This window comes from Ostrea edulis, chromosome 6 (genome assembly GCF_947568905.1).
Source record: "Ostrea edulis chromosome 6, xbOstEdul1.1, whole genome shotgun sequence".
Classification (NCBI taxonomy): domain Eukaryota; kingdom Metazoa; phylum Mollusca; class Bivalvia; order Ostreida; family Ostreidae; genus Ostrea; species Ostrea edulis.
In genome coordinates, this window is record NC_079169.1 from 65,639,912 (window position 1) to 65,784,090 (window position 144,179).

Here is a 144,179-nt window from a genome sequence, read left to right on the forward strand (position 1 = left end):
AATGGTGCAGTGCAACTATCCATTTTGTGAGTCAGACAAAATCAGTACTTACAAGATTAGGATAATCCTGTTCCCTATGATGAGAGAAAGAAGCCTATTGTTTTTCATGGTCAAAAGCCCAGACAAAATCTACATGGGTAATTTTATTTGCATTTGTAACCTTGAAGTTTTAAAGAAAAAATCCTTCCGAGTTAATCAGAAAAGGCATAAATCCAAAGGAAATCTGGTTTCAACAGGATAGGGCGAACCCACACACTACCCGATTTGTTGTGGATTGGTTGCATGAAACAGTTGATGAAAACTTCATTTCTTTCAAAATCCCAAATGTATGACCCGTCATTCCCCTGACCTGAACCCGCTCAATTTTTTTATGGGGTATCTGAAAAATTGGGTATACAATTTACAGCCAGAACTCAATGCAGATAGAAATGTGGAGGATTTCAGCAGAGATGTGGGCTGCTGTTAAGTCAGGAATTTCGCACAATGACTGCTGGACATTGTTACTCTTAAAAAGAACGTCATTTAGGACATATTCTGTGAATCTGTGGGATTTTTAAAATATCACTTACTCTGTAAGTAACATGTATGTTTTTGAATTTTTAGGGGGGGGGGGGGGGGGGGCAAATTGTTTTTGTTCTGTCTGTCATTCTGTCAGAAACTTTAACCTTGCTGATAGCTTTTGAATAGTAAGTGCTAGAGCTTTGATATTTCACATGAATATTCCTTGTGACAAGACCTTTCCATGGGTACCAACATTTTTTACCCTTGACCTTGGAGTTTGACCTACTTTTTGAAAACTTTAACCTTGCTAATAACTTTTGAACAGTGAGTGCTAGAGCTTTGATATTTCACATGATTATCCTTGTGACAAAACTTTTGCTAGGTACCAATATTTTTACCCTTGACCTTGGAGTTTGACCTACTTTTTAAAAACTTTAACCTTGCTAATAACTTTTGAATAGTGAGTGCTAGAGCTTTGATATTTCGAATGACTGTTCCATGTGACAAAACATTTGCGTAGGTACCAACATTTTTTACCCTTGACCTTGGAGTTTGACCTACTTTTTAAAAACTAACCTTGTTAATAACTTTTGAACAGTGAGTGCTAGAGCTTTGATATTTCACATGAGTATTCCTTGTTCCAAGACCTTTCCGTGGGTACCAACATTTTTTACCCAGTGACCTTGACCTTGGAGTTTGACCTACTTATTGAAAACTTTAACCTTGTTAATAACTTTTGAACAGTAAATGCTAGAATTTTGGTATTTCACATGAGTATTCCTTGTGACAAGACTTTTCCGTGTGTACTAAACCTTTTGACCTTGGCATTTGACCTACTTTCAAACAATGTGTTTGTGAAACACAAATGCCCCCGATAATGGACAATTCTAAAGATGGCCTATGTTACAAGGATAAATATCTTGGTATCAGTAGAAAGATCTTGTCACAAGAAATGCTCATGTGAAATATGAAAGCTCTAATATAAATTTACCATTTAGAAGTTATGACGAATGTTAAATTTTTAAAAGTTGATCAAACTCCAAGGTCACAGGGTCAAACATACCCACGGAAAGGTCTTGTCACAAGGAATACTCATGTGAAATATCAAAACTCTAGCACTTACTATTCCAAAGTTATTAGCTAGGTTAAAGTTTTCAAAAGGTAGGTCAAATTCCAAGGTCACAGAGTAAAAAATGTTGGTACCTACGGCAATCTAATTAAAATTAGATCTTGGATCCGCTCGCATACTCGCTACACAAACATCTAAAAACATCCCATAGAGGGTCACGCCAGAGGTCAAATTCGGTATCACTCTAGATTTATCGGCTTCAACAAACATTCAATGATTTTGCCAGCGGTGATTTCATTGGTCAATCGAATTTGACCTCTGACGTGACCCTCTACGGGATGTTGTTAGATGTTTGTGTAGCGAGTATGCGAGCGGATCCAACATCTAATTTTAATTAGATTGTACCTACGGAAAGGTCTTGCCACAAGGAATACTCATGTGAAATATCAAAGTTCTAGCACTTACTGTTCAAAAGTTATTAACAAGGTTAAAGTTTTCAAAAAGTAGGTCAAACTCCAAGGTCACAGGCTAAAAATGTTGGTACCCACGGAAAGGTCTTGTCACACGGAATACTCATGTGAAATATCAAAGCTGTAGCACTTAATGTTCAAAAGTTATTAGCAAGGTTAAAGTTTCAGACAGAATGATGACAGGACAAAAACAATTACCCCCCCCCCTCCCGATTCGATCTCGGGGGCATAAAAATTTGATATTGGTCATTACTTCTAAATGGTAAATATTAGAGATTTCATATTGCGCATGAGCATTTCTTGTGACAAGATCTTTCTACTGGTACTAAGATATTTGTCCTTGTGACCTTGACCATCTTTGGAATTGGCCATTATCGGGGAGGGGGGGGGGGGTGTTTCACAAACTCATCTTGTTTATATAAAATTTACATTATATAGATTCATAAAAATGCATTTGTTTTGTTGTTAATAACACCTATTCAGAAGTTAATCAAAGAGGAAATGGTATCAGATATCCTGCGTCTCTTATTATTACTGGCGATGAACATCTTTACTGATTGTGAATTGTACTACTTACACCACCCTGTTACTGAATGTGTTAAAGAATCCAGATTTCAAGTACAGAAGTGTACAGGATGATACATCTATGATCTCTCCAATCACTGGTGTGAATCAAACAGACCAGGTCAAAATGGTCGATGGCGTCATCTTGCTAACGTGTCAAGATAGAGAATGGGCAAGTCTTAATCGCTTTGACAACTGTATTCCAAGTTCCAATTCATTCAGTATATCCTCACCTAACAAAAAGGAACCCAAATCGGAAGTGCTAGAAGCAACCATCATGTGGTCTAGGGATGGTGATGATGACATCAGGAAAGTATCGCTGTATGAACCAAATCATTGTGTTCCTATAGTACCTTACAAACAAACACAGGTCTGGGACAAAAAGGAGTCTTTCAAAGAGTCTGCAAAAGGGCTGTAAAACATTCACAACAGAAAAACAAACAAAATTAAAGAATCAACAACAGAAAATACCTTCTTTCTGTTAAACCAAAAACCGGTTGATGTAACTTCTTATGTTTGTGATGCCGATTCAAGGATACAGAAAGAATACCCACAAACATGTACCCCAACCAGTAGATAGGTCAATAAATTAGGAAATGAATTCAAAGATGGCGGCAACACTACAAGTGAGAGCGATTATGATTTTAGAATAGTAACGGATTGCGATGAAGTGTGCTGTAGCGGTGATACCCCTTAACAACTGTCGACAAACTTCTGAAAATGCCCATGACTATCCCAGTGACTACCGCGACAGCTGAAAGAGTCTTTTCATCACTGCGTAAAACTAGGACGTATTTGCTTAGTACCATGACACAACAGGACCTAAACAACTGCATATTAGTCTTTGTCTATACAAAAGTCTCCCTGATATACTGTATCAAGTATTCAGATTGCAGAGCAGTTCGTTAAAACAAATTCCGGCCGCGAAGCTTTCTTCTGAAAGTATTAAAGTTTTCACAAATGATGTCTCGTGTTGGAATAAAACGTTCCTTGGCCTTTTTCATTTTTTAATTTCTTTATTCTTTATATTCTTTACATGTATTTATCTTTTTTTTTGTCCAAATGACGTCATCTAATGTGATAGTGGTTGTGTGTGACACCCCACCCCCTCACTACACTGTTGCTTGCTCTCTCTCTTTCTCTCTCTCAAATAAGATATGATGTCTGGACTCTGCCTACTACTCTCTGATTGGACGACAGTGGTGAAAACTGGAAATTCAGGCCCAAGAGTAGTTCAAAATAAGAATCACAAATATAAATTCATTGTTGATCAACAAATTTAATATCAATATCTTTAATTGTTCTCGTGTTTTCAGTAAAGTTTCTTTGATGTTTATTTAAACTGCAACATATGGTTCCAACTTTACTGAAACCCGAAGAATCTAAGGACCCGTTTCCTCCAAGAGCGGTTTCCTTTACCACGAGTGACCTGTATGAAAATAGAAGGGGATTATAAATCTATGTTGCAAACATCAGTAATGTATAGGTTGATATCATTCACATCACATGTCGTACATCCATACCTTTTCACCCGGAGTGCAATCTTGTGCGGAGGTAGAAGGTCTGTGATACTGGACATCGACGTTTGTCTCAGAGATTTGACCCTCGCTCTAGATGTGGACAAAACCAGAAACAAAGTCAGCAATTCACAATCCAACAGTATGACACACGATTCAAGAAAGACAACAAAAGTTCTGTGAATTTTAATCAAATTATGAATCGTTTGTGAATCTCTAACATTTTAAAACCAGATGAGGATGACATTGTCTGGTAGTGGTTACATATCCTTTCTAAGACACATGTGGATCATTTCATTGTATTTTGAATAAGGATCCTAGTTTTCTCCGTTATGTACATTCTAGCAACTTCTATTAGAATTTTACCTGTGGACTTGGTTTGAAATTGAAGGTGTCAATCTTGAAGAAGAACAGTTTCCTTGGAACAAAGAAATCTTCCCTATCTTCCAGACTTAAAGCAGACTGCATATTCTGAATAAATGGAAGTGAAGAAATATTTCAACCTTAGAATATTAAATCAGATGTCAGAAAAGTTGCGATTTTTCTTGATAGAATATTATTGCAATGGAAATGGTGAGAATATCCAGTGTACCTGTAATTCTCCATGATCTTTGCCAATGAGGTCTTCGTTCTTCGTGATTTCCTAACATTTCTTCTTCCCTTCCAAGTCTGCCTTGCTCTCTACTGTAATCTAGAATACAATTTGTGTTTTAGCAGAATGGTGATTTTTCAAAATTCTCAAACTGGACGTGGTCTATTTGCTATGGTTCAGAAACCGATAGAACTATTAATTAACTTTGCTGATCCAGTGCATGGTTGAGGAAATTGTTATTACAGATAAAAACAATTCCTTCCACATATATTACTCAGTGTGCCTATGCAGAGCACAGATTTACGTCTGACATTATTTAATGACATGCTGTTTGTACATGTTTTTAGTGATTATTATCATTTTACTTAGTTTTTCGTACAAAACTGACATTAATAAATATATATAGTTGACCATGGGTATGATGCATGTGACCCAAATTTGCCATTACGCATGCGTGTACATTTAATGCGAATTAGCTTCGCTTAGCGCGCGTTCACACGGAGCTAATGCGAAGTAAATTTAATTCGCATTAAATCGCGACGTCAATTTCAATTCGAAGTAAACTAATGCGCATTAAAATCTCCGTGTGAACGCGGTTCAGATTTAATTCGCATTAACTTACGTTTAATGCGAATTAAATTCTTCGTGTGAACGAGGCATAACATTGAATCATTAGAAGTGAGAGTTTAGTTTAAAATATCTGAATAACTGAGAGAATCCTGTAGCTCGCACAAAGACCCGACACCGACGAATATAAATAACGTCCACTTACCCTCGATCTCGCCTCTAGGCCTCTTCCTCTCGTAGGATATCTCGTGCCCGTTCAATGATACCTTGGACATAATTCTAGTGAAAAAAATATTAAGAGAATGTGTAGTCTATCAGCATTCAACAAATCTTGTTTTCGTAAACATGAATATGACAAATAATATGTTTACGGTGTGACCGTTGAGACGAGCGAAGACCAATAACATCTTACAACACGACTTGAGGCTTTAACGCGGGAAATATAACGCGGTTGATGTAAACAGTGCATTGTGACCTCATGATTAGCTGCGATTGTTTTTCTTTCAAATCAAGCAATTATCCACAACAAAATGAACGAAGATATTGGAAAGCTTATCTGGAATTTAAAATCATTTGTGGTGCTTTCCAAATTATTTATTTGTTTTATCTACGGGTTTGTCAATGAGAAGTATTCCGCAGTGACGGCGACATTTTTCCGGAGGCATTATGGGTGACTCAATTGCGTAATCATTGTTACTGATGTCGAATATCTTTAATATGTACACGGTGTGACCGTTGGACCGAGCGAAGCATATACGTAGCTCCGTGTCCCGAGTGGTAATCACAATTCCGTGAAGTACGGTATATTATGATTCCTTTAAAAATATATATTTTGAATGAAATTTCCTTGCGCTAAACACCCAGTAACATCTCAATAATATGATTACGGTGTGACCGTTGGGGCGAGCGCAGCATATCTGAATACATTTTCAAAAAATTCATATTGAAAACAAGAAAAACTGATCTGGTTCACTGTTAATACGTAGGATTACTGTCTTGCTCTTCTCGCCAATGTAAGAACCAGTTTTGCGGGAAATGCAACGAGCGTGTTGTGACGTAGCATGGTAGTTGTGACGTGACTGTTTACATTTCTTTAGACAATATTTTAAAAAGAAAAAGAAAGGGGGAAGAATATGATTGTCATCCTTTCCTTAGAAATAAGAAAGGTTTGTAATACTTCAAAGATTTTTTTTTTATTATTATTTTACGAATCGAACCATCCGCCATTTTGTACGAGGGACTTTTGGGATTGGCGTAAAAAAAAAAAAATTCTTGTTAGAGGTTGAGATTTAGCTCGGATTATTTCCCGCGCTCTAGTCATTAGAGCTCGCAGTACGAGCCAGTGCTCCGCGCTGGCTCGCTGCGCTCGCTATCAAAGGAGTTTATAGGGGGACAACAGTTTTACATGATCCGCCTATTCATTGAACGCGGGAAATAAAACGCAAGGCGACGTAAACTGTGCATTGTGACGTCACATTTAGCCTCGACTTTTTTTCTCTTTTTCTAAGCAAACTATTATAAACAACAATAATACATTCCGTATGCAATGAAAAAGGCCGTTAAAACTAAACAAAATTAACCAATAAATTCAAAATGGTAAAAAAGTAACCGTAATTTTATCGTATATTCTTATTCAAAGAAACTCATGAACTCGTTCATCAATTTAGTCGTATTACGGTTTTATATATAATTATTTGCTAAAACCTGTTACAATGATAATTATACTATTCACTTTGAACAAACTGAGTGTTTAAATTACGAATTGCACGTTAGAGTCTTCTATTATTGGCATTTAAAATAAAACACGAATAACTGTTGAAGCAGGTAATGAAAAAATAAATGGCGGCGCCCATATGGATCACGAAAATTTCAGTGAACGTATATAGAGATTATCTCTTTTTCTTTTGCTGATTTTGACTTTTTTCTTTTACATACGTGTTATCTTTAGAGCCTTGCTTCGCGGACGGGCCTTCGGCCCGTCCGAGCTTCGCTCGGTATAATATGTATACGATGTGGCCGTTGGACCGAGCGAAGCATGTACGTAACTCCGTGTCCCGAGTGGTAATCATAATTCCGTTAAGTACGGTAGATTATGATTCATTTAAAAATATATATTTTGAATGAAATTTCCTTGCGCTAAACACCCAGTAACATCTCAATAATATGTATACGGTGTGACCGTTGGACCGAGCGAAGCATGTAATGGTCATTGGAGTGTCCCAAGTGGTAATCATAATTCCGTTAAGTATGGTAGATTATGATTCATTTAAAAATATATATTTTTAATGAAATTTTCCTTGCGTTGATAACCCAGTAAGATCTCAATATTAAAGGGGTTTATATGGGGAGAACAGTTTTAAAGGATCCGCCTATCCATTGAACGCGGGAAATAAAATGCAAAGCGACGTAAATTGTGCATTGTGACGTCACATTTAGCCTCGACTTTTTTCTCTTTTTCAAAGCAAACAATTATTTTTACAACAATAATACATTCCGTATGCAATGAAAAAGGCCGTTATAAAACTAAACAAAATTAACCAATAAATTCAAAATGGTAAAAAAGTAACCGTAATTTTATCGTATATTCTTATTCAAAGAAACTCATGAACTCGTTCATCTATTTAGTCGTATTACGGTTTTATATGTAATTATTTGCTAAAACCTGTTATAATAATAATTATACTATTTACTTTGAACAAACTGAGTGTTTAAATTACGAATTGCACGTCAGAGTCTTCTATTATTGGCATTCAAATAAATTACGAATAACTGTTGAAGCAGGTAATGAAAAAATACATGGCGGCGCCCATATGGATCACGAAAATTTCAGTGAACGTATATAGAGATTATCTCTTTTTCTTTTGCTGAATTTGACTTTTTTCTTTTACATACGTGTTACCTTTAGAGCCTTGCTTTGCGGACGGGCCTTCGGCCCGTCCGAGCTTCGCTCGGTATTAAAGGGGTTAATATGGGGACAACAGTTTTACATGATCCGCCTATTCATTGAACGCGGGAAATAAAACGCAAGGCGACGTAAACTGTGCATTGTGACGTCACATTTAGCCTCAACTTTTTTCTCTTTTTCAAAGCAAACATATTATAAACAACAATAATACATTCCGTATGCAATGAAAAAGGCCGTTAAAACTAAAAAAAATTAACCAATAAATTCAAAATGGTAAAAAAGTAACCGTAATTTTATCGTATATTCTTATTCAAAGAAACTCATGAACTCGTTCATCTATTTAGTCGTATTACGGTTTTATATGTATTTATTTGCTAAAACCTGTTACAATGATAATTATACTATTCACTTTGAACAAACTGAGTGTTTAAATTACGAATTGCACGTTAGAGTCTTCTATTATTGGCATTCAAAATAAAACACGAATAACTGTTGAAGCAGGTAATGGAAAAAATAAATGGCGGCGCCCATATGGATCACGAAAATTTCAGTGAACGTATATAGAGATTATCTCTTTTTGTTTTGCTGATTTGACTTTTTTCTTTTACATACGTGTTACTTTTAAAGCTTTGCTTCGCGGACGGGCCTTCGGCCCGTCCGAGCTTCGCTCGGTATAATTCCAATGTTATTTATTGCAATTGTTTTGATTGGACAAAAATAAAGCTGAATGAGAGTTTAATACACATCAATAAATCCGAAAACGCGAAGTATCTATTCGCGCCTAGTTTGGTACCCGAGGCCTTCCGATGTTCAAAGAACGAAGGCCTCGGGTACCAGGCTAATTCGCGCCTCGAAACAAATGACGTAATGTACTCAATCGGATCACGCGCTCGCCCTTTTCCGTAACCGTTAAGAAGACTCGGACGTGGATCGGCGCAAGAATTGCATCAAATCGATGCATTTCTTCACCGGAAGCGCGCCTGTGGATGAGGTTAAAGGGTAAGAACTGAATCCCTGTATAATGTGTTATTTATATTTTCACCTCAGATTCAACTTTGGTATCATTATATTAACATCTTATTCACTGAAATAAAATATTTAAGTGGAAATAGATAGTATTCGCCTGAATACCTTAGATATGTATGATATCTCAGATGCATTTGAAAGCTCGCGTTTCATATTATAACGTACGACTGTGGCGTCATAGTTGTATTTGTGTACACATGGCAACAGACTCTGATGGCGTCGATCCACATACGAGGTTCATTTGCGGTTACGGAAATAGCCGAGTAGTTACGATTGGTAATGTACTGAGTCCCAGCAAGGAAACTATTCACTTCTCACTTTTATTCAGTTTCTACGTAAATTGTCCAGAGTTTACACATCAATAAATTCTTTAAAAAAGAATGTTTAATCCTATGATATCAGAAACTACAGAATCTTGTCACAGTTTGTGAAATATATTAAGTTTTCCACTCCGTTTTATTGTTGTATATTTACATTCACTGTGTGTATTCTGCTTATTTCATGTTGAAATCCACTGTTTGCCATTTACAACTATGAAAACGCAATTTGGGTTTAGTCTAATGAAAGGTGAAGATAACGAACAGTGATCAATCTCATAAATCCCATAAGCAATACAAAAGAGATGGTTGGGCAAACACGGACCCCTGGACACACCAGAGGTGGGATCAGGTGCCTAGGAGGAGTAAGCATCCCCTGTCGACCGGTCACACCCACCGTGAGCCCTATATCTGGCTTTTTATGTCGTCTCTTCGTGTATGAAATACATGTATATTTCACGAATTCCGCGACATGGTTGAAATTTTTGAAAAATATGTTTTCTGATTTATTGTCAGTGGCCGATTTAAGAGGGAGCTTCCCCCCTAAAATTTCAAATTTAAGGTAAAATGTGGTATCTTGTTTAGAAAAATGTAAACGATAAAAGAAGCAATAATTTCTTCCACTCTAGGAGAAAGAAATGACAAAATCTTTTGATTTCTTGAATCAATTTTATTGGGAGAACTTGCATTTTTTCAACAACAAAAACCCCTTAAAATCTGCGTCATTTTATTAATTTCACCTTATTAAAAATGACAGAAAATTGTAAAAATGGCTACATAAGAGACATATTTCAAACCCCATAAAATCTTAGCAATCCAGGAGCTTCCTCTTCAAATCATGTCCAAATATGCTAACAAATCAGGGTCAGGTAATTTTTAATGATATCTTTATTTTACGTACTTTAATTAATGTACATGTATTTATAAAAAAAAAACAACACAGAAAAATATTAATAATAAAATTTCTTTCTTTATTTTGTTAAACGGAATGTAACTCGGGTTATGCATTTTTCCTGAATGTTTGCGACGGTATACATAACAAACCACAGAAAGTACATTTTGTATTTTGTTTAAGGCCATAGGATACCCCAGATTTTGGATGCATCATATGGAATAGGATTTTGTTCTGTTTATGTGAGATTTTCTATTATTTTATCAAACAGCAAGTAAATCGGCATGCAATGCACCAATAAAAAATGTTTTTAATTTGGGGGATATTGTTTTTCCATTGAATTAATTTTAAAAGTAAATATTTGCGACTAATACAAAAATAAAGGTGAAAGGGGAATTTTGTGGTAAATATGTGGTTTTAGCAATATTAAAACATTTACAAATAAGTTTTCAAAAATTCTATAACAAAATCGTTTGGGTATACTAATTCGTTAGTGCTTGTGAGTCTCCAGCCGTCATGCTTCTAATGTGCTTTATGTAATACGCCAGCGTGAAGCGTCGCAGTTTATACCCCCCCCCCCCCCACCTTCAATACAGATTATGTATTATATAATCTTCATCAGTACATAGTGTCGCTATGTAGTACATTAGTGTTTCGGTGTATTTATACATCATGTTATTTTTCGCAATTTACTTACTTCTTTACTTTCATGAAGAGATGACAAATATTCTTCTGTTAACCATTTTGGCAAAAAGTCCTAAAAGAATTGTTTTCATTCCTAAAATTTATCATAAGATGAAGAACACACGTATATATAGAGAAGTACCCATTACAGTACACTGTTCTATCCACAATCCGTGGAAATCGCTTATTGTTTGTAAATTTAATGAATCTAGAATAATGTTGAGATCACTTTATAAGAGTATTCAGATAGAGACTTACATTAGTGTCTGCGTTTTGTTTTGTGATGTCGCAGATATTTCTGATGGTTTTCTGTACCTTTCTCTGTGACACACATTCCCTCTGTAAAAATTACTTTTGTTTACAAATATGGAACACAAATAACTGTTTAAAGTATAATCTTTTTCAGATTATTATGAATATTTAGTTACCATTTTAATTTTGTCATCAGAGTCCATGATAAAGTAGTCAGGATTCAACTGATACATCATTCTTGTACTCTCCATATCTCGCTTCTGTAAATGGACCCCGATAAAAATCTTCAATGCTTTCATATTCATAAACATGTTCCATATTTACATGTAGTTTAGGTTTTAAAATCAAGTATGCAGCGTTATTTCGCTTACCTTCTGGCGGCTTGTTTTGTTATGTTGGATACGCTCAAACTCCCCATCGAGGCCTCATTACGTCACCTACGAATAGGTGAGCAAACGAACTCTGGTGGAAGTTTGGGATACGCTAGGACAATGCATTATGACGTCACAATAACACCGTCATAGACGTAATGTTAACGTCACAAAGGATAGGACTCGGTCTGTTAAACGCAAAGCCTTCTAAACACACACACACGCACACACACACACACACACACACACACAGAGAGAGAGAGAGAGAGAGAGAGAGAGAGAGAGAGAGAGAGAGAGAGATTTATTTCAGATAGTATTTTGAATACCAGGCTCCATGACCGTAATCTAAGAACAGAATTACGCCAACAATTAGATTTTTGACCTTCTGAATGCAAGAATAATAGATATATTTTAATCTTGAATTTGTGTTACATTTATGTAAACAAAGACTCGAGTCTTTTTATGTATACAAACAAACAAGTGAAATATCAATTTTGTAATATAAAACATCTTAATTTTGCATAGTCACAAATATTGACTTTTAAATGACACATTTTACCTGAAGAATGCTTGAAATGTAAAAGATATATAATAAACTTAGATCAATATCCATTTCTTTTGAAAATTTCGTAAACAATAACATACCGCAATCTTTGTGTACAAACAAATAATGAACTCTCTAAAATGAGCTTCTGTGATAATGTATAATCTTATTTTTTATGTGAAATCATTTAAACATATCAGACAGTAGATTTTGATCATTAAAAGTGAAAAACAAAATTTTTGGGAAAATCATGAATCAGTCCCTAATTTAATATTCTGACAATTTCTGATATATGGAAGAATTTAAGAAGTTTGCTGGGACTAGGCATTCAGTGGCAGTAAATCGGTGTAAACAGTGCATTGCACCAAAAGTCGAGGTTATAAAACTTTTTAATATATCTCTTTAGTGTTGCAATGGAAAACGTATAGTCAAGAGTTCTCCATTATGCTTCGAAGGATCCTCCAAGTGTTCTCGAATTTAACGCCAAATTTAGCATCGACGAACGATTGCTTGGGTCACAAAGACCATCCTCCATCCTCTGTGATCAAACTCATTGCCATTTCACACTATTCTAAAACACATCAAGTTTCAAGTTTCTTTATTCACTCAAACCAACAATACGTGGTACATGAGGTCAAGTACATGTTATACATTGCAATGGGGAAAAAAGATACAGGGAAGAGAGACACAAACATAACATCACATGCTTATATGTGTATATATAATTATAAGTATATCATAAGTACATGTGTATATTGTGACTATATATTATGAATTCTGATAACCTAGTTAGCTTTATATAAGAATTAAACGAACTGAACTTATCTCTTAGTGTTGTGACTCTTGTTTTTTTTTTGTTTTTTTTTGGTTGTTTTTTTAAATCTCTGATTCCCAAATTTTGTTTTTCACTTTTTATGATTAAAATGTACTGTCTAATTTGTTGGGGAAAAAATAAGGTTATACATTATCACAGAAGCTCGTTAAATTTAGAGAGGTTATTGTATGTTTTGTAAACAAAGATTACGATATGTTATTGTTTAGGATATCGATCTAAGTTTGTTATATCTATCATAAGTAAAATGTGTCATCTAAAAGTTCAATCTGTGACTGTGCACAATTACCAAATTGACATTTCACTGGTTTGAAAGGACTCAAGTCTTTAAATTGTTTACATAACAAAGAGTTACTTAAGGCTAAAATATTGCTCTTATCCTTGCATTCAGAAGGTCAAAATTTTGGTTGTCAACATTAAATGATTTATATTTTTAAATGTTTAGCATCGAAAATGAAAAATATCATTTTCAAAAAACATGAACCAGTCCCTTTAAGATTTGGTTTCAAGTCTTTCAATATCAGACAAACACCATTTCCTCCTAAAGGTTCGATCATTTCCTGTCTTGTGTACTTTGTGATAAAAGTTCAAAATATGTTTCCTTTCCCCCCCCCCCCCCCCCCCCATTTGATGCCTTTATTATATTTTTACAATTTTCTGTTTGATGTTTCTGGACCTGGCAAGGCCTTGCTTTTCTAACATTTGTTTTCATTTGATATGTTGATCAATTGTTAAAACACTCTGTTCTAGCTTGTCTTGTTTTCACACGTTCAGTTGATTTTAGTTTTATTGCCATTTTATTGGTGTATGTATTGAGGTTTTCAAATTTATTTGTGGCGTATGTCAATTGACTGTTTATTGGATTTTTTTCCTGTTACGGTATTCTCAAGTTTGTCAATTTTCTGATGACGTCAGACGACACTCTGCTATATGTAGTCTATTTTCAATGCTTAGTGTGTAGTACTGTCGCAACCATGATACTACTTGTGCATGTGTTTGTTATTGAACTCTCTTTGAAAAGTTCCATTTTTGTTTTGCTCAAATTGACCCTCGGCTACTTTCTTCGTACGTAGTGCAGGTGTCCTTCTTTGTTGTTTTTGACAATGTTTCATCAGGTGAATCATTAAAATGTTAAGAATCCAGGGCCGTAAGTAGGGTTCTAAATCAGGGGAGGCAGGGGATTGGGGGCCGCCGATTGACTTTACGACTGAAAATGACACTTTTTAAATCCCAATTTATCATGTTTGTGTTTCATTTGTACTATGTAAAGAATCGTAATATGGTGTCAAAGACAAAGGTGCTTGTCTTCATTTTAAACATATATCCTATAATATAACATTTATATAATTTTATTTTCTTTTTTGCCAAAAAATCAGACGAGGCAGTTGCCTCGTCTGCCTCATCGGCAGTTACGGCCCTGGAATCATTTCCAAATTATATCCTTTGACCCGCTCACATAGTGTGTTCCAGTCGATGAGGTATACGAACGACTTACTCATATCAGAACGTCCCCGATGAATTAAACGAATGACTTACTTGTAATAGAACGCGCCTTTGTCAGAGTAATGATTGTTGACGAACGTGGAAAACGTTACAAACGTGGAAAGGGAACCTGTTGTTTTTGACAGGATGTCAGAGGACTCTGTAGTTCGTTTCCTGAAAGAGGATTTGCCAAAATGCGCATTTCCGATATTTGAAGATATACGAAGACAGGGAAAACTTTGCGATGTGACGCTAAAGGTGATTAATTTGTCCCGCCATCTTTCAAATCTATCAGACGTTAGAGTTAGTTTTTTTTTTAAAGTAACAAATATGTTTAATATCCCAGATTTCTGTTAAGTCGTTTACGTCTCTAATATGATTACGGTGTGACCGTTGGGGTGAGCACAGCATATCTGAATACATTTTCAAAAAATTTATATTGAAAATAAGGACAACTGATCTGGTTCACTGTCAATACGTAGGATTAATGTCTTGCTCTTCTCACCAATGTAGGAACCAGTTTAGCGGGAAATGCAACGAGCGTGTTGTGACGTAGCCTGGTAGTTGTGACGTGACTGTTTACATTTCTTTAGACAATATTTTAAAAAGAAAGGGGGAAGAATATGATTGTCATCCTTTCCTTTCAAATAAGAAAGGTTTGTAATACTTCAAAGATTTTTTTTATTATTATTTTACGAATCGAACCATCCGCCAATTTGTACGAGGGACTTCTGGGATTGGCGTAAAAAAAAAATTCTTGTTAGAGGTTGAGATTTAGCTTGGATTATTTCCCACGCTCGAGTCATTAGAGCTCGCATTACGAGCCAGCGCTCTGCGCTGGCTCGCTGCGCTTGCTATAATTATATAAAATGCTCATAGCAGTAACTTATAAATACCTAATGCAGTGATTATTTCTTTTTGCATTGCCTACAAGAACCAACGTTTGTTCACTAGCCTGACAAGGCCTAGTTTGTTTTTTGTTCCATCATTCATGCGGATATGACAGCTAACCTATTCATTAGTGAAGACAAAAATGAGTTAGCAATAAAAGAAATTAAAAATAAAACCGCTGTATCATTAAAAATACTTTCTTAAGGAGGTATGCTACACCAGAGAAATTTGATATGGATGAAAAGTGAAAGATATGTTCATTGAGGATATGAAATTGAAAAAAGTGAATTAGTTCTTTCAAATTTACTTCATTTAGTCAAAAAATGCAGTTTTAGTAGAAAGCAATATGTAAAAAATTAAAAACCCCTGCTGGACTCGAACACGCGATCTACAGTTCAGCAGTCGACGTGCTAACTTACTGAGCTACTCAGCTAGGCGATGATTTTTGAAATGAATAGACCAATATTGCTGATATTTATATCTTCCTCCATGTTTTAAAAGGAAGTCAGCCATTATGACGATGTAGAGTACATCCTTAATTTCCCCACAATTTGGTCTACAGAGTTTAAACTTGACCAAAAAATCATGGTAACCAGATGAGCTCCTAGAAATCAGATTTTAGTTGACCAGGTTAAGAATTGGACGAAATTAATAGAATTGAAATTCAAGGAAAACCTGTTCATTTTTATTTGGTCCTGATCTAATACTGACAAGCCATTGCAAGCATGAGCAAAATTATAACCACAGATTTATTGTTAAAATTATGTATTGAAAAGGAATGGAAATTACAATTTGACCTTTTTAATCTGGACACTTCACCTGATGGAAGATTATTTGTGGGAACCCAAGTTTATCACATTATTTTGCTTGATGGACCCAGATGGTCAATATTTACTACAAAATGTTAAAAATTCATTGAAAATCAAGGATGGGGACAATTTGAAAATGTATTAAAGTACTTTAAATTACATTGATGATTTTGTCAATTACTTACAATTACATTGATTATAACCAATCGGCAATGTAATTAATTAAGTACTTCAATTACTTTGAAGAATATAATTAAATATAAATATTTCAATTACTGCAGTATCTTTCAAAATGTAATTGGAAGACTTGACCACAAAGTCTGCTTTGATTCGTTTTCAAGCTTTTTGAGGAATTATGCTAAAAATTTGGCTTTGAAATTTCCAGATGCAATTTCTAAGTCATCCAGTACATTTTAAGTAATAATTAGTTCTGGATGTAATATCTGAATGAAGTGAACTCTTACTCAGGTATTTTTTCTACCTGTGCTTTTGTTCTCAGGTATGATAGGGTTTCACACCTGAACAACCTATAGCCCTTGGCACTGTGGCCACCCTGCATCAAGTACATAGATGTTGAGAAATATACATGTAATGTTTGCTTAAACATCACATGACAAACAGTGAAACAGTATTACACCATTATCAGACACTTTCATTCTATCATTTTCTAACTTTTAAGTTTGAATAAAGAATGTTATTGAAAATACTTAACATTTTTGGAATGTATTTTAAAAATACATTCAATTGTAATTGAAAGCCAAGTCATCAAATTACTTTATAAAAGTGTATTTAAATACAGATAATTACAATTACAGTTTTCAATTACCCCATCCCTGTTGAAAATCGTTCATTAATCTGCATGGACAGTAATTTTTATTTAGTGTCTGTCTGGGACACTGTTAGGAAGGGTTGTATTGCAAGGAAAACTTATATCACGCTGTCTAAAGGACACAGTTATTTCTATCAGTTAATACATGTACTTCCCTGTGAAGTGCTTACCTTTGGACTTGCATTGCGGATATTAAAAGAACAAGTTCTGATAGAGACATTGTTGCAATATGTGTACATTAAATGACTGCAGTGCTTGAAGGGTTAAACAATAAACAATTGTACACTACAGTATATGATGTGAAAAAATTAATAAAATGAACATTTAATATATTTTTACTACCAAATGTGTTGTCAGCAGTGATTCTGTTCTACTCAAATGTGTGGTCAGCAGTGATTCTGTTCTACTCAAACGTGTGGTCAGCAGTGGTTTTGTTCTACTCAAATGTGTGGTCAGCAGTGGTTCTGTTCTACTCAAATGTGTGGTCAGCAGTGGTTCTGTTCTACTCAAATGTGTGGTCAGCAGTGGTTCTGTTCTACTCAGATGATTGCACAGTAGCAAATGCATGTAAGAAAAAAAATCATTACATTTCCAACAACCTATTTCTATTGATACAAATATGTACAATTGTTACGGTATAATACTACATCATCACGTACAAAGACAAAATCAATCATTGGTATATAGATAGAAACACACAAGACTACCTGGTAATTGTTTTCGGATTTTTTAACACTTGATAATAGTGAGAAATATATTGTTCTGACAGGTACAATGCAAGAGAATAGGATTGTACCTGCATTCGTCTGTAATTTGGGTTCACTTGGGAGTATATCGTCCAGATATTTGCACATCAAATTGTCAGATTAAAGTAGTAATACATATAGTTGAGATAGCAGACAGTTCTGTTAATGAAGATAAAATGACATTAAAGCATAGGTTGATGGAATAAGAATATATACATTTTTCAATTTTAGTGCTTTGAAATTGATTATACATGTAACTAAAATGTTTCCAGAAATGTAACTATCTTTAATGTTTACAGAAATGTAACTAAGATGTTCACAGAAATGTAACTAAAATGTTTGCAGAAATGTAACTGAAATGTTTGCAGATATGTAACTAAAATGTTTGCAGATATGTAACTAAAATGTAAACAGAAATGTAACTGAAATGTATACATGAAGATAGAATAGATGTGTTTCAGCTCTCCTGATGCTGCATTCATCTGAACAATTTTGCTTGCATCCAAAGCATCTGGATTAACAAAACCTATATCGTAAATATAAAGAATAAATTACATCACATGAGCTGTAATGCAGTACATTGAGCCCAGCTAATGATTAGTATCGGAATTCAAATTACTTTCATAATTGGGATATGCTTTCTCACGTTGAACCACAATCAATGAACATGACAATTGCATCTTCCTCAAGAATTGAATTGTAACGTAAAAAACATTAAAATATTTCGGGGTAAAAGAACTGGTCATGGAACAGCAATCTGCATGCAAACCTCAACCATGCTGGCGGCCGACCCGGAGTAATGATCAATATAACCATTATAAAAACAATTTGCTATCAGCTCAGTGGACTGTCAGTTTACTTCACATTAACTTCAATATTCAATTCAATATGAGAGATTTCAAATTAATCAATATTTTAAGGCAAAGGAAAGTATGGAATGTTGTAGGAGGGAATCATAATATACGATATTACAAATTAGATAAGTTGTAAATTTCAGCAGTAAGTTCAGATAGTTGATAGCATGGTAAGGCCAATTCAACTTAATTAGTAGATTATCATACGGGGTCACAAAAAAATATGGGAGGGTGGGAGGATTTGTTTTTAATCTTTATTTCCCGAGAGAGAAAAAATTTATGACAAAAGGCATCATACAAAGTCTTAATCAAGTAAACATTCAAAGAATCCTTGGTAGAAGGTATAAAACCAACATTCTGTGACTTTAAAGGGACTGATTCACGATTTCCCCCAAAATTTTGTTTTTCACTTTTAATGTCTAATGTGTTTAAAAGATTTCACATAAAAATTAAGGTTATACATTATCACAGAAGCTCATTTTAGAGAATTTATGATTTGTTTTGTAAACAAAGATTGCAGTATGTTATTGTTTACGAAATTTTCAAAAGAAATGGAAATTGATCTAAAGTTTATTATATGTTTCACATTTCAAGCATTCTTTGGGTAAAATGTGTCACCTAAAAGTTAAAATTTGTGACTGTAAAATTAAGATGTTTTATATTACAAAATTAATATTTCACTGGTTTGTTTGTATACATTAAAAGACTCGAGTCTTTATTTACATAACACATATTTAAGGCTAAAATATTGCTTTTATTCTTGCATTCAGAAGGTGAAAATTTTGGCTGTCAATATAAAATTAGTTATATTTTTAATGTTTACCATCAAAAATGAAAAATATTTTTATCAAAAATCGTGAACCAGTCCCTTTAATCATTCACTTATGTCGCTGGAAAGCAAGTTTGTTTGAAAACGTAATTTTTGTGAAAATAAAAAAAATCGGGATGGGTCCTTTTTTGAGGGGCTGGCGGGGATGATAATCTATCAATTAATTTTAATTGGCCTAAAGAATGGAAAAGATGGTCCCATTTTTACTGCAAAATAGACGCATGAATTTAACACATACTTTGATGTCATTTTGATGCATTGATTTTCTTTATAGAAATGGGTCTTTCAAACAAAATATCAATATTATTATGGAATCCAGGGATAGACATTAACTTTTCTTCTTGCTTGCCCTTTGGGCAAGTAAACTCGAAGTTTTACTTGTCCGAATGAAAAACTTAGTTGTCCAAAATATTTTAGACTCTAATAAGCCTGTCAACCAGTAACTCTAATTATCTCTTTCCGTCAATCGGTGATGCAGTATGATCTGCTAGAATGGGCCTTCACCATAATCTGACGATTTGGTAAAGAAAACAACAATATATGAAGTTGGACTTTACTTTCTAATATTTGATATTCATCAAGCTTAATACAATTATTATAATAATCACATTTCCTACTGAAAAAAATCACTTGCCCTGATAGGGCAAGTGTGTATTGAGTTTCACTTGTCCAAGGCAAACTGGGTTTTCACTTGTCTTGGGCAATTGGACAACCGATAATGTTGATCCCTGTAATCATTTTAATTCTCCACAATAGTTTTTTGTAAACTTATTTTTAAAATCATTTTAACAAAGTCTGCAAATTTTTTCTTTATAGTAATTAGTTAATGGGTTTTTATTTTTTCTAAATTTGACCAAAGGTCACTTCAGGAGATAGTTTTGTGATAAAGATAAAGTTTGTATTGTAGCAGTCAGCTGGGTTCGATCGCCGGTGGCCAGTTAGCTCAGTTGGTAGAGTACCTGACTAGAGATTCAGGGGGCCTGGGTTCGAATCCTGGTCTGATCTGTTGCATTATCTCCCTTCCTGTTACATTTGGTGCTGTGACCACCCCTGGACTTGCAGGTGGGGCAAAAGAATCTTGGTTGTAATTTTGTTTCTTTTTAATGGGGGAGGAATGTGGTGGATCTGATTTTTAGCTCAAGTGAGCTTTTCTGATCACCCATTGTCCGCTGTCTGTAAACTTTTCATACTCCTTCTCCAAAACCACTTGGACATTTATGATTTTCAACTAAACTTGGTACAAATCATCCTTGGGTTGAGGGGATTCAAGTTTGTTCAAAGGGGAGATAATCACAAAAATGCAAAATTAGGTTTTAAAATCTTCTTCTCAAGAACCACTTGGCCAGAAGAGCTGACATTTACATGTAAGCTTCCTGACATAGTGCAGATTCAAGTGTGTTTAAATCATGACCCCTGGGCGTAGGATGGGACCACAATAGGGGATCAAAGTTTTGCATACAATTATATAGGGAAAATCTCTTAAAATCTTCTTTAAAACCACTGGGCTAGGAAAGTACTAATTGACATGAAAACTTTCTGACGTAGTGCAGATTCAAGTTTGTTAAAATGATGACCCCTGGGGGTAGGATGGGACCACAATAGAGGATCAGTTTTACATACAAATATATATTAGGGAAAATCTTTAAAAATCTTCTTCTCAAGAACCATTGGGCCAAAGAAGAAGTTTTACATGCGAATATGTATGGAAATCTTTAGATATGAGCCAAGGTGTCTCAGGTGAGTGATGTGGCCCATGGGCCTCTTGTAATATTACACAGAGTTGCTTTCATTTCAATCCTAGATTGTTAAATCAGCTTCTTATTACATTTGTTACTTACTTTTAGTCATTTATTTTTGAGTACTTTTCATGTTTGGATTTGGTTGTTACATTCCACATGTTTTTGTCTTAAACAGGAAGTGTCATACCTGTTGTCAAGCTTTCCTGAGTGAATAAGCTATTTGTTGCCCCGATTGGTTAAGTCGGGATAGTTTCTTTGGTTTTGATTGGCTTAAGTTAGTGAATAGAATTCAGGGTATATAAGACTTGTGTTTGATCAGTTTTACTCACTTTGTTAAGAACTGACCTCAAGGTTAGTATTCTCTTATACATGTATTATTCTGAGCAAATTATGTAAAGCTCTGAATAGTTCTAGCATGAAATAAGCATGATTTTGGTAGGAGTTAGGGACTGCTAAAACTATATTTTGATAGGCTATTAGTAGATTTTATAATGTAGGTTTTGCCCTTACTGGTTCAAGGTGCTACCGATAACGGTATTATAAGGTTTTCTTTCTTTATAGTTCTTTTAGATTTAGATTTTCAAGGATCATAGTCTGTTCTTATTAGAGGTAGACTGTTTCAGATGTAGCTTGTTCCTTTCTATTTTTAAAAGTTTTCAGTATGATGGAGGCCCTGTTTATTTTTTTTCATTTTTGACTCCGTCATAGTTCCTTACAGATTTTTCTCATCCTGTTGAGACCTTTTGGTAAATTACTCAATTATGGATAAATGCTACATCAGAGAAATTTGATATGGATGAAAAGTGGAGGATACGTACAGCAATATTTTGAAATTGAAAATTTACTTTATTTAGTCAAAAAAATTCAGTTTTAGTAGAAAGCAATCTGAAAAAATTCGAAACCCCTGCTGGACTCAAACCTGCAATCTACAGTTTAGCAGTTGACGTGCCAACCTACTGAACTACTCAACTAGGCAATTAAAACTGAAAGGACAATAGACTAAAATTGCTGAAATTTATATTTTCATTCATGTGTAAAAAGGAAGTCCGCCATTGTGATGATGTAGAATACCTCCTTAATTCATATTAAAAACTCAGGATATACCATTTTGTTGATTTATTTCAATTTTGATACTTTTACAGTTTGTTACTTTTCTGTGTAATTTGTTATCAATTACAATATGAATTAACTCTGTCATTGATAAATTATGGTTCAGGATCTGGGTCATTCATTAGGAGTAGAGTGACCAGTGGTCCAGTGAACTCTAGTTACTACTAACTAATGTAAACAGTGCTCCAAGGTTTGTAAATCAAATCTTAACACAACACATAGGCTCGATAGCGTATTCCATGTATGTGTTTCAGGGCTTGATTGTGTATTACATGTACGTGTTTAATAAGCTTGATTGTGTGTTACATGTACATGTTTAATAAGCTTGATAGTGTATTGTTTGAAGTCAGTACGTTTCTATGGAATTGTGGACAGTCTCATTTACATGTAATATGTAAACATTGTAATTCATTATCACAAATCCAGTTTCTTGTTAGGAATTTGAAATGACTTCATGACCGGCTATTGCATAGATACACATTTAATTAATGGTGTTTATTTGAAAAATTTTGATCAGGTAGGAGAGAGGAAGTTCACGGCTCATCGAATCGTTCTGGCAGCCAGTATTCCATATTTCCACGCGATGTTTACACATGACATGGTGGAATCCAAACAGAATGAAATCACGATGCAAGGCATTGACCCTGGGTAACACTATGCACTAATTTTATATTATAAAGAAAATTTTCTAAGGTATTTTTTAGAACTAAAAGTTATCAAAAAGTAAATGACAGAGTAGCATTTCAATAGATGTAAAGTTTAGTTTCATTGCCTAGTAGGTCATGTTGGGGTGGGGTCACATTTCAATAAGCAAAAACAAAATTTCAATAATTTTAAAATCCTCATTAGCAAAGTACAAGATTCATTTGCATGCACACAGAGATATGAATGTGATGATGGTGAAATATTGTCTATGAGTGTGTGTGTAACAGGAAATAGGTGTCACCTGAGGACTTCTTATGTCTCATTCTATTTGTCTACATGTATATGTGTGTGTACATTTGTCATCAGGGACAATGTACATGAATTTGTTCATTATGATACACTTGTCGAATAATGAATATTGCTAATAAACATGTTGATATTATATATATGTGTGTGTATTAAAGATCGTTTTACAATGAACGAAATGACATTTTTCAGTGCATTGGAAGCTTTGGTGAATTTTGCATACAATGGCAGTGTAGAGATTGACTCCAACAACGTTCAATCTCTGTTAATCGGAGCCAGTTTTCTCCATCTACAGTCCGTCAAAGAGGCGTGTTGTGATTTCCTGAAAAAAAGGTAGTTAGCACGTGAAGTTTATTTTTAGAATATAAATTTACCAGCATGATTTATAGAGTACTTGCATCTCGTCAGGAGAATTTAGTGAATTTAGGTGCAAAACAAAAACTGAATATTACATTGTACACAACTGGAAAAAGCTATTTTCCAAAGGTAGTTCCAGTGATTGCGAAATGTTGAAATGTTTTACTGGACATTCGGTCTGGTAAACACAGGAACATTACCAGACCGAATCACATTTTACCAGACCGAAAAAAAGTAGCATTATGTTCTTCATACTTTTTTTTGTTTCTCCCTTTGACTTCGAGCCTCCTGGTCATTGGATTTTCGTTTTAAAGGTTTACTGGGGACTGCATTACTGTTCCATTTTAATTGGAACATAAACGGAACTGGAAGTCGAAACGTAGTTTCTGAAACCGTTGCCGGAAAGTCACCGGACATTCGGACTGGAAATATAACGAAGTTTACTGGACCAAGAGTCAAATTACCGGACATATCCGTCGGTCCGACGACATTTCGCTTTCACTGTAGTTCTGGTACAGTGAGTTTACATTAACAGCTCAGTGATTATATTCATAAGAAAACTTTGTGCCTTCACAGCCTCTTCATTTCTTTTTGTATAATTTTCCATTATCTTTCAGTTTACATCCAACAAATGTTCTGGGAATCCGGTCGTTCGGGGACCAGTTTATGTGTCAGTCCTTGGTGGAGTTTGCAAATAAATACATACAGAAACATTTCAGGGAGGTCATGGTCACAGAAGAGTTCCTCAATCTCAACAAGGGAGAGATTATGGAGATTATATCTCGAGATGAACTCAATGTTGAGTCAGAAGAACAGGTAAATGTAGTATAATTAAAAACTAAAGAGTCAGACATACAAAGGATTTAAGATATTGAATTGAATACACACCAATGCAAAAGACAAGGTTAAATTCACAAGTTTAAGCAGTTATGTAGTTGTTACCTGAGCTGAGCTTTTTTGATCAAAATTTATCTGTCATCTGTAAACTTTTTACTTTTTATACCCCCGGAACAAAGTTCAGGGGGGTATATAGGAATCACTGTCTGTCTGCAGATTCGTGTCCGGGCCATAACTTCTTTGTTCTTTGACTTAGGCATACCATATTTGGCACACAGGTGGATCACCTTGAGACGATGTGTCGAGTACCTTCATGACCTCTATATGACCTTGACCCTTGACCTCAAGGTCAAAATTAAAGGTTTTTAGCTCACCTGAGCTGAAAGCTCAAATGAGCTTTTCTGATCGCTTTTTGTCTGTCGTTTGTCTGTCTGTCCATCTGTCTGTTAAACTTTTCACATTTTCGACTTCTTCTCCAGAACCACTGGGCCAATTTCAACCAAACATGGCCAAAAACAACCTTGGGTGAAGGGCTTTCAAGTTTGTACAAATGAAGGGCCATGTCCCTTTCAAAGGGGAGATAATCACAAAAATGCAAAAATAGGGTGGGGTCATTTAAAAATCTTCTCAAGAACCACTGGACCAGAAGAGCTGAAATTTACCTGAAAGCTTCCTGACATATTGCAGATTCAAGTTTGTTCAAATCATGGCCCCCGGTGGTAGGATGGGGCCACAAGGGGGGATCAAAGTTTTACATACAAATATATAGGGAAAAACTTTAAAAATCTTCTCAAGAACCACTAAGCCAGAAAAGCTGAGATTTACATGAAAGCTTCCTGACATAATGCAGATTCAAGCTTGTTCAAATCATAGGCCCCTGGGGTTAGATGGGGCCACAATAGGAGATCAAAGTTTTACATACAAATATATAGGAAAAATCTTTTAAAATCTTCTTCTCAAGAACCACTGAGCCAGAAAAGCTGATTTTTACATGAAAACTTTCTGACATAGTGCAGATTCAAGTTTGTTCAAATCATGGCCCCCGAGGGTAGGATGGGGCCACAAGGGGGATTAAAGTTTTACATACAAATATATAGGAAAAATCTTTAAAAATCTTCTTCTCAAGAACCACTGAGCCAGAAAAGCTGATATTTACAAGAAAACTTTCTGACATAATGCAGATTCAAATTTGTTCAAATCATGGCCCCCGGGGGTAGGATGGGGCCACAAGTGGGGGGGGGGGGGGGGTCAAAGTTTTACATACAAATATAAGAAAAAGCTTTAAAAATCTTCTTCTCAAGAACCATTGGGCCAAACATTTACATGAAAGCTTTCTGACATAGTGTAGATTCAAGTTTGCAAAGGGCAGTTTGGGCCATAATAGGGACTAAGGTTTTACATGCAAATATATATATGGAAAGTCTTCAGATATGGGCCAAGGTGACTCAGGTGAGCGATGTGGCCCATGGGCCTCTTGTTTACAATGGATTCGTGTCCGGGCCATAACTTCTTTGTTCTTTGACATAGGCATACCATATTTGACACATTAGTGTATCACCATGAGACTATGTGTTATGTACATTCATGACCTCTTTATGACCTTGACCTTTGATCTCAAGGTCAAAATTAAAGGTTTATGCCATGGATTTGTGTTTGGACTATATCTTCCATTTTCGTCTACAAAGGCATACCATATTTTTACACTTCGGAAAGAGGTAATTTATACCTATTAACAACACCCTTTGGGAGATTGGGGTAAGCGGGGGGTATTCTTAGTGAGCATTGCTCACAGTACCTCTTGTTTGACTTTATTTTTAAGAACCACAGCGCCAATTTTAAGATACTTACCATAAAGTTTGTTGCAGCAGAGTTTTTGAAATAAACAAAAATTCAATGGTCAAGTGGACCGGTGAATTGATGAAATTTACTGGTTTGAACAAATATTTACTGGTCAGTATTTAGAATTAACAAACAACAATATGAAACTTTCAAACAAATTAATATTTACTGTAAAACACACAATATTCCCAGCCTAGTGATTAGGATAAAAGTAAATTCTGTCTGTTTGAATGTCATCTATATGGCTTCAAATGTGTTTTATTGAATAAGTAAGACTTCTTCTCCAACGGCTGCATTTGTGCACATTCAGGGTTGGAAATTAACTTTTTCAAGCACTAGTCCGTATGGACTAGTCACTATTGATGTTCATTAGTCCGCAAAGCATTTCACTAGTCAGTCCAGTATATCATATTAAATGATCTTCATTTTTATTCAATAGTATTTAACGAAACCAAACACATCACAGTTGCAAGCAATTCAGTTTCTGACACCTATATACAGAAGAAGCCTCGCCCGATACGGGTTTTCTTTTCACACCATGTATTTTTCCGTATCAGGTCACTAACTAACTGTGTAACGAATTTATCACGTCGAAGACCTCTAACTGTATATGTGGGGAGTCAAATGTCTTTCCTTTTGACACGGCTGCAAGTCGAACCCGACGATAAATAAAATTACTCGCCCAATACGGATTTTACTCGCATGATACGGTTTTTTTCACGGCGTCATGTGACCAAGATCTGACCAATTAGATTTCAACAATTTTGTCTGAGGCGTGATAATTTATTTTGCATTCAAGATCTTCAGAAGCATACAGTAACCTCCAAGTTAATCCTTTTATAAACGTTTATAAGTGTGTTCGATATTGATGTTCGAGGACCGTTGTTTTCATGCTCAGTTCTTAGAAAGTCACAGGAGTTCGAAATTTTATTAATAAAGTCAATAAAATTCAATCCATTTACCAAGCCATGAGCTATAGTGTTAAGAACTCCTGTATTAAGAGTCGCGAATGATGAAAACATGTGCGCACAAACGTGCTTGTTCTTGGATCACACACTACTTGCAGTTCTTGCACCTCAAATCCATTCTCGTGATGCGTACTCGGAGTTCGGAATCAGCAAGAATTTGCTCGTTCAAAGAACGGCGGTCTCAAACACACTCCATGTGTTTGGATCAGGATGTCATAGTCACGCAAACACTTGACCATGCAGGTAATCGACCATAAGTTCAAACATCTAAGAGACTCAGACAAATCTTGTTAAAATCGTAACCATTTCAAGATTGATTTCCGGATTTTCACTAGTCCATACGGACTAGTGTTATAGAGAGTTCACTAGTCCGACACGTTTTTTACTAGTCTCGGACATGAGGTAATTTCAAACCCTGACATTGTGTGAATAGCAATAGAGCTCCAACCTGGAAAGGCTCGCATGCCAATCTCCATTAGCCTAATGACTAGGCCTAAATTTCATTTATGGATCTGTCCACATGACAAAGTCGAATTCATGTAACAAAAGTTAGCAGCTTCCATCCATATCCATTTATGACTTGCATAATTATGATCCATAAAAGCACAAAACGGATATCTAATTTTGCACTTGCAATGCAATGTCTATTCATTTGTTTGAAAGCTTCGTACTCAATCCTAAATCATAAAAGCGCTTGAATTTATTTAAAATATGCAGAGATTCAAACGTTTAGTTGATTTCGAATTGATCGTTGACATATTACTAGTCCTTCAGACCAATTGCATACACAAAACTACAGGACTTCAGACGTATCTACAGGTGGGACTGGCAGATTTCAAAAACTGTTGTAAATTGGGAGGTTTTCTAATATGTGAATTAGAATTTTTTGCCTGCTGAAAAAGTCTAGCAGAGTTCGAAATATTTTTTTCATTCACTGGTCACTTGGGCTATCAATTTAAATTTTTACTGGTCAATTGAGAACTTTTACTGTCCCTTTGCATCAATGGATATGAATATGACTGGCCAAAATTTCATGATTTTGATAGTAATGAAAACACTTTCATAAATAATTGTTGATTTCAGACACATTTATTGTTTAACTAACGTATTAGATATTAACTTCTAGCACACAGTTAAGTATTCAGGATATTTTTATCTGCTTTTCACGCAACCTTAGACAATAGTTGGTGTTGTCCTCAATTTTGTCATTTGTGGTGTCACGGGATTACCATGAAAGTGTCATAATTAGACAACTCATTCTATGTAACATTTAGTTGAAGACGATTCATTCTTAGAAATACTCGGCATAAAACAACTTGTTTCTAGGAACATTTATGAATTTATTTACATAGTACAAGTTCACAAAAATGAAACAAAGAAATTATTTTACATCCAATAAAAGCCTGAGCTTGCACACCTGTAATTTACAAGACCAATAGTTGAGGAATGTTGATAAGTATTCAAATCAGCTGCCTGTGGTAGTTCCAAGGGCACATATTCTTTACAAAGCAGTAGCCCAAATCCATAATTTACTGGTCTAGACCATTGGGCCATCAATTGTTTTGAGCCCAGTTAGAGATCTTACAAAGGAAGCTTTCTATGGAGTACTTCCTGGTAGACTGGAAACCTACAGATTATTCAGATGTGAAATGTGAGGGTTTTCCAATTAATTATACCCCCCACAAACGAAGTTTGGGGGGGTATACTGGAATCACTTTGTCTGTCTGTCCGTCCGTCCATCCGTCTGTCCGTCCGTTTGTCCGTAGACGCAACTTGTCCGAAGTTTATTTCTAATACCGCTGGACATATTTCATTCAAACTTTATGCACATCTTCTATATATTATGTAGTTGTGCATCTCCTATTTTCATTGAAATATTTTAACAGTTATAGAAGTTACGCACATTTTCTTTCCTTTTGGGGGTTGCACACTTTGTCCAGAGTTTAATTCTAATACTGTTGGACAGATTTGATTCAAACTTTATTCTCATCCTATATATATAATGTAGTTGTGCATCTTCTATTTTCATTGAAATATTTTAACAGTTATGGAAGTTACGGACATTTTCGGGATTGGCATCCACATACTGATTCTGCAATCTTGTGACTTCTCGGTAAAACATAAAGTGGCTCATGTGTGTTGAATACTTATTTGTCAGATAGTATTTATAATCTCAACTATCCCTGGCAATGGGATTCATAGTAAACTGCCTTTATTGCAGCTACTTAGAGTTGTTATACCAGTGGAAAAGATTACAATAATACCAATACTTGAGCTAATGTCATTTATTTACTGACAAAATCAATGACAAAGTAAAGTTGGCAGAACATAATGATCTTTAACAAAGTGAATATAAACTAAAGACTAGAAGAGTTGACCAGGGATTTGCAATCATACAGCCTAAAATGTGCCAAATAGTATTCATTGTTTATATTAAGCATATTTTTAATATTTCATGTACTGCTGTACTGTAGAATATACACTTCTGCATTCACATTGATTGCCCTGTAGATAATGTGAAAATATCCATTGTGCTTGCATTAAATATTTCCCATCATCTTATATGCCCCGCGGGGGGTATTAGTCCCATTAGGACAGTTCTAGTTTTTGTTTACAATAAGTTTGTGTTCTACTGTCTATAACCCATATGGGTAAATGGACACATATATAGCCTGTGGACTATTGTATGTTTTGTAGTATATATAGTCTGTGGAATATTGTATGTTTTTAGTATATATAGACTGTGGAATATTGTATGTTTGTAGTATATATAGACTGTGGAATATTGTATGTTTATAGTATATATATAGCCTGTGGAATATTGTATGTTTGTAGTATATATAGACTGTGGAATATTGTATGTTTGTAGTATATATAGACTGTGGAATATTGTATGTTTTGTAGTATATATAGTCTGTGGAATATTATATGTTTGTAGTATATATAGACTGTGGAATATTGTATGTTTGTAGTATATATAGACTGGAATATTGTATGTTTGTAGTATATATAGACTGTGGAATATTGTGTGGACATATTGTATGTTTGTAGTATATATAGACTGTGGAATATTGTATGTTTTGTAGTATATATAGACTGTGGAATATTGTATGTTTGTAGTATATATAGTCTGTGGAATATTATATGTTTGTAGTATATATAGACTGGAATATTGTATGTTTGTAGTATATATAGTCTGTGGAATATTATATGTTTGTAGTATATATAGACTGTGGAATATTGTATGTTTTGTAGTATATATAGTCTGTGGAATATTATATGTTTGTAGTATATATAGACTGGAATATTGTATGTTTGTAGTATATATAGACTGTGGACTATTGTGTGTTTGTAGTATATATAGACTGGAATATTATATGTTTGTAGTATATATAGACTGTGGACATATTGTATGTTTGTAGTATATATAGACTGGAATATTGTATGTTTGTAGTATATATAGACTGTGGACTATTGTATGTTTGTAGTATATATAGACTGTGGAATATTATATGTTTGTAGTATATATAGACTGGAATATTGTATGTTTATAGTATATATATAGCCTGTGGAATATTGTATGTTTGTAGTATATATAGACTGTGGAATATTGTATGTTTGTAGTATATATAGACTGTGGAATATTGTATGTTTTGTAGTATATATAGTCTGTGGAATATTATATGTTTGTAGTATATATAGACTGTGGAATATTGTATGTTTGTAGTATATATAGACTGGAATATTGTATGTTTGTAGTATATATAGACTGTGGAATATTGTGTGGACATATTGTATGTTTGTAGTATATATAGACTGTGGAATATTGTGTGGAGATATGGTATGTTTGTAGTATATATAGACTGTGGAATATTATATGTTTGTAGTATATATAGACTGTGGAATATTGTATGTTTTGTAGTATATATAGTCTGTGGAATATTATATGTTTGTAGTATATATAGACTGGAATATTGTATGTTTGTAGTATATATAGACTGGAATATTGTATGTTTGTAGTATATATAGTCTGTGGAATATTATATGTTTGTAGTATATATAGACTGGAATATTGTATGTTTGTAGTATATATAGTCTGTGGAATATTGTATGTTTGTAGTATATATAGACTGTGGAATATTGTATGTTTTGTAGTATATATAGTCTGTGGAATATTATATGTTTGTAGTATATATAGACTGGAATATTGTATGTTTGTAGTATATATAGACTGTGGAATATTGTATGTTTGTAGTATATATAGACTGTGGAATATTGTATGTTTGTAGTATATATAGACTGTGGAATATTGTATGTTTGTAGTATATATAGACTGTGGAATATTGTGTGGACATATGATATGTTTGTAGTATATATAGACTGGAATATTGTATGTTTGTAGTATATATAGTCTGTGGAATATTGTATGTTTGTAGTATATATAGACTGTGGAATATTGTATGTTTGCAATAAATTGAATTTGAGTAAGACATCATGAATTTAATCCTCCTATTTTTGATAAAGGTTTTTGAAGCCTTTCTGACCTGGATCAAGAGAGATGAGGATAAGAGGCGAGCGGCTTTGCCGGAGTTGATGGTGAAAGTGAGGCTGCCACTGTTAACGCCACAATATTTATCTGACCGAGTGGCAACAGAAGATTTGGTCAAAAACTGTTTAAAATGCAGGTAACTAGCAAATGGGACTTCATTAATAGATTTAGTCAACATTTATATGTTGAAATTTGAAATGGTGATGAGAATTATGAAGTAATCATTGCATGATTCTTAACAGAGATCTGTTAGACGAGGCCAAAGATTATCATTTGATGCCCGAGAGACGATCGCTGATGCAGACCTTTAAGACACGCCCCAGGTGCTGTACGGATGTGCCAGGACTGATCTATGCAGTAGGCGGACTCACGTCATCAGGTGGTCATGTTGTCTGATTGCAATGAATGACTGAAATACTGTAAAAGTGGTTATTTACGGGGAAATTTACAATATGTACATTGATTACGCGGTCACATGATAAGCTCGTAAATTTACAATATGTACACTAATAACGCGGTCACATGATAAGCTCGTAAATTTACAATATGTACACTAATTACGCGGTCACGTGATAAGCTCGTAAATTTACAATATGTACACTAATTACGCGGTCACATGATAAGCTCGTAAATTTACAATATGTACACTAATTACGCGGTCACGTGATAAGCTCGTAAATTTACAATATGTACACTAATTACGCGGTCACGTGATAAGCTCGTAAATTTACAATATGTACACTAATTATGCGGTCACGTGATAAGCTCGTAAATTTACAATATGTACACTAATTACGCGGTCACATGATAAGCTCGTAAATTTCCCCCATGCGTATAGTTTTAAGTATTTGATATATAGTATATTCAGTTACCGTATATTTTCCCCCCCATAAGTAATTAATGTTGGATGTGGAAAATGCATACTTAACCCCTAGTGTAAATAACCACGGTTACAGTACCATACATAATGTGCAGATATGTATACTATTGATTATCAATTATTTATAAGTATCATTATGGTGTTTGATTAGTTGTAAGGAGTGTTCTGCTTTCGGTTTGTAACTGGCAGGTGACTCTCAATACTGTAGAATATTATTAGGATGTTTGATGAGTTGCTTATGTTGTAAGGAAGTGTTCTACTTTCGGTTTGTAACTGGCAGGTGACTCCATGAGTACAGTGGAGTGTTATGACCCCATCACAAACATTTGGAATTCTGCAGAAGACATGAAGACTGTGAGGAGTCGTGTAGGGGTTGCTGTGTTAAATGGTAAACAATTAAACAACTCATAGTACACAGCTATCAGCCTCTTTTTAAGGAATTCTACTGGTGAAGGTTTTAATTTTCTTGCAACAATGTTGAAGTGTTTTTGAAAAATATGAAAACTTATCCACAGAAAAAAATTCACTGTATTTTCTTAAAGAATAACTGTCAGTACAGATGGCTTTCATTTTATGAAAAAAAATGTGATTGCACTCTGACAGGCCGACTGTATGCTATTGGCGGATTTGATGGAGAAGAAAGATTGAGCACTGTAGAAGTATTTCACCAGAGTAACAAGAAATGGAAGAAAGTGGCCTCCATGAATTGTAAAAGGAGGTAAAGAATGGCAGAGTAGTAAACCCCAGTACACTATTATTAGCTTTGTTACCTAGTCTCTCACCGTCTATGGACTCTAACAACCTAACATATTTCCATAGACAGTTAGTAACAAACCTAATAAGTGTTTTGTTCTGTCTAGGATCAAAACTTCATGTGGAAACATTTTTATGCCCCCCTTTGAAAAAGAGGGGGCATATTGTTTTGCAACTGTCGGTCGGTCGGTCTGTAGACCACATGTTGTCCGCTCAATATCTTGAGAACCATTCACTTGATGATAATGATATTTCATATGTAGGTTGGTTATGAGTGGAAGATGACCCCTATTGTTTTTCAGATCCAAAGGTGAAGGGTCAATCTACTCTGGACATAGGAATATAATGTCCACTCAATATCTCAAGAACCCTTTGCTTGAAAGACATCAAACTTGGCACACTGGTACATCCTAAGGAGTAAATGACCCCTATTGATTTTGAGGTCATATGGTCAAAGGTCAAGGGTCAAACTGGGCATAGGAATATACTGACCATTCAATGTCTAGAGAACCCTTTGCTTGACAGACATCAAACTTGGTACACCAGTACATCTTCAGAAGAAGATGACCCCTATTGATTTTGAGGTCACATGATCAAAGGTCAAGGGTCAAACTGGACATAGGAATATACTGTCCGTTCAATATATTGAGAACCCTTTTCTTGACAGACATCAAACTTGGTACACTGATATGTCTTCAGGAGAAGATGACCCCTATTGATTTTGAGGTACATGGTCAAGGGTCATACAGGACATAGGAATATATTGTCCGTTCAATAGCTTGAGAACCATTTGTCTGACAGACGTCAAACTTGGTACACCAGTATGTCTTCAAAAGAAGATGACCCTTATTGATTTTGAGGTCAAAGGTCAAGGGTCAAACTGTACATAGGAATATACTGTCCGTTCAATATCTTGAAAACCCTTTGCTTGACAGACATCAAACTTGGTACACTAGTACGTCTTCAGGAGAAGATGCCCTCTAATGATTTTGAAGTCACATGAGCAAAGGTCAAGGGTCAAACTGGGCATAGGAATATACTGTCCATTCAATATCTTGAGAACCCTTTGCTTGACAGACATCAAACTTGGTACACTGGTACATCTTCAGGAGAAGATGATCCCTATTGATTTTGAGGTCACATGTTTAAAGGTCAAGGGTCAACCTGGACATTGGAATATACTGTCTGCTCAATATCTTCAGAACCCTTTGCTCGACAGACATCAAACTTTAAATTAGTACACTGGTGTATATTCAGGAGAAGATGACTCCTATTGATTTTGAGGGCACATGATCAAAGGTCAAGGGTCAAACTGGACATAGTAATATACTGTCCACTCAATATCTTGATAACCCTTTTACTTGACAGACATCAAACTTAGTATATTGGTACATCTTCAGGAGAGGGCATATGTGTTTTACAAACATATCTTGTTGTTAAAACATGTTGCCATCTAAAATTTGCTATTGGCGTACTAATGAAATTTAGCTGGTAAAACGCATGACAAGTGGTATCCTATTACTGAATGTCATTTTAGTCCACAACAAAACAAATACATAATTATGTCCAGTCAAAATACAGTATGTCATTTTTAAAAATTTTGTATAATGACATGGAAATTTAAAAAAACAGTATCATTCACAACTATTGTGTAAGTGACGGAGAAACAAATAATTGTATGTTACTCAATACAACATTTGTGTAAGTGACTGAGAAATAAAATAACCGTATGTTATGCAGTACAACGTTTCTGTAAGTGACTGAGAAATAAAATAACCGTACGTTACACAATACAACGTTTCTGTAAGTAATTGAGAAATAAAATAACCGTATGTTATGCTATACAACTTTTGTGTAAGTGACTGAGAAATAAAATAACCGTATGTTATGCAATACAACTTTTGTGTAAGTGACTGAGAAATAAAATAACTGTATGTTGCACAATACAACGTTTCTGTAAGTAATTGAGAAATAAAATAACTATGTTATGAAATACAAATTTTGTGTATATAGTTGTATATAATTAATATAATTTTTGTAATTTCATCTCTAGAGCCACTTTATATATGACATAGTAAGAGGTCATTTAATTATTTGCAGTGCTCTTGGAGCAGTAGCACTGAGCAGGAAGCTGTATGTGTGTGGGGGATATGATGGAGTATCCTCACTAAAGACAGTGGAAGTCTATGACCCGGAGCATGATTTGTGAGTAAACAAACCTCTGGCATAAAGTCTCTTACTATGTCATCAACATTTAGTGTTACAGTGTAAAGAAATATTTGAAAGATGTTCATGAATTTAAACCAGTATTATTACTAACTGCAACAGATGGACTCTTCTATCGAACATGTTGAAACACAGAAGTGCAGCCGGGGTGGCATTTTTAGACGGAGAAATTTACGCCTGTGGAGGGCATGATGGCCTTTCCATCTTCGACTCGGTAAGAATCTTAACCTCACGTCTGTATAATTTTTATTTTCAACAAAACTTGTATTCTCAACAGAAACGATGTGCTCTTTTGTTTGTATTGAAAATACATTTGTACATATCTGCAGTTAAGGAGGAGGTGTGTTTCACCATTTATAATTTACTGGATTTGAATTGTTCATATTCTATACCATATAAAAATATGTACTGTTATCTTGAATTTTTTTCATTGCCTGTGCACAGGTTGAGAAGTATAGCACGGCTACAAACACCTGGAGTTATGTGACCCCAATGTTAACAAAGAGATGTCGACTAGGAGTTGTCTCCCTTAACGGGAAGTTGTACGCAGCCGGTGGGTATGACGGGTCTGTATTCCTGAACACGGTAGAGTGTTACGACCCAGTCAGAGAGTGTTGGACATATATTACGTCTATGAGAGTCAGACGAAGCAGAGTGGCTCTGGTAGCTACCTATGGTAAACTTTTCGCCATTGGTGGATATGATGGACTGGCTAATCTGAACTCCGTGGAGATGTATGACCCCGAGAAGGACACGTGGAAGTTTGTGCAGAGTATGTGTGCACATGAAGGTGGGGTGGGTGTGGGGGTTGTACCAGTGGAGGTTGATCTAGATATGTGATGATTCGAGCATGCGATGCGTGTCCTGTTGTATTCATAGAATCCATTGTTGTGTTTTACTCATTAGATGAAGTCAAACTAATCACAAATTTTGTTTGTAAAATTAAATCTAATTATAGACTAGTAGTAGTTTTGGTGAGAAAAATCTCAGAGAGATTTCAAATGTTGAGAATATTTGCTGTAGTTGTAAACCTGTATGTCATATAAGTTCATGTCTAGAACAAATGTCGAAATTGTAGATTTAAAAATATGTATGCACACATGGTGTACATGTATGTTTGCAGACCTTTAGTAATGAGATTGTCTTAACAGTGGACCAAAATGAATTGATGAATCTGATACAATTTTGTATGATTTGGGTACTTTATCTTAATCTACAATGTAATGTATGTGTTCACAGTATGAAAGAACTGATGTATAGCATGAATTGAAAAGAAACAATGTTTTGCATTTGAAATTACACATACTGTATTGGTGATCAAGAAATATTCTAGTCTGAACAAGCTTAAGTTTATAGTTATACTCTCTACCCATCAAGTTGTTTTTCAGGGAGGTATATAGTAGTCACCATGTCAATCATTCTCTCATAGTAGTAAATAGAATGTGTTTGAATATACCCCGTGTAGGTATTAGTCCTGGGTTTTTTAATAGAAACCAGTGCGAGTTTGTGTCCATTTTTCTGCTTAAACGTGGCCGTCGTGGTACAAACCCTATAGTTTGTTGAATCTTTGTGTCAGTCTCTCAGTTAATTTAAAGTTTTGCGTCCATATTTTTTTCATTTACAAATTTTTTATGATGAAATGAAAATGACAAATGTTTATATTGAAGGATTGAAGGCAATTTGACAGATGTTATGCAATTTATTTTTTTAAAAACCTGTTAGTATTAGAAATGTTATTGGGATGTACTTGTAGGATTTCATGAAAGGAAATTCTGATGATACTACTTACATGATTTGATTGATTTCGGCTTCTTCTATAGTAAGAGCACTGAGAATCAGAATATGACAAATCGTGTGTATGAATGAAGCATCACGTACAAGGCATTTTTATACTGAATTGTGACTACAAATCATCTCCAAGGCATTCCTTACTCACATGTAAAGCAGGCAATGGTAAGAGAACTTACAAGGGTGTCAAGATGAACATTTTTGGTAGTTATTTTTATCGGACATGAATTATTGGGACGAAATATTGTATTGCATTTTATGAATAGGAACAAAAATTGTTTGATTTCAGCCTATGCTTTTGCATGCATTTTGATACAACCTTTGACATAATTGTAACAAACATCTCTTTGTAATTAGTATATTCACATGGACATTGTTTTAGAGATCTGATGATAATCAGTATTTTTAGTGAACACTGGATGTTAGGCCAACAGATTACACTAAAACATGTACTAAGAAATTACAAGACTGATTTCTGTAGATATTAGTGTGAACTTGTTAATGCAAGATGAGCGAGCGTTACTTTTGTACATTTTATTGATTTTAGTAGCATTAAATAATCTGGTCAGATTGAATCCACAATAGGAACTGCAGATAAATTGAATAACACAAATATTTGTCTGCAAACACGTGTAGTTAATTATTTAATGTCTGTATTTTTATTCTTTGTATTGATAAGTTATAAATTATAGTTGATTAAGGTTTTATTTTTACACAAGCTTTCTTGACAGTTCTGTGTGGAAAACTTTGACCTCAAAATTTAGATTTTTAAGTCAACCATATTTTGGCATCAGATGATCTATTGATGAAAGAAAAAAAGACAATTTTCTGTTTGGAACACTTGATATACTTAATTGATTATAAAGAAAATTTACGCAAGTTTCAAATAGAGATCCTTCATGTAAACTCAAATACTGCAGACAAGCTGTTTAAATACCGCAGACAAGCTGTTTAAATGATGCCGCAGACAAGCTGTTTAAATGATGCCGCAGACAAGCTGTTTAAATACCGCAGACAAACTGTTTAAAGGATGCCGCAAACAAGCTGTTTAAATGATGCCGCAGACAAGCTGTTTAAATACTGCAGACAAACTGTTTAAATGATGCCGCAGACAAGCTGTTTAAATGATGCTGCAGACAAGCTGTTTAAATGCATGGCTACAACAGAATGATATGTAAAGGGGGAAACTGATAAATGTAAATATTCCTCGTAGAACTAAGAAATGCATAGGAGTCTAACTATACTGATGCAGTTGTGTTCACATCTCCATTGCTACTTTCTTCTCACCATGTGATACATGTAGTTCATAAACCTCTCATTTTATGACCTGATGCATTTTATTCGTTATTAGTATTGTGCAATATGTTTTAATTTTGTATGAGTTTATAATAGATGTAATGACAAGAGTATGGGATTTTTTAAAAGTGATATTAAATGCAGTATTAAAATCTGAATGATTGTCTGTTGTATTTTTTTCACCCAGAAAATTTGATGTCTTTGAACACCATATCATGCCACTGTCCAGAGTCCACCCCAGAGCAGAGGGTGCTACATGTTTTGGTTTACCAGATAAAACTGGAGTGGAATTGAATTAATGTGATGATGTTTACAGTATTTCCAACTGTGTTGTCTGTGATAACCCTTTGAAGCTTCAATATATTAATTTCCCCATATACACAACTGGATGTAAATTTCTCTGCATACAAATGTAATGACATCAGTGGGCGGGGACTATCGATGCCATGTGTATTTCTATCGCAGTATATTTAATGTGTCGATTTTATTAGCTCTTCTGAGCCGAAGGCTCAAAGAGCTAATCATATGGCCATATGTCTAGTGTGCGGTGTGCGTCAACTTTTTGGAAAAGGGGCTATATCTCAAGAACCCCTTGGCCAATTTTTGTCAAATTGGTCACAGGGTATTCTTGGCCCAAGGGCTTTCATTTGTACTAAAACTAGGGTTGTGACCCTTTAACAAGGGGAGATGATTAGGAAAATGCAAACAAAAGTAGTGGTTGCTTAAAGATCTTCTCAAGAACCACTGGGCAAATTATCACCAAACTTATGCATAAGAATGAGGATAGGTTGTAGATAAAAAAATGTTCAAGCATCATACTGGGGCAAAGGGTGTGGTCTCAAGGTCCCTTCAAAGTTGACCTTAAATTTTGTTTTGTTAAAACTTTGATATTTTGCTTAGTATAAGGACTAGGATCATCAAATTTTGTCAGTTGATGCATCTTAGGACCTAATATTATGTTGTCTCAAAAGTAGGTCATGGTGACCTACTTTTTTAATTTCGCAGGTAATTATTATTGAATGGATTTTGATACATATCTTGGACACTTGAACCTATGATCACCAAAAGTTGTCAGTTGATGGATCATGGGACCTTGAACTGCGTCATGTAAAAAGTAGGTCACCATGACCTACTTTCTGAATTTGATGGCTAATCATTTATGAATACATTTTAGGTTGTTATTTCAGAGACCGAGAGGTTTAGAATCGTCAAACCTTGGAAGTTGATGCACCTAGAGGCCTCAAAACATTTATTAAAAAAGTAGGTCACAGTGACCTACTTTTTGAATTTTGCAGACATTCAAATTTCATATTTTCAATTTTAGATGCATATTTTGGACACTATGAAAGCTAGGATCATCAAACTTTGTCAGTTGATGCATGTTGAGTCTTCAGAGTGTGTTGATTAAAAAGTAGGTCACCGTGACCTATTTTTGGATTTTGACGGCTATATTTTAATATTTCAGATACTATTTGACTTAAAATCATCAAACTTTGTCAGTTGATGGGTCTTGAGTCTTCAGAGTGTGTCGAGGAAAAAGTAGGTCACTGTGACCTACTTTTGGAATTTGACGTTTATATCTGAATATTTCAGATGCTATTTGACTTCAATTACCAAACTTTGTCAGTTGATGCATCTTGAGTCTTTGGAGTGTGTCGACCAAAAAGTAGGTCACTGGCCTTCTTTTGGAATTTGACGGCTATATTTGAATAATATTTTACTTATCAGTTGATGCATCTTGATTCTTCAGTGTGTCGACCAAAAGTAGGTCACCGTGACCTACTTTTGGACAGTTACATTGAAATTTTCAGGTACTATTTGACTTAACATCACCAAACTTTGTTAATTGATGAATCTTGGTTAGTGAGAATTTTTGCCTGTTCTACAATGTATCAGAAGAGCGATTCTAGGCCCATGGGCCTGTTGTATTTCAAATATAAGGAATCATTGTCTAGTGTATTGGGTACGAGAGCGGTTTTACTACACTCTATAATGCAAAATGTGATAATTTAACGCATAACGGTTTTGCCGTTTGGCAGATTGTCACGTTTTCTATTGTAGTAGATCGCCTCGCGTATCAAAGTAGACATTCCTTAGATGACATCAATGTTTAGCGTTTTACTTACTTGAGAACGTTTTTGCAGAAGTGCCACAAATGTTGATCTCTTGTATGACACTCAAGGCCGGGGCCAACGCCTACTGTGACCTCCGTTTTACAAGGTCATGCACATGGTCAGAAAAACCAATGATTTGCTTCAATTGCCGAGCGTTTGGCAAGGGAACAGTTGCTTTTTTTTTAATACGTCCCATTCTTCACTCGCGTAAAGACGTCACCAGCTTTAGGTGAAGTAACACAAATTTTGACCTATGTATGGGTCTCGAAGCATTGAGGGTTTTTTGTGCTAATGCCTACAGTGACACAGAACGATCGTTAGGTTTGGCGTGGACATAGTCGGGACCTGGAATGGTATATGTGTGTAGCCTGCTCCAGAATTGTTTGTTTTTTTCATGAATTTATAATCCGCTTAGTAATAAGATTACCATTTGGAAACGTAAATACATTACCTATAAGTACAATGGTTTGAGGGTCTTTTGATGCAAATAAGTCGATTTAAGCACGTGGTCAATAACCACGTGATAACTTGAGTCGTTAGCATCTTGACCCCTCCCTCAAACACTCGATTTATTTCTCATATGCATCGTATAGCGAAAATGCTTTTTTTTTTCACTATTCAAAATCTGGCACATAAACTGGGTGCTTGGTTTTACAAATGCAATGTGAATTACATAATTTCTGGATCACGGTCAGTTTACAGGATATATCGTTCATATAGATATTTGAATATTCTTGACTATGGCTACCTAGCAAATAACAGGAATAATTATATATAGCTCCTGCAAAGAAATTTAGATGGTACATGTGGATGTTTATTGAAATATCCTTCCCTGTTTGTCTTTTGACCTTCCGTTCTACTTTGTAACTGGGTCATAACTTAGTAAGAGGGGAGAGTGCTATATTTAGATGACCAGGTAATGTGTTAATTTCCTGATTTAAGGTCATTTTGGAAATCTTACGGTCCCTTGTATAAAAGGAATAAATTTTATCTGGTCCAAAACACTATTGTAGAAATATTGGAGATCATGCCTGATACAAAGATCGGATGAACGTCAAAACTCAAGAGTGCGTTCGAGGTCGCCGTTCCCGTTGTTTTCGTGCTCCGTTCTTAGAGTCACGAACGACGAGAACATGTGCGCACGAACGTGTTCTTTGTTCTTCGACCACACTACCTACGGAGGTGGTGTGAGTTCTTGCATCTCGAACCCGTTCTCGGGTTGATTACTCGGTGTTTGGGATCGACAGGAATTTGTACTCGTACGAAGAACGGCGATCTCGAACGCACTCCAGGTCAGGATTGAACCACATTGCAATGTAGACTTTCAAAATCTCAGGAAGGAACAAAAGATGAGATTTTTCAAAGTATGAAAGAATGTTGTGTAATTTGAGTGTTCACCTGATCGGTCGTGTGTGACCTGTAGACCTTGGATGCTTACTCCTCCGAGACCCCTTATCCCACCTCTGGTATGTCCAGGGGTCCCTCTCTTAATTTGTATTTCTTATAGGAGTTATGAATTTGATCGCTTCGTTATCTTCACCTTTTCTACTTGAATACACTCAAAATGTTTTTTACAATTGATAATTTGAATATTTTTTACCTTATCTTATATGAAATGGGTACATTTAACCTCAGAGAACCACATATTGTCTGACGCTATCCACCCTGACATGGTTCAAACTTGCATACAAGATACACCGGTCAACAGGGGATTCCTACTCCTTCTAGGCGCCTGATCCCCCTCTGGTGTTTCCAGGGGTCCGTGGGCTTTCCTGCTCTCAGTTTAGCATTCTTTGTAGGATTAATTAGATTGATAACTGTTAGTTATCTTCTCTCCAGGTTAGAATAGGTCCTGAAGTTCCCCTTGTTTTTCGTTCAAGAGACGAAAAAATGGGACAGTCCTTCGGATGAACAAAAACCGAGGCCCCGTGTCAGAGCAGGTGTGACATGATAAAGATCCTCCCTGCTTAAAGGCCGCATGAGTCGATCATAGATCTAACTTTTGCAGCCCTTCACCGACAATGGTGACGTCTTCATGTGGGTGACAAATTCTCCAGCGCGACGTAAAACAATATACAACCAGCTAACCAACCAATCATTGTAAGCACAATGGGAAACAATTTGTGTTAACTTAATCTACATGAAAATGCTTTTGTATTCATCTGACACACTTTGGCGTTCCAGGGAAGATTGTAAGTGGTTTCCCTACATATTTCTATGGAAGCTTTAGCCACCATTTGGGGCCTCAGACAACGGGCTATCATTTGAACTTATTTTCTTTATATGATGGTCCCTCTGCCTAATGTTTACTCTAAATCCAGTGGTTCAATATTATTTTTGACTAAGTCCGCCTTATTTTCACTATTTCCCGATTATCTTCCTTAAGAAGGGAATTATCCTATATCTAAAGAAAAGGAAAAGGCAACAAATTGTTTTGTCCAAAGTGATGAAATTAGTCCATTAGTATTGTGAAATGCTTGCGACGACGATGTCATGCATGACAATGACAGACACTCGACTGAACTAAATAAAAAATGCACAACGGAACCAAAAACAATTTCAATTTAACCATGACTTCCGTTGACCACAGATCGAGTCTGGTTTTGTTTAAATTGAGAACAGCAAGACATGATAATATATCGTCATTTATTATTGAAAGGATTCTTGGTGCTATCAATATAACGCCAATCGTTAACATCAAAACAAATGAATTATTAAAAGTTTGATATTTAAACTATCATAAAAAGATAAAGAGATATTCAATAACAATGTGAAGTGTGCACTTTATGCTATATTTGGGTATTATTTCTAACGAGTGCTGTATTTTAACGCCGTTGTTTTTTCAAACTCTTGCATGATTAATACCATATTCCAATAAATTGTGAAACTTCATATATTGTGAATAAATGTATCATTTATAACATTCTCAAACGGTGCCCTGTAAGAGTAAACATCGTAATCCTAAAATCAATGTAGCATAAATTAATAAATTCCATCATTCCATTTGAAACAGGACTACTATTTAAAATTTAATATCTTTAACGTTGGTGGCATTGATTAGAAGTATAAAACCAAAATACGTTCTTTTGATATTGTGTGTGAAGATGCATTAAATGGCAAACTTGATGAATTAAACTCTGTGAAACAACGAGTAAAATGTTTAAAATAAGTATTAACACACTTTGCTATATGTTGTATAGTCTTTTGTGCGTAAATATAACAATTAAACTACCCGAAACACCAGCTATCCTGATACACGCTGGGATATACAGTAACCTTGGACTTTCCTGATAGGACGGAGTGAGAGGTTACTGAAATCAAACTATCAAATTCCCCATCAATTAAAACATACTCTTTGCATTCAGAATTTCATATTATGTTCAACTTTATTTGTCTGTTGGCTGTTGTTTTGCCCTTATCGCCTACATGTAGAACAGGTCCACATTTGACGCTGATATGCTGGACAATCGCGAAATACTATGACAAGTCTCGTTTGAGTCCATATTGACTCCAGGCGATTCTTGCTGGTCTTCAACAATATACTTTTCAATAAATACGTCATCCATGGGCGGATCCAATTTGAAGGAAGGGATTGGTGTGTCATTTAACAGCAATGAGCGCTGATCTTCGTCTTGGGCGTATTTTCTTTTCACATGCTGCAAAAACATAAGTAATTCATTATTACAATGATAATGAAACAAACTTCCAGTACAATGACAATTAGGAATGGACTTCTCTTTAATGAAAACACGAACTTTTGATCCAGTATTTCCGTACACTGTCACTATGTCTCGAATCAGCCCCATGACGTTTGCAGCATTGATTTCTTCATTTGTTCGTTGTGCACATCTCTCTTTTAAAAGATATGAAATTAGAAAATAGGCTAAATATTATTTTAGGGGGATGAATATCTCTTTAAGAACAAGTACTAAACACAGAACGGCACCTGTTCAACTTACCTTTCGTTTCTTTATTATTCCTTGGTTTGTAGAAAAGATTTAGAAAGTTTCTGAACGACTTCTTTACAATCTGTACCATTCCTGTAGCGGCAGCAGTCTCGGCTGTCTCCGCTCTGACGGCTGAGATGCTTGTGTTCAGGATTGACATGAATATCGTCAGCATGATCATGATCACAAACAGAACGTACGTTGTGTAAAAGAACTGGGCGGCTAAAGGTGCAGCAACAACCACGGGATCGAGCTTATTTCTACCAATGAATGTGTTAGCCAGAGTCCCACATGTGTCATATATAGACTTATAAGCTTCTAATTTTGAGCCGAAAAGAAGGTATGCACATAATACGAATGCAACGAATATTATCACAAAGACGATACCAAATGCAAATAGATCCCGTCCGGCTTTAGTCAGAACAGCTATGACTTCCGTGAATCTTTTGTTGTATCCTAATATTTTCAAGATTTGTATGGTAGATACAAATAAAACAATAGCGAATAATACATTGAACACATTATCCCACATGACAATATGTCCATAGTTTATGAAACGGTTGGCACCAGAAAGTTTGTCCTCATAAAACATGTCCATTGCCTTGTTGGTGTACTTCATCCTTAGTACAAACGTCACCAGACAGGAGCAGGCGAACAGAGTGCACATACAGTCCACGGCATTCCAAGGTTCTCTCACAAACCTCAGAAAACCCTCCTTTTTAAAGTGCCAAAGTATTTTGAAAAGCAGAAAAATGTAATAAAACAGAAAGATCATATAATACACAACAAGGCTGAAGTTCAGTGACGATAATCGCAGAACAGGTTTAAAGGCTTGTGTATCGGTCCATGTGAAAGAGCTTCCGATCTCCGAAAATTCCACCAGGAACACGGCATATACAAACAGATTCACGTTAGGGTTGTATATTGTAAACTCCAGAAAAACTGCACGTGTGTTTCTATTGATCCAATCGTTTTGAACTAGCTCCTCTAGTAGTAAGTAGGCATTATCTCTGTTTTTCACAAACTTTAGAATATACCCCCCTCCGCTGTATGCATTGTACTCGCCCATTCTTGAGAATCCCCAGATGTCGCTGGCGTCTATGTATTGCCACGCATCGGCCGTGTAGTACCTACTTTTGTACCCTTCACTTCCGCAAATTGTTTCATCGTAAGGATTCCAACCCAGACAATACGAACTTTGATCCTCATCCGTTTCAGAGTAGGTGTTCACACAAGGGTAAGCCCATGCAATGTCGGTATAAATACACGTCCCTAAAAATATCAGACGAATACATGTGACAAGATTGCTGTATTCCAATATTGAAACTCATTATTTTTTTTTGGAAAAACTGTTCCAATCAGGCTTACAATGAAAGATTGTTTGGGAACTTATTTAATTTCTAGAGCTAAAATGTAATAACCAACACTTTTTACTAATTCTTCAAAAAAGAGTGTATAAAGTTATATCAATACAAAATTGTCAAGATTGCCGAGATAAGTAATGATTGTATATAGTGTATGTCGTGGACGCGGAAAACACATTATGTTTAGAAGAACATAAAGTGACGTCACTGATCTCATGATTTTGTGAATACCGGTATGCATATTCATAAACAAAACGGTAGATATATCTAAAAAGAAAACTCTTACCATGTTTCATTCTAACTTGGCGTAAACGTGCTGGTCCAACACGGATACTCGCCATATCCTTAAACCACTGCCTGTCCAAAACTGACAAGGGCTCATGTGCATAGCTTTCATTGGGATAATATATTGGAATAAATGCTTCTTTCATCCAATTAAAGAAGTCATTTCTGCCTTTTAACTGAAACAATGAAAGGTGAAGATAACGAATAGTGATCAATATCATAACTCCTATAAGGAATACAAAATTAAAGAGTTGGGACAACACGGACCCCTGGATATACCAGAGGTGGTATCAGGTGGCTAGGAGGAGCAAGCTTTACCTGTCGACCGGTCACACCCGCCCTGAGCCCTGTGACTTGATCAATGTATTATCATAATTATAAATAGCACATCACATCAGGATATAGGGCTCATGGCGGGTGTGACCGGTCGACAGGGGATGCTTACTTTTCCTAGGCACCTGCTCCCACCTCTCGTGTGTCCAAGGGACCGTGTTTGCCAAACTATCTATTTTGTATTGATCATAGGAGTTATGAAATTGATCACTGTTCGTTATCTTCATCTATTATCGTAAATTGATTATGTATTGCGTATCAACAATTATTTATTTCAACACAAATACTTATTTGTTAAAGTTGTTATCAATGTAAACAATACATTATTGACTAACGTAATAAAATAATTTAAGGGTTAATTTACAGCAAAAAATCCTTTATTCGCTGAGAGTAAATAACTGTCAAGGCTTTGCTTCATGTTGAAAGATCGTTGGTCCCGCTGCATAAAGCTGATTCCATATATTGCGATGATGTATATTATGAACAAGATCAGATTCCTCAGCGCCGTTTTAGCTTGGGATTCCTCTCGACATTTTTTCCTCAAATCGTTTATTTCCTCTTTGGAAAATATATCATGTTCTGGTAAAACGTAGTTCGTTAAATCTGAAAAAAGCATGCATAGATTTATAGATATATTTCATCAAAAGAGAGATATGGCCAATATCGTTTCACTTTATTTGTCCCCATTGTATTTTTTCTTTGAAGTCCATGGCATACAAATGGCGTCATTTATCAAGTTTAATGAAAATTTTGTTTTATGAACTTTCTATAACATGAATATGAAGCTTGTGTTTGGTGTTTTCTGGAAGACAAAAAGCCATAAAAATAAGAAAAATTACAGGAAAATGTTATTTTGATCAAATTGAGCACAGTAACTTTCATGAAGATTGTTACTCTAACTGCACTTTACATTGAAATAAAAAGACGACTGCGGATTTTGATGGGAGAAATATAGTACTTATGATATGTAGTCCTTTGACACCCGCAGATCATGATAACATTCTAAATTCACATATACATGTATATGTAATTAAATAATTCTTTGTATATATACCTGAAAGTCTTGTTTCTTGATTCACGCCATTCTGTACAGCCATTGACCGCAATTTTGTAAGGTCTACTGTGGGTGTGTCTTCTTGCATCACATTTTTCAAAATTGTTGTCAAAATCATGGCTAAAAATATCACCTTTACAGGATCGACAACTATTAACGATTCCAGAAAAGAAAAAGCAAAAGACGAAAGCCATTCTTCTGATTTAGCTTTGCCCCATTCCATACTATACAGAACAAGGAAAAAACTTGACGAAACGATAGCCAGACCAACAACGATCCATGCTAAATAGTACACCCAGTGGGGTAGTTTGTCCCGTTTTTCATTAAAAACCCCGCCATCGATTTGAGAGGTAGAACCAATGGATTGGTTGCTATGTTCCTTCGCACTGTTCTTTGAATTACCGATGCTGTATGCGGCCAATTTATTGCTGCTTATATGTCTAAAAACAAAGGCTGCAAAAATGATTGGTGGAGTAGAGATCAAGATTCCAATGCAAGAAACATAAAACGAGGCAAATGAAAATCTAAATATTCCAAGGGTCACTTGATCAACATTTTCGATTTCTTCGGATGATTGAAAAAACATAGCATTTGAAATCATGATAAGACACAATAGCGCCAATAAGCATGACAATCGTTGAACTCGCGTGAATTTGCTTGGTTGAGGACGCATGAGTAGCGACAACCACAGGTGATGCTCTGTCACTTGGGTTTGGGTTTCGTCGGAAAGTCGAGTGTTAAAGGAAGCAGTATCTGGTGTTGAAACAGGAATGATCCGATCCAACATGCAGTCGTCTTGATCGACAGCCAACCATTTGTTACAATGGAACGGATACCTAAAAGAGATTGGTTAATCACATCAGATGATCTCCGCAGCAATGTTCACGTCTGTTAACACATACATGTGTAACTGATAAACGATGGTATCCAACGTATTGTTGGAGAAGATTTAATATGCTACTTATCTTTTTCTATGAACTACGTAATACCTTTCTTTCGTTTGTAAGTCGTCGATCGTAATCTTGTTCAAAAACCAACTTTTGAGACCAGATGGACCCGAGTTGTCGTGCCAAACTCGGATGTATTTCAATTCTCCCAGGGGTTCACTTGTTCCAAAGAAAAAGGAGTTCACGCTTGAAGTTGAAAATCCCTGTGTTAAAACATTGTAAATTTATGATAGTTATCAACTCATGTCTTAAATTCATTAATAAGTGATTATATGTTAGCATGATTTCTTATTCACTAAAATATTGTCCAACATCACTACACAACACAGGCGTTTCAACAAAAACAGAATATGCACCTGAAATCTTAAGTGTCGTCTTTCCACAGTATGATATGGTTTGTATCAGTAAACATATATATACCAATATCAATTTGACACAGAATAAATATTCTCTAAGATAATTTTATACTTTCTATAACGAAGCAAAGTATACATCCTTTGTTTATAAATAGTACCTCTTTTATTCCGTCATTCAAGACACGAATCCCTGTGTCACTATAATCACCAGTAAGTACAAAATATACGTTAGATTTGGTGCCGGCTCCTCTCCGCAATCCGGTATACACAGTTATCAAATAGAAATAGCAATGTGCTTTGTTGTGGTCGCTGAGAAAAGCAACTGCCCACTGCAAAATGGTTTTAATTATACAGCTCATTGAAGTTATTGCTACGAACTAGTGATTGTTCTTTGATCTTTACCAAATAGTAATTCAAATTAAAAGCGAACTGATTGTAAAGAACATTTACCCTATCTACATCTTTTTTGTCCTGTTTCCGAAGTATAATAACTAGTATCATATACGAAACGAAGACGCCTATTAGCGTTCCATATACGGAGGCGTTGGAAGCATCAAATTTACCCCACACGGTAAGGAAATTGATGACATTGGGTGGTACATAGAATGAAGACGAGAACGTGTCCCCAACACATCGACAAACAGTGTCATTCAGATCGCTCATTGGCAACACCTGAAGAAAACACAAACTTTAAATCTTAAAATTCGTCGATGTTTTTTTTTTTTTTTAGAAAAGAAATTAATTTGAATTTTGAGAATATATGAGGGAATGAATTGCGACGCTTCACGACAGCATACATGTACTTTATAAAGCGCGTATACGTAATAATATTCATTACAGCTAGTAAAGATATGGAAGGCAAAACAATGGAAATGGAAATATTTCGATCTACATGATGTAAATTGTTACGTATAACATATACTTACATCTGACACATATTTATTAGCTTGGTTATTGTTTTACACCTTATCAGAGAATCTGTCACTCATAATGAGACGACACCAGATGATATGCTTCAAATTTAGACCTATGTATGGCATTTCATATACACGAGTTCTTTATTGTGCATGCTGACTTCCACCGCTTTCATTATTACTACGTAACGTGACAGTCACAACCTATCTCAAACATTTTTGGTTTGAATAGGCTGTAGGACATTGAAATTGGGATTTCGCGTTGCGAGTGTTCTAATTACAAGTTTATTGGACCAGTCTCATTAGATTTGACGCGGCCATAGCTTTAACAGCGGGGCTTGAAATTACGACCCTCGTAACCGAGAATTTGTGAGCTCGAACTCCGTTCGTGCTATGACTGCGTCAAACTGCAAAAATATGTAGCTAATGCTCAGCCAGGCGAAAGTAGAGTAGCAGGTCTTTTCGAATATGATCTAAAACCGGAAATTCCGTATTGTGACAAGCGTTGACACGTTAAAGAACCCTCACTTCTATGGACCTGAGCACCAGGGTTAGGTCTAAATTTGTGCAACTTCATCTATACATAGACCTTGGACAAAAGTATTTGCACGGTAATGACTGACGCAAACGTTAATTTGAAAATCGATATTTTTCTTTCCGGTCTTTTGTTGTGGTGGCACCGGTGTGTGCACTGTTGAAATGTAGGTAAGTAAATAGTCATAACTAACTGTAAAAAAAAGGTATTTGGAGATTTTTAACAATGGGTAGCAAATCATCGTAACTGAGCACTGGTTGTAAAGAAAACATCATTACATTGGTCCAAAAGGGTATAATTTATGGGAAATTATCAGTATGTTAGATATTCCAAAGTCAACAGTTTTCAGTGTCTGGAAAAAATTTTGAAGGCAAGGGGACCTAGAAAATCAACAACGAAGTGGTCGGAGGAGGTCCATTGGTGTTAGAAGTGCGAGTACGCTCACACGACAGGTACGAGTTAATCGCAAGGGGATTTTATCTGATGTCCCAGCAAAATTTAATGAAAGTAATGATCTGCATGTATCTAAGAAAACAGTCTGGCGTTGTTTGAGGCAAAATGGTTACAAGAGATGCGTTTGTAAGAAAAAAATCTGGGTCCGAAGTGAGAACAGAATTAAGCGGGTAAGATAGTGCATGGAGAAAAGGACATGGTCGGTAAACAGTGAATGGAAAAGGGTTATTTTTTCTGATGAAAGCCAAATCGTGATTGGAACTGATTGCTGGGCATATGTTTTGAGTAAAAGTGACGAAGCTTGGCTGCCTGAATGTTTATCTGCTGGAATAAATAAGAAATTGAGTGTCATGATTTGGGGCTGCATAACATTTAATGGCGTCGGCACAACTTGCAGAGTGGATGGCAAAACCAATTCTCAAAAATACATCGATATTCTAGAAAACAATTTATGGCAGGTTGTTGCCATTTTCCTGGTAGTAATCATTTGCTTATGGATGACAATGCCCCTGTCCATCGGTCTCAAGCCACAAAAAATATAAGAATACTAACCAAATACCCGCACTGGATTGGCCGGCCCAATCCACAGACTTAAACCCCATCGAAAACGTATGGCTTACCATTACAAGAAAACTGCAATCTCGCACACAAACAATAAATGCTGTGCATCAACTCTATGACAATATTTTTTACACTTGAACCTCTTTTACCGTGGAATACATAAACACTTAGTACATGTCGCTACCAGAGTTAAACGGGTACAGAGGGCCAGAAGTTTCACTACAAAATATTAAGGTAAGAACATTTTTGTTTTTAAAAAAAAAAGAGAACAATATTTTCTTCAATAATATGACATCCTTTTTTTCCCATCCACGTGCATTTGTTTCCATTTCTATGCTTAAAAATGAATATTTTGATTACATCAGTACATGTCTGTTGAAATTACGTCGGCCATTATCGTGTGAATACTTTTGTCCAAGGTGACCTGGTCTGTAGTTGGTGAGTGAAAAATTCTCACGTAAGTACGTAAAGCAAACAAACCATTCGATAAAATCGACACAGTGAAATACAGCTATACATGCACATCCGGGTATCAAAGCTCCAAAAATATTACTGCGTGAAGTCGTCGATATGTATTTGTAGGAAATAAAATTTAGTTATAATGGCAAGAATTTACCTGGCACCCATCCATTGTCCAGGAGTTGTTGTTGTTGTCCCACGTCCGACATCCAGTGGTTGTGAATATAACACTAAAGTTTGCTTCTACTGGAATAAAATCCGAAGCATTTCCATTTCCGCCCGCGTTTTCAAGGGGTCCCGTCGTTGGAAGAGGGTCTGCTGCTCGTCTCTTTCTGGATCCCGAGAAATCGTCGGGATCAGGAGCTGACAAATACACAGCGGCTTTTAATGCATTTTGCAACGCGATTGTTTCTTTGACGGTACAAAATTAACCATCTCTGGAAATAGGGGAATCTTATTTCTCCAGCAGTGAGTTTTGTTCCACTATTTTCGCTATGGAAATCACGGATAACAATGGTTTTTGGATATCTCTAGAAATCTAATTGAGTCTTTACAATACATCTACGGTACACCAAAATATTTTCCGTAATTATATTATATATTATGAGATTGATCAGTGTTCGTTATCTTCACCTTTCAAATATTAATAGGGCCAATGTAGCTATTCTAAATGTGGTGATATATGAAATTCAATATTGTGATCAAATAATGAAACTTTGATATGTAACCCCCTTTTCAAAATCAATTCAATTAACTGAACATGCTTGTTTTTATTCCATTCAGTATTGTAATTCTGACTTATTTTCATTAAAAATGAATAAAGTTTGGTAAATGTATACCTTTGAGAGGTTTTATGCCGAGATAGCACAGTCCTTTTCCACATATACCCCCCGGCAGGAAGACTTTGAATCCATATCTAGTCCAATCTCTCACTTTCAATACCTTTTTATAATCATGCACATCTGATGTTGGAAAAGTTGCAGAACTAAAATAGAATGAATATAAGAGCACATTCTCGCTGGACAAATCAAATCCATCGGGTTTTAGGTATATCAGCCCTGCGTCCCCATCATTTACAACGTCAAAAGTAAAATAAATCATTTGTTCCGAGTATCGGGGGTTTATCAGTGGGATGTATTTTTTGAATTGCGGATCGCCCACATTAGGAACCTTTGAGTCCACCCATAAAGTCGGAGGGATTTCCACAACTGGGACAGATGAGGTCACCATCGACGCATTTTCGCCATATATGTAGGGGTTCTTCCGGAAATTAGAAACCTGAATGAAAACATTAATCAACATATATTTCATAGGTACGTTAACTTTGTTTAAAATATATGTACATGCCTTTATTTTCTTCATATCTTTAGTCTTTTTCCTTTGATTCATTTTCAAAATTACCATTGAATTTCACATCAATCTTTGATTATGTCTTAAAATTCTAAAATGACCCTGATATTACATATATCATACCGCTATTGCTATGAAGGGATCATGGTTGTCCGATTCATTTATTCTGTGTACGTCAGAAAAGAACTCATCCGTCATATGTGAGAGATCGTCAAAGGAAAACTTCCTTATCATTATCTCCAAAACGTGTAGACCATTCAAGTAAAGTTTTTCTCCAGTAACAATAATCTTCTTCAGGACGTTTATTAACACAGAAAGGATCCTTTTAATGATCGGGACGTACTTTTCTGCCTACAGAAAATTGTAGGGGAAAAAAGCATATTTCAAAATCGAAACATAAACAATGCAACTAATCATTTTATCTCAGTAAATGAAAGTAAATCAAATAAAACTAAGAAATGGATATTGCATTACCTATATATAACCCTTTTGAATTGAGAAGGGGCATTTTTGTTTGCGTTGTGGAGTGAAATGTACATGTACAGAAACATACAATATACTACGAACTGGAACACATACTATTGTCCTTTGTTGAATCTGCTCTTTTCGCCAATGAGATCGTATTTTATAAAGGAACCCGGTTTGGGTGTCTATCAGTCGGTAGTCTAACGTCACATTGCCTTGATTTTGTCGTAAAAGATTGGTTTCTTGTAGATAGCGTCTGATTCTTTTGATGATTTCCGCTTTTATATCTTCCTCTAAGAGATCCCCAGTGAAGTCCTGCAGAGCTTGGGGTAACATTTTGTTCAAAACATTGTCCAAAACACGATGAAAAACTGAAAGAAATTTTTAACTTCATAAAATTTGAATTGTAGATAGCAAACGCATGTAGAATGTTTACAAATGAATATATATTTTAAAAAGCCTTGCCATGAGAGATAGCTGTTATACTGTCAACAGAGCGTGTCGATAGAGGGCGTCCTCGACTTCCATATTCCAAACAGTCAACCACAGTATCCATGATATCAGAGGTTATGTTCTGTTTTAATCACACCAATCATTACCAATTGTTAAGGTTCTTACATACTTTACAAAAATCAAATTTCATTAAAACCAAAAATTACATAGATCAATTTTTAATGCATGTCACATATACATACAAGTTATGTCAAATTCCTATGACAATTATGTACACGAGTTCTATTAGATGAATGAAAAAATACATTTGTATGTTATTTAGACAAACCACTGCTTCCAATAGCAAGTATGGCTGGTAGCGTGTCAGGGCATCTAAAACGCTAAATATTTGTTGCATATCTGCTAATCTGAATCTGTCGATGGAATTTACACAACCTGGGGTGACGATTCTCTTCATTAGCTTTAGCAGTTTCACGACTTTCTGTTAATTAACAAAAATGCACTATGAAAACTGATTACATACTATTCGTTATGTAAATCTGAAAATGTCTGCATGCGTACGAAACTTACCTGTTGATAATTAAGAAACACTGGACCTCCCCCAGAGTTGTCGATTATTATGGACTCAATACCTGCTTCCACTTCTTTTTCTGTTGTTGTTCTGTCTTTCTGTTGAATTAAAGATTGAAAAAAATGATATGAAGCTGCACTGAGAATATATACGCCGTCTCCATAAAAGCATCATTCCGCGGTCCGACCACCGTTACATGGGTTTAAAAAGATACAAACGCTATGACTCTAATAAAGCTAAAAAGAATAAGCAACAATAACCGCCATCAAGTTATTCAACCAATGGGGATTTTGCATACGTATGGTATGATACATACATAGGGAAATTGTTTGAAGCCGGATGCAACAGCTCCTATTAAATTCAACGTTCGCATCTCATTCCCCGATATATTGTAATGGTTGAACGTTGTATCGAAAGTACTAAAAGAAGACTCAATTGTCGATACATCGTTTACATCTCTAGGCTGAAAGGGTGGTTCTACCTGTAATGTAATTTTTAAAACAGTGATATTATTTTGTTTATATCTTGATTATAATTTCAACTTTCATTTCGCGAATCATTAATTCATTCTTTATATAAGGCAACTGTGGATGACAATATAGGTTCATACCCTTAATTATTTTGATACATTTTTTGTTTTTACATTTTTATTGATTTTGACAAGAAATACATTGTAAAGGGTAACATATCAATTTGATAGTTACTGTTATCTCCATAGAAAATGTCCCGTAATCTCCGTAAATATCAAAAATCCGCACTCTCACTGTCACCAGGTAATCATAAGCTGGATCTCCAGCCTGAATGGGAGCATCCAAAATGCTGCTTTCACCTGTAAAGAAAAGGCATGTCACATTGCATTGATCCAAAATGGTCCTTACCCGGTACATAAATACATTTACAGATTGACAATGATTGTAGTTTGAAATTACCAAGAATATGTTTTGATAAAAACAAATAGACGTATATTGCTTAAATTTGAAATTTATTTGAATAGGATATCTATGAGTACGCCAATGTAAAAATATTTTTATTCTTTGACTGGTCAACGTGGGATGCTTACTCCTCTTAGACACCTAATCTCACCTCTAACACAGTTTCCAGAGGTCGGTGTTTGCCTTCCGTTCGATTTATATTCTTTATGAAAGGTGAAGATAACGAACAGTGATCAATCTCTTAACTCCTATAAGCAATACAAAATAGATAGTTGGGCAAACACGGACCCCTGGATATACCAGAGGTGTTATAAGGATTATGGGATTGATAATTCTTCGTTATCTTCTCCTTTTTTTATATGACACCTCTTTTTAACAATCACGTATTGTTATCCTCTTCAATATATTTATTCATTGCAAAATCAGATTTAATTTCTCAAGGTGTATTTTTCGTTATTTCAGAAATTTGAATGATATTGTGATCTTTGTTCCATCTTTTTACGGTTGCTATTCGTATTGCAGATCATTTTCTCATTCCTTACGGATCTGTATTATTTCGTGGATTTGCTCATAGTAAGAATACAACGAAAATTAAACTTCAACGAAAAACGCTAAAGCCCCTTTCACACATTCACGGATGAGACGTCGGAATGTCCATGACAATCCGTCATCACCGTCTACAAACCTTATATACACCCGGCATCGTCCGGGACCATCCGGCATGGTCATTAAGCCCCTTTCACACATTCACGGATCAGGAGCCGGTCGACGCCGGATGCAAAATTCTAGTCATCCTGGGTGGACCGATGTAATGCCGGTGTCAACACGGTCTTATCACAATGCAGACATGGAAAACGCCGGTTTCCCTACGGATAAGCACGGTAGTTATCCGTATGTCCCCGGGAAAAATCCCAGTCGGTGCCGGCATGATCACGGAGCGTACGGAAGATCACGGTTTCTACCGGTCCATCCACAGTTGTTTCACGGAGATACACTGATCACCACGGTCTTTCTTCCCTGTGTTTATCGTGTCTGTCCGTGTAGTTACCGGAACAATCCGTGTACAGACCGTAGACATCCGTGGTCTTCAGCAGAAAAGTTTCGTACACGGATGACCAAGGACTTTACACGGTTACTTCGGTGGCTGCACGGACTTCTCGGTTGATACTCGGACTTCTCGGTTGATACTCGGACCTCTCGATTGATACACAGTGGTACACGGTACCTACACGGATCAATACGGAGGATTTTCTTCCGGGACGATCCGGGATAAAAATTAAACATGTTAATTTTTTTTTCACGGTTTGGCTTGGCCAAGCCGGATTGTACCGGACGACGCCGAATGCATATATGGTTTGTACACGGTGATGGCAGATTGTCACGAACCATCACGGATCGACAATCCGGGATAATCCGGTGTCTCATCCGTGAATGTGTGAAAAGGGCTTAAACATGTTTGATTTTTCTCCGGATCGCCCTGGAAGAAAATCCTCCGTACTGGTTCGTGTAGATACATTGTATCAACCGATAACTCCGGGTAACCACCGAAGTAACCGTGTAAAGTCCGGGGTCATCCGTGTACGAAACTTTTCTGCTGAAGACCACGGATGTTTGTACATGGATTGTTCCCTCTAACCACACGGACAGTCACGATAAAATACGAGAGAAAGACTGTGATAATCCGTGGACATCCGTGTATCTCCGTGAAACAACCGTGGATGCACTGACAGAAACCGTGATCTTTCGTGAGCTCCGAGATCACGCCGGCACCAACCGGGAATTTTTCCGAGGGCGTACTGATAGCTACCGTGTTTATTCGTAGGGAAACCGGCGCATTCCGTATCTGCATCGTGGTAAGACCGTGTTGACACTATCACAGAACCCAAAGACACCGGGTCATCCCGGATGACTAGAACTTAATTTTCATCCGGCGTTGACCGGCTGAGCCGATCCTGATCCTTGAATGTGTGAAAGGGGCTGTTTTTGTAGTAAGTGGATGTTTCCAGGCAAGTAATTACGAGTTACTGATCATACAAAGAGCTGACGAAAATAACTCATTTTACAGCAAGAGGATGCCCCCAAATATGGAATTAAGACTTACTTCCTTCATACACAAAACTGACGATGTCTTTTGGTCCATGTGATAAACTTCTTCTTGTGACTGTTTCGTAAAGGTATATGAATGCCTCTGTATCTCCTTCCGGGTCTGTCCAGTCTAAACAACTTACGCTTAAAAGGGCGAATGATGTATCTAGTATGAAAATAACGTCATATGTAGTTGGTATTTTTATATTAGCCAGTTATATTGTATTTTACAGGAAAAAACCTATTAGTTATGTTGACGGTTAGAGGGGCAATATGGAAACATATGGGGTCCTTGAAAAAAAATCCTATTGGGCGAGGCGTAAGAGACATAAGATCGTTGTATGTAGTATTGGTTTCTGCCAATGAAATTCTAAGAGGCAGGATAAATGTTTTTATTACGATGATTATCGATTGTTATGATTATGTACCAGATTCTGGTAATAGAATAATTGTGTGTCATTCATGCTGAATTATTTCGTTATTGTAATATTGAAAAGGTCACAATGACGAAATTAATTTAATACACCTTTTTTGGTTCTCATGAAACGACATATTTGTGGTACTATATGCTCATGATTCATCATGACAAAATTATCCTATGTCAAACATTAGATTTACCAAGTTTGAAGTCTGTTATTTGCAGGACCTAAATACTATCTCTGAAGTAAGTTTCGAACAGACAGACAAATATACAATATTCTTAACTGTATATTTAACAGATAATTTCCCAGAGATCAGCCGTAACATGTGCGTTTATAATTTTTACCTGCTCTTTTCGTGACGGAACAGGAACCTCCAACAGGTGCTCTATTAGTGTCCAACTTCCGGTAGACTTTTCCTTTTAATTCCGTCGCATTACCCACCGTAATGAATACAGTCGCAAGATATCTGCTGCCAGGCGTTAAGAGAAGTTCAGGGAGAACAAGGCTTTGTTGGTCAGTGCCTGCGTACACATGAAGAGACATTATTTGTCGAAATGCGCATCTGGTGCATCAAAATTGGTTCCGTATAAATTTTACACACACACACATGCACACACACACGTATATATATATATATATATATATATATATATATATATATATATATATATATATATATTCATGTATCATCTATTAACTATAATAATTTTCATTCATATGTGGATTCAATATATCCCGGTGAACTCGAAATAAAAGACACCACAGAGTCGTCCACTTCTGCTTCATACTTTAGATATTTTATTGAAAGTAGATATCAACGGCAAACTAACAACTCAACTTTATGACAAACGGATTGATTTCAACTTCTCCATCGTCATCTTCCCATATTTATGTAGCAATATTCCATTATCACCTGCATATGGTGTTTACATCTCTCAACTGATTCGATGCGCAAGATCTTGTTTTGCGTATGGCCAGTTTTTAAATCGAAGTAGGCTACTGACAAAAAAGTTGATGGTGCAGGGTTCCAACAGCCTCGTTTAAAATCAGCATTTCGCACATTCTATGGTCGTAATAATGATCTAGTTTGCCAAACAACCTATCATTGGGTCATATGCTGTCTGACGTGTTTCATGCCGATTGTTAGGCCGTTCTTGGCACAGATTTTGACTACGGATAACTCCGTTTACCCGATGAAGATATAGGGCTCACGGCGGGTGTGACCGGTCAACAGGGGATGCTTACTCCTCCTACGCACATGATTGCACCTCTGGTGTTTCCAGGGGCCCGTGTTTGTTGCCCAACTATCTATTTTGTATATTTGGTATATCCAGCTGGGGTCCGTGTTTGCCCAACTCTCTGATTTGTATTGTTTATAGGAGTTATATGATTGATCACTGTTCGTTATCTTCACATTTCATTGAAAATAAGGAAACGGCTCATTTTGATTTCTTTGCGAAAAATTAATTTTACATAGTTCATTATATATGAACATGATACGTAGATTAGAATGACATCGTCGGGGTTAAATTAAGGATTAATTCTTGTCACAATTAAGACAATTTACTTGATTATTGGTATTTCTTCAGCCATGGACACAGAAACAGATCCGCGACACCCACATTTTTCTTCTACGTCAAATGAATGTATACCTCTATGGTTCTTGTATATTAACGCCTCCAATGAATACGAGAAGAATCCATCCCTAAAGTGCAAAACTTTACCTGAAAATGTTTCCCATGGCTGGAATCGGCCTGTTTTACTTTCGTCTTTCCACAACTGCCAAAAATACGAAACATTCTGTTTCTGTTGACAAGATCCGCACCACGCCACCAAAGCCAGTTTAGAAGTTACAACAACCTTATTACCACAATTTAGACTGCAACTAAAGACAACGGTTTAATCATTCAGATTTATATTCGTTTTCATTTAAATCATTAGAATGTTGACGTATTTCATATATTTCACTCTTTGAATTGAGAGGAGTTTCTAGACTATACTTGATCTGTAGCTTTGCTGGTCCATTATTGATTGCTACAATCTGTGTAAAGTTCTTTAGAGACGACCCTTCAGAAACGGTAACTGTAACGGCGTATTCAGAACTATTTAATACGGGAGAATTCAATTGGCCAATCCCACGTGCTACTTCCTTCACATAACACACGCCTGTTGGTGTTTCATCGAGAAGTATTTCGTGCTCCTTAAAATTCGTATGATGAACTCTATAGAAAATACAACAATTTTATGAGTCTTATATTGTTTGACAGATTAAAGGATAGATAAATAGAAGACATAAGAATTACATAGATAGATCGAAGATAAATAGCGGCAACAAATGTGGTGAGTGCCATCAATTTAGACCAATGTTTAGCCCATGTATACGTTTTAGGTTTGACGCGGCTAGGCACGAACGGGGCTCGAACTCACGATCCTCATAACCGGGAGGTCGTGAGTTCGATCCCCGCTCGCGCCATGGCAGCGTCAAACCTAAGACGATAACACTTCACTTATAACTAGTGACGTCTCAATACGGGTGAGATAGTCCCTAGCGGACGTAAAACAAACAAACAACCAACTTATATGATAGATTATTCATTATATTCCCCATATTTAACATTTTATGGATCAATTCCAAAGTCATTACAGAGGCGCTAGGATATTGTAAATTCCCGACAAGATATTCCATTTCTCTTCCTATGCAGAAGTTTCCCTCGAACGAACGCTTATCCCAAACATTCACTATTTTCTTATCAGATACATAATGTGAATTTGTCCACTGTGTAGCACATGACCCTGACTTATCAAATTGTCCATTATGTAGCACACGACCATGACTCACCACATTCGATGTACTGAAATACTTTCTATTGAGGCTATTAGATACTAGCACTTCATAAAGGATTCTACAAAATCTATATATAATAGATCACATGATACATTTGACCCGTCCTAAAATATCTGCAAATGACAAAACTCTGGAAGAAGAATGAAGAATGGTAGTTAATGAGATATGTATTATTGGGTCAAAACCAACAGCTTGGTTATGATTGCATTTACTCCTACATGTTGTACCTTTTGTTTCGTGTTTAATTTCTTTTGCTTCGTGTTTAATACCTTTTACTTCATGTCTAATTCCTTTTCAATACCTTTTGCAACTCCATGAAAAGGTTAAGTTTTCGTTATCTCCAAACTCCCCGTTTGCCACATGAGATTCCGATAGAGCGTCGAATTTGAGATCTGTTGGTCCTATTACGTAATTACCACCGACTATGTAAGCATAAGGGAGAGGTGTGAAGAAACGAAGATACGTATATTCCGATATCCACGTGATACTGAGAGACACATTAAGCAACAAATAAAACAGCCCCTCTGACAGGGTGTTTCTTTTTATCAACAGTGTACCCTGTCCTTCCTTTCGAGGATTTTCATAAGGAATATATATATTTGTTTTGCCAGTGCTATTTGCCTGATATATATGCCACTGGAAATTAGGATTTTCATTTTCACAAAAAATATTCATCCTGCTTGAAATATACAAGTTCTTCGATGTGTAGACTCTCATAGGATGTGTTGGTATAGAATGATTGCGATCAAAAATTCCTTTAGAATCAAAACAAGAATTCATAACGATCACTTTATCAGTCATTGGTTTTCTTGAAATGTAATTCGAGCATGTAACATCCACAGTATGTGTTCCAAGACTAGTGTACGAATAGGAAAACACTATCGGTGCTGTGTCTGTTATATTCTGTGTTTTGTTGTAAACAAACTTGCGATCTACTGCATCCCCCAGCTTCATACTGCAAAATGTGTATGGTCTCGCTGAATTCGTTCGTACTTTGAATGTAACCTTCCATGGTGGAAGAGAAATCTGTTTTGGTTGAATATCAAGAAACAGGGCATCGTCTAGCTCATAGTCGGCAATCAGAGGCTGACTCAGGTAGACCGTTTCTCCATCATACTCGACTTTTGGAATGTAGAAGCCATACTTCTGATAATTCACAGCATATCTCGAGCCATTCATGTTTTCATTGACATAAAGGTTACTTTTTTCTGATGTCGAAAAAGTGGAATCTGAAGAAAACTTGTATGTAGGAGTTCCGATTATCCCTTTAACATCACAATTCGTGCTTACTTGCCGTAAGTCAAACTTCTTCGGACTACATCCGAAGTCAATCACACCTAATGTTATACTACGATAAAATGTGTGTTTGGCGAAACTAGATTCCATTTTTATGACCATATCATATGTTCTGCGTTCGCTGAAAAATGTATGAATCTTCTTTTTTGATTTAAGTAGAAAAACGTCATTGGGTGTCCCATCATCAAAATTCCACGTGACGTTTATACCAGGAGGGATTCGTTTGAACTTCGTTAAGACAATGGTAAATGTTACTTGAACAGGCACTGAAATAGACTTGTAATAATGGCGGTAATTATCTGTCGGTTCTACTGGTTCCAAGGTCATGCTCATGCGTCTTGGATTCGAATACTGAAAATCAAATTCATTTAATGTGTATGGCAATACATTCATAACTGCATGCACACTCTGCACAGTTAAGTCATTGGTACACGTAAAATTTACGTTCTTAGTTCCTATAGACTTGTAAAAGTGAACCTTCTGAATTGGTTTAGCGTTCGTGAGATTTGCAGGATGCATTTCTTCTTCATCCCCATACTGAAAGATGCAACGAACATTTGTGGGATCCGGATTTCCCAAGTATGTTAATGTCAGTTCAGTTTTTCCAGTAGGAAATGGAATATTATCAGACATGGGAGAAATGGATAAACTATTATTAGGAATCGGGTATTCCACTCTGACAATTTTGTAATGAAATTTCCTATACACTGTGTTCCAGGCGTTCAGTGTTACATTATAAACCCCGGGAGCTGAGTATGCATGTTCAATGGGAATTGACCTGTAGGACTCTTGGAATGATTTTGACAGATGTGTTAAATTTTCATTGTCTCCAAAGTCTATGATATAGAATATATCCCACGAAGGAACTGGCACCAGGTTAAACTGAATTATTTGTTCTACTCCAGCAATATCTTTCGAATCAATTTCGACATTGACTGTGTTCCAAATATAAATAATTTGACTGGAAGTGTTGTAAGTATGGCCGTTGTATTCCAGATAGGCATATACTGAAAAGTTTCCTTGCAGCTTGTAGGTATGATTGCACAGACATGTTGAACTAAGATTTTTCATATTAGATGATGTCTTGTCAAAGGATTCGCAAGAATCTCCATCACCAAAATATATGGTGACCGTGATGGAGTCGTTGACATTGGTCTCGATAATGTCCGCTGTTACTCGAAACTCCACGTTCGCTTCCGTAGTATATAATTCTTCATTGAAGTGAACCGTCCCATTTTCTATCCTGTTGCCTGTAATTCAGAAATCTAGCATTATGTAAATCAAACATTACTAGTATTAGAAAAACAAATTTGACATACATGTACACTGTATACAGAGCTATTTTCGCCCGTGTTATTTTCGCCTCTCTACACTTGCAGACAGTTTTCCCCGTTTTAAATTCGCCTAGACACAGTTGTGTTAAACGAGAGGTATGAGCGAAAACAGTTTCGCCCACTCTTAATTTCGCCGTGACAACGAGGGCGAAAGAGATGAAAATAAATTGGGGGCGAATATTTTCCTGTAAATACGGATTATACAAAGCAATGCATTTAGGCAAAGTTCTTCAAAACAAACATAGAAGAAAATATACTTGTATGCTTCACATTGCTTAATCAATATGATTTAAAAATTATATGTATTCAGGTAATTCAGGGGTGGGGGGGGGCGCATAAGAAATATCGCCCCCCCTCCCAAAAAAAAAACCAAACACGTGTCAACCACGGAACATCGATTGTCACGTGTTTTGGTGTGAATAACAAACAGTGACCAATCTCATAATGCCTATAAGGAATACAAAATTAAAGCTGTGTGGTCCATGTTCATCTATTATTTTCGTACAAAATTACGTTAAAGGAGATTAATTAGTTTTAATGTTATTATATTTCCCTTAATTACATGCTTGAAAACATTTGCACGTAAAAGACAAAATTGAGAATAGTATTAAAAAGTAAATGCAAGGTGAAGATAACGAACAGTGATCAATCTCATAACTCCTACAAGCAATACAAAATAGATAGTTGGGCAAACACGGACCCCTGGACACACCAGAGGTGGGATCAGGAGCCTAGGAGGAGTAAGCATCCCCTGTTGAGCGTGTGCGTGCCGCTCGGAAAGTCTGTTAGGCGTCTATAAATAGCTCCACGCGCATCACGGACATCCCATGATAAATATAACTTACACGCAACTGTCTAAATGTAGGTCTGAAAGAGCGTAAAACAAAAAAAAATTACTAAGAGGTATTTGGTATTTTTATTTCCCTTTAACTTAGGGTTGTAGAAACAAAATACATAGCTTTACACAGATAAGACCATCGATAATCTCTGACCTCCGAAAGTCTAAACTGGACATGTGACTGTCACTTTGATTCGTGCATTAAAACAGTTGTTTGCAAACACCGACTTAAATCAAATCATTCTGATTAAACAAGAGAAATGATAGATGAAATATCGTACAGCCTCATAAGTATGTATCTGCGATGATTTAACAACCTTTTTAAAAGCTGGAAAAATGTTGTCGAAATTCGGACCATACAACTTTAAGAGTACGATATGACAAACACGAATCCCTGGATATGCCTGGGGTGGAATCAAGTGCCGAGGAGGAGTAAGCACCCCCTGTTCAGTGGTCACACGCTCCGTGAGCCTTATATCTTGATATTGTATGAAATATATTCGACCTAATCACATGTTGTATTCGTATATTAGATCGTTATAACAGCCATAAAATTTGAGAAATTTGAAACATCATCATTCATTGATTTAAAAACTTATCATACGCAGCACATGCTCTTGCATATCGAATAATTAGAGAGACATAAACATCATATGCTTGTGATAATGGAATATTGCTACATAAGTATGGTAAGTCAACGATGGAGAAATTGAAGTCATCCTGTTTTTCATTAAGTTGAGTTGTTAGCTTGCCGTTATCATCTACATTCAATAAAATATCGAAGTAAGAACCAGTTGTACTGGTGGGTTTTTTTTAAATTTCGAGTTCAATGGATTATGTCGAAAATGAAATATGAATGAAAATGATTATCGCTAATAGATGAAACGTTCTCGATCTTTCTAAATATCGAGTTAAAGGCCACGGGAAGAATTTCTTTATTCTCATGTAGAGGCTTTGAATAAATTATGTCTCGTACGAATGTTAAAGTAGGTCAGCTAATAAAGGAGCACAATTCGTTCCCATGGATTTCTAACAGACGTTGGAAAACCTGATCACCAAAGACTGCGTAAATATTATCAATGAGGAACTACATCAATATCGACCTCAGAATACTTGTACGTACATGTAGAATTAGACTGTCACACTCTTTTAAAAAGTAATTTTTATCAATGACTGAGTGTCACGTAAAAGAAGCAAATTATACTAAGGAATTATAAAAAAAGAAACATTCATCTTTAGAAATAATGATAAAAAAAACCCAAAAAACAAACAAACAAAAAATCGATCACCAACAGTCTTGATATTTAAGAAATAAATTTCATTTTTAACAGTCTTCTTGATATTTAAGAAATAAATTTTATTTTTAACAGTCTTCTCGATATTTAAGAAATAACTTTCATTTTTGAGATGAGGATACAAGAACGACGCTTCACGCCAGTATACTGGGAAAATATACCGGCAAAATGTGTTGCTGTTCATACCCTCGTGTATTTTTTTTTTCAGTATCTCCATCGTCAACTTCCCATATTTATGTAGCAAAATCCAATGATCACTTCCATATGGTACTTGTGTTTTTATATTTCAATAAGCTAGAACATGTTTTGTGTAGAATTAGTTTTTAAATCGAATAGGTCCTCAGTACCCCCTTGCTTGTCGTAAGAGGCCATTAAATGGGGCGGTCCTTCAGATGAGACCGCAAACACCGAGGTTCAGTGTGGCACGATAAAGATCCCTCCCTGCTCAATGGCCACAAGCGCCTAAATTTTACAGCCCTTCACCGGCAGTGGTGACATCTCCATATGAGTGAAATAATCTCGAGAGTCCCTATTCAATCAATCAATAAATCGAGGCAATTTACTGAGAAATAAGATGATGCTATAGGGGTTTCAACAATCTCGTTCGAAGTCAACCTTTCAACTTCTGTGGTCGCTGTAATGATCTTATTTGCAAATACAACATGTCGTCAGGTCGAAAGCTCTCTGATGTGTTTCATACCAATTGTTAGGTCGTTTTTATATGTTAAATTTTACTACGGATTATTCCGTTGACATGATCAATAAATAGGGCTCACGGCAAGTGTGACCACTGAAGAAGGGATGCTTGCTCCTCCTACACACCTGATCCCACCTCTGGTGTGTCCAGGGGTCCGTGTTTGTCCCACTTTTGGTTTTGTATTCGTTGTGGAATTTATGAGATAAATTATTCTTCGTCATCTTCACTTTTCATTAACAACTTCCTTTCACTTCTGTCTGATTCCGCAGACCTTGAAATAGACGTATTATATATTTATCAAGAATATACGCGCAATGTTTACAACTGTACCGCATTTGTGAGGAAATGAGTATCTTTATAATTTGTAAACATATCAAACTAAGGCAAACCATTGGAAATGTAAATAAATTACAATTATGCACAAAAGATGAAGCGAAACAGCTATTGGACTCGGTCCCTTTTCCGTGGTCAATAAAATCTATTCTATCTTACAAAAGTTAACATTGTATACACATTCGATACGCAAGAGTTTGTTCTGCGTATGGGCAGTTTTTAATTTCAGGCAGGCTACTGACAAACAAGTTGATGATGCAGGGGTTCCAACAGTCTCGTTTAAAATCAGGATTTCACAATATCTATGGTCGTTATAACGATCTAGTTTGCCAATACAACCTATCATTGGGTCAAATGCTGTCTGACGTGTCTCATGCCGATTGTTAGGCCGTTCTTGGCACACTGATTTTGACTACAGATAGGGCTCATGGCATGTGTGACCGGTCGACAGGGGATGCTTACTCCTCCTAGGCACCTGATCTCACCTCTGGTATATCCAAAGGTCCGTGTTTGCCCAACTCTCTATTTTGTATTGCTTATATGAGTTATGAGATTGATCACTGTTCGTTATCTTCAATAATTTTCTTTAATTTGTTTTTTGTTTTGTTTGTTTTGTTTTTGTCATGAGGAATGTCGAAGTATCAATTGATTTTAAAACCCTATACAAGCAGCATTCGTCATGGTACTCCTTCATGAATAATGATAAACAAAGTGGTCGAGTCGTAACACAAAGGACACCATTCAGTTTTGGAATGTGCTTTCCCCAATTATAAATCACGTGACATTATTTGTTCGGTCATTCTAAATAGTGTTAGAATTGTGTTTATGTTCCTAAAACTCGAACAATGCATCCGAATCATGTGATATTGTCTTTAGTATAAAGCGAGCTATTCCAGGTAGGTCATGAAGTTCAAACATATTTCCATAATGGAGAAGTTCTAGTAATTATCATCGATATGGGGTACAATTATCGCCATACGAAATTAAAAAGTTTTTAACAATATACAAGCACAGCCTAAATGATATTATATACTGTATCTTCTATCGTCAACATATTTCCAGATCTGTAAAAGTATGGGCGGGGCCAAATTCCTATGGGAATTTCAGCTAATGAGGAAACCCCAAGCTAAAACTCAGAGCTTTATACCGTTGTGGGTGAATGTATGTTTCATGTAACATTTAAATCACATTAAATCATAAAAATACATGTATAACTGTTAATCAGTAGAATCATGTAAAATTTAACATTAGACATGAAAATTTATTTTCACAAATATATTGCGGGCCGTTGGCATTTAACCATATCACTTCATCCTTTAAGGTAAAAAACGATGCCATAGCTACATAAGAAATTCAGTATTCACCGAGCTCGGAGGGCATAATTGCTGGATGAATTATTGAGCAAAATGGTATACCGTTTCACAGTGATCAAAGCTTTAATTAAAATGAGACATGGTGTAGCCATTTCAAGACAGAACGAAATGAGCTATAAACATCCATAATGTATATCATTGATTAATGTGTTTATTGACTCAGTACTTGTAAAATACAATTAAATGCAAAGTAAATTATTTTATTACTGTATATGAAAGGAAATCAATACATGACGGGACGAGTAATATGGTGTATATTTCCATCAAAGGCAACACATCTGTTCTGCAGTTCAACACCAATGCAAGCTGAAAGAGGCCATTTTCTGTGTAGAGTCGCAATGAACTATAATTTATTTCCTTTTTCCCAACCAAATTTTGTTTCATCCACAGTATACCTTCACCGACTGCATAGTTTTATATTTACATACTAGCCCTATCTATTGTACAATTATTGGCATTTATTAGTTCAATACAATCTTTAGTTGCCTGGAAAGTATAATATTAACCTCGCATTCTGGGATCGGTAAATATGGTACTTCAAAGGATATTTAAAGCATCATATTGACCGAGAAGATATTAATAATTGTTCTACCATTTGGTTGAATAATTTAGGACATCAAAAGTGGCTATTAGGGTCTACGAAACAATACCTACTCCGCCATCTTTGTATACAGCCACAGAGTACAAGATCTGGTCGAAAGTGATTAGAGACACCATGTTTTGGTTATTATAAGATTGAATAATTCAGAACATCAAAATTGGCTACCAGAGCATACAACCGATTGGTTATCTTTAGATCGAGTTCGATGATACTATACTTCATTATTATCCATCATCACATGCTGACGGTGATATCTTTAGATCGGGCTCGATGATACTCTACTTCATTATTATCCATTGGCAACTGCTGATGGTGTTTATGTCTCTTAAAACTGATTCGATATGCAAGAGAAGATTACAATAAGCCTATTTATACCAAATTGGTATATGGCATAAAAAGGTCAAGATAACAAAATGAGATCAATCTTATGCAAGGTGAAGATAACGAACAGTGATCAATCTCATAACTCCTACAAGCAATACAAAATAGATAGTTGGGCAAACACGGACCCCTGGACACACCAGAGGTGGGATCAGGTGCCTAGGAGGAGTAAGCATCCCCTGTTGACCGGTCACACCCGCCGTGAGCCCCATATCCTGATCAGGTAAACGGAGTTATCCGCAGTCAAAATCAGTGTGCCAAGAACGGCTTAACAATCGGTATGAAACACGTAAGACAGCATTTGACCCAATGCGAGGTTGTATTGACGAACTAGATCGTTATAACGACCATAGAATTTTCGAAATGCTGACTTCAATCGAGACTGTTGAAATCCCTGTACCATCAACTTGTTTGTCAGTAGCTTACCTCGATTTAAAAACTGACTATACCCAGAACAAGCTCTTGCATATCGAATCAGTTGAGATATATAAACACCATATGCAGGTGATAATGGAATATTGCTACATTCCTATGAACAATACAATTTGTATAGTGCGTGCCAGGGTGAGAAATATTGTTAATTTAGTGCTCTTCCCATGCAATTAAGAAAAATATTTATAATTATTCAACCTTCTTAGCTATTGGAGACATCTAACAAAAATGTGTGCATAGTCATGATACACAAGTAAGACTGTCAAAACTGTGAAACGCGCGACCTCTAACTGATATAATGATACTGTATTAATTAAAATTGTGAAACGCGCGACCTCTAACTGATATAATGATACTGTATTAATTAAAATTGTGAAACACGCGACCTCTAACTGATATAATGATACTGTATTAATTAAAATTGTGGAAGTCATATAATAATACTGTATACATTCTTAAACACATTTTTGATTCCTGATTAAATAATTAAACCCAACACATATTATGAGTTGAAACTCAAATGGAGAAATGACAAGGATCTAGGGTTCATATAGAGAGAAAGCATTACTTCTTTTAATTTTTTTCTCTTGGACTATGAACATCCAAACTGAGTGTATGAACATAGAAATAATGAGAAAGCATTTTACCAAATTTGTAAAATTCATTACAACGAGGGTGCGACGTTTTGGTTTATATTGTAAAATTTCAGTTATTGTATACAGTGAGTAAAATCCTTCGCAGTATGTGATGGCTACTGCAAAACTGGATGCGACGCGTCTACGTTGGATTTCGAATTTAGCCGAGTTTAAGTCAGAGGTCTGGTACACTAGGAACTATACAGTCAATTGTGAACTGTGTTACTTGTCAAGCTGCTGCTGAATGACCTAACATGCTCGAAAAAACTATTAGACACTCCGAAACCGGATAAAAGTAGAATAATTTCAATTCCTGATGCAGATTTCATCAAAACAAAGCAGATGGACATGGATAGCAGACGCGTTCTTGAACTTGTCAAACAAAATCAGCAGGCGTCTAAGACTGTAATGTATAACTTCTCATCCCAATTAATAAAACACATGAGGGAAAGAAAGACTCTACCGGACTTCTGAAATGTGTTGCTTGCGCTCTGAATAAGGGGCCATGATTCCAAATTGTCTTCTCCAAGATCTATTGAAATGTAGTGATACAAGAACTGCACTCAAAAATGAGACACGGACGAGCGGAAAGAGCTATAGCATTGACCAGAGAGAATTTCTATTGACAAGCCATATCAAAAACAGAAGTTCGTTGTCTTATTGTGAAGGTATGCGCATATATGAAGGACAAACTACACACAAGAAAGAGAAATACATTGCGTCAGCCAATTGTTATGATTTTTCCAGATCGTTTCCATCGATTTACTTACCTCGAAAACTAAAAGGTAGGTTATGAACATCTTCCATTGTGGTGGATAATTTTACGAGGTTCACAAAAGGGGATCTGTCTCGGAATAATCTGAGAAGACTGCAATGGTTAACATTTCCAGGAATTCAGTATGCCATTTGGATTACCTCAAAAGATGCATTATGACAAGAACAGAAAGTTTTAAAATGAGCTGTTCAGTTCCCTCTAAAAGCCGCATGGCATTCTCGAAAGACACTATATCATCCATAAGGGAACAACTAAATGGAACGCTTTAACCGTACACAGCTGGAAAAACTTCCCATTTTAATAAAAGCGAATAAGACAGGATGAAAATCACATCGAAATCTGAAGAAAGTGCACACACTTATAACTGCTAACATGATACAAGAGAATACTTACCTGTCTATCTTTTAATCGGACGGCAACCTCTTTTTTGCAGTTGATATAATTTTTGGAGAAGGTCTTGAAGAAAAACCATTAAAGTCACAGAGAAGGAGAACGCTAAGGAAACCGCTAGCTGCAAATCAGGGGATTCAGGAAAGAGGAACGAATTTTATTACGATCAAAAGGTTTCTAGTGTACCTCTTGCTTAAGAAACAAAGTACTGTGTGTAGAGGGAGGTCCAAATATGCCTTAAGGGGGATTGTGTTCAGGTGGTAATCTAAATGATAACAACGGAATCTAACCAGTTTACAAAGTCAAGGACCACAAAAAAGGACCGATTCTCTATCTCTTCTGCGATTTGCAGTGTAATGATCTACGTTCAGCTGTTGAGGCAAAGCAAATCAAATCATTTAGAGCAGAGACAACACCACAGTAGCAAAATATGCCACAACAGAATATAAATTCCAAAGAACGTGTAACAGATGTAGACAGTAGCAGTTACCCGTCAGCCATGCCTGTCGATCCGTAACGGCAAACCTTAGAACCGTCAAAAAATAACAGCAGCACATTAACGTTGTAAGGATAGTCTTTTAATGAATCACAAATCTAATTGTCAGAAGAAGACAATACATGAAGGGAGGGTATAGATACAATGACATTGATCTGAGAAATTCACCAATTTCAAGTCCATCAGCGGGGTTTATTTACGATTCCAAGGAAAAATCGAGTTCTCGCCCATGAACCAATGCCAATTAGGGATATGCGCGAGAAACACATTTGTAGATCTACCAGTATATCTTATGTTCTAATTCAGTGTGGTATTATGTATTGTATGTACAGTGTACCTAAAACTTTACATCGCATACAATTGTTAGGCTGTTCTTTAAACACTGATTTGTACAGATTACTCCATTTACCTGATCAAGATCCAGGGCTCAGGGCAGGTGTATCAACAGGGGATGCTTACTCCTCCTAGGTTCCGTATAAAACTCTTACCTTTGTATTCTCTATGGGATTTAGATTGATTACATTTTGTTATCTTCATTTCTCATTCTTCTCAGAGTCAGGAACTATATTTTTCATCTCAAGTTGTCAATTTATAAGATCATTACTCCAAGTACATCAAGCTGACTGCAGTAATACTGCTCAATGATATGAATTTTAAATGTATAGAGCACACTCTTAAGAGGTTATATGGAAATCAATTTTTGACCGAAAGTGTATGTCGTTAGATTACTCTTTTCTATAGGGTTGTAATGTATGAGTTTATATGTCAGAACAACATTGATGTTGGAGGGAAAGTATAACGATGTACTAATTGTTAAAATTTGGAGTATACTTTTTTATTAATTTTTGATACATGGCAGTTTGTAATGCGTTTTTACTTTGGTGCCATGGAATTTCAACACATTTGTGGTACGACTGGACTTCTAACAGAGCAGTCGATTGGTTGATATCAAATGTTGTTAACATATTTTCACAATCTACTCCTCGTTTTCCAAACCATCCACCTGAACTGGTATACAAACTTCTATGTGATTTATATATTCCTCATTTATTCACAGTAAACGGAAGAACGATATCATTTTCATTGTTACACAACACAAAATATGCTGATTCGTTTGTAGTTTGGTAGTAATGTTTCTTCAAACAGGAAAAGAAGAAATTCCTTCTGTCTCACATCGACAATTCAAACACAAATATTTTAGCATGAGGTGAAATATCTTAAACCTACAATACATAGGCTGTGCATTTTATTTTATATTGAAAGGACTGACATATCAGGTATTGAAATTAATGTATTAAAAAAATTAATTAAGAACCCTTTCAAATTTATTAGTATGTATAAAATGTTGTGTATTTGGGCTATCGTGTTATAAATAGCAGATATTTTACGTAATACTATTTTCCATTTCTTATACGTGTTTTAATATGAAAGGTGAAGATAACGAACAGTGATCAATCTCATAATTCCTATATGTCATATAATGTATGTACGTATATATGTATGAATGTATGTATGTATATACTTTCTTCGGAGGTTTATATCCCTCCTACAATCGTTTACTTACCTCTAAACACGTTCCAGATATAAATAATTTGACCGGAAGTGTTGTAAGTATGGCCGTTGTATTCCAGACGAGCATACACTGAGAAGTTTCCTTGTAACTCGTAGGAATGATTGCACAAAAAAGTTGAACTAAGATTTTTCAGATCAGCTGATGTCTTGTCAACAGATTCGCAGGAATCTCCGTCACCAAAATATATGGTGACCGTGATGGAGTCGTTGACATTGGTCTCGTTAATGTCCGCGGTCACCCAGAACTCTACATTATCTCCGGTAGCGTATAATTGTTCAGTGAAGTGAACCGTCCCATTTTCTATCGTGTTACCTGTAATTCAGAAAAGAAAATGACTTGAAATGATCAGTTTAATGGTCAAAGGATACAATAGTAGTTTGTGTGAGATCAATTGTCTGTTCAAATCAGTTTACATTATACAACATAAATAAAACATAATCCAAAATCAGTATAATTGTGATAAATAGAGGATATCAATATTGCGTGTTTTGAAATTTGGTTTATCCAACTCGTTGATATGGTGTATTTATTCGCTCGGCAAGCCTCGCGAATAAATACACCATATCAACTCGTTGGATAAACCAAATATCAAAATACGCAATTATAGATGTTCTATTTATCTCATGTGTCTTCTTTTCACTTAATTTTAAGATGATCCCCAGTATGGTAGAAACAGCTGATTTAATTCGTTTTGAATCCGTGGCTCAGACGTCGTGCTTAATCTGTCTTCCTTACGCGGGAAAAAATAGTGCGCTTATATGCCATTAATATATAGTACAAAAGGGCATTTTTATAAAAGAAACCATGGATGAAATCGTTTTAGAAGGGATTATAGTTTATAATTAATAATGGTTTTGCCATTCCAACAAAGTAACAACTATTGACCGAGTATCTATTTTTTGACGTAGGCCTGACCGTCTGATAAAAGTTTGATGTCGTCGTCGTTTTGAAATAAACATGTGTAACAACGATCAATGAAAGTAATAGTTTAATGCATCGTTATTAGAATGTTCAACAGTTTACAATGAAAAGTAGAAGTGTTTGTGCATTTGGATTTTATTTACGTAGTTTCTTTGGATCTGAGGGCGAGAGGAAATCCTGAGGCACTTTAAATAGGCCTAGTCTAGTAAGTAAAACTGTTGAGATTTGTTACATTCAATATGCTCCAGAAAAAAAGAGACTTTGCTTGTGAATACTTGGTACCGCAGCATGTCGAGGTACTTTCGATTCAGCTTCTCCTGTAGGCCGTCTATTCCTTGTCAATGATAATAGTGTGCACATATTTTTGTTTTCTTATCGTAATTTTTGAGTAGTTATGACCGAGTTGGCATTTGTATGGCCGGTAACTTGCATTATATGTCAGTAGGGACAACATCATTTTGATTTTACTATAAAAGAAATTCTAAATAAATACAGAATAACAAGTTTTACGCTTTATTTCATGCATTGATATGCATAAACACAGAAAATATGTCATCCAAGCGGGGACAGCGTCAAAAGTAGTTCGGACCGGAAGTGCTTTATCAAACGGGCGTGTGGTAAAGCTAATGCTTTATCTCACTTTCAATATACACCACACGTATGAGATAAAGATGTTTATCATATACTGCACTTTGTCTTGTTTAAATATTGCATACGAACAGTGTGACCGGTCAACAGGGGATGCTTACTCCTCCTAGGCACCTGATCCCACCTCTGGTGTGTCCAGGGGTCCGTGCTTGCCCAACTATCTATTTTGTATTGCTTGTAGGAGTTATGAGATTGATCACTGTTCGTTATCTTCACCTTACATAGTGGGGTTTATTTTTCATAGCTAAAACACCATATTAACCAAGACAATGTTAATAGTTGTTTTGTTATGATTCAATAACTCAAACATCAAAACTGAATTCTGGAGATATCGGAAAGGACTATTTCCAAATACTCTGAGACGGAAACGCAGTCATGGACACCGTTCATATAAAAGAAAAGACCAAGCATAAATGATGCCACTTTTGATTCACTTCTACCTTACGTCAGTAGACAATTAGGTCCACATAATATTCGCACAAAACTTTACTGTTCCATTGAGAGTTTTGCATACGTTATTTGAAGAAGCAACAACAAGTCTATACTTGGATTTTTCAACACCTGAATATAGACTAAACTCTATAATTATGCAGGTTGCCAATCACAGGCTCTTTAAATCACCACTGATTATGGGTGCTATTCCTTCCGAATCATGCCACCAGTTCCTTAAGCTCAAATTTAAAAACAAAGGAATAGTTCAGTCGTGTTTTCCAACTTATTTCATGTTCAAGTCTACACCCTGTATTTCCTACAAATATACTTCTACTATTGCATTCATTTTTTAAATTATATACAAACTTTGCATAGCCTAGACATCCACCATCTTATACTTAATCCACCTACGTGTTCTTGTTCTTCGCCTTCTTTCAACTATAGTCCAGCTAGACATGTTATTACTGGTGATGTAGATAGAGTTGAAAATGAGGACCTCAAACTATTTATTCTAAAAGGTCCTAAATACAGAGGTCCCTGGTCTTTCAACTGGCGACAGAACTTTATCTCTATTATGAATTCTGTCGAAGATTATGCCAGACGATGGGCTAAATATGAAAAAGAACTTGATACTATGTCAGAATGGATTAAAAGTATACGATGAATATTAAAATTCCGCATCAGACACATCAAAACAAAAGTACGTACCATCAAACCTTCTGTGTTTAGAAAATATTAACAGCTGTGAAGGGGAAACTTCAAACTTACTGTGCGATTACATATGCCAGATGAAAGAATTAGATGGGTTACATGAGAAACTTCGTAGTTATTTCGGATTTCAAACATTTCGGTTGAGCATCACTGAAGAGACATTATTTGTCGAAATGCGCATCTGGTGCATCAAAATTGGTACCGTATAAGTTTTACATGAGGAGTATGTTCTGGTTCCACCAGACAAAGCTTGTAACAATATTGTCTTTGTAAGGCTCATTATTACAACTGTAGTTTAAACGAACTTGGCATTAATTCAACACTTGATAATTGCACTTTTACTCCAAATTCCCTTTCAAAAGATGAAATTCTTCAAAACCATACTTCAGTTTTACACACACTTAATATCCCAGTCAATAGGTCGGATGAATATGAGTAACAGTACCTATACTGGATTCCTAAACTTCATAAAAACCCTTTCAAACAAAGATACATTGCTGGATCCATTAAATGTTCTTTGCTCCTCACGAAAATATTAACATCAGTGAAGGAGAAACTTCAAACGTCCTATGCGACAACATATGCCAGAAATGTGGGTTAAGGTTAGAGTTAGAGCTAGAATTCTAAAGAACTTTTCGTAAATTATAAATCGCAAAACTTTTTTTCAAATCAACATCATTAAAACGTATGACTTTTCAACACTTTGCATGACCAGTCCTCACGACAAATTAAAGACTAGACTTTTTGACACCATAGACAGTTGCTTCTTCAACAAAAATGGAAAACGGAAATATTCATATTTAGTGATCAGTCATCCAAAAAAAAAATGACTTTGTTAAACACCACTATGATTTCACGCACAAGTACTCTGAGGTTGAAATAAAAATATCCTGGAGTTCCTCATGGACAATATATTCGTAGTCTTTGGCGATCAGGTCCTCCAACAGTCTGTTGGAATTTACATGGGAGAGAATTGTGTTCCTTTGTTGGCTGACCTGTTTTCATATTCCTATGAAGTAGAATTTATTCAAAAACTTCAACGTGAGAAGAAAACATCTCTTGATGTGGCCTTCAATTCGACATCTACAAATTTTGACGACGTATTATCTATTAACAATAATAATTTTCATTCATATGTCGATTCGATATATCCCCGTGAACTCAAAATAAAAGACACCACAGAGTCGTCCACCTCTGCTTCCTACTTAGATATGTTATGGAAAGTAGATATTAACGGCAAAATGAAAACTCAACTTTATGATAAACGGGATAATTTCAACTTTCCATCGTCAACTTCCCATATCTATGTAACAATATTCCATTATCATCTACATATGATGTTTATATCTCTCAACTGATTTGAAACGCAAGAACTTGTTCTGCGTATGGTCAGTTTGTAAATCGGGGCAGGCTACTGACAATCAAGTTCATGTTGCAGAGGTTTCAACAGTATCCTTTAAAGTAAGCACTTCGCAAATTCATGGTTGTTATAACGATCTACTTTGCCAATACAACCTCTCATTGGGTCAAATGCTGTCTGACGTGTTTGATACCGATTATTAAGCCGTTCTTGGCACAATGATTTTGACTACGGATAACTCCGTTTACCTGATCAAGATATAGGGCTCAAGGCGAGTGTGACCGGTTGACAGGGGATGCTTACTCCTCCTAGGCACCTGATCCCACCTCTAGTATTTCCAGGGGTCCAATTTTTACCAATTCTATTTTGTATTGCTGATAAGGGTTATGCGATTGATCACTATTCGTTATCTTCACCGTTCTTTTAAGAATTTAAGAACATTTCGAAAATCGTGTTTTGTTTATTTCTCTTATTTTGAAATTCAAACTGAAACATGTTGCAGATCCAAAACTGTCGAGCCAAAACTGTTGTGGCTTAAAGGCTACAGAAAATATTTTGAAAGTATTTTTGAAATAATCATGATAGCGACAAAAATGAAATCTGTCGTTGCAATTGCAATTATCAGAAGATTCCTTAGATTCACCATGCATTTACAATGGACAATAGGTAAAAAGATGTTGAACAGTGTTATATGACCATGAATGAGCAATCGATACACTTTATGAGCATTTTGCAAAACTGTGCTGTAATCATAGAACCTTGAATTTACAATGAAAATAATATTTTATCCAACAGATGTTCCTACCTTCAATTATTGATTGGCTGCAGGGGATGTTTTTCTAATCTTTGATATGTTTATCAAACAATCTTTGGGAGACATTACGGATATGCGATACCAATGCACTTTGAAATATACACATCATTCATTCAAAGAGAAATACAATTTCCAATCTTTTAATTTTAGATAGTATACTTATTCTAAAATGTTAGATTTTATGTGATTTGAACGGATGATTTCTTTTTAAAAAAAAAAAACCAAACAGCAAGAAAAATAAACAGAACGTCTCGGACGAAATACATTATTCAAAATCCCATAAATAGCAAAGGTAATGCACATTATCTTTTTAAAAAAACAATTGCGTTTTAACAAATCTTCAGACAATTATGGTGTATAATTCTAAACTATTTGTAGCATTTTATTATATACATCAAACGTTTTGCATTAAGTATTAATACACGGATGAAGAAGTGGGATCCTTACAACAGTAAACAGTTTATTTAAGCGCGTACGTGCGTATATTGTTTAACGCCCCTCTCGAGAATTTTTTACTCATATGCAGACGCCACCATTGCCGATGAAGAGCTGCAAAATTTAGGCCTATGCTCGGCACTTACGGGCTTTGAGTAGGGAGGGATGTTTAACGTGCCACACCTGATGTGATGCGGGACCTCGGTTTTTGCGGTCTGATCCGAAGGACTGCCCCCATTTAGTCGCTTCATACGACAAGCAAATGTTTAAATAGATGTACATATGTGTTGATAAAGTGGTAGCCAGTTGTCTCAATATTTCAACAGACAGCATGGGTTCCAGATGACAAAGGTTGTAAACATATTGTCTTTGTAAGACTAATTATTACAATAGTATTTCAAAAGAACTTGGCTTTAATTCCACTTAGCCAATTTACACTCCAAAGTCCCTTTCATCAGATGAACTTTTTCAAAATCACGTTTCAGTTTTAAAGATATCTAATATTTCAGTTAATGTGACGAATAGATTTGAGTTACCGTACCAATACCGGATTCCAAACCTTCATAAAACCTTTTACAGAGATATATTGCTGGATCCAGTAAATATACCGATTCGTTTGTAGTTTGGTAATAATATTTGGTAAAACATGAAAATAAGAAATTCCTTCTCTCCCACATGGACAGTTATTGAAGGGAACAGATGAATTAAACACAAATATATTGAGCATGAAGTCAAATATCTTTGAAAGTTTACAGAATGAAAGATCTGAAATGTCAGGCACTGAAATTGATATATTAGAAAATTTAGGACCCTTTGTGATCAAATTCATTAAAATATATAAAATGTTTATTTTGGCCCCAAAACGAAGACTTGCCTGTTATAAATTGCAGATATTTTACGTATTACTATTTTTCATTTGTTATACGTGTAAAATATATTTAATGCATCTTGAAAAAAGATAATTTAAGTTAAGTAATGGTTTACATTTACAATGCAAAGATTAAGTTTTGTTAGCAGACGACACCCCAATGAAAGTGTGGATTAAACATTTTAGGTGTTGGATATGCTTTGTTGTTTTTATTTTGTTTTGTTCGGGGTTTTATATTCCTTTTAGAATCATTTACTTACCTCTAAACGCATTAACTGTGTTCCAAATATAAATAATTTGACCGGAAGTGTTGTAAGTATGGCCGTTGTATTCCAGACGAGCATACACAGAAAAGTTTCCTTGTAACTCGTAGGAATGATTGCACAGACATGTTGAACTAAGATTTTTCAGACCAGATGCTGTCTTGTCAACAGATTCGCAAGAATCTCCATCACCAAAATATATGATGACCGTGATGGAGTCGTTGACATTGGTCTCGTTAATGTCCGCGGTCACCCAGAACTCTACATTATCTCCGGTAGCGTATAATTGTTCAGTGAAGTGAACCGTCCCATTTTCTATCGTGTTACCTGTAATTCAGAAAAGAAAATGACTTGAAATGATCAGTTTAATGGTCAATAGATACAATAGTACTGTTGAATTTAATGAACTTTGGGCACATTTGTGTTTTAGATTCCTTTGAGTGGTTTTACTTGTTTGTTTTTCATATATTTAGGACGTTGTATGCTTGCATCATATTTTATACTTTAAATTGTCTTGATTTGTACTTTTTATCCATTATGACATAATGTTGCATCCATGCTTATATTTGTAAGGATTATTCGTTGTGTATTCTATGGTTTTTCTTTTAATTATCAATTGTAAATTTTAGTATTTTGTACAACACTTTAGAGTATTTTTAGATAAGGCGCTATATAAGTGTACTTTTATTATTATTATTATTATAGTAGTTTGTGTGAGATCAATTGTCTGTTCAAATCAGTTTACATTATACAACATAAATAAAACATAATCCAACATGTATCATTTGATAAAGATGTTTATCATATACTGTACTTTGTTTCACTTTCATAGGATAGTAGTAAGAGTAAAATTAATTTTCTGTTCAGTGAAATCAGTTTACATATTATACAACATAAATAAAACCATCACACAATGTAAACTCGGTATCATTATGATAAATATATTTGCCATATACTGCACTTTGACTTCCTGAAATATTGTATACGAACAGTTTAGTATTATTTATAGCTAAAGCATCCTATTAAACGAGAAAATGTTGATAGTTGTTCTGTAATATTATCGAATAATTTAAACATCGAAACTGATTAGAGCTATCGAAATAATACCTAGTGAGCCATATCATAGATCGGGTTCAGTGTTACAGTTATAATTATAGTTCAAAACTTGTTACTCCTGTTCGTGATGATAGTCACCCTTTCGCTATAGTTCTAAGTGCAAAACCTAGTCAAAAATGAGAAGAGACGCGATTAGCCGCCACCATATTGATGATTCTGAATTAGATACTACATGAGTACTATCAAAGCACGCAATTCATTCTGATCTCATAATCTGAATCATACTCAAATTGTTTTTGGCCCGATGTTGAATCCAATGTTATATTTACCCCGGGAGTCATCTCCCAAAAAGGACAGATTTCCAGGATCTCAAAATTACGTGCTACTCAGAATAATGTGTTTTCCTGTTCTTCATTATTTGCTGCTGGGGACTAGCATCAGGGTCTGGTGGGACTACCCGTACATTTAATGAACAGTTTAGAAACAGCTGTGAATTTATTGCAGCATGCCCAAATATTTGGTAGCATAAAGAGAATATTAATTTTTTATGAGTAAGTCGAACAAAATTACAATTAAGAAAAATGGGAAACTGGCAACTGATACCTAACTACAGGAGGTCAAAAAGAACATTTAAAAACCATTAAATTATGGAGTTGGTATTCTGTTGCAAACGGAGAGTAATAAACACTTATTTCAAGGACATATCTCATGTTTTCAGAGTATACAAAATTACATGCATTTTGTCTTCCTTATGCTTGTAGTAATTAATTCTAATGGTTCGGTCGCAGAAATATTGCGATAATTAACCACAATACAGACTTAAACCTAAGGCCCAATTTCAAAACGTCTAGTTAATTACAGTGTAGTTGGGTATTCACGTGGTACAGTGACGTCACATGCGCCCTTCTTCATCAACTGATTGTGAAAGTAGTGTGAGATATTATTAAAAACTCAGCTTTTAAGGGCCTAATTTATTCACAATGGCCAACATTTAAACCAATGTTGACAAATTTCCCGAGTTTTATATGTTTTTGCCACCAGTGCATACAAATAGCAATGTAAATACCCAAATATAGCGAGGAAAGCGAGTATGAAATCGGCAATATTGCGAGTAAATAATGTTTATATGTGTCGCTGTCTACACACTATTTGCAAATGTTATTGCTTTATACATCTGTATATATAATCGACGCTGTTTTTCTAAAATAAACAGTGCAATTATTATTTATTTTTGGATTAGACAAATTACGTTACATTGTTGACAACGAGATCTAGCTACCGTCATTTCGGAAAGAAAAGAAGAAAAAAACAGGCACACAAATGAATAAAAATAATCGAATTTAAAGTGGAAATCACAATATTTTATTTTAATAAAGCAATCTTATTATTTTTTAATTGTGATCTGGACGTCGTAAGAAAGTGGTAGCACAGCGATATACTGACGCACTCTTGAAGATGTTATGAGTTCGATGAGAAATAATTTTATAATTCAAATCAAAGTTAGGAAATACAATATTCTATTATCTATTATTAAAAGTTCAATTTTTGTTTGTATCTTTAAAATGTTTGGTAAATCTATCAGTTGGTAGAAACTAGGACCACAAGTTATGCTGTTACAAGGTGAAGGTCAATTGATCCGAGTGTGTATTGAATTTAAAACCAGAACAGAAATATGTACATGTATATGCTGTAGGCCCAACAGTGCTTAGCCTTGATATATCAATTTTCTCGCACTTTATCGGGGTCTCTGTTCAAGCCGTTTTTGAAAAGGTGGCTGTGTGTTTCTTAAAGGTAAAGTTCTTGGTCCAACAAAAATTTTTATCCACGTCTTTTTTCTCATATCTTCCTTCGAAAAATTGAAAAGTACTCTGTCTAAATCCTTTCCACCGACAACTAGTAAATCCTTGCATGGCACAAAACACCTTAATGCAATGTAAATTACCAGCCGTTATCGTGATAATTGTTTTTTTGTCGATTAAATCTAATCTGTATATGAAATGGCTAATAGATGTTTTCAAACCCGAGGTCGCATATGACGGCACACATAATGGCGCGTAAAATAGCGAAAGTACATGTAAATATGCCTATCGCAAAATTTGAATTTCATCGCTTTCAACTCGAAAACTACGCAAAATATTTCATTAAAAACACATTTAAAGTAGTTTTAGGCATAAAAAGAATTAATTTTGCTGAAAAAATGAATTTTTTTTTTTTTAGAAACATGCGTTGTGTCCTTTAACAATTAAATCATCATACATATAATTATATAATTATCAATTAATTAATCTAATTATAGCTCAATCAATTTTCCGAAATGATAAATCTTCATCATATAATGCATATTTTACAACTTCCAGAGGCTAGCCATATAAAGAAAATATCTCAAAATAAATAATAAATAAACATGTGCGATTACAGCTATGATAACTTGGATCGCAAAACTAATTATTTAGATGGAAAACAGACCAAATTATTTGCGACATAGGCCGTTAACTCCAAGTCAAGTTAATTGAACCCGTACTTGTTTTGAAAACATCTTTATAGATGGGTTTATTTCAACGATGCATTGAATTAAGACTGCAGTATTCGGATTTCTAACATTAAGGGGGGCACAACATGTGCTACAAGTTTTATTAGTAGGACTATGAAATATTTTTTTTAAATCTTACTGTTGACCTTAAACAAAGAATTCGGGGGAGGGGGGAGGGGTTGTATTCCAACTGAAACACATCGTTCATGTTGCAGATCCAAAACTGTGAAGTCATCCTTCCATCTGTTGAAGTTTTGTGGCTAAAAATATTTCAAAACTATTTCTAAAAATTACTATGATAGCTGCAAAAATGAAATATGTGGTTGCCATTGCGATTAATTGATGATTCCTTAGATCCACCACTGCATATACAATGAAAAAGATGTTGAAAGTGTCATATGACCATGACTGTGCAATCTGTACACTTTATATGGAAACTACATACACTGTATACACATGTGCTACTAACATTTTGCTAAATCGTGCTGTAATCATATAACATTGAATTTACACTGAAAATAAAATTTTATCCAACACATGTTACTGCCTTCAATTATTGATTGGCTGCAGAGGATGTTTTTCTAATCTTTAAAACAATACAAGCTGTAACTGACGGTATTTTTTCAACTATCCAATCAAGCACTAAATAACACCTATCGGTATAACTAATATGATCCCTAAGATCTGAAGAAAAATTCAGCAAAATAGACAAGGGAATATTGTTTGAGAACATACCTACAATGAACGTTTTGTATAAACCGCCATTGCGTCGTGTACAAGGATATGGGAACGAGGTATGCCGAACATAATCGGGTTGCTGAGGTCGAGGTTATATACAAAGACGGAAACTGACGTGAGTAACTACACGTGTCGTTTGTTTTAAAATATTACATCGTTTCATGAATGACAAGAAGTGTAAGAAAGTAATGAATACGCAAATGTGCTACTCAAATAAAATTTTGATAGTGAATTTTCTATAAAATCGGCATGTTAAATTATTTACAAATCTGACACGTGCTCAGTGTCTCTCTTTCGCTTTTTTCCGAACTGGTGACGTTCGAGATCAATACACATCGGAGATAACGAGCAGGAATTACTGACAGGATGACAATGATTCATGAATCGACATTTTCTGCTGATTTGACGGGTTTATTGCTTCAGATTCACTCTGATTTTATTAAGTTATATGTATTCAATCACAAATATATTAAATATTTATACTTTATTTTTTTCAATTTATTTGCCGTCATTTACAGCTTGTATTTCCAATCTCCTGTGACGTCATAAGATTTCGCAAAATCAATGATTTATTAGGATTTATGAATGACAGGAACATAAATTTTGTTGGAGTCCTTTTCAATAGTTATTGTAAAAAAAAAGATCTTAACCATAAAATATTTTACAAGTCTAAGTTATATATGAATTATCAATTATATGTTTAAAAATATTGAATCCAAGGGCAATAACTCTATTTTCATAGAATCCTTTATCAAGTCCATTATGTGATATATTTCCTTTACTTTTCACAAACATTTTGTATATTTTTTTTAAGAAACAGTTTCATGAAATTGTTATGAATACTATTATATCGTTTTAACCATTTTCCCCTGAAATTTTGATAATGCTGTTTAAGGAAAATTGCAATTTTCTGACGTTGATAACAGGTATATGTGCTAATTGATAAAAAAAATATATATCAACACTGCAACATACTTATTTTATCTTTTTTTGTTTGTTTGTTACAAAGACGTATTATTTGAAAAATCAACAATTAAATATAAGATTTGAACCTTTAATTCTAGAAGGGTGGAATTACCTTAATTATGATTATCAAACAATCTTTGGGAGACATTACAGATATGCGATACCAATGCACTTTGAAATATACACATCATTTATTCAAATAGAAATAAAATTTCCAATCTTTTAATTTTAGATAGTATACTTATTCTAAAATGTTAAATTCTATGTGACTTGAATGGATGATTTCTTTTTTTTTTTAAACTCACAGAAAAAAATAAATAAACAGAACGTCTCGGACGAAATACATTATTCAAAATCCCATACGTAGTAAAGGTATAGTGCATTATCTTTAAAAAAAAAAACCACCCAACAACAACAACTGCGTATTAACAAATTTTCTGACAATTATGGTGTATAGTTCTAAACTATGTATAGCATTTTATTATATACATCAAACGTTTTGTATTAAATATTAATACACGGATGAAGAAACTGGGAGCCTTACAACAGTAAACAGTTTATTGAAGTGCGTACGTGCGTATATTGTTAAACGCTCCTCTCGAGATTTTTTCACTCATATCCAGTAATAAATTGCCGATGAAGATCTGGAAAATTTTTGGCCTATGCTCCGCGCTTACGGCCATTGAGCAGTAAGGGATCTTACGTACCACACCTGCTGTGATACAGTGTATAAGGTCCCGGTTTTGCGGTATCATCCGAAGGACCGCCCCATTTAGTCACCTTTTACGACAAGCAGATGTTTCAATAGATGTATATATGTGTTGATAAAGTGGTAGCCAGTTGTCTCAATATTTCAGCAGTCATTACCGGTTCCAGATGACAAAGCTTGTAAACATATTGTCTTTGTAAGGCTAATTATTACAATTGTATTTCAAAAGAACTTTAACTCCGCATTCACTAATCCACGTTCCCTTTCGTCAGATGATTTTTTTCAAAACCACTTTTCACCGATCGCGGTAAGTCAGTGGTAGAGCGTTCGCTTCGTAAGCGGGAGGTCGTGAGTTCGAACCCCACTCGTGCCACCGCCGCGAAAAACCTGAAACGTTAAAATAGTTAGATCTAGTGATTGCTCATTCGCCAAACGCTCGGCAATTAGAAGCGAGAATCACGAGTATTTCGGATATGACCGTAAAAACGGAGGTTCCGTGTCGCGGCAGCCGTTGGCACAATAAAGAACCCTCACTGTTAGAGCCCTGAGCGCTACGCATAGGTCTAAGTTTGTGGTACTTCACCTACAGCTGGTGATGTCTGAATATCAGTCAAAAAATTCTCGACGGGACGTAAAGCAATAAATCAATCCAAATCATGTGTCCGTTTTAAACACATGGGACGAATGAATTTAAGTTACCATACCATATACCGGATTCCAAATCTTTATAAAAACCCTTTGCAGAGATAGATTGCTGTTTTACAAAAATATTGACTACTGTGAAGGAAAAACTTTAGACGTATTGTGCCACAACATATGCGAGAAGTGTTGTAAATCAAATTTGGATACTACAACATTTAGTAAATCAAAACTTTTATGAAATTAACAGCATGAAACGTACGACTCTTCAACATTTTACACCAGCATTCCTCATGATTAATTAAAGGCAGCAAATTAGCCTGCTTCAATAACAATGGAACTCGCAATTACTCATATCTTGTTATCAGTTATCCAAAAAATTACTTTGTTAAACACCACTCTGATTCTACGCAGAAGTACTCTGAGGTTGATCTTTAAAAGATGCTGGGGTTTCTTATTGAGAGTATCTACGAGTAGCCTTTGTTGACGGGTTTTCCAGCAGTCTGTTAGAATTCCCATGGGCAAGAGTTGTGCTCATTGTTAGCTGACCTGTTTTGTACTCATATGAGGTATAATCTAATTAAATGCTTCTATATGAGACAAAATCTAAATTTAGATACATTAATGACGTTTTATCCATTAACAATGCTCACTTTCATTCATATATCGATTTGATATATTTTAGAGAACTCGAAATAAAAGACAACACAGGGTCTTCCATATTTGCTTCTTGTTTGGATATTCTATAGAAAATATACGTTAGCAATAACCTAACAAACTCATATCAATGACAAACGGGATGATTTCAGCTTTTCCGTCGTCATCTCCTTATATTTATATAATAGTATTCTATCACCATCTACATATGCTGTTTATGCCTTTCGACTGATTCAATACACTAGTCTAAGAGCAGTATTTCGCAAATTCTATGGTTGATATTATGATATTATTTGCAAATACATGCTATCATTAGGTCGAAGTCTGTCTGACGTTTTAGGCCGTTCTTTACATTCTGATTTTGACTACATATTACTCCGTCTACCTAATTAAGATGGAGGGCTCAAGGCGGGTGTGACCAGTAAACAGGGAATGTTCACTTCTTCTAAACGCTTAATCCAGCCTCTGGTGTTTCCCGGAATTCGTGCTTGCCCTGTTCTTAAGTTTTGTATTCACTGTAGGATTGATTAGATTGATTACTGTTCGTTTTCTTCACGAGGGCGTGGCTTTATGGGTTATACTATGAAAGTGAATTTTTGTGGTTCGCTGTATAATACTGTATGTGATGATCACTGTGAACCTGGATGTGCCTCGTCTTGGTTTGGTACCGGAGTTAGCTGAGTTTAAGTTAGATATCCGGTACAAACCAAGGAGGAACAACGGCGCTGCCAGACTTAGTTACATGTTCCTTATTAATAATGCGTGTTACTTGCGGTCCGAAGAAATTCCCAAGAATTTTTCGGAACTTACATTTAGGTGCAGAAAGAGCTTTTCTATTGTTCAGTAATTACTGTAGAAGTTTTTTGTTTTATTGAAGGTATGTGCAAATATTAATCTTCAATTCGACATTTAGATATATCGAGGACGTTTTATCTATTAACAATAACAACTTTCATTCATATGTCGATTCGATATATCCCTACAAGCTCGAAATAAGACACCACAGAGTCGCCCACTTCTTCTTCATACTTAAATATTTAATTGAAAGTAGATATTAACGGCAAACTAACAACTCAACTTTATGACAGACGGAATGATTTCAGCTTCTCCATCGTCAACTTCCCATATTTATGAAGTAATATTCCATTATCACCTGCATTTGGTGTTCATATATCTTATCTGATTCGATATGCAAGAGCCTGTTCTGTGTATGGTCAGTTTTAAAATCGAAGCAAGTTACTGACATACAAGTTGATGGTATAGGGGTTTCAACAGTCTCGTTTATAGTCAGCATTTCGCAAATTCTATCTTCGTTATAACGATCTAGCTTGCCAATACAATCTATCATTGGGTCAAATGCTGTCTGATGTGTTTCATACCGATTGTCAGACCGTTCTATTGATCAAGATATATGGCTCACGGTGGGTGTGACCGGTCGACAGGGGTACTTACTCCTCCTAGGCACCTGGTTCCACCTCTAGTGTGTCCAAGGGTCCGCGTTTGCCCAACTCTCTATTTTGTATTGCTTATAGGAGTCATGAGATTGATCACTGGTCGTTACCTTCACCTTTCATTGCTGTCTGACGTGTTTTATACCGTTCTTGTCATACTGATTTTGACTACTGATTACTCCGTTTACCTGTTCAAGATAGAGGTCTCACGGCGGATAATTACCACATCTGGTATGTCCAGGGTTCCGTGTTTGCCCTACTCTCAATTTTTTATTCTTTATAAGATTTATGAGATCGATCGTCCAAATAGACAAAATAAATAATTTCAAGGAAAGCGAACACCCAGGCAAACTTTGATTTTACTGGGGGATTATAAGCTAAATGTTAAATGAAAATCCACGTGTTTATGAAGTGAATGCGATTGACAAAATACACCAATACGCTGTCTCCATCGCCATATGATATTGCTGTCACAATATGTAATGATCTGCGTTCAGCTGTTGAGGTAAAGGTAATTAGTCTCCCACAACATCACACCTAGTACAAAACCCCACAGCAGAATATAAATTCCAAGCACCGTGCAACAGACTCTGACATTAGTAGCGACCCGTAAGCCAAGCCCTTCGTATCATGCTGTAGAGGGTTTAACAGTCTTGTTTAAAGTAAGCATTTCGCAAATTCTATGGTCGTTATAACAATCTAGTTTGCCAATACAACCTATCATTGGGTCAAATGCTGACTGACTTGTTTCATACCCATTTTAGGCCGTTCTTGGCACACTTTTGACTACGGATAACTCCGTTTATCTGCTCAAGATATAGGACTCACGGCGGGTGTGACCGGTCGACAGGGGATGCTTACTCCTCCTAGGCACCCGATCTTACCTCTGGTATATCCAAGGGTCCGTCCGTGTTTGCCCAACTTTCTATTTTGTATTGCTTATAGGAGTTATGAGATTGATCACTGTTCGTTATCTCCACCTTTCATTCTTTTCAGAGTTATCAATTGTTTTTTGTTTTTTTTTATGTTAGGTGAACAATCAACATAAATATAATTCTTAGTTCATCAAAATAATTGTGATTAACACAATGTGTATATCTTATTTTCTATACCGTTTTAATACATGCATATGATTTTTTTTGGTAGTTTGTGAAATTTCAGAATAACATTTAAGTTTGAGGGGAAATATGTAACGGTGTACTGTAAAAATACACCACTCTTGATCCTACATGCCAGTTTGTCGTGTTTTTCCACTTTTGTGTGCACGAAGAAATTTCAACACATTCGAGGTACGACTGTACTTGTACCAAAGACGCTAATTATCAAAAGCAGACGGCATCTTTTCACCATCTCCTAGTTTTCTTTTTAAGACAATCCATTTTAACCAGTTTACAAACTTGTATGTGGTTTATACATTCCTTCCTAATCCAATACAATTATGTAAAATTTTGTTTTAGGTTTTATACACACATCGTAAAACAATGGGTTTTAATATGAAGAAATGTGAAATAAAAATTATTTTGAAATATTTCATTCAATGTTGTCATTTTCCAGAAGTTCCGAGTCAGAGAAGACGAAATCAAAATCAATTTGAGATTCTATAGAAAATGCTGTATACGTCTAAATTCACTTCAATCAGTCGAAAATAATTCTATTTGTCACAATTAAATTAAATTCTAGTAATTTGATTAGTCAAGAACTTTTTATAAGACTATATTACATGTACATGTCTGCAGTCAGGTAATATAGAGCACGTGACCTTACATTACGGAAACGAGAAAACAAAGATGGCGATCGTTTAACGCTGTTCTCGGTTACACGGTATCACACAGTGATTCATTGAAATTAAAATACAGAAAGCAAATGTGACTCCGAAGAAAATACAGAAAGCAAATGTGACTCCGAAGGAAATACAGAAAGCAAATGTGACTCCGAAGACTGAAAAAACCCACACAACGTAGCGGTAAATGTTTAAAAGGAGCGCCTGAAAGAAATAGAACAAGATCGTGATTTTCAAGATTTAAAAAAACTCCTACAAGCAATACAAAATAGATAGTTGGGCAAACACGGACCCCTGGACACACCAGAGGTGGGATCAGGTGCCTAGGAGGAGTAAGCATCCCCTGTTGACCGGTCACACCCGCCGTGAGCCCCATATCCTGATCAGGTAAACGGAGTTATCCGTAGTCAAAATCAGTGTGCCAAGAACGGCCTAACAATCGGTATGAAACACGTCAGACAGCATTTGACCCATTGCGAGGTCGTATTGACGAACTAGATCGTCATAACGACCATAGAATTTGCGAAATGCTGACTTCAATCGAGATTGTTGAAATCCCTGTACCATCAACTTGTTTGTCAGTAGCTTACCTCGATTTAAAAACTGACTATACCCAGAACAAGCTCTTGCATATCGAATTAGTTGAGATATATAAACACCATATGCAGGTGATAATGGAATATTGCTACATAAATGTGGGAAGTTGACGATGGAGAAGCTGAAATCATCCCGTTTGTCATACAGTTGAGTTGTCAGTTTGCCGTTAATGTCTACTTTCAATAAAATATCTAAGTATGAAGCAGAAGTGGACGACTCTGTGGTGTCCTTTATTTCGAGCTCACAGGGATATATCAAATCGACATATGAATGAAAGCTATCATTGTTAATAGACAAAACGTCATCGATATATCTAAAAGTCGAATTGAAGGTCACAGCGAGAGATTTTTTCTTCTCACGTAGAAGTTTTTGAATAAATTCTGCTTCATATGAATATAAAAACAGGTCAGCTAACAAAGGAGCACAATTCGTGCCCATGGGAATTCCAACAGACTGTTGGAAGACCTGATCACCAAAGACCACGAAGATATTGTCAATGAGGAACTCTAGCATATTTTTTATTTCAACTTCAGAGTACTTGTGCGTGGAATCAGAGTGGTGTTTAACAAAGTAAGTTTTTGAATGACTGATCACTAGATATGAGTATTTCCGTTTTTGTTGAAGAAGCAACTGTCTATGATGTCAAAAAGTCTAGTCTTTAATTTATCGTGAGGAATGGTCGTGTATAGTGTTGAAAAGTCATAGGTTTTAATGCTATTGATTTTGGAAAAATTCTGTGATTTCAAGTTTACTAAAAGTTCTTTAGAATTTTTTAGGATCCACATTTGATTAACACCACTTCTGGCATATGTAGTCGCACAGTAAGTTTGAAGTTTCTCCTTCACAGCTGTTAACATTTTCGTGAGGAGCAAAGATAGGGGCTTGGTAGAGCACTTACTGGATCCAGCAATGTATCTTTGTTTGTAAGGGTTTTTATGTAGTTTAGGAATCCAGTATAGGTACGGTAACTCATATTCATTCGACCCATTGGCTGGAATATTAAATGTGTCTAAAACTGAAGCATGGTTTTGAAGAATTTCGTCTTTTGAAAGGGCAGTTGGAGTATAAGTATGATTACCAAAAGTGGAATTAATGCCAAGTTCGTTTAAAATACAGTTGTAATAATGAGCCTTACAAACAAAGACAATATTGTTACTAGCTTTGTCAGCTGGAACCAAAACATATTCCTCATGTAACCTATCTAATTCTTTTATCACTTCTGGTTTACTAAACACAGAAGGATAGATGGTACGTACTTTTGTTTTCATGTGTCTAATGCGGAATTTTAATATCCCTCTTATGCTTTTAACCCATTCTGACGTTACATTAGGATATATATGGAAAATCGTTTGAAATCTTCTCAATCATAGCAGGATCATAATTAGCCATAATATTATCAATATGCAAAAATCCTCAGGTAGTGTATATTAAAGTTTGTTAAATTCATGTCGATGTTATTTAGGGTAAATTTGATATTTGAGATACCATTTCAAAGTCAGCCATAAAGTAGAATTCACAGGAAATTGATAGAAGTAGTTTCTTTCATCGTTTTTGTTTTTAAATCGAGGCAGGCTACTGACAAAGAAGTTGATGTTATAGGGGTTCAACAATCTCGTTGAAAGTAAGCATTTCGTAAATTCTATCATCTTTATAATTATTCAATTTGCAAATACAAACTGTCATTAGGTCGAATGCAGTCTGACATGTTTTTATACCAGTTGTTAGGCCGTTCTCTAATTAATAATTTTAAGCACATGTTACTCCGCACCTGATGATGATATAAGGATCAATGGGTATGACCGGTCAACAGGGAATGCTTACACCCCTCCCTGACACGTAATCCCAACTCTGGTGTTTATAAGGATGCATGTTTGTCTTACTCTCAATTTTGTAGTCTTTGTGGTATTTATGAGATTGATTGCTGATCGTTATCTTCACTTTTTCATCGTTCCACTCAAAATACAATTATCTTGTATCAAACGAGTATCTTCCGAGTAAATAAGCTTGCAGTTGTTTGAAAAACAAAACAAGAATATATCATATACCTAGTAGTGTATCAGCCCTGATACACCTATCTTGGCTAGGGTGAGACGGTTGCAAGTAGGTAGGGCTGTCTCGCCCTAAGGGCCGAGATATCTCTGTCTCGGCCCGTTGTCAAGGGGCTGTCTCGCCCTCAAATTTTAAATGGCTATTTCTTCTTTAATCTTTTGAAATCTAACATAACTACATGAAAAAATGATGTTAGACACAATTTTTTTCAAATATAATACTTTCTTCCACGACAAAATTTAATTTAATCAGAAAAATTAAATAAAAACGTTTTCAAAAACAGCGCTAAATCGTAGCGAGTATCTAAGCAAAGGGGGGTAACCCAAGTAACAATTGTTTATTTAGAACAATAACACGTTTAACTTCATTTAAAAACAATCAACGTTCTAGGCGACAAAAAATAGTAGGAGGATTATGGAGGGTGAAACTAAAGCATTATTAGAAATTCCCGGTCCTAATGGAGATCAAAATGTTAATTTACGGTAATTTTGATGTAGAAAACTGCTTTAAAACGATTTCTGAAATCTAAAATCCCGAGGACTTGGCAATAAAAGGAGAAAAGCAGAACCAATATCTTCCGACGTTTTTCAACGACTTATAGATGCTAAACAGATGGGAAACGGTAAAAAAAAACTTACTTCAGTATAATGTAACATTCCCTAAGCAAATAAATAGCGGCATCAGATCTGTAAACATTCCCGTTCATACGATGACGCCACGTAAACAAAGTTCTACAACTCTTACAAATTATATGAAATAATGAAAACGGGCGAGTTTGGTAAATCCGAAAAAAGAAATAAAAATAATTCACTTATTTCCAATTTTAGTATTCATAAGCAAGCCCCTAGGAGCTGCTTAATAGAATATACATGTACATGAACAGCACAGCGATAAATATGACGAGTTTCTCAGCCAAGCAGTTCAGTTAATTGAAACGTCCAGATTCTAGACCACATGAGGGGATGTCCATGATTAATCATCCAATTATTGTGACCAGCAGTGGAATAAAGCTACAAAACTCAGACTTTAGCATGTTTCACAATGCCAATAGTACTGGAAACATAACCATTAAAGTAAACTCACTGAAGGAATAAAATAGTCAAATATCGTTGTACAGTATACCATGTATTTATGTTTAGGTCAATACCCCCCGCCCCAATTTTTAAAAAGATGTTTATCAACTTGTTGTGTTTTAGGTATATGATATAAACAATATCACACTCTAATGTTGATCTCGGACCTGGGATTGCCCCTTGAGTGATCTCGGGGCCAATCCCAGGTCCGAGATCAACATTAGAGTGTGATATTCTATATATATTAATGCTTTATCTGGGTAAAGAGACATTAAAGAGGTAGTAAAGCTCAGTTTGGTGATTTTTGTTTTCATCCCAAATCATCTTATTCCTTTATGATATTTCTGATATCATAAAAAGATTAATGACACACACACACACACACACACACACACACACACACACACACACACACACACACATATATATATATATATATAAACTTTGAAATGATTGCATGTGCGTCAAAAATTTACACTAGAATCCAACTTACATTTTTGTCCAAGAAGCAAAAATTCAATGATGTCATTTAAAAGTCATAATTGCTTTGAATTTGAATATAAATTCATGAAATTGTTATTACTTATAGAAAATGAATTGTTTGAGTCAACTGAACTCATTTTAATTCTTTAAAATATCTTTTTTTAAAAACGACCTTTACTATCCCTTTAAAGTCCTAATACAGGTTATCTTTAAATGAGACGTGCCAGTATGAACGAATGCCTCCGCTGAATTTAAGTTTGAAATAACTGAAATTCCAAGGACGTGAAAACAACACAGGTTACAAATGAAACAATAGAATATATCAGAGCTTTTGTTTTAACAATAGATATAAAATTTAGAAATTCATTTCAAAATTAAGGATTATCTCCCTCATGCATAGCTCTTATCCTTAGACGAATTCAACTCCACTTTTTGGCACTCTGTTTTTCCTCAAAATAGCTCTTACAAGTTTATTGTTATTTCGGATTTCAAAAATTTCGGTTGAGCATCACTGAAGAGACATTATTTGTCGAAATGCGCATCTGGTGCATCAAAATTGATACCATATAAGTTTTACATTATGACCCCTGGATCGAGGCCACTGCTGGTCGACTGTTAGTCCCCAAGGGTCTCTACAGCCCAGTAGCTAAGTACTTCGTTACTAGCTTGAAAATACGGATGTGTATTTTTGCTGTGATAAAATGTAGAAATTCATTTCAAGTTAAGGATTATCTCCCTCATTTATAGCTCTTATCCTTAGACGAATTCGACTCCACTTTTCGCACTCTGTTTTTCCCTAAAATAGCTCTTGCAAGTTTATTGTTATTTCGGATTTCAAAAATTGCGGTTGAGCATCACTGAAGAGACATTATTTGTCGAAATGCCCATCTGGTGCATCAAAATTGGTACCGTATAAATTTTACATTACTTATAACACTACAATTTAATGGTAAAGTATACATTGATTAAGATTTCATACAAAACAGAAGATAAAAATGATGAGGTGACAATAAAATGATATTTTATCTTGATAATATATACCATGTAAATCTGCTCATTTTTATAAAAAGTTCAGAAAACTGTGAATAATTAGAAATTTTCAAAGTCTAAGGAAAATACTTTTGCTGAAAATAGGTCAATCGAAAATGATCTGTAAATGTTCAATATATATAGACATACCAAAAATCATTTCATTATCCACAAGAACTACAAATACTCCAAAATTCCGTGAATAATTAGAAAATCTTAAATTTTCTGGACAATACCTTTCATGAAAATATACAATGTACATGTATCAATCAACCTGAAACTTGATCTTGGGTCATCCATATAAATATTAGCTACATTGTAAAGCTTATTGTCTACAAGCATAGCTAACACTATAAAAAAAACTATGACGGAATAACGCACGGAAAGATGTACATGAAATACCATATGTAACTGACATTTCATGACGAACACATAACAAAAATAAATGATTTAATAATTTTGAAATAATGGAGGGAATGTATTCGGTCTCGATATGAAACCTCACATATTGTTTCAAACACGTAAGCAGTTTATATTCTTTTGAAGTTTCGTAGAACAATATTTGTTAAACATGGAATGAAAAATTCATTGAGCGTCACACTGAATAATTCTTATCTATCTGTGTAACAAATTCGCCATTTGAAGTTTTTCAATTACCAAACTAATCTATTATTGTCATCTGATATAAATCACCGATAAGAGTATTGAATGAATATATTTCTTTTATACATGTAGTAAAATACATCGTTTATGAATAAAAAATGAATTTAAAGCCGTTTTAACAATATTTTTACCTTTTTACGGCGATTGACTAAATGTGATATGAATCTGTCATTTTACGGCTGTTGACTAAATGTGGTGTAATCGGTTTTAGAGTTTATTTTAGTTTCCCTTCCGGACCCAACGGTTTTTCGAAAACCAGATGGAGAAACAATATTTTACGTGCCATGGGGATGTGATCCTTGACACGGGGCACCCTTTAACATCTCATCCGAGGGACATAAAAGTTAAAAAAAAAAAAAAAAAAAAGAAGAAGAAAGGGATTCAGATTTTTCTGTAAAAACCACACTCTTGTCAAATTTGTATAATATGATTGCTGATATTTGTGAAACTTTCTTGCATTTATGGCACATTATTAAAAAGTGAATTTGGAAGGGAAAGAAACTCCTTACGCATTAAAAAAAAATCACATTTAATAAACAACATAGAACCCATAGTAACGAGAATCTTTTGGAATGATAATCGATTTTCATAGGAATGGGATTTGAAAATTGTTATAAAAATGCCATTGCGTAACTTCGAAATGGAGAACATTCATAAGATGGGATTGATCAAATAGAAACAAAGCATGGACGATGTTTGCGTAAAAATATGCACATCTGACACTGTACATCTACACTGTAAACATTGAGCATGTTTAGCATATCATATGCTATATTGTTCATGTGTTTTAACTATGATAATTAATTTTGCGATGGCAGAGATATTATGATACATTAACACCGAAAACCCCCCATATTTTTCAAAAGACCAAAGTGCAAGTAAATAAATTAGGCTTGAAGTTTTAACATCCGAAATGATAACTTTAAGATAGAAAAAAAATAGTAAAAGAAAATCCTCCATAAAAAAATAATATTTTATAAATTAGTATAAATAAAACAGAATATGTTTTCTAAAATCATAACGCAATTCAACACAAGCTTAGGGACCAAGTATTTTGAAAGTTAACAAGGACTGTGTAGTGACTTTTACTTTATATCAAAAGGTTTTACATGTCAGGTATCGAGATACTATATTAGAAAATCTACGGACCTATTCAGTATTGTGATAAAATGTATTCAATATACACAGTTGGATATAGTTTAAGTATGTTTGTCCTTCCGAGAATCAATTACTAGTTACTAGACAATGTCTCCAGTTGTAGATGAAGTGACAGCTATTTTGCCAATTCTTTGTGGTATCTATATATGGTGAACTGTCATCAAAGCATAGCTCACCGTCCCACTGAGTCTGCAAAGACTTGCGAACTTTCACGAGACTCGCAACTTTCATTTCAAAAGATCCGCGACTTTTACCTTTAGTGACGAGTGATGGGATCAGCTATTACTTTTATTTTATTGTTAAGGTTTGTCTTGATCAGGACTTAATCTCACTAAGTGAACGCCCTCTCTCTACATACGCCACGGTACTGAAAACGTTTTAAAAAAATATTGAGTTCGCTAAAAGTTTTTATAAAAGCATGAAAAGTTTAAATATACTCACCTCTCACTGAGAATAATGTTAAAAACAAAAATAACACTTCCACAGGGAAATTCAGCGACTGCATCTTCTGCATCATGGAACAAACATCACGTCCTCTGCAGACAAGGTGCTTGCAAGCCTGTTGTCGTCACACAAACAAACCCGCCGAGATAACATTTTAAAAGATCAATGCATCAGTAGATTTAATAACAGATTCTGCGCACTTGGTTTCCATCATTCTCCGTTTGGGACAAATAAGGACACTTAATCTTATCTACAATATTTTAATCTCCGTTCATTTTCTGTTCTCCACGTGAAAAGCTCAATATATGAATCGCTGATGGGCTAAAAACAATTGTATGACATACCAGAGAGGATTTACAATACCTTTCTATTACTGACTGTGTTTTTCTAGAACTAGTAATTATAACTATATAATTATTTTTTATTATGTTCCTTTGAAATGCAAGCATAATACCTTCTACATTTTTTTTTGAAACGCTTGTTTTTTCAAGATGCTTTGTTTTGTTTCCATTTCAAATGTAAAATTAAAAAATGCATCCTAGTGGAAACTCCATCAAATATATTCCAATGAACGGTTGCGGGGTGGACTAGTGGTCGTATTGTTTCCTTCTCAACTTAGACGTTCCAGGTTCGATTTCCGACTCCGGCGCCGCATCAACCCCCGTTTGACTTTTGGTGTACAGTCACGTGTCTTTGGAATATGTCTTAAAACACGGAACTTCCGTTTCATGTGATCTTTTTAAAACCTCATTGTTACAGTCTTGAGTGCCATGCATGTCAAAATACGTAGCGTTTCATATACAACTGGTGACGTTTACGTACGAGTAAAAAAATTAACATTTCATATCAGAAAAACATTTATCTAATATAATAGGTACTCAGTTGCTATCATGATGGTATGATTTAATGAAAACTACCTTGATTTTTCATGAACATTATTGTCTTTTTCTTCAAAGTCAGACATGAGAGAGAGAGAGAGAGAGAGAGAGAGAGAGAGAGAGCATCCATCCTCATATTTAAGTCTAGGTCACCGATAAGCTTTAAATACGTTACTCTCCTTTTATAACATTAGAAATGCCACTTGATCCATTATGGACATGGGTTTGTACTGCAGTTAAATGTCAAGGAACGACAGGGTGCCACGAGTGCAATACCAAATGTATAATTGATGTCAAACACGGGTGTACTTGTCAGTATTATTGGTGTGTAAAACCGCTTAAGTCCAAAAAACGACCCAATGTAAATGGAAATGACTTGTTCAGTGATAAATAAATGACACAGGATTACCTATTCCGTGCCACGAGTTATCTATGTAATTACAGCAGGGGAGTTTGATTATAGCTTAATTTCAAATGAAACCGTATAACTAGCCTCCCCTTTGGGCATCCATATTGTTCTTTACTGTTTTCTTAGAAATCTAAAATAAATAATAGAATAAAAGGCTCCCACATATATACATGTGCTTTTTATGGAAAAAAAACCACCAAACAATTATGTACAATTCTTTGTCAGGTAGCGCTTGGTAATATTAATATTTATTAACGTTTAGTGTTATAGATTGTAATGTACAGTTCGTGTCCTATCAATAGTTCGCCATTAAATAAATTTAAACTTTATCAAACACCTTGTTTTTCGATCTATTTGTTGTTTTCAAGTCCATTTCTTTAACTTTTCCTTCTCTCACTCCTTCTCTCCTGAGGGTATGGGAATTTTAAATCAAATGCATAATACACATGTACACCTCCGGGGTGGGGTGGGGCGGGGCCAAAGTTACCCCCCCCCCCCCATCACCTGTACTTTAGAACAAAGTATACTTTTTTCCTTAATTCAACAGTAAATCTGAGCATTAAGAAAGAAATCGTTCTGTTGGGGAATATCCTGTTACAACACATTCTGGTGCGGCCAATGGAACTGTTTTCCAAATGTTCAAATTCCATATAAAGCAGTAGTGAGTTATTAACAGTCCATTGTAGCACCGTTCCTGTGGATGTTAGTATGGAAGTTGCCGTAAGTCTTAAAAGAGACTTATTGATACAAAACCAAGCTACACGGAAAAAAGTAATGTTCCCGACTATATCAATTACAGATTTTCAAAGGTGATATATCTTTCTACCAGCGATCGATTACATGCATCCACTCGCATTGTATTGTATAGTATGACGGCAGCCTCCAGATAAGGTATTTTTCTACCCTGGTTCCTATTGCTTCATAATCCATAAGCTGTCCCTGAAAAATTGATTGAATAACGTCCCTCTCGAGAATCTTTCACTCATGGAGACGTCACCATAGCCAGTGAAAAGCTGCAAACTTTTGGCCTATGTTCGGCGCTTACGGCCTTTGAGCAGAGAGGGATCTTTATTTTGACATGGGACCTCGGTTTTTGCGGTCTCGTCCAAAGGACCGCCCCATTTAGACGCCTCTTATGACAAGCAAGGGGTACTGAGGACCTATTTTAACCCGGATCCCCACGGGACGGCCCTGAAAGAAGATGAGTGAACAAGATGATAGAAGTACTTACGAGTGGTTTGATAGGGAAAACAAACAAATCACTCTCAAAAAATCATGCTAAAATCTAATTTGTATATTTAAAGATCGATGCCGAGAAAACGTGTAGGCAGATCTAATTGCATTTGTATTGTGGTCTGATTTATTTGATTCCAGACAGCTCTATTTCAATATAAAATTTAATTGTGTGTTTTAGGAGGTCAGATACACATCTTGTACGTTTTTTCTAAGTCATTCTGACCACCACTAGCTTGGGTTTTTTAATATAACTTCGTCATTTTTCAAAACAATGACAACTCGCAAATTCTATGGTCGTTATAACGATCTAGTTCGTCAATACAACCTTGTTAGGCCGTTCTTGGCACACTGATTTTGACTACGGATAACTCCGTTTACCTGATCAGGATATAGGGCTCACGGCGGGTGTGACCGGTCGACAGGGGATGTTTACTCCTCCTAGGCACCTGATCCCACCTCTGGTGTGTCCTCGGATCCGTGTTTGTCATACTCTCTATTTTGTATTCCTTATAGGAGTTACGAGATTGATCACTGTTCGTTATCCTCACCTTTCTTTTAATTCACATCAATGTGCATTCATCATGCAAAGTCTATATATATATATATATATATATATATATATATATATATATATATATATCTCCACATTCCACAACTCGTGCAAAACATAGAATAGGTTCCGATAATATCAAACGGAAAGACCCTGAAGAAAAGCACACAATTTAAAAGAAACGATGTGTGTTTAGAGAGGGGAAGGAAAGCTAGTTTATCTATGTGCCTGACATCGATGTCCGGTGTCGTCGCATTATTTCGGTTCCGGGTAGATTTACGATCCGGCAGAAATGTTAAATACCAAGAATTTTGGCTTCAGGTTAAACGTTAAGGTGTTGTCCCGCGTAAAGTTGGTTTCAACGATGATTTTTGTTCTGGCTATGATTTTAAGTTTCAATTGCTTCACCAAAATATGGATGACTTTTTCATTGTTATCGATTTTTGTTTCTTAAATAAAGCAGTCGCTGTAGCCCAGGCCATGAGTTCGGGTCATACCACGGCCGTGCCAAACAAGGCATTAGAATAGGTAGTGATTGCTCGTTCGCCAAACGCTCGTCATTTAGAAGTGAGAATTACGAGTCTTTCGGATGAAAGGTGAATATAACGAACAGTGATCAATCTCATTACTCCTATAATCAGTACAAAACAGAAAGGAGGGCAAACACGGACACTTGGATATACCAGAGGTGGGATCACGTGCCTAGGATAGGTAAACATCCCCTATATCTTCATCAGGTACATGTAAACGGAGTTATTCATAGTCAAAATCAGTGTCAGAAAGCATTTGACCCAATTATGGGTTGTATTGGCAAACAAAATTGTTATAAAGACTTTGGAGTTTGCGAAATACTGACTTTAAACGAGACTGTTGAAACCCCTGTACCATCACCTTGTTTGTCAGTAGTCTGCCTTGATTTAAAAACTGATAATACGCAGAACAAGCTCTTGTGTACCGAATCAGTTGAGATATATAAACACCATAGACAGGGGCCTCACGTGTTTCATACCGATTGTTAGGTCGTTCTTGGCACATTGACTTTGACTAAGGATAACTCCGTTTACCTGATCAGGATATAGGGCTCACGGCGGGTGTGACCGCTCGACAGGGGATGCTTACTCCCCCTACGCACATGATTGCACCTCTGGTGTTTCCAGGGGCCCGTGTTTGTTGCCCAACTATCTATTTTGTATTGCTTATAGGAGTTATGAGATTGATCACTGTTCTTTATCTTCACCTTTCATTGCTACATGTATATGGCAAGTTGACGATGGAGAAGATGATATCATCCCGTTTATCATAAAGTTGAGTTGTTAGTTTGCCGTTGATATCTATTTTCAATAACATACCGTATCTAAGTTTGAAGCAGAAGTGGACTACTCCGTGGTGTCTTTATTTCGAGTTAACTGGGCGCCACCAGATAACTGAAAAATAGTTGCGTGTGGCGGAAAACATCAATCAATCAATCACATGGATATATCGAATCGACTTATGAATGAAAAGTGTTGTTGTTGATCGATAAAATGTCGTTGATTTTTTCTGCTCAGTAAAAGTTTTTTAATAAATTCTGCTTCATAGGAATATAAAAACAGGTCAGCTAACAAAGGAGCACAATTCGTGCTCATGGCAATTCCAACAGACTGTTGGAAGATCTGATTGATTGAATATTGTTTAACGTCCCTTTCGAGAATATTTCACTCATATGGAGACGTCACCATTGCCGGTGAAGGGCTGCAGAATTTAGACCTATGCTCGGCGCTTATGGCCATTGAGCAGGGAGGGATCTTTATCGTGCCACACCTGTTGTGACACGGGACCTCGGTTTCGCAGTCTCGTCCGAAGGACCTACAAGCAAGGCGTTTTGGGGATCTATTCTAACTCGGATCCTCACGGGAGGAAGACCTGATCACCAAAGACCACAAAGGTATTGTCAATGAGGAACTCCTGGATATTTTTGATTTCAACTTCAGAGTACTTGTTCGTGAAATCAGGATGGTGTTTCACAAAATAATTTTTTGGATGACTGATCACTAGATATGAATATTTCCATTTTTGTTGAAGAAGCAACTGTCTATGATGTCAAAAAGTCCAGTCCTTAATTTATCGCGAGGAATGGTCCTGTAAAGTGTTGAAAAGTCATACGCTTTGATGTTGTTGATTTGAGATTTCAAGTTTACTATAAGTTCTTTGAATTTCTTTTTTAAAAATCTACATTTGACTTACACCACTTCTGGCATATGTCGTTGCACAGTACGTTTGAGGTGTCTCCTTCACAACTTAATATTAAGATAGAGACTTAGTAGAATACTTACTGGATCCAGTAATGTATCTTTGTTTGTAAGAGGTTTCATGAAGTTTAGCTAGGAATCCAGTATAGCTACGGTAACTCATATTCACCCGACCCATTGACTGGAATATTAAATGTGTCGAAAACTGATGCATGGCTTTGAAGAATTTCATCTTTTGAAAGGGCAGTTGGAGTATAAGTACGATTACCAAAAGCGGAATTAATGCCAAGTTCGTTTAAAATACAGTTGTAATGAGCCTTACAAAGACAATGTTGTTACAAACTTTGTATATAACCTCAAACGGAGGCCCGTATCGCGGCAGACTTTGTCATCCTGAAGAACCCTCGCGGCCATGAGCGTTAAGCATCGGTTTAAATGTGGTACTTTATCTACAGCTAGTGACGTCTCAATATGAGTGAAAAATTCTCTACGGGACGTAAAACAAAACAATCAATCAATGAACGATCAGTGATCAATCTCATAAGTCCTATAAACAGTTGGGCAAACAGACCCCTGGATACACCAAAAGTGGGATCAGGTGTCTAGGAGGAGTAAGCATTCCCTGTCGATCGATCACATTCTGGTCTGTCTGGGAGGGGGGGGGTCCATGTTTGTAACTGTGTTCCTTTGTTAGCTGACCTGTTTCTATATTCATAAGAAGCAGAATTTATTCTCAAATTTCTACATGAGAAGAAAAAATTTCTTGTTGTGGGTTTCAATTCGACATATAGATATATCGACGACGTTTTGTCTATTTACAATAATAACTTTCATTCATATGTCGATTCGATATGTTCCTATGAACTCGAAATAAAAGACACCACATAGTCGTCCACTTCTGCTTCATACTTAGATATTTTATTGAAAGTAGTCATTAACGGCAAACTGACAACTCAACTGTATGACAAACGGGATGATTTAAGTTTCTCCATCGTCAACTTCCAATATTTATGTAGCAATATTCCATTATCACCTCCATATGGTGTTTATATTTCTCGACTGATTCGATACGCAAGACCTTATTCTGCGTATGGTCAGTTTATAAATCGAGGCAAGCTACTGACAAACAAGTTGATGGTACAGGGGTTTCAACAGTCTCGATTGAGGTCAGCATTGTGAAAATTCTGTGGTCGTTATAACGATCTAGTTCGTCAATGCAACATATCATTGGGTCAAATGCTGTCTGAAGTGTTTCATTACCGATTGTTAGGCCGTTCTTGGCACACTGATTTTGACTACGGATAACTCCTTTTACCTGATCAGGGTATAGGGCTCACGGCGGGTGTGACCGGTCGACAGGGGATGCTTACTCCTCCTAGGCACCTGATCCCACCTCTGGTGTGTCCTGGGGTCCGTGTTTGTCCAACTATCTATTTTGTATTGCTTATAGGAGTTGTTATGAGATTGGTCACTGTTCGTTATCTTCACCTTTCACGCATGTCTTAGTATTTCTAAAATATTCTTGTGCTACAATTGCAAGCAAATGTTGAAAGGTTATAACGGTCACGTGGGTTGGAAGAGATCGCGTGGTTTGGAAGTTTGTAAACAACCATTCCGTGTTGCTAAAGGAGAACTGAAAAATACTGTATGTATTGTAATTATGACGATGTCATCATTTTGTAAAATAATGAACAAAGAAAGTAGAAATAATATTTCTTGCTAAAAGCAGAGAAAACAGGAAGTCATTCTCAGGTTTCAGCCTTTCATGTACTTCATAAGCTATACTATAATGCATCTGTATTTTAAAATCATTATAACTTATTATGAAAAATATTATGGAAGTACTTGCGCGTACCACCCCTTTCCCCGACTGTCATTTTCTGACACCCATCGCCCACCGATTGTGACAGTATGTTGTTTCACAAATTAGAAAAAAAAGGGGGGAAATGAAGATAACACTGAAAAAGAAAATTCCCTTCAAATTATATTACCTTTTCTCTGGCTGCCACCTTAAGAAACGATTTTATAAGCCTATCCAATTAATAATAGGTGTTCAACCCCCTTCCACCCCGCAAACAAAACTGAAAAGTTCAAATAATTTTCTCATCAATTTTCCCCCAAACATAGTATTTTCAAAAGCGAAACTGCTTTTAATCGAACCAGATATTTTCAAGATGATGAATTTGTATTTGATTTGAGTTCTACACCTGGTATAATATGTATGTACAATTAAATTTTAAGGCAAACAAGCCCGGTGTTTATAAAAGGTTTGCCTCATTTGTCATTGATTGATGTAAGTGAAATTCTGTACATTTACCAGTATCCCGCGAACCGGAGAGATACGGCGAAAACAGAAAAATGATCCAAATAGAATCAATGTAAGCTAAGGTGAAGTTTATGACCAAAGTTACAGGAAATAACAGATTTATTTCATACTATATAAAATAGCTAACACAGCATTAAAGGTCGTCTCATTAAATTTCTAATTATTAAGGTATCAGTTTTTAGATTAGAAGTAAACTGCCAAAAGTTCTCGCCTATTTAGGATTGGACTGATATGGTCACTCAGTCTCTGGTTTGTTTGGGGGTTTTTTGTTTGAAAGATAAATCAAACGCATGATATTTTCAAATGATTGACTTCAGAAGAATATGCCACATCCCCTGTATAGCTGTATAACTGAATGCGGACGTAAAGTATCATATCGTCCACGAACGTGCATTATTTGTACATGTAAGTACATATTAAATGATTTCCTATACCACATCTCGATATTGAAAACCCGACAGATTTCGATCAAAATGTGCATGTATTTTGTCAAGGACTTATATTGACCATATTCATGAAAAAATATGTTTAGCGGACTTTCCCATAGTACACATTATTCAATTTGTTGTGACGATCGTGTTCCGTTTGTGTGTCTCTGTTTAAGGTAACCACCCATACCTTATATTGATATTGAAAACCCTACAAATTTCTATCAAAAGTTGCAAGTATTTTTGTCAAGGATGTATATTGACCAAATCGACGGGGTAAAAGATATGCCTAAGCGGCCTTTCCAAGCTGCTTCTAAAAATAGAACACATCACATTAAAACATGTTGTGTTGTTATACATAGGTTTTTAAGCATTGACTTTATATAAACAACAAAAATATGGGTTTTTTAATATGAATTAAAGAAAGTGTAGTGTATTTGATTGTTTTCAATAATTTTTCATCTACTGAACGATGCTGTTGGTTTCAAAGTGATGAAAATGCACGTATAGTAGTCCGAATTTTGACTTCATAGCTTATCATATCCGGAAATTTGTGATTTCTAAAACCTACAAATGTTTTAACAGTTTAATATGAATACCTTTACACTCCAGCAATCATTTGATATTAAAAGTAGATTGGCTAGTGGACAATTTGAGAGCCTAATGACCCTTCTATGCTAAAACCTAAAAAAAAAAAATAGTAAACAACGCAAATTGGATAACGGTTTGGACTGCAAAGTTGTGGTTGTATCATTAAGCGTCACAACAGCACTGTGAGTGGAACGTTTAATGATACAATTGTATCATCTTAACGTTACAATTGTATCATTAGGGGGATTGTATCGTTAACGGTTTATACGGTAGACCGTTCATGTGTTAATTTGTATCATTAGATGCTACAACTGCACCCCTTAATGTAGTTTGAATCATTAAGCGTAATTGTTTCATTAGCGGTTTCTGCATTGGTGTGTCAGTGCAAGATGCTAAACTTGCTGACCTGCTATGATGTATATTATGTTTGTTTGGTGTGCTCTCTCTCTCTCTCTCTCTCTCTCTCTCTCTCTCTCTCTCTCTCTCTCTGTTTATTTTTTGCACTATTTATATTTTATATTCTTGACATGTTCAGAAAGATATCGATAAAAACATGCAATTTTAAAATTAAAAACAGCACTTAAATTAACAAGTCTGGCCTCCACATTAAATTAGGAATGTTCTCTTTCATATCTTTTGAATATTATACTTAATGTTTTTGGAATTCTGGTAGTTTCTCTGAAATGCAATCAGTCACTGATACATAATGCACATCGAGAGTCATTTAAAAGTTCATTAATATTACAACATGCATGGTACATCGATTCATTTGGAGTTCGGCGCAGCTCAAATTACCGTGATAAAATATTTCTTTAAAGTATTTCTAAAGACTCATTGCAGCGCATTTTAGAATAAGTTGTTTGAGCGATCTTGTCTTCGTCATGAGGAAAATATTTTCGGGATAATTACATCAAAATAATGTGTTTTCCATTTGCTTAGTCAAATAAGAAATTAACTAATTCACTGTCTCTATGTAGACACCAGCTAGTCCCGTCTCTTAGGGGTTATATCCTAATACTTTATCAAACTGGTTTAATTTTCATAGACAAAACAGATTTTTTTTCATTTTAAGCGAAAAGAATATTGAAAGTTCCAATGTGCAATGTGGAATCATCCTTATCAGTATTGAATGCAATTTTGTTCAATATGTATTACATTAGATGAAACCCTGCGCGAGCGCGGGGAATCCCAGTTACATAATCCCAGTTACAGAATCCCAGTTACATAATATTGCATAGAGGAAGGACTTTTTTAATGTGTGTTTGAATATCGTTACGCACATGAATTGAATGAACGATATCTTTAATTCAAATGAATTCAAGGACAATGTTTTGAATAAGTGTGTGTATTAGTTATGTTATATTTATTTATATTATATACGGTACCAATTTTGATGCACCAGATGTGCATTTCGACAAATAATGTCTCTTCAGTGATGCTCAACCGAAATGTTTGAAATCCGAAATAACTATGAAGTTTTAGAGCTGAATATAGCCAAAAACAGCGTGCCAAAAGAGTGGAGCCAAATTCGTCCAAGGATAAGAGCTATGCATGAGGGAGATAATCCTTAATTTTGAAATGAATTTCTAAATTTTATAACAGCAATTAAATATACATCCGTATTTTCAAGCTAGTAACGAAGTACTTAGCTACTGGGCTGTAGAGACCCTCGGGGACTAACAGTCCACCAGCAGAGGCCTCGACCCAAGGGTCATAATGTAAAACTTATACGGTACCAATTTTGATGCACCAGATGTGCATTTCGACAAATAATGTCTCTTCAGTGATGCTCAACCGAAATGTTTGAAATCCGAAATAACTATGAAGTTTCAGAGCTGAATATAGCCAAAAACAGCGTGCCAAAAGAGTGGAGCCAAATTCGTCCAAGGATAAGAGCTATGCATGAGGGAGATAATCCTTAATTTTGAAATGAATTTCTAAATTTTATAACAGCAATTAAATATACATCCGTATTTTCAAGCTAGTAACGAAGTACTTAGCTACTGTGCTGTAGAGACCCTCGGGGACTAATATACAGTAAATAAAGCTTGATTATTAGGAAGTCACTTGGAGCTCCAAATTAGATGTAACTTATGTAACATGAATTATTTCTCTCCGTATTGAAAATTTAAAAAAAAAAATGATTTTACGAATGCAATCGTAATCCGTCATGCCGAATAGCAGACCAAAGACAAAATGAACGGTCATTCATAATTTCAAACTCAGTATTGCGAATGTGTTTACAATGGTAGTTTTTGTCCAGTGCGACAATTTAAGGACAAAATCCTTAATTCACGTCGTTTCTTCCCGTCAAACGCAATGATCGAAAACATAATTGCACTATATGAATTACCAACAGAAAAACTGCTGTATTGATAAACAGTGGCCTGATTTTTGGACATTGTCAAATAGTGTACAACCTAATTTCGGTAAAATGTTTTAACTTTAAAGTTAGCTTTAAAGGCGTAAACTTCCAAGAACAGTCCCGGACCATTCGATACCCCACACATTGGACAGTTTTAGACTTATTACTTACTTTCAAGATTTGTGTCATCACAAAACATGATTAACCAAAATAAACTGTTTTGTGTTTATCCATGTGTTTGTACATATCAGTAACTGTTAATAGATTATCACAAAAAGTCGTAACAGTGACCTCTATGATCATGGGGAAAATGAAGAACATCGCAAATATCAGATGAATATCGTAATTAAAGATTTATCGATGTGTCTCGGGAGGGGGTGTCCTTGGTTGAATGAGACGCATATAAGTAATATAATTATAAATCTTTATAAAATGATAAATAAGGGCCCGGGCCTAGTCAAAACTATTATAAGTATAACTAACACTGAACACTTACACAGTTTTATGCTGATCATGTTGTAAACCAATCGCAACTTCTCGGGTTGTGTTTTGGCTTGCCAAAAAGGCCGGAGAATGTGCGATTGGTTGTAGACCTAAGCGTCTATGATCTTGCCTTGTTCTGGGCGCTTCGTTCTGAAAATTTCCAAAAGGCTGATTCAAGACTAAAATCACGGATTGAAGAAACGAATAGTCATATTTGATTTATTCAACAATTATCAAAATGTATTTCTTCTGTAAGAATCAAGCATCTCTAAACAATTGTATTATCTTAAGTTATAAACTGGCTTAAATCCGCCAAAGCGTGTCCACCACTTTACTCTCATTTTTGCTATTTCAGGGTAGAGTATCGAAAACAAAAGTAGGTTATTAATTAATTTTTACGATATTCACTAATTAAGTAAGATTATGTTATAGCTTACAGACTTCACCTCACCTATAGAACAATATTAAAGGTGCAAGCAGTAACTCTGGAGCAAGCGTTTCGGAGTTTTTTGGCAGATGTTATGTTCGTAATACATGTATTGTTATATTGCACATCAGTGATCAAACTAGCGCGTAGAGTATTAGCTGCAGAACTGTAGCTCTCTGATAAAAATATTGTGACGGAACAGAGCTAAAGATCCACCCCTTATAAAAACCTTCGAGTTAAGGCGCACAAAAAGCTGCGCACGGTTGAGGCCTGATATCGTTGTATTCTTGAGTTGCTGTCTCATAAATTCAATATCAACAAATTCTTAACATATTTTCCTACTGTACTTGTGTCCAAACATACCTTCAAATATTCATAATTTTTTTTTATAAGTTATGTATTTGCTCTTCATTTATTATCAACACGAATAATTAATGAAAATTGAAATATATAGTTTTTCTAAAGGCAAAATAAGCTCTTGATTAATGAAACTGCTACAAAAGTCCAATATCATCTTTAACACTAGTGTTGCAGGGATGGAGACCGGACCACACAAATGAAAGCCGCAGTGCCGTGAGTTTAGCTATTTGAATAATTATTAGTTAAAGACATATTTAGCTAAAGTATTTGTGGGGATATTAGTTCACATCTTGGCGTTATTGTGCTAGTATGGAAATGAACCGGGATTCGAATTGACCGGCCACCTAACATGACTACATCAACAAACGAAATCATTTCAAAGCTGTGAGTTTTCGGGTCGTATGGGGCTTTAATGGATATTTGAAGGTATGTGTTTGGACACAAGTATAGTAAGAAAATATGTTAAGAATTTTTTTATATTAAAATGAGACAACAACACAAGAATACAACGATATCAGACCTCAACCGTGCGCAGCTTTTTGTGCGCCGTAAATTGAATTCTGCAGCTAGTACAGTATATGCATCAAATTTTATATGCATTTTTCAGTAATCTTAGATTATTTCCTGAAAAAACCCCACGTAGATCTTATTTCAAATTCGTAGATTACAATATTCATCAGTAATCGTGAATAACTCTGAATATTGATAGGCTTTTAAATTACAAAAGAGGGCAGCAAGGATCATTTTACATATCAAAGTACCTCATTCAGTGTCAACTTGTATGCTATAAAATTTGAGATGCATTCCTTTGATTGAGTATTTTATTTATCGAAAAATTATTCGTATGTTTAAAGTTTTATATCATATGACTCCAGAGTATTTGCATGTTTTTAGATTTGTGAATGAGGTAAACACAAGAAATACAAGACAGAGCTCTACTAATTTTATTTATGTTCCAAGAGCCAAAACAGAATATTTTGCAAGATCTTTTATCATTTCAGCAGCAACTCATTACCATATTTTATAAGAAAATGCACAACTACCACATCTTTTAAATCAGCCTATCTAAAACATTATTTCCTCAATAATACTCATGTGTATATTGTCTCTTTTCATTTGGTTCTTATCTGTAGGTACACTGTATATAAATTGTGAAATTTCCATGTTTTGTGATATATGTTCTCGATATGTATATATGTTATAAGACAGGACCACAATGTAAACTATTTTATATAACTAATTGTGCAATCCTGTATAAATGAAGGTGTTATTATTATTATTATTACCTCTCGTAGCTAGCTGCATCTTTGTTGAAAACGCAGTCAGGCGAAAAATTCGACTGTTATTCATATCCTTCACATGTGAACATTTTGAGAAAAAAAGGCCCATGGAAGTTTAAAGATTTAACAAAATGGGTAGTTTGCCCGTAGAAATTTTGAATATTTGTTTAAAATCTCAAAGGAAATAGAACGACAAAGGACATTTCAAATACTTTTTCTGACGTTCAACAAGTTACGCGAAAGGAATACAATAGTGTTTCAGCATTTTGTCTGGATTCAAGGTCATGTCTTCAAGGTTAAAGGCAATGGAATGCTGAAAGAACAGTGAAGAAGATAAATTGATATATTGTCGTCCCAGGTTTAAGGTACAAATATCGTAGAGGAAGAATATTTCAAACACTACTCTCTCTCTCTCTCTCTCTCTCTCTCTCTCTCTCTCTCTCGTTTGCATAACAGCCATATTGCTCGTTCATGTGCATATAGGTTGTATTGGTAAATTAATTAGATCGTTATAACCACTATAAAATTTGCGAAAATGCTGACTTTAAACGAGATTGTTAATATCATGTAACTTTACCACATTTGTCAATAGCCTGCCTCGATTTCAAAACTGGTCACACGCAGAACAAGCTCTTGTGTATCGAATCAGTTGAGTGAAATAAACACCATATACAGGTGATAATGAAATATTGCTACATAAATATTGAAAGCTGACAATGGAGAAACTGAAGTCATATATATTTGTTTTACTCACTCCCACCATTTTTCATACTAAAAATGTTAATTGAATGAAAAACATTTGGCTGAATCAACATTGCACTAATAGTGCAATTCTTAATTTTGTATTTTTTTGGGGGATTTATGAGATTGATCACAGTTCGTTATTATCACTTTTATATTGTTCGAGTATCACTTTGAGGTCGTTAGAGTGGGGCGGAGAGGGGTGGGGACAAACGTTACAGGCAAAGCCAAGACATATGGTTAAAATAAAAGGTTGCCATAAAACGAACGGACAGGAAAAGAAAAAGTTATAGAATCCTGGAAAGGAAGACATATCACAGGCCATGATTAATAAACAACTGAATCAAGTTCGCATCATAAGGCTATATTGTTTTGTTGATATTGTTATACCCCCCGCAACAATGTTTTAGGGGTATACTGGAATCAGGTTGTCCGTCCGTCCGTCTGTAGACGCAATGGTTTCCTGGCTCTAAAGTGTTATCCTTTCCACCTACAGTCGCCATATCATACATATGGACTACCCATGGGACGAAGATGTTCCCTATCAACTTTGGGGTGCAAAGGTCAAGCGCACTCCTAGAGAAGAGAATACCCAAGGCTTTTCTTTTCTACACTCAGGAAAGAGGTAATTTATACCTATTAACACCTTTTTGGACATTGGGGTAAGCAGGGGTATTCTTAGTGAGCATTGCTCACAGTACCTCTTGTTTTTTTTTCTATAAAATCCACTAAAGTTTAATAATTTGAAGGTTTCTTTTTCCTTTTGAGTTTTGTTGCTGTATCATTTGATTACCTTGACGTTTTCTAAATTCTAGTATGCTTTGCTTTGTTGTTCGTTTACTCCTATCTAATGTGTAGCTACTAAAATATAGTGTGTATTCATTCAGTATCATTTAGTATATACATTAAATTCTAAATAATATTATGATATCGTTATGTTGTTGTCTTTGATAAAATTCTTTGTATTGTTGCAATAATATGGATACCGTATATCAGATCATTTGGAATTGGTGCTCTGAAAATATTGGTGTTTTTTTTTTTTGTTTTTTTTTTTGGGGGGGTGGGGGTGGGATGGGGGGGGGGGGGGGGGTCGGTGATGAAAACTTGACAAAATTTCTATTCATATAAATGATATACATAAATGATACACTTGTTAAATGAAAAGCGCTAATATCTTAAACTAGAAATTTTAGAATAAATCCACTAAATATTCCCAATGCCAAAATTACCCGATATACGGTATTTTATTATAAAACTTGATGCTATAAATGTGACATTGTACGTTCGAACATGCATGCATCATTATGCAACAGGTAAAAATAAGTCGATTTAAAGTATGGAGCTGTATGTTCAATATTAAGTACACTTCTAATGCCAGTAGTTTCCCAAGAATCAGAAAGATAAAAACGATTAACTCACTATCTCATTAATGTTACTTCTCTGACAGCTTAAAGGCCGGCAATTTGGGTATAAAAGCAGCCAATCGGTGAAAATGGTGGAATATATGAATTTTCTGGTCACATTCAGATTGCAGCACTTATTTTGCAAAAATAAAGATTAAGCTGTTGTACTGAAATTTTAAAATGGGTATGCTTGTTCCCCTCATAACTGTGCATATATTGGCCATATCTATTTTAGATATAAATTCTCATGAAGTTTTAATTTTGGCCTCAAAAACCTGAAGCAGGGCTAAATTTGCATTTCAAACTAGAGATTTGCATTTTGTGGGTGTAATTATCTTTTGTTATTGTTTACACCGGATGTTGACTCACATATTGCACGAGCATGCTTGTCTAGTTCTAGATAAGGGGGATTGCACCAAAGGAAACATGTAATCAAATCACTGTATAACGTGGAAAAAAAGTACTTACTCATATATCATTGGTAAATCCAGATTTTATTTTTTAATTATATATATATAATCACATTCCTTTAAAAAATTGGTTAACTTTATAAAAATAACTCATTAGGACTGTTCAGTCTGATCGCTGTTTCAAAGTTTTGCAGGATTGCTGGTACCTTTTCTCGAATAATGTCAAGCATGATGTTTGTCTGATTAAGCAACAATCTCCTAGGCCAGTTGTGTAACTGCCATTGTCTCTCACCAATGATGACAAATGTCCAATTGATCAACCATCACTCTAAAATTATTCTCAATCTGGACTCTTGCGTGTGAACATTACAATGTCAAAAGAGATAATCACAGATAGTAGGTCTCCAAATATCATAATGGACAAAGTGTTTCTTAATAATCCTTCAATGCACATGTCCCCCATTGCACAGCTACAATCCCCCCCCCCCCCCCCCAAATTCTTCTCATAATTGAAAGGCATCAAGAGGAAAATCATAAATATTAGTTTATCATATATACCCATATTTGTGTATATTATCAAAAAAAACTACATGTTTTAAAAGACATGAATAAAACAATGATGAATTCATTTTGTAGTTCCTAGGGTGAAATTTTGTTAAAGTAAAAACATATCCTTTCAGTGCCTCACAGATTGAGCAGAGTGGTAGAAAAATGCGGGAAAACTTTAGTTTATTTTGATAAATCATGCCAGTCTCCCTGTTCAAAATATTGTCTGCTACAGAGCACGTGTAGAGTCAAGCATCAGACTGCTGCTTGTTCTGATAACACTGCTAAGCCCTGTCCTCTTGCCATATATGCTTAATTGCTGTAGGGGTGTACATTTTTCTAGGTTACTTTTTAAATGATATCGCAGGATGAGCAAGAAGGAAACGAAGCATTCAGTCTCCATAAAGAAACTTATGACACCTGATTTACTGCATAAAGTGTATAATAATTGTTCCGTTTAATTAACGAATAATCACTATTTGCCTTCTTGCACATTCAGTATGAGGAGTTATCGTTATTTGTTAACATAGTTTTTGATATTGAATTATGTTTCCTTATAATATTGTCTTATCTTTAAACCGTGTAGAGTTACCCTTCTTAATTCGAACACGTATTTCCTGTTTACTTGTGAGTGTGTTTCACGCAAAGCATTGTCGATTGTTCCAAATCATTCTTTTTGTCTACTTAGAGATAGCACACAGTGTAAGTAGTCTTTTGCATTTCAATATAATGATTCTCTTAGTATTTTGAATACATATTTATCTATTTTGGTTTGCTATTTTTCTATAGTATTTATAGAAGTAACCTATTTTAGAATAATTTCTATGGAATACCGTTGGTGTCATATGTTTAATTTACAATATGTACGCGCTTAACAAATTTTTCTGTGGAAGCAAGTTTGTGATAAAATCAAATCCAAATTCTAAGTATTTTCATTATGTAACATTTCTTAGTTTTTTATACAATTTATGTGTGTACTTGTAATTTAGTATTGCCAAAACAACTATGCTTATTACTTAATACTCACGTAATACCTTTAATCGTTTGGTATATCGAATATTTGTAATAAGCAGCCTATTTATTACGTCTCTTGTATGTTTCAGTCTTTTACCTCATTAAGTGCATACTAAAGAAATAATAAAGTCTTTTGTGACGTAGGTTATACTATCTGCAAAAGTACTGGCAAAATACATGTAGTAAAAGAATTTTACCCATCAGAATGTCTGACACAGAAGGCAAACCAAGTAGAATACGAACTCCAACTGAGAAAGGAAGAAACCTTTTTCTTCAGTAAACTGGATTCTTATAAAAATGTTGTCTATAAGTCCTGGAAGGAGTTTGAAGACATTTTAGTAAATTTCAATGAAACTTGTACAGACATAAAATATCTCAGAAAAGCATTACATTGTTGATACAGATTTACTGTTTTCCTTTCTTAATCGTTCCCACACGGAAGAGAGTGAGGTAAATTGGATAAACATTTAGTGAGGATTGAGAGGTGTCGTACGGTGATGGATAAGTTTGGCAAACAAATTCAAAATTTACAACTTGACGCTGCTGAAACACTTTCAGAGAAATATGAAACTAGATCTGAAGCAACTATCTCAAGCCGAAGCAGGAGTATAAAATCGGAACTCATGAGAAAACGCATGCAAGCCAAAGCTCAACAAACATGTCTCGTCTTCGCAGAGAAACAATCAGAACTAGAAGAACAACTGGTCGACCAGATACTTACGAAACGTGGAAAGCTACCTTCACAAACATCATTGAGGAGTTGAATGTGACACCCTTTGAAGAAATGGATCTTTTAGTGAAGTGGATGGGACCTGAATCAAGTAAGTTTGCTATCAGCATCAGAACATCAAATATCAACAATCCATTCACAGGATTACGTCGCATTTGGGAACGATTTAAAGAGAGATACGGTAGACCCGAAATGGTGCAAACTGGATAGTTTTCCCTAAATTTCATCTAAAGAGCCAAAGAAATTGTATGATTTCCTTGACATTCTCACAGAAATTGAGTCTGTTCAAGAAAATCCTAGATATGCAATTCTTCTCTCATATTTTGACTCATCATCTGGAGTTATTCCCATCATTAATAAGCTTCCTTATGGATTGCAAGAGAAATGGGGCTCCTAAGCTGCAAATATAAGAAACATTACAGTGTTCCCTTTCCACCTTTTGGATTTTTAGTCAACTTCATCCGCGAACTCAGCACTATGAAAAATGATCCAGCTCTTCAGCATGAATGTTCAGAATCATTTTCTACAGTGGAAAAAGGACAACGAGAAAGTAAAGAAACTACGGGATCACTTTCTGTCCATAGTTGTAAGACATAATTCGAAGGAGCAAATGAAGAAATGTTTAGATAGATGCGCGATATTTTCATTTAAACTTTTTATCCTTTTGTGTCCAATATAAAAATAACTTATGGTAAAGGGGTGCAACTACTGCTGGTTCTAGTGACACACTCAATAGATTATGCAAGCGTCACGGACGAATGCAAAATATGACTACATAAAGGACGATTCGTTTCTGCATTTATACAATGTAGGTTTCCAAAGTCATTAAGTATTTGAATGGAAACATCTTGTTAATTAAGCAATTTCTCCCGTTCTTTGTTTCACAGCGTACTTGCGTGCCTCTAAATTTGGATAATTTTAATGTTTTATTTTCTTGATCAACGGGTTGTGCAGGAGATCGTTTAAACATAGTGCATTAGAGTGAAATTAATTTTTTCTGTGTAGAAATTGTCACAATAGGGTGCGCTGTATATTTCGCACCAAACGTGCACAATGAGTTTGAAGTTGTCACGATATTGGTAATGCAGTGCTAATAAAGTAAATACTGTCCTATATACTTTATGCAATTAATAAATCATTTACATGCTGTCAAATGCACCATCAAATGGGCATATTTTGAGTTGCATGCTGAAAGTTTCATCATGTCATTTACATTGAATGTGAGCTCCATCAAATAAATACCGTGAAACATCTAACAACCCTAGCTACACACCTAGTACATTATATATATATATATATATATATATATATATATATATATATACCTGCAAGTGTAGAATTATGACGTAGCATTGCTGTGGCCTTCAACTCGACATTTACATACATCCACGATGTTTTCTTCTTCTATTAACAATATCCATTTTAATTCATATGTCGATTCGATGTATCCCAGTGAACTCGAAATAAAAGACACCACACATTCTTCCATATCTGCCTCGTATTTGGTTATTTTATTGAACGTATATACTAACGGCAATCTAACAATTCAACTTTATGACGAACGGGATGACTTCAAGTTCTTCATCATCAGCTTCCCATATCTATGTAGTAATATTCTATTATCATCTGCATACTGTGTTTATGTTTCTTAACTAATTTGATGCGCGAAAGCATATTCTGCTCATGATCAGTTCTTAAATTGAGGCGGGCTACTGACAAACAAGTTGATGTTACAGGTGTTTCAAAAACTCGTTTGAAGTCAGCATTTCGCAGATCGTTCTTAACAAGATCACTTTTGATAAACATCAAAATAGATGAAACTAAAAATCACAAATGAAAGCATCTGAAAGTAGACAGTTTCAATTGATATTTGCACAAAGCACTCTGGATATACTAAGTGCACACTACGATGGTATCTCCGGGGGAAGTCTCTTGACAAAATTGTATGCGGATGGACATTAAAATTAGGAGGGCACAATTTTTTTTAAATGAATGAATGGGCCATGGCCTCATTGTGTGTTGTATGTTGATTGATTGGTTGGTTGGTTGAATATTGTTTAACGTCCCTGGAGAATTTTTCACTGACATGGAGACGTCACCATTGTCGGTGAATAACTGTATTTTGGCGTCTCCATGTCAGTGAAATATTCTTCAGGGACGTTAAACAATATTTACAACTGAGCTATTCCCTCGGGAATAATGCCCATTTGTGAGCTACTAACATTGTTTTCATTCATATTACGTTTGTATTAAAGGCACTTCGTTAAATAGAAAAAATATTTAGTTTTTAATTATTCATGATAATAATGCAATAATCTGATAAACAGGAATATATATTTCATGAAAATATTCGAAAATTGTCACGAAATAGTAATTTCTTTCCTTGTAATGTTTAATGTAAAACTTATACGGTACCAATTTTGTTGCACCAGATGGGCATTTCGACAAACAATGTCTCTTCAGTGATGCTCAACCGAAATGTTTGAAATTCGAAATAACAATGAAGTGTTAGAGCTATTATAACCAAAAACAGTGGAGTCAAATTCGTCTAAGGATAAGAGCTATGCATGAGGGAGATAATCCTTAATTTTGAAATGAATTTCTAAATTTTATAACAGCAATTAAATATACATCCGTATTTTCAAGCTAGTAACGAAGTACTTAGCTACTGGGCTGTAGAGACCCTCGGGGACTAACAGTCATCCAGTAGAGGCCTCGACCCAGGGGTCATAATGTAAAACTTATACGGTACCAATTTTGTTGCACTAGATGCGCATTTCGACAAATAATGTCTCTTCAGTGATGCATTTTTAATTTATGTAGGGCATCAGGTTCTGCATCATATAAATCCATTACTGTCATAGGGTACAAAAGGTTGTTCTCTTTTAACAGATACAGAATACAATAGTTGACACTTTGCATAGAATCATCCAAGATCAATTGCTGGAATGGGACCGGTGGCAATTGTTAAAATATCAACTATTTAACAAAGACTACACGACCCTGGGACATGCGATTGTTTTAAGATAAACACAAAGTATGGATATGACCAGTAGTTATAAACTATGCATGAATGGTAAATAAAAATCAATAGCAAGTAAATGATTGTTCATATTTATCCATATTTGGCCATAATCGTCGGGCCATTGAGCAGAAAAATGAAATATTTTCTAATAGCATGTTTATTTGATGTTTATGATTTCATGTTTATTACTTATGTACCGATATAAAACTTAAAAGGTTCTTCATCATCAGCTTCCCATATCTATGTAGTAATATTATATTATCATCTGCCTACTGTGTTTATGTTTCTTAACTAATTTGATGCGCGAAAGCATATTCTGCTCATGATCAGTTCTTAAATTGAGGCAGGCTACTGACATATATAAATATTTTTTTCTATTTAACTAAGTGCCTTTAATACGCACGTAATATGAATGAAAACAATGTTAGTAGCTCACAAATGGGCATTATTCCCGAGGGAATAGCTCAGTTGTAAACTGGTTGGTTGAATATTGTTTAACGTCCCTGGAGAATTTTTCACTGACATGGAGACGCCAAAATGCAGTTATTCACCGACAATGGTGACGTCTCCATGTCAGTGAAAAATTCTCCAGGGACGTTAAACAATATTCAACCAACCAATCAACATACAACACACAATGAGGCCATGACCCATTCATTCATTTAAAAAAAATGTTCCCTGAATAGCTCAGTTGTAAACGTGAGGGGGTCTTTTAATTGCGATAAAGTTTAGCATTCACTAGATCTGCTAGACTACAGAGTACCCAAAACATCTATACAGACGAAACGGCTTTGTTTTCAGTAGTGAGATGGTTCTAGTGGTAGTATTTTGGATCTAACTTAAAGATTATTGTAGTTAGTTGATCAATCATAATGTGTACAGCTCTGAATGTCCGAGTCAATCACGCTTTTCTACTTTCAAATATTTCTGTACAAAATGTGAATAATGAAAAGGTGAATATAACGAACAGTGATCAATCTCATAAATCCTATAAGCAATACAAAATAGATAGTTGGGCAAACACGGAGCCCTGGACACACCAGATGTGGGAGCAGGTGCCTAGGAGGAGTAAGCATCTCCTGTTGACCGATCACACCCGCCGTGAGCCAAATATCTTCATCAGGTAAACGGAGTAATCAAAAGAATAGTCAAAATCAGTGTATCAAGAACGGCCTAGCAATTAGTACCCCTGACCAATTTAATGTGTATATATATATATATATATATATATATATATAATCACAAACACAAATATATATATATATATATATATATATATATGTGTGTGTGTGTGTGTGTGTGTGTGTGTGTGTGTGTGTGTGTGTGTGTGTGTAAGAATATGTATCGTAGTCATGTACCACATGATTCTGGTTTTGAGAGAATACATGAACCGACATGGACCACCCATGACTACTTGTGATTGTTTGATAAAGATACAGAAAACTTATGTAACATGCACCTGGATTTGGCTTCCAAAGAACACCCGAAATTTATCCCCTGTAGTACATAGTTACTTCATCTTTTGCAGACGTCGTGTTTGTGATTTTTATGTACCAGGCACCACAACTGAAATTTAGAAGGGGAGAAACTAGAGAATCAAACAATTTACAAGAAAGATTTACAGATACATATACATGTGTAGAACTTAGAGTAAAGTCTGAATTTCTCTCATATTTATGTATATAAGATACGGATATCTTCTGAAAGAAAGGCGTGATCTTTCATATCACGTGACATAGTTACGCAGATGTCTATGTCCACTAGACTAACAAAAACCACTTTGAGTCTCTGTTTACACACTCGTCGTTAAATAACTGTGCATTTAATATCAGTATCATTCTCCTTTGAAAAGGAATCGTGCGAGTTTAATTAGTCCTATTAACTTGGACTTGGTAGAAGATCAGGACTGAAAAATGTCATCACGTGTAGGCCAAATGAAGTCACGCATCATCCCGATATCGACTTACGCCTAAAGTCTCGTTTTTGTTACGTGTCAGTTTTATATAATACTATATAGTTAAAGTTATTGATGTTAAGGTTTATAACATATAATAAATAAATCAGCAAAATTACAAGTACTATTTGTGTGTGTGCAGGCAGGTTTTATTCAAAGAGGAATAACTCTAATACTATTCACTCAATCGGTTGATTTTCTGTCAGCAACGTATTTGTCGTAGAATCCGATTATAGAGTCATTTTTAATGTATAGCAAAAATTTAATCAATTTTAGAAATTTCAAAATGGCGTCGCTGGACACTAGAAAAACGAAAAATAATTAGAAATATGGGCCGGGTTGCCGAGCATTTTACCGCTTTTTTGCAACCCTCGGGTGGAATTACCTTATATTTCATGGCCACTCATAAGCGAGTCTAATAATCTTTTTTTCAGACAATGCCTGTATTCCCGTATAAAACACCTCCAAGAAAATTGCATTCCGTAGCCTCTGAGAGTGATATATGGGTCATATGAACTCACAGATGTAGGTGAATATGTTTCTGAAAGTTCATATATTTGTTTATTTGACATATAGATGCCAATTGGAATGATGAACTTGTAATTCACTCAGAGCATTTTATAACACTGTATGGGAGGTTTAAACACATTTAATATGCCAGTAAATAGGACGAATGAATTATGAGTTACCGTACCTATACTGGATTCTTAAACTTCACACAATCCTTATAAAACGATACATTGCTGGATCCAGTAAATGTTCTACCAGGACCCTATCTGTGCTTCTCAAGAAAATATTAACAGCTGTAAAGGAGATATTTCAAACGTGTTGTGCCACAACATATGCCAGACGTGGTGTAAATCAAATGTGAATTCTAAAAATTCCTAAAGTAAATTTGAAAGCACAAAACTTTTATCAAATTAACAACATCAAAATGTATCCCTTCTCAACACTGTACACGACCATTGCTCACGATGAATTAACGACTAGACGTTTTGACATCATAGACAGTTGCTTTTTCAACAAAAATGGAAAAAAAGGAAATATTCATACATGTATCCAGTGATCAGTCATTCAAAAACTTGCTTTGCTAAACACCACTCTGATCTACGCACAAGTAATCTGAAGTTGATATCATTTGGTAAAATGCTATTTGATGTGTTTCGTACCAATTGTTAGGCCGTTCTTTACACACTGATTTTGATTAGGGATTACTGTATCTACTTGATCAAACTATAAAGCTCATGGCGGGTGTTACCGGTGGACATGGGATGCTTCTTCTTCTTCAGCATCTGATCCCACCTTTGGTATATCCAGAGATCAATATATTTACTCAACTCGTCGTTTTGTTTACCATACAGGATTTATGAGATATATCACTGTTCGTTATCTTCACTTTTTCATCATGAAGATGCTGGACGTCCTCATTGACAACATTTTCATAGTATTTGGTGATCAGGTCTTCCAACAGTCTGTTGGAATTACCATGGGCACGAATTATGCTCCTTTGTTATCTGGCCTGTTTTTATATTCTTACGAGGAGAGTTTATTCAAAAGCGTCTACATGAGAAGAAAAATCTCTTCCTATGGCCTTAAACTTGACATTTAGAAAGATCGAGGGCCTTTTATCTATGAATAATAATCATTTTCATTCATGTCAATTCGATATATCCATCCATTATGGCAAATGGGATGACTTAAGTTTCTCCATTGTCAACTTCCTATATCAATGTAGCAATATTCCATTATCAGCTGCATATGGTGTTTATATCTCTCAACTGAATCTATACACAAGAGCTTGTTTTGCATATGATCAGTTTTTAAATCGAGGTTGGCTACTGACAAACAAGTTGGTGTTACAGGGGTTGCAACAATTCCGTTTAAAGTCAGCATTTCGCAATTTGTATGCTCGTTATAATAATATAGTGTGCCCATATAACCTATCTTTGGGTCAAATGCTGTTTGGCTTGTTTTATACCGATTGTTAGACCGTTCTTGGCACACTGATTTTGACTAGGAATAACTCCTTTACTTGATCAAGACATAGGGCTTACAGCGGGTGTGACCGGTCAACAGGGGATGCTTACTCTTCCTAGCAACCTGATCCTACCTTTGGTGTGTCCAGCGGTCCGTGTTTGTCCGACTCTTTATTTTTTATTCCTTGTTGGAGTTATGAGATTGTTTTAGCCTTTCATATATCTATCTAATTCATATTCCTTATAGGAGTTATGAGATCGATCACTGTTTATTTTCACCTTTCATTCAATGGAACACAAGAAATGACATTTTACTACAAAATAACTTAAGGCATCCATTTTTTTTTTTTTTAGAGTGTACTGGATATGAACATCTGCACTATCAACAAAAATAGAACTACGCATCACGTGACCAGTACGGTCCTTTCGTCTCTTATTTAAAGTAAAGATATTCATCTAGTGTTTCATATGGATATCAGAATTTTATTACGTTTGATCAATACTTTAAGAATGTTTAGTAAACACAAGTCTGTAACAATGCCTTATTAAATAGTTCGCGAGGAAATCCTTGGCCTTTAAATTGTTTAAGAACATCGTAATGCGATTAAAACCGATGTTGAATCGGCGTCACGTACGCAATAACTTGCTCATACAATCATTGCGGAAGCTTATTAGGAACCAGCCATACCCGTTTTGATTGGAAATAAACAATTCTAAATAATATTAGATAGCAGTGATGTATGTAGTGCACTAGCCATGGTTATATCTCCATTTTCAGTATAAGATCTACAAGTATATAAGATGGAGTCCGCCTTGAAGCATGAACCAAGGGGTCATAAATTTTCTAGTTAGTAAATGTCACCATAACGGTTAATGTAGTGCGAAGCGGTCGGATAACAGGAAAACAGTCTATACCGGCATTATACAGAGAGAGAGAGAGAGAGAGAGAGAGAGAGAGTCCAATGATTACACATGTGAGTCCCATGATTTGCTCTTCAGCTGAAAAATTATAAGAATTACCCAGTGTTCTGGAAAATGTCCCCGGGACTAATTGATTATATAGCGCTTCGAATGATATGAATACACCAATTTTTCATCATGTCATATCCTGAATACAATAGCACATTCTCAGGCCTTTCCGGCAAGCGGAAAAACAGCTTGCCGGAAAGATCCGAGAAGTTTCGATTTCCCCAAAAATGCGCATGTTCAGGTTATAAATCGAGGCTACTGATAAATAAGTTGTTGTTATATGGATTTTAACAGTTTCGTTTAAAGTCAGCATTTCACAAATTTTACGGTCATTATAACGATATAATTCACATATACAACCTGTCGTTCGGTCGAATGCTGTCTATCGTGTTTCATATCAATTGTTGGTTACTTCTTTATATATTAATTTTGACTACGGATTACTACGTTTACCTGATGAAGATATAGGGCTCACGGCGAGTGTTACCGATGTTGTATAGTAGCCTTTCCCCTAGCTATCTTTTCTCCCTGGAATATGGCTATATCGTAGATCTTCCCCCACGGAAATGTGGCTATATAGTAGGATTTCCCGCCTTTTATAGCCAGATGACCCCCTCAGAAAACCTACTGTATAGTATATCCTCCCTTTTTCATTCCGGTTACGTTTACGGCAGACCATTCCCATACATTTTCTTTCCATTCTCAAATTAATCCTTTTCTGACTATTCATTTCTTAAATATCCGAAATGGCGAGTTAATTTCCGAATTCCCTTGATTGGGATTTTTGAAAATAATTGTTATTCAGACAACATCATTTCATTCAGTCAAATGTTATGTAAAACAATCATATATTTAGAATGGAAAATCAGAATATGTCGTGTTTGTTCAGCACCTATTTAGGTAACTTGGAATCTATTAGTTAAACAGATATGTACTTATCGTACGAGGAATCAAAAATATCTCTCTCCATTTAATTAACACAAAAAACCTTCATACAGATAGTTGTGTAAAACTTAAATTCTACAACTCTGTTGATTGCCTACCCCTGATTTCAAATTCGATATCTCGCTAGTCATGATTCTTAACACCTCATTAGGAGAAAGTGTGATTTTCTCTTAATTAGAGGTTTTTGAGATGAACCTTCTACCCAACTGTTCTCAGGTCATTGGGGGATTGAACATGAAAGGTGGAGATAACGAACAGTGATCCATCTCATAACTCCTATAAGCAATACAAAATAGAGAGGTTGGCAAACACGGACCCCTGGATATACCAGAGGTGGGGCCAGGTGCCTAGGAGGAGTAAGCATCCCCTGTCGACCGGCCACACCCGCCGTGAACCCTATATCTTGATCAGGTAAACGGAGTTATCCACAGTCAAAATCAGTGTGCCATGAACGGCCTACCAATCGGTATGAAACACGCCAGACAGCATTTGACGCAATGGTAGGTTGTAATGGCAAACTAGATCGTTATAACGACCATAAATTTGCAAAATGCTGACTTTCAACGAGACAATTAAAACCCCTGCACCATCAGGATGTTTGTCAGTAGCCTGCCTTGATTTAAAAACTCATCATACGTAGAACAAACTATCGAATCAGTTGAGATATATGGGAAAAGAGTACCAATTCATTTCCCATAGACCTCAATACTAACCTTTGGCCCTCTCACTACTTAACTATATTAATTAACAAATAACCGTAAACATATCAAAGTTCATTCTAAGTGCTGATAAAAAAAACGACAAAAATTATATAGGGTCCCGTGCCTTTTATAGGCCATATTTGTACTTTTTTTTTTTTTTTTTTTTTTTACAACACATAGCAATCTTCAGTAAATTACACCCTTCACTGTAAGCACACCCCTACCATGGTAATTTCCTCAGGCATTTCTCGATTTTGTGCGATAATTTTTCATCCTGACAATTAATTTAAACCCCTATAATATTTCTTTCAATTCCAAACAAGAGGTACTGTGAGCAATGCTCACTAAGAATACCCCCCGCTTACCCCAATCTCCCAAAGGGTGTTGGTAATAGGTATAAACTACCTCTTTTCTGAGTGTAAAAAACAATGTCATGACAAACCGAACCGTATTGCTACTTCGATGTCTAGTGCGCGTGACCTTTGACCTTTTGATCCCAAAATCGATAGGGAACATCTTCATCCCATGGGTAGTCTATATGTATGATATGGTGACTGTAGGTGGAAAGGATAAGGCTTTAGAGCCCGGAAACCATATTGCTACTTCGATGTCCAGTGCGCTTGACCTTTGACCTTTTGACCCCAAAATCGATAGGGAACATCTTCATCCCATGGGTAGTCCATATATATGATATGGTGACGGTAGGTGGAAAGGATAATGCTTTAGAGCCCGGAAACCATTGCGTCTACAGACGGACGGACGGACAGACAGACGGACAACCCGATTCCAGTATACCCCCCCCCCCAAACTTGTTGCGGGGGGTATAATAATTTCACTCTTGATATTGGCCAATCACGCAACACCTAGACATTTATACCCCCGCTCAATCTTGGGGTAAACTGTGTTCGGGTTACGCATCCGGGGGTTTGGTACTCTCATTCCATATACACACCATATGCAGGTGATAATGGAATATTACTACATAGATATGGGAAGTTGACGATATAATCGCAACTATTCCAGGCGGTGAAACTCCCAGCTGGACTGTCTGTACTCTGATTTATAAATTTATTTTGAATCTGACAGATTGACAACGTCATCATATTTTATTCCCATACGAAGAATATTCTGAAAAAAAAATAATTGATTTTTATCATGTACTTCAAAAACTTTTTAGCTCACCTGAGCTAAAAGTTCAAGTGAGCTTTTCTGATCACCTGCTGTCCTTCGTCTGTCCGTATGTAACCTTTCCACATTTTCGACATCTTCCCCAGATCCACTGGGCTAATTTCAACCAAAATTTGCACCTTAGACTAAATGTGTTTAAATGAAGGACCGTAGGACCTCTACAAGAAGAGAAACATGTAATGATTACATAATGAATTTTAATTACTACCTTTATATTTTTTCTGAATCAAAGTGCTGGTATAATGATAGTTTTGCTCAGGTTTGTTTATTGCTAGCAACTGGGTATCTTGTTACTTTTAAGTTTCATTTAAACATTTTCAAAATTTGTGAGATAAAATCATTCAAGTGTTACATCGTAAAACTGAAGTCCTGCACTTGCATTCATATACGTTTCTCTCAGATTTGTGGATTTTATTTTTGTAATATTCTTTTACAAAAATGAAAAAAGCGACTATTCTTGAATGTTATAAATTTATTTCTAGAATGCAACTGGAAATCCTAAAAATATCCATCTAAAGGTGAATATAAGAGATTCAATAATTTCTCCGGCTAAAATGCATGTAGAGTTAAAATACCTTTAGTATTTACAAATTCGAGATTTTCCTTTATTCAGAATGAAATTAAACACATATATAGAAAGGTCAGAAGTTATCTAACAAAATTGTTTATTTTGTAAACCAGGTTGCAGGGTTTCAGGAGGGGGGGGGGGTTAAATGGTCAAAGAGAGTTAATGTTTTTAATGCGTAAAATCTCATATTTAGTCCTTTTGATGTAAAGATGAAAACTGAATAAATAAAACGATAGGATGATCAAGATTCTGCCTTCCCGCGTGATAATATGGGGAAAGACTTTGCTGGAGGGGGGTGTCTGAAATTCTCCTTATCAATCTGCCAAAATGTATTGATATATTAAACACTGAATGTTTTTGTAAAGAGGTTATATTGCAGTCTACCAAATATTTCAATTGTAAAGATTTGGGGGAGATCGTGCAAATAAGACCCTTTCAGACAGGTCCATGCAGGGGCTCAGGTGACCGCACAGGCAATTGCATCGCTTGAGGGTCGAATTTACTATATAAAGAGTATATAGTAAATTCGACCCCCAAGCGATGCCTGTGGGTGACCGTAAAGGCCTGTGGGTCTCTTGTTAATTCAATTAAGACTGCAAAATATCGTTGAACATCTTTATTTTGATACATCGTAAGTTGTCTTATTCTTTGTTTCCCACAAAATGCTTTTATCGATTTTTTTTATAATATTGTATGTTTTATACTTTCTCGGTAATACCGTAAACATATCTTTAAAATTTGTGTTTATGAAAAATACATGTATCTACATTCAAATTATCGACAACTTGCACTGATCTATGCATTATCAATATTTGTTGTGCAAAGCCCGATCGACTTTCCATAATCTGTTTTCTAAAACGTGAGGGGGTAACCCTGCTCGTCTTTCCCACTGGGAGGTGGGGGGGGGGGGCTATTATATAGCCATTTTCCGGAGGGAAAATCTGCTATGGGGAAAGGCTACTATACAACACCGGTCAACAGGGAATGCCTAATCCTCCTATGTGCCTGATCCGACTTTTGGTATGTCCAGGGGTCCATGTTTGCCCAACTCTCTATTTTGTATTCTTTGTAGGAATAATGAGATTGATCACTGTTCGCTATATTCACTTTTTCAGTGGTGTAAAATTCCTGGTGCGTTACATTTAACCTATACCCAGTTATATTATAAACCTCATGCATGAAGTGAGTATTTTACTTTTGACAATTTGGATAACTCATATCTAATTGTAGATACAGGAGAGGTCACCAAATATCCATAAACCAACCTGAGATTAAATTCGGGATCAGTTTTCGTGTCCGTTTAGCGAATCGATTTATTGCTGAGTTTAATAAATCTACTGGTTTATGTAATACACAGGTCATAGAGACACTGGACAGTACTTCAGGGCGGAGTGGAGGTATTGGAAATCAATAAACTAACCATAATCAAAGATTGCTTTATCTTGTTCACACAAAATGTGGGGCACGGATCAGGTTTTAAGCTTCGTACAAATATCAATTCTCAGTCTGCGCAGACTTCTAATTTCTATTCGATTTTTGAAAAGATTTACATGATTACTCTTTACCTTTTGTAAAAGCAGAAATTCTGGGGTGGGTGGGTGATTTTGTTTGTTTGTTTTTTGAAAATATGTATGTTATTTAGTATAAAATTTGTGATAAATTAACATAGTGTTTTTATGTACAGATGCTAGTTACTGGAGTAGAATAGCTCATACACTCTTTGTCTGTATGATTGGACAAGGTTTATTACAACCTGTGAGGTTTCAGAACAACAGATAAGATAGTGGCCGCAATTTAATTGAGCTGGTATCGCATACAAAAGGTGTTCAGCAGTACTTTAAATTGATTGTCATTTTTAATTTTCACCTCGACTTTGATCTGATTTTCTGGCACCGATATGGAGACATTTAATAAAACATTTATAACCCACTGCTATATCCACGATGTCATTAAAACTGGTTAGACAAACAATAGGTAATGGACTTTGTCTTTTTAATCTTCATATAACAGGTTAGTAATTAATCTTTAAAATGCACCCATTTTGAACAACAAAGACAGTAATAAGCTTTAGTTCCGCTGGTTACGACACGGGCCCTCCTCTCTAAGGTCGATACAATTTAGTATTGTAATATGGAGCGGGTTGTGTACATAACTCTCGTTCTTTGTTTACCCTTTTAGTCCCAACGATGGGTGACCACGCGCATGGACGCGGCCACCCGACACTTTCAACAGATAACTTAGAAATTCGAGAAGAAGGCTAAAGAAATTGGTGCTTAGAGACAAAAGGAAACATAAAGAACAATTTTGCCCTCGGAGGTGATCAAGAGTGTTTTTTTCTAGATAGTGTATTGCTTTAAAACGGAAAACAAGGACTTAATTTCAAAACAAAAGAATCTGAGCATTGGTTGTAGAATGAAAAACGGAACTGTTACAATATTTTACAGGATCTTTCATATTTAATAGGATTTTTAAAAGAAAGTATTTCAAAATTAATTCTGAAAAACGATGACAGCATCTTTCGTCGGACCACGTTCATCAACACCCAAACTCTCGCAGGCGCCAAATCGAGCTCTTCCGAAGGTTCCGAAAGCCTCAGCTACTGAACCAAAGAAGCTCAACAAACATGGGAGAGTGCTTCCTCTGATTCCTGTCACACAACCTCACGATGGTCCAAAACCGTCAAGATCACTTCCGAGGGTACCAGGCCCCATCACAATCAAAAGTCCTCCGGGGACCTCCGGGTCTGGATCGTCTAACAAGAGCAACAATTCGAATCCGGCTATTCCGACAGTTCCGAAAACCACCCGGCAGCTTCCGAGGATACCGAAAGTGAATAAGGTGCAAAACAAGAGGAGTGAACTAGACAGAAAGAAGTACATGCACTCTATTTACCGATCAGAGGGAGACGTCCATCTGAGAAAAGGAGAACTTGATAAAGCTCTGGAGTCATATCATGGTGTAAGTAGATGGTTAACGCTATAAATGTATTCTGAAGACTGGGACTGCTTTAAGTATGCTTTTATGTTTCTTCGTCATTTTTCAATTCAACTGCGGTAAAATCGGGTATATCATGATTACAATAGAGTTTTAGTTCAGAGAAACTGTCAAATATCTTGTATGTTACGCAATACTAGCAACTATATAAATATATCGTGGAGTATCGGTAACGGTTAATATTGACAAATCTAAAAGAAAAATATTTAACATCTTCGTTCAAACAAATTCCGAAATTACACATAGCCTTTTATTCATTGTGTAACGTTTTCATTAAAGACGGATATTTGTAACGGAGACATAGCTAAACAAACGGTTGAAGAGTGACCACTGTAGGAAAATCAACTTGTGTATGACGTAGGATCCAAAGCAGAGTCGTCTGAAAGCAAAGACTGTTGGTTGGATATTTTTGAGTATTTGTTTCATTTCCAAATATATATCTATAAATATTATTTTTAGTAAAAAAAAACAAAAAACAAAAAAAAAAACGCTTGAATAATTTTATGATCACTGAAATTATTAAAGCGACACCAAAGTCTTTTCAGAGTATGATCATTTTATAGATAATAATTTCGGCCAAAAAAAAAATTCAAATTCTTCCCATAAGAGCTCTAGGTGGATCTGATTTCTTATTCCTTTTTCGTGACAAACTGAGGGGATTCCTATATCCTTCTCAAAGTTCAGGAGAGTAAGATTAAACTCTATAAAGAGTAATTGAAAAATAGGTTAAGATATTTCTTAAGGATACTCATGTCAACTCAACAGTCTTCTGTAGTCAGACAAACCACTCCTCATTTCTTTTGAGGAATTTTCTCACTTAATAAACCTTTATGTTTCAAATTACTGAATAGGATGAAGTTCGAACACTTTTTTATTACTTTTGTAGTTTAAACAAGTACTAATCCTGATAGACTCAATGAGACGAATTATTTTGTTTAATTTTTACTTTGTAACAGCTGTGTGTATTGAGAAGAAAGTATGGAAAGTGTTTTTCTTTAATTTGAATTTCCGCACGTGAATATCAGCGAAAACAGTTTTGTTGTTAAATGTTGATCTAGTTCCCATAATGGTGATTTCAAAGATTTATAGCCCAGCTAACATAGTTTCAGGACTTGGTAATTAGTGTGTACAATTTATTAATTTTAATCCTTTAGTTCACGTTTCATTGTATGACTCATTCATTGGACATTCTTGAACACAATTTCTGGCAACAAATGAAGAATGTAAAAGTTCTGGCAACAACTAAACAACAAACAGTTTAATCCGCTAAGCTACACAGCAACAGCTATTATTAATTACTGTTAATTTCCAATCAATTTGCAATACTTTTAAATATATGATCAGCTGATGTGGTATACCTAAATATTTTCATTAAATATTCCATGCCCCTTCTGGAAATCGGTGAAAATGGTGAACTTTCATATGAGAAGATCGGCAGAGGTTTGTTTAAAATTTGATTTACATGAAATATGTAATATGCATTTTGGGGGATTTTAATCAATTGTATTATTGTTTTGAATTTAATGTACTCTAAATGAATTTGATATTTTTATCATAAATGAAAACTATAAAGTATTGCTTGGAATAGTAAACATGTAACCAATCAGAGAGCAATGAGTTTTGTTGTAGTATTACACAATCAATACTCAACAGGTTTAAAATTGTAAAATTAGTTTATTGAAATATAAAATCATTTCTTTAATAAAATTTTCATTCAATGTATTTTTTTCTTTTAAAAAAACCGCTTATAAAATAAGTCATTTCCCTTGATCCTCTGACCCCCAGTAAGTGCAATGACTTCCCAGTAATATAGGACGGGGTAAAACTTTACCAGCGTCATCTAACTTTTCAAACGATTGATATCAACATCATGATAGTCATATATTGAAAAATACCATCCCTCTATTGAAAATGAGACTGAAACGTACGACCTTGTTAGAACACATGAACCCCTAACCCGTGCAATTTAAAACGCTTATGGGTTAGTAGACAATGAATAAGCTTAATATAATGTATATGTTGTGGTAAGACGAGAGAATAATCATTATAAAACTAAACCGTACATTTACAAGCTTGTAAACAACGATGAACTCGATCATAATATCCAAGTTGGAGGCAATTTCTTTGTATTTCAAAAGCCATTGTAAATCTCTCGCTTAACCAAGAAGCATTAGAAAAAACATTTGACCCTTTAACAAAGAGACAAACCAAGAAGAACGGCGGGAGGTTTTCTCTTTTGAAATATACATCTATGAATTTAAAAGACATTTATTAAAATATTAAGAATTTCGGCCCATAAAAAGGGTGATTTACATAGAGTAATTAAAACGTATTTCAAAAGGGCAATTTCAGGAGAGGCATATTTATTAGTGGGACTAATTTTGAGTCTTTAAGACGGTGTCATTTTTGAGGATTTTTATGTAATCGCTGATATCTTCTAACAATGTATCGGTTCGATATATTTTTGGGTAATGGATACAAGGACATTAAAGTGTTAAACGTAAGTAGATAAGGCTTTTTCTTTTGTTAAATCCAAATCATTGCGATGATACTAGATGCACATACATCATAATTGAAGTAGTTTGCGATACTTGGGGAAAAACCCAAATAATTACATTTGTCGTAGAGCAATCTAAAATTTATCATTTCAGTTGTTCTAGATAAATGATTTGAAATTCAAAAATAAATAGATAAATAAATGAAAAACATTATTTCAAACACATTGAACATATGGAACTGATCCTTGCGTGTAGTACCTTAAAATCTGTGGATTTGTATTTATAGATACCGGTATGTATAATATATAAAAAGTCACCCATACATGTACGTATCTTTCATATTCCGAAAGTGAATTGAATATATATATATATATATATATATATATATATATATATAATTGATATGACATTGTGTGGTATGTGTAATCATAGTGTCATGTTTTTAATTTGTCATTAAAGAAGTTTTTTTGGGGGGTTATGCAAAGAAAAATCAATCTTATTCACTCCGCATGCTTATGTCCGGATAAGTAGATTCAGCAGGCGATGTATTGCATGTTTATATCCATAACATTTTAAAACTGTTCATGGCACTTACTGACAAAATACATGGGAATTCATTCTAAAGCATTGTGCTTGTCTGCGCGTACAATTAAAAGAAACCAAGAAAGAAAAATTGGCGCGACTTCAATTAAACTTGCGGCAGATAGCACCCGTGCTCAATAAATGAAAGAAATATTTCCAGTTAATGATTTCCTTTCTTATCTTAAACATTTCTGTGCCTGTCGTCTTCCAATTTGAAGAATCTGATAATTCAAAATATCAAATATTTCATAATTAGTTGACTGATAAAGCTGCAAGAAAAACGAACACGTGCAATGCTTATAGATTAAATAAGACTTACTAAGTGTATAATTAACATTTCAGATTTATTTTGGTGTTTGTAAATCTCATCACAATCTTTTTTTTTTATTTCAGGCGTTGAAGTTGATCCCGGATGACAAATCTACCTTGGTTGCAAGGTCACGATGTCACCAATTGCTAGGTCGACACCGGAAGGCAATGCAGGATGTGGAGTCAGCCCTGAATTTAGACCCGCTGTTTTACGAGGTACATGGTACAATACTTAGTACATCGAAGCAATTCTTTGTAACACCATATCGCTTACGGTAGCCATTGTGGTTCCAATGCTATAGGTTCACACCCGAAAGCTCGGGTTCGATTCTCGCCCAATGTAAGACGTTTAACGTAATTCGTCAAATGCCCGTAGAAATGTAAGTCACGGTTGTTTCGGGCATAATATTTAAAAATGGGGTCGCGCGCCACGGTAGACGTTGGCAAGACCAAAAACTCCCTGTCAGGGCCATAAGCGCCGTCGTTAGGGGAAAATATGGCAGTTCAGTTTGATGGCGTCTCTAAATGAATGAAACATTCTCGAAAGAAAAAAACAACTTCCACATATTAATTACATGCATGTTATCAATCAATATTGTGAAGTTTAAAAGTGGTTTTCAAATTAACCCGATCTGAAATTGCTGATCATTAATTTTTAATCAAAACTGTTCACAAAAATAAATTCATGAGTGAATGACCGATTTAAAATGGTATTGTTTCATTGATTGGCAATGGAACGAAACGACTCCCATCTGGAACCGGGTATTTTAGACCAGATCAAACAATCATGTTTAATGTTATGCATCTTAGCAATAATAGTTGTTATCAGTGTCATCGAAGATCGAAGCGATTATCAGTGGACATTATCGACGTATAAAAAGATTGCAAACATCACACATTGTAATGGGAACTCATTGATAATGTCCGACGTATTAAATAGATGGATATTGGATGACATGCGTTTCATTCTATGGACTTCAGAAGTTCAAACATGTCACCTGGTTAAGTACAGCGTTTCTCACTGTGCAAAATCTGCACTCCCCCTGTACTTCGCCAAATCTAAAATACTGCAATGGTGACACAGTTATATTTATTTAGAGTAAAAGTCTGTTTTAAAGTATTTTTTAATGTGAATTTACTCATATCTTTGGAAAAATACAATGACATTGAAAGGTCAAGCGATGATAGGTGGTGGTGCTATTGATACCATCTGCTTTTCATCACCAATTTCATATCAAGACCAACGAAATGTACATGTGCGTTTCTTGTTCGAACTTTTCGTATTGAGAGACACTGCTGCTTTATCTACAGGCTTTATATCAGAAGGCGGAGTTACATTACCACCTGAGAGAGTATGAAATGGCTCTTGTATTCTACAGCAAGGGATCCAAACAGCGACCTGACATGAAGGCTTTCCAAGAAGGACTGGCGAAAACGCAGGATGCCATCAACCGATCAGATTCTGGTGTGTAGTTAAATTGAAAGACCTTAATTTATGGAGCATTTCACAGATTCCTTCATTGAGATAAATACATTCCTCTGTTTGAGTGCAACTCCAGATTCTAAGTACAATGCTATATTTCGACCGAAACCTCAATCAAGTTTCAACTGAAATTAAATGATATCATGTTTAAATCATAGCATCTCATCCGAGAGCAAGTCCTTCCTTCGTCTGAACAGTTGCTGAACATATTCTGTAGTAATATAAATCCACTAAAGAAAAAAATCATTATCATGCAAAACGGTATCGCACAATTGATACATTTACAATTTTACACCCATTTTTTTCAGTGTATTATGTATCTATCCACGATAATGAATTAAGAATAATCCTTTATGCATACATTGGAGCTGATAAGCCTCATTTATACACTGTCCTCGGATTAACCTTTAATAGGTTAATTCCTCGTGAATGCAAATAACGGGAGGAAAACACCATGATCGTGGCATGAATTATCACCCTAGTTAACAGAATCTTAGATTTACATTGTACTCTCTTAAGTACGGGCTGTCGTCATTGTCTGGGAGTTTCTGTCTCTTTTAATGCTCTTGAAAGCAAAACAAGAATTACAAAGTGTTTTCACCTTGGTGTAAAAACAGTGTATTAATTCTTTCAGCTCGAAATCGGAGATTAGCGAAGGCAGGGGATATGTCGTTCTTCCTACCGAAAAGGGTGCGTTATATATCTTTGTTTTTACAGTTTTCTTCTGTTGGATTGTATACTCATTTTGCAAACAGTGAAGAAGCTTTTAGAATAAGATTACTTGATTCCATTCTATTTTCTATTGCAGAAGAGGGATACAAAACGAAGGACAAATTTAATTCCAGAGCCCCAAGATAAACATCCACGTGATGTAGCATCTCCGGGCTTCCGATTACGTCAACAAAATCCACTGGTCAAGATCGAGAAGGGATCTCGAGACTCATTGGTTACGGTTGGTGTCCCAGAAGTAGAGATGGCAACTGACGACGTTACAGAGAAAAGGATGAAACAGATTCTGGGCAGAATGTACAATGACAAGAAATATCTTGAACAATTGGTAGAACAAGCAGGTACAGTACCTCTTATATTTTCATATCAACGTCTTTGTAAAATCAATTTATTAAATAGCGTTTTACAATTGTATGTCAAGTTGGCGATATTTCAGCCATGTCTGAAATCTCTTCTGCAGGCGGTTTGACTGCTGGCTCTGTTGACCTTCATTCTATGGCGGAGAATGGACTAGACTTCTTGTACGACCGTGTGCTGTACTGGGTAAGACAGGGAAGGATCATTCCTCCGGAAGCTCCATCCAATCCAACAGCAGAGAAATCATCTCACCATGAAAGCCATAGTATGCTGCCAAACATCACGTCCCCAAGGTCAGATTCCAGCCGGGGTACCAAAACTAGTAATAAGCCCATACTGACCAGAAAACAACTGCTACTAAATGAGGACAAGGCCCAGCCAAAGTCATGGTTCCGTTACCTTGAAAGGAAAAAACAAGCAGAACTCTCTTCCAGAAAGAACAACCAAACACGTTTTCTCCACGTTTTGGAGGGCCAAAGGTTACAGCTGAAAGAGAATCTGGAGAATCGGAAACCTCTTACACCACTCAAACCGAATAAACCCCCGATAAAGGAGAAGAAGTTGAAGAAAACTGGACGAAAATCGAAAGAGAGAGATAAGGATCACAATGCTTCTGATACCGATTCTGGCCTCAATATCAGTTTCAGTACTTACCGACAGCCGAGCGACCTATATCGTGATCATTCTTTAGAGGACACTAGTACCTTCTACCCCATCAAGGAAGAATCTCCCCTTCCACTTAAGGTTGTTCCTTTCCACAACTCAAGACTGCCGGGGTTTTCCAAGAAAGACAGAAGTTCACAGGAAGCTGCCAAGAGGGAACAAATCCAGATTTACATTGCCAAGGAGTTGGAGGAAATTGAAATTGGTGAGATTTGGAATTAAAAATATTTTCAAGTATATAATCCTGCTTTGGTATACCAGATTTTGATCGAAAGGGATTGTAATGAAAGATAACTGTTTTCTACTTAAGTACATGAATAACATTTTCGCAATATTCAAATATCTGATACCAATTGATAGAGCATAAACAACGAACATTTTTTTCAGCATATGTGGAGGGTCGTCACTCTGATTGTATTAATCAAGCAGAGGCCTGTCTGAACACTTTGAAATCGTTTACGGAGATCCAAGTGCCTAATATCATGTCGGTAGTCGCCAAACTACACAGCTACATTGGTAATGCTGCCATAGAAGTCCGCGATTATCTGACAGCCCTGGACCATCACGAGAGAGACTTGGTGATTGGAGAGGAGTAGTAAGATTTCACCGCATGAATTTCAAACTTATCCTTAATTTGGCGATCTTTGGTTTTTAAAGTAAAAAATATCATCTACAAGACCTTGATTCTATCTTCTTCTTTTCTAACTTTAGTAACGACGATGATGCTGTTTCTAGAGCACTTGGAAACTTGGGAAGAATATTCGTTTTTCAGAATAAACATCAGCAGGCTCTGGAACTGTATGTTAATCCAATTTTTGTTTTCTTATTTCTCTTCGTTATTTTTTTTCTGTATAGCGCTCTTAACTATATCAAATTCCTACATATTTGAATAGGTTCTCAAGAAAAGTTCCTTTATGCAAAACAAGACTGGAAACCGCATGGTTGTACCATGAGATCGGCAACTGTTTTCTTGTTCTTGGACAATACAAGTTTGCGATGGAGGCCGCTCATCGTTCACTAAAGGCCGCAGAGGAGGCGGTAGAATGGAGCTATCAGCTTCAGTCCCTCGTGCTTCTGGGTGTAGCAGAAGGTATTATCATTATCAAAGTAGTCGCTAATGTTTTTCTAGACTAATTCTATGTATGGTCCTCGTAATCATAAAACTGTATTTCATGCTTGCAGTTAAATTGAAAAATTACACCAATGCCATCAAGACATTCGAACGAGCTCGGGAGCAAGCACGAATGCAAGGTAATAAAAACTTCCAGAGACAAAGTTAAAGCCTCAGTGTGTTTAAAAAAAGAATTCACTTAACATTATCATAAAAGACGCTTTAAAATATTTTATCTTGTAGGAGACAACAAGGCTGAGGAAGCCATTACGGAAGCATTAAATGATGTCAATGCCAAGATCATGGATGAATTGAAAACCGCACGTGGAGATCACAGCAGATCAGAGCGCGGTTTCCCAAGATCTCGTGCAGAATTCTCAGACAAGATGTCGTACAATCCCAGATCACGTGCTGAATGGTCGGACTATTCAAGTATCTTTATCCCCGATGATGATGGTGATGTGTCACTTACCGAAACCGGATACGACACAGACAATTTGCATCTCGATCTCGATCAGTTAAGAGGTGATCTCGAAACCTCACTGTTTGGCTCTCAAGCAGGTCTGCGAACAGATAGATTTTCAACAAAATTACCTACATCCGACGTCCGAAAGTCTATGATGAATCTTCATCTTATGCAATCACCTGGGCATGTTCCCAACCCTAGCTCATCCACATACATTCGCAGTAATACTGCTATGGGTTAAGGGGATAATGAACGTTTCCTTACATTTTACTGTGATATTTTCGTTTTCAGCATTCATTTACATGTACAATTGTGTCCCACTTCCGTGAAAAAAGGTCATCCATGTTGATATTAATTTATTAGATCTAGATGTGATAATTTAGCACGTGTTACACACTCTGTTCGACTTTAATGCTCTCTGTTTGTGTCAAGAACAGTCCACGAGTGATGTTACATACAATCATGTCTTTCCCTGCTTGATCGGATGGAATAATAATCGATTCTGTACAACACAGATTCGATGGTGTTAGTCACGGGAACGAGTCTTTAATGTACAGCGTGCCCGTCTGTGATCAAGCACGTACCGTGTCTCCTTCAAGATGTGTTGTGGTGCTATAGATCTTTAAATGTTTGTTTATATCGTGTATGTCATTGTAAATTGGATTGGAACTGGTCTCGCATTTTATTTTCGGAGACCATTCGAAACAATCCGGATTTTATATTATATTTTTCTGCATTACATAAGAACGTGGTTTTCATTCGCTATTTCACTTTTTCGCGCTCAAACACTTTCCATAAATTGGAATTTTATTTTTCAAAAACTAACAATGAAAATAATCAGTTTCTCTCATGTAATTGACACGATTTCTCTCCTTTAATTGACACAGTTTCTCGTAATTGACATTTTTATCAGACATAGTCATTATACAAAAATCTGACATAATAATATTCATTACATTAACTAGTAATGGCAATACACACATTTCAAGCAAATCGAAATAGCTTCATGTAACATTAACCACATTAATGTCGCATATCGTCGCCATATTCATAGAAATGCGGGCTTTTCTTCATAAATTCTGCGTGGAATTTCGTTTCGTTTTCTGAAAAGCACGCATTTTTTTCATGCATGGCATGTTGTGTAAATTACAGTGCACATCCTCTTGTACACCTCATTTCTACGCAATATTTCACAATCCAGAAACAAACACGTCAAGTTTATATATACTGTTTTTCGCGTTTATGTGATTTCGTTGACTGGGACTGATAAAACAATCCATTGTATCGTCTCAGCGAATTAATTTTCGATGTATATGTAACTTGATCTGTATTGTGTATTCGTTTAGTCGAGTTTACAATGTAACAATATGCATATGTGTACAAATATATATACTTCCAACCAGTAAAGATTTACAGAAAGTGTCGTGTAGTTTCTTTTTTGTGTACTCCTAGTCAATGTGTGTGCTTGTGCATGCTGTCTGACGTGTTTCATACTGATTGTTAGGCCGTTCCTGGCACACTGATTTGACTACGGATTACTCCGTTTACCTGATCAAGGTATAGGTCTCACGGCGGGTGTGACCGGTCGACAGAGGGTGCTTACTCCTCATAGGTACTTGATCCCACGTCTGGTATATCCACGTGTTTGTGTTTACCCAACTCTCTATTTCATATTCCTTATAGTAGTTATGAAATTGATTACTGTTCGTTATCTTCACCTTCCATGCCATGGTAACTAAACTTTGGTCTACATGTATGGATGGGTAAAGTCCCCGCAAGTAGGCGATCATGACACACTTTAAGTACATATCAAATATTACCTTTACAAGTTTGACACCCATGGATATTGCATGGTTCAGCGCGTTAAAACAAATCCCTATCACCGTTGATTAAAACAGATTCCGTAAGTGTCAAAATAAGAGCCATTTCAAATTTGAACATCAGTCTGTACCATGCTTTTAATAGAACAAACTCATCCTTTCGTTGTAATTATTGTTGACAGTTTTATAAATTATTGTACTGGGAGAGGGTTATTTAACTTTCTGAACTTGTGCACGATTCTCTTTATACGCAATTTTCGAGTTCCCCAATAGCTCTTTCTCTTTGTTGAACTCTTGTGCACAGTAAGACGCAAAATATGTTTTTGTATTCACGCGGTGGGTACAAATGATCATCGCTGCATTCATATATTGCCTAAAGGATGATAACCTGCTTTCATGCAGCCACCCAAACTACAGGGAAACACATATTAAAATAGCTCAAACAAAAATCGATAATCACCATCTTTCTTTGATGAAACTATCACTCGTGTAGAGGAGGATATAAATAATATTTTTTTATTTAATTTAATGGTCCAATTCTAACAAATCATTCTTGATATAATTAGATTAATGTATACCAAAGGTTGGTATAAACAAAAAGTATGCTTTCATGACTTATTGTTATTTACATGACCAGTCTTTGATATATGTATACATAGTGTACCCACCCAAGCGTTCAACAGAATACTGAACGTACCTCCATCACAGAAGAGTTCATATCTCGGAAATTAACTTTGCGCATATTTTCCTCTTCTGGTCCTTAAGAAAAGGAATTGCTGGTTGGCATTTTTCATACCAATCGTTAGACCGTTCTTTACATACTGAATTTAACTTCGGATTACTCCATTGACCTTATCAAGAAAGAGGGTTCACAGCGGGTATGACCGGTGAACAGCGGATGCTTACTCCTAGGTACTTTACTCCACTCCTTGTGTGCCCAGTGGTTTGTGTTAGCCCTATACGTATTCTTTATGGAATTTATGAGATTGACCACTGTTCGTTATCTTCACCTTTTGTTTATAGAAAAGAATCCACATACTATCTTGATATTTTCTTAGTAAGTTGATATAATAGTTACATTATGTACCAGGTAATCAATAATAAGAGTTTGTCATTTATATAACGAATCTGCACTGTGTGTTATCACTGTGAGAGTTTGTTCCTCTGTGCTTAAAATAGGAGGGTAAAGCATGAAAACAATTTCAAAAACTTGTTTTGTGCAGATTTGGTCGTGTTCTACCCCTGAACAAATATCAATTTTATCTGGAGTCAGATGCCGTCGTGGACCTCTCGTCATTTGTGTAAAAGAAGTGAAAGAGAGACAACTGAACTATTTTATTTGACTTGAGTTATATCACGAGTTGTCGATCTTTCCATTTAACATTATTATGACATACTAAATCATACATACTGTGTGGTATATCGCTGTATACGGTTATCTTGAGAGAAGCAATATAAAACTTATATGGTACCAATTTTGATGCACCATCGTATTTCAAAACGATGCAGTGAATTAAAATCTGGAAGAACTTGGAGTCACTTGTACGATTAGCTACATTGTATAACGTTACAGTGAAACAAAGCTTACAGTACAGCGAGTTCTCAATCAAGATGAATGTCAAAAATGTCACCAAACATACTCAAAATTTCGTCAAACTTTCTGGAAATATAGAAATTTTATTCAAATAAATAAAACATTTCACTATTGTAAATCAAAGTTTTCACTATGGTAAATCAACGTTTTGCAATGATACAATAGTTTTTTAAGGGACACGATTTCGTTACAGTGTACAAATCTATTCTTATTATTTCTTTTGTATTTATTCATTTTTCGTTTGGTTATTTTTCTGAAAAGTTTAGTAAATATTCTTTTGTCGGATTGTATTACTTGCAATACATTTTAATCCTTTGAAGAAAAAACCCCCCAAAATATCCAAATCGCATTTGGCCATATCAAATGTCACTGAATATCAACATCCAGACTCCACGGTCATCTAAATGTTGAAAGTTTGTTGGTATTCCAATCATTTAGACTCTTGTGTATTCACTAATGTTTGAAATTACCAGTTTTTATCTCATATTATTGTCAAGAGGATTTCTGCTGGTGTAAAACAAATATTGAAGGATCAGTTTATACAGAAACGACTCGGTGAAATTGATAGCTCCTCTACAGGATATGATGTATAAACCTTTTAAAGACACTTGATACAAATAAAAAATAGAGGCATGGGTTACATATACTTTATGGCTTAGTTTGGTTACAATAAGTATAAGAATTAAATTCCTTAAAAAATAAGAGACTTGTAAATTTTCCATACCCTCCCTATTTAACTTTATAGAAATTTCCACCACAGCTTTAAACTTAATAGAGAAATCATGACATTTCATATTTCATCATTTTATGAAGATACTTTATTTGTAGCAAGTGTCGTTAAATTCAATGTCAAAGTGTGTATTCCCGAAACGGCCAAGTTCAATTCTTCAAATTTTAGGTAATCTTGGGTCAATTCGATTTTTCAACAGAGGGCGAGAACACAAACTTCCTGACAAACTGATAATACGAAAGGGGTGAAAACCGGCTATCATGGGGAGACAACTATAAAAAATACACTGTATGACAATGGTAGCAGGGATCAGTTTTGCACTATAGGCTCGGTCAACTTTTTAATAACTTTTTTTTTCAAAACGGAAATACCCCATATTTGAAGTGATATTACATGTGTAAAAATGTATACAATAATTTTAGGATGCATGTCAAATGTAGCTGTGGGTTTGATACAAATATTGATATACAACATGTAGGTATCACCATGATTCCTAGCATATACATTGTAGATGGGTGCAAATACGAAACTAAGACACGTGGTCAGTTGCTGAGGATATTCCAGTGAAAACATGCATGGTCCAGCAACAGGTCTGTAGCTGAGAGGGAAGGTGGATAGCCTCATATGAAAGGTAGATTTTTAAGAAGGGCAGACAGGGTTCTTGATTGTGCTCAGTGTCTAAATCCCCACGCTTGGTGCTGTGATGTCGTGGGGGTGGTGCGGATTAGCCCAAATGAGAGAAAAGCAAAGCAAAAAAAGGGCACCTGCTCAGAGCATGTTTTGTGCACCAGCACCAGTATTTATAGATTACATGTAATTTAGTGTCATAATTTATTAACTACACCAATATGAAATTCAAGTATTAACATAAAAGGGAAATATGATTTTTTATTAGTCTGTCATAATCT

The 144,179-nt window shown here is 35.6% G+C and overlaps 3 protein-coding genes and 1 long non-coding RNA gene across 6 annotated transcripts; 2 read left to right on the plus strand and 2 right to left on the minus strand.

The window, feature by feature from the left end:
* Positions 1–3,863: 3,863 nt before the first annotated feature.
* On the minus strand, positions 3,864–5,695 carry LOC125647812 (uncharacterized). Its single transcript, XR_007360105.2, has 5 exons — positions 5,486–5,695; positions 4,714–4,812; positions 4,488–4,592; positions 4,128–4,214; positions 3,864–4,033 (listed from the first exon to the last, which is right to left on the minus strand). It is a non-coding gene; the product is annotated as an uncharacterized LOC125647812 (long non-coding RNA).
* Positions 5,696–14,612: 8,917 nt separating this feature from the next.
* Positions 14,613–38,994, plus strand: LOC125647802 (kelch-like protein 18). Of its 2 annotated transcripts, none has more exons than XM_048874618.2 (11): positions 14,613–14,843; positions 22,910–23,040; positions 23,536–23,676; positions 24,318–24,516; positions 31,869–32,029; positions 32,136–32,272; positions 33,054–33,161; positions 33,377–33,491; positions 35,627–35,731; positions 35,855–35,966; positions 36,197–38,994. In XM_048874618.2, exons 1-11 carry the CDS (start codon positions 14,733–14,735, stop codon positions 36,590–36,592), a joined length of 1,716 nt encoding a protein of 571 aa, XP_048730575.1. In that variant the 5' UTR covers positions 14,613–14,732; the 3' UTR covers positions 36,593–38,994. The 2 variants fall into 2 exon arrangements, with proteins under 2 accessions (XP_048730575.1, XP_048730576.1); XM_048874619.2 differs by lacking the exon at positions 14,613–14,843 and adding an exon at positions 17,544–17,681.
* Positions 38,995–43,582: 4,588 nt separating this feature from the next.
* On the minus strand, positions 43,583–98,386 carry LOC125647809 (uncharacterized). Its single transcript, XM_048874630.2, has 26 exons — positions 98,202–98,386; positions 80,180–80,509; positions 73,722–74,042; positions 61,583–63,827; positions 60,437–60,658; positions 60,161–60,321; positions 58,781–58,957; positions 58,031–58,180; positions 55,702–55,826; positions 55,314–55,478; positions 54,997–55,095; positions 54,755–54,907; positions 54,439–54,547; positions 54,088–54,344; positions 53,632–53,859; positions 52,998–53,436; positions 52,316–52,521; positions 49,687–49,908; positions 49,395–49,565; positions 48,923–49,083; positions 47,934–48,769; positions 47,244–47,482; positions 46,548–46,722; positions 44,910–46,169; positions 44,706–44,803; positions 43,583–44,606 (listed from the first exon to the last, which is right to left on the minus strand). The coding sequence occupies exons 1-26, from the start codon at positions 98,275–98,277 to the stop codon at positions 44,373–44,375; spliced, it is 8,859 nt and encodes a 2,952-aa protein (XP_048730587.2). The 5' UTR covers positions 98,278–98,386; the 3' UTR covers positions 43,583–44,372.
* Positions 98,387–130,092: 31,706 nt separating this feature from the next.
* On the plus strand, positions 130,093–140,546 carry LOC125647990 (outer dynein arm-docking complex subunit 4-like). 2 transcript variants are annotated; one of them, XM_048874872.2, is made up of 11 exons: positions 130,093–130,893; positions 134,403–134,534; positions 135,630–135,783; positions 136,436–136,491; positions 136,610–136,871; positions 136,991–137,755; positions 137,938–138,145; positions 138,262–138,348; positions 138,444–138,640; positions 138,733–138,801; positions 138,905–140,546. In XM_048874872.2, the coding sequence occupies exons 1-11, from the start codon at positions 130,441–130,443 to the stop codon at positions 139,366–139,368; spliced, it is 2,847 nt and encodes a 948-aa protein (XP_048730829.2). In that variant the 5' UTR covers positions 130,093–130,440; the 3' UTR covers positions 139,369–140,546. The 2 variants fall into 2 exon arrangements, with proteins under 2 accessions (XP_048730829.2, XP_048730830.2); XM_048874873.2 differs by lacking the exon at positions 130,093–130,893 and adding an exon at positions 133,312–133,429.
* The last annotated feature ends 3,633 nt before the right edge of the window (positions 140,547–144,179 follow it).

Coding starts and splice junctions, on each gene's coding strand:
- LOC125647802 (XM_048874618.2), top strand. CDS start 14,733: ATGTCAGAGGACTCTGTAGTTCGTTTCCTGAAAGAGGATTTGCCAAAA. Junction 32,030..32,135: donor AAAAACTGTTTAAAATGCAG/GTAACTAGCAAA, acceptor GATTCTTAACAG/AGATCTGTTAGACGAGGCCA. Junction 35,732..35,854: donor TATGACCCGGAGCATGATTT/GTGAGTAAACAA, acceptor TAACTGCAACAG/ATGGACTCTTCTATCGAACA.
- LOC125647809 (XM_048874630.2), bottom strand. CDS start 98,277: ATGATGCAGAAGATGCAGTCGCTGAATTTCCCTGTGGAAGTGTTATTT. Junction 49,084..49,394: donor TGAATGACGGAATAAAAGAG/GTACTATTTATA, acceptor GTTTTAACACAG/GGATTTTCAACTTCAAGCGT. Junction 44,607..44,705: donor ACGGAAATACTGGATCAAAA/GTTCGTGTTTTC, acceptor ATGTTTTTGCAG/CATGTGAAAAGAAAATACGC.
- LOC125647990 (XM_048874872.2), top strand. CDS start 130,441: ATGACAGCATCTTTCGTCGGACCACGTTCATCAACACCCAAACTCTCG. Junction 138,146..138,261: donor TTGGTGATTGGAGAGGAGTA/GTAAGATTTCAC, acceptor TTCTAACTTTAG/TAACGACGATGATGCTGTTT. Junction 138,802..138,904: donor GGAGCAAGCACGAATGCAAG/GTAATAAAAACT, acceptor TTTATCTTGTAG/GAGACAACAAGGCTGAGGAA.